Source organism: Gopherus flavomarginatus, chromosome 8 (genome assembly GCF_025201925.1).
Source record: "Gopherus flavomarginatus isolate rGopFla2 chromosome 8, rGopFla2.mat.asm, whole genome shotgun sequence".
Lineage (NCBI taxonomy): Eukaryota > Metazoa > Chordata > Testudines > Testudinidae > Gopherus > Gopherus flavomarginatus.
Genome location: NC_066624.1, coordinates 23207149 through 23340607, shown reverse-complemented (window position 1 = coordinate 23340607; position 133459 = coordinate 23207149). Strand labels below are relative to the sequence as shown.

Sequence of the window (133459 nt, the reverse complement as noted above, 5' to 3'; positions counted from 1 at the left end):
GTGTCACCAAAGCTCCCTTTTAGGATAGATCACACAACCCCCAGCTTATCCTGTATTAGAGTTTTAGTGGATTTTACTCTTGCTGAGGGAAAAACAGTTTATGGTCAACCCAAAGCTTCTGAGAGACACACTTGAAAAGTGGGAACACACTGCCCCACAGCGATGACTCATAGTTGTATTAACGCTGTCCTCAGTTAACACAAACAGGGTGATATCATCAGCCCCCTCCACACCTACCCTTCCTCCACTAGTCAGCAGCATGCATTTGTGGACACGTTGCAACGCTCCTATTTTGACATGCCACAGCAGACCAACAGATATAATGGCCGTGCCTGCAACAGTTGCACTTCTTTTAGGGTTGTCCAGTGTCCGGTCAAAAAGGGACCCCCCCCGGCCCCCGTGCGCTGACCCCCACCTGCAGGCACCATCCCAAGCAGGCACCACAGTGCCCATTGCCCAGGGCACAAATCTGGGGCACCATGGCCACTGCGGGTTGTGGAGCTGGCACTCCTCTGCCTAGGAGCCAGACATTCTGCTGCTTTCTCTGTCCCCAGGAAATGCCAGGCAGTGCTGGTGTGGCTGCTATTTAAGGGGCCTCCTGAGGTCAGCGCCTCCTGAAGCCCCCATGAACTGCATCAGCCAGAGCCATCCAGATCCCACAACCCCTGCCCCAGCCCTGCACACGCCCACATGCCGAACCCCATGGGCCCCAGCCCAGAGCCCCCTCCTGAACCCCAAACCCCTCATTTTCAACCCCTGCAGCCCGAAGCCCACACCCCCACCCCATTCCCCAGGCCAGAGCCCCCACCCACATGCCGAAATTCTCAGCCCCCCCCCAACCCCCCCATCCTGGAGCCCTCTCCTGCACCCCAACCCCTTTTTCCCTGGCCCTACCTCAGAGCCTACACGCCCCCCCCGCACCCCAATCCCCAGCCCAGAACCCCTTCCTGTACTCTGACCTTCTCCCACACCCCCAGCCCCAACCACCCTCCTGTTCTTCCTTGCAGCGGACCCAGATAAGTGGCCCTGCTCCACACAAGCTGCCAGCAGTTGCTTGGGGAGGAGGGGGTCAGAAAGAGATGCTCCGAATTTGCGACTCCCTTCCCTGGTAGTCCCTACCCAGAAGCCTCCACTTCAGCCCCCTCAGCTCTCTGGGGTATGTCTACACTTCAATTAAATGCCCTGCTGGGCTGGCTCAGAGGACTGGGGCTGTAACATTTCTGTGAAGACATTTGGGCTCTCTGAGTCCCTCCTCCCACCACCGGGGGGAGGGGTCTCAGACCTTGGGGTTCAGATAACCCAGACCCAGCCCCACAACGAGCCCTGGACAGGGGGCAGCCAACTTTACTTGCTGTGTAGACACTATTAAGTCCTTCTAAGCTGCGCAGCCTCAGCCCAGCCCCAAATCTGCCATGGCTGGGGGAGAGGCACCTGTCCCTCCCCCCCTCCCCCCCAAGACCAGGTGCTGCTGTGGGAGGAGAGCCGTGAGGGAGAGTCCTCTCTCCCTGCTGTAGCCCTGGGGCAGCCTGCACTCCAAATCCCTCCTCATCCCTGGCCCCAGCCCAGAGCCTTCACCCCCAGTCAGAGCCCTCATTCCCCTCTCCAGCACCTCAACCCTTTGCCCCACCCTTGAGCCCCTCATCCTTAGCTACACTCCCAGCCAGAGTCCTCACTCCCCTGCATCTTAACCCTTTGCCCCAGTCCTGAGCCCACTCCCACATGCCGAACCCCTTGGCCCCACCCCCGCCACATGAATTTCGTTATGTGCACCAAATGAAGGTGATGTGTCACATAACAAAATTCATTCTGCACCTGTGTAGGAAAAATGAGAGGGAACACACAAGCCCTCCCAGCAAGTGGGACACAGCAGCTGCTAGCCTAGGTGGCTGTGCAGGCCAGTCCCACCCTGCAGGAGGCGCATGTAGGTTCGGGGCATGTCTCTGTCAGTGCATCCAGGGGTGGTGCTGGGCCAGCCTCCACCACTGGGGTGGCCACTGCAACCTGCCCAGTCAGCCGGGCACATCAGGAGCCACCCCAGCAGCCAGACAGCCCTCTGGTGGGTGCCAACCGGAGTCTGCAGAAAGTAAGGGCACCATTAGAACACGTGAGCCAAACACCACAGGCAGCACAAAAGGGGCCTGGCAATAGAGAATGCAGAGCTTTACTAGGTCTGATGTTTCTGAAATCACTGAGCTAGTCCCTGGCTACGGTCATCGCTCTCATGCCCATATACAGACCCATTATGTTTCAAATAAAGGACAACTTGGAAATTATAGGAAAAAGTTTATTTTTAAGGGCATCCCCCCAATGTTTTATTTGTGACACACGCTCGTATACAAATAACACATTATATTACGGTGCTGAAGCTTTTGCATGATTATTGGTGTATACAAGACAGTATTTATTGATTTGAAGTGTAATGTAGAGCATTGGGTACCGAATGAAGGACAGGTGGTCACGCTGTGTGTGACATTCCATATTTCCTCTCAACCTGCTTTGGGACAAATCTAGGCCACACTACAGGTGGGGGAGAAAAAAAATAACACTAGACAATCTATTGGTTAGCCAGATGGTAAAATAGCGAAGGGTCAATTTCTGCAGCATGACTTACATTTTATGCAACCTCAGCTTCTTAAAATAGAAGAGCTCTAATGAATTCATAAAATAACATCGCTGCAATATTAAGCTTATATATTTAAACCGAAGTGTCAGGAAATGTTAACATTAAGACTCCCATAACATTAATTTGTCCACATTGCATATACTATCTACCTATGAAAGCATATATTTAAACAATTAAACTAATCATTAAGCATGGAACAGCATCACTTTTCCCCCACTATTCAGTGTCAGGTGCAGAAGGAGTCAGTCAGTGGCTGCAGCACTACTGGATCTCCTACCAGGACAGTTGTAGAAGGCTCTGAGACTCACGGCTGCAAGAAAAATCAAGCTCCTACAATAGCCTCTTTAGTCTCTCTCATTACGAGTGAGTGAGGCTCTTTTGGGGGGCAATTAATTTTACAATAGTGTTTAAAATCTCCCTGGTGAGGTAAAGGGTATTTCAATCACACATTCCATCTCCCACATTCAAACTGTTGCAGCTCCAAATCGGCTCCTGGTGCCTGCCTGGGCCTTGCACTGAAAATGAGCAAATAAGCAAGGGTGCAGGAGAGCGAGTGATGGAGGGAGGGAGGATGGAGTGAGTGAGGGTGGAGCCTCAGGGAAGGGGCAGGGCAGGAGCAGGGTCTTGGAGAAAAGGCAGGGGAGGAGGCAGGGCAAGAGTGTTTGGTTTTCTGCAGTTAGAAAGTTGGCAACTGTACCTTCTTTCCATCAGCTATCTAATGTGCCAGAGATGGGGGCACGGGGCTCTCTGTAACTGCTAATGACATCTCGTGCTTGCACTCCCTCAGTCCAAGGGTATGTCTACACTGAAGAAAAAAAAAATCCTGCAGCCGTGGGTCTCTGAGCCTGCATCACTTGACGGGCTTACAGACTGTGTGCTACCAGGGCTGAAAATAGTAGTGTAAATGTTCTCGCTCGGCCTGGAGCCTGGGCTCTGAAACCCAGTGACAGGGGAGTAGCTCAGAGCTCAGGCACTAGCCGGAGTGGGAACAGCCACCCTGCTATTTTTTAGCCCGAATGCACAAGCCCCCTGAGCCCAGTTGACCCAGGCTCTGAGACTCGCTGCCATTGAGTCTCTATTTTATTTTGCAGTGTAAACATACAGCCCTGAGCACCGCCAGAGCCCTAGCGTCTTTTGTATTTGAGCCTTTCCAACATCAAAGAGCAATTGGGGGGGGGCAATTAATTTTACAGTAGTGTTTAAAATCTCAGCACCAAAGTTGTTCAGGGAGCATGGGCACCAAAGGCTTCTGATTAAACTGAAGCAAATTCATTCATGAGACAATTCAGGGTTCCCTGGGACCACAGGCCAGAAAATGGAGACTGGTGTCCCCCCCCTCATTCGCCCTCTTTGGCAATAGCCTCCATCTCTTCACCCTACGTCCTAGGTGAGTCAGGATCCTGGCTGAGCATAATACTAAATAGCAAGACCCTATGCAAAAACCACAAATTCATCTTCAGCTGCCTTCTGCAAAACTCCACTTGTGGGCTAAAGGCACCTGCACCTCACCCTCCCCTCATGGAGACGTCTGAGGGTATGAAAAGGGGAGTGGCCTCCACATCATCATTCTAACCACCACAGGTGCAGCGAGCTCTGATTGCATGCAGCATGTTCCCTGCTTTCCGCCTCAGTTTTTCTTTTTCTGCCCCTTCGGGGGTTACTTTTGTTTGTAGTTATTAAAATTGTCAGTGAATTAGATGCAGATTTCCATGAATCGCACAAATGCTGGTTATTTGCCCCCAAATTCACACTGATGTCATGGGAGCATTGTACGCAACCCCACCATTTATTAATTTATTTATTTAAACTGAGCCCTTAGCTGTTATAGAATCATAGAACTAGAAGGGACCTCGAGAGGGCCCCTAGTCCATCCCCCCACTCATGACAGGACTATGATTTAGAGATATTCCCACCCCTCCTTCAGCCAAAACAGCTTTCATCACCAGGGAGAACCAAATGCAATTGTCAGAAACTGCTTTCTGGTCTGATGGGAAGTGGAAAACACACCACAAGGTGAATCCAGCAAATCACGTGTGTTGGGGGATGGGGTAACAGTCAATGTCACTGCATGGGGAGAGTTTCTTCACAGCAGTCTAGCGGCAGATGTTCACATGAGGCCAAATCCAAAGCCCATGGAAGTTAGTGGTATTCTTTCCTTTGCCTCGAGTGGGAGTTGGATCAGGCCCATTAGCAAATTTGTAATTTTTGTAGGTGACTATGTGGTAAAGACACCAACATGTATTGGCCTCCCTGCTACCACTGGGCTGATACTCCAAAACTGCCACTTCTAATCTCAGGCATTTTGAGACAGCAGAAAGGAACTGACAGTTGAAGGGACCAAAATATTATTTCTAATTTAATTATTGTGAGATCAATTCTCATCTGTCAGTCCCTGATAAGGCTGAATTAGGCAGTAGGCTACCATGCCATCCAGTGCCTTGATTCAGCCAGCATGCCACGCAATTCACATGTTAGAGATCATATTAGCTCCTATTGATGCAAGAATAGTGGATGGGGTGGGGGGACGGAATTGCATGGCAGCTGACAAATCGAGATTAGGATAAAGGAAAGGCTTGCTGGAGCCAAATTTTCAGGCTGAATCATAATATTATTATAACCTACATTTTTGTCTGGGAGAATGACTTCCTCACTGAAGATTTAGTAAGTATGTTGTCTGGAGTAATTGACCCAGCTATGATATCTTCCAGCAGAGATAAATTTAATAAATCATCACTTATAGAGGGCTTTTCATCTTCAAAGTCCTTTACAGACATTAACTAATTAACCCTTGAGGAGAGTATCACCATACTTACAGCTGGGGAAACCAAGACAGCGAGGTGAAATGAGTTGCTCAAGGCCACAGAAGAAGCAATTGTCAGAGTTGAGATTAGAACTCAGGAGCTCCAGGCAACCAGGATTATGCTCAGCTCATTAGAGTAAACCATGTAGAATAGTTCCTGTAGGCTCAGCAAGAGAGAGGTCCCTCTTTTACTCTCATATTAAAGTGGAGCAATATGTTCGCCTGTTCAATCTAGGCCACTGTGGCTGTATGCACACAGTGAGTCGGGCCCCATGACTTTAAACTGGCACAGCTGGACAGTCCAGAGGCAGATAGAATACTACCCACAGCCATTACTGTCATTGTCTAGCTAGCTCTAGCTCTAGCGATGCTAGGACTGGCTGTTTTTCTCTGCTATCTCATCTTTCTGGGTGTGTCAGAGCTATTTCATTCATGTTCCATCTATCACATAGTGGCAGCTATAGCCCCTGTTTGCTGGAGACCGCTTAGAAATAAATAAAACCCTCTCAAATATGGGGCCATATCCTCATATGGTGTAAATCATCCTCACTCTGTTGAAGTCAGTGGAGCAATGCTGATTTACACTAGCTGAGGATCTGGCCTATGACATTTTAGGAGCTTTTTTTTTTTAATGAGAATTGTACTGCTTGGGTGCAAAAGAACCAGAAAATGCTGAAAACATTGCTAGTGCTAAGATGTGCCATGACCTGGTGTGCCAGGGAAATACTTACAGGAGTAACCCAGTCAACCTCTGCAGCACTCCTCAGCTTATGGACAGCTCAGTGAGAAAGGATACAAATATATAGAGGCCTGGCTTCTCCCATGGGAAAAGGCCACAACTTCCTTCACCACGTAGCCCTAGTATTTGTATATAGATGGATTTTTCCTCTGTGTATGTCTACACTGGAGCTGAAAGATGTAGACGTACTCACCGATGGAGCTGGTGTGCAGTGTAACCACACTGACATGAGTAGCAGGACAGACAAGCTGCCCCAAGGATTATCCCATCAGAGACCCCAGGTATAAGCTTGTGTGATTAGCTCCTCCCACTGTTCATGCTGCCATGGCTGCTCTTCGACTTTTAGCATGCCGGCTCGATTAGAGCAGGGGTGGGTATGGCTATTCCACCTGGAAATTACACTTGCGGGCTCCTGTGTACACATTCCCCATGGGGCTACCCTTCTGAAATCAGAATGGGGATGGCTATTGGTCATATTGAAAGGCTGTACGCTAAGCTGTGAAGGGACACCAGAAAGACACCAGTGACAGTCATCACTCAGGAAGGGGACTTGTGTAGCTGTCATCCATGAACCAACAATGCTCTGCGCCTGACCTGACCTGTAAAGCAAGGACAGAGCAGACCATCTCAATTACCTCGGAGAGGCAGTGATTCATGTACCTCAGGCCCATTTTCTTCAGATTTTGAGCGCACATTTTGCTCCCTCATCCTCCAGACTGGCTGGAATCATTCAAGTGTGAGGGTCAGCTATAGCTTTTCCTCCCAGACTCCCTGTTTTCACCTCTGACCTATCAACAAACCCAGGAGAACAGCTCTCTCAGGCTGTCTCTATAGTGGATTTTCTTCCAGCAAGCAGCCCTTGTCTCCCAGCCAGCCTTTTGGGTGGTGGGCCCATCTCTGTGCCACCAGCCTGGGAGTACATGTGCTAATAGGGACCATGGGTTATTTTTTACTACATACACATCAAAGGAAACAGACTTCTCACCCTAAGACCCTTTTCCAGGAAAGGCAACTATATTCTGAATGGGAATGTGACAGTCCCTCGATCTTGTCAGCCAGCAGCTAATCACTCAGTTTGACACCTGCTGGGTACGTGGCCTCAAGCCTGGACTCAGGGAAGGGGTGCTGACAGCTTTCAGCAGCAGCTTGTGGCCCAGCTTTGAAGTATAAGTAGGAGAGCACTGAGGGTGAAGCTGCAATGAGCCAGACCTGTTAGCTCTCGCATGGGAAAGTCACAGTGTGGAGGGAAAGTTGAGTGGGGCAGGGGGGTTATGGTGGAAATAACTGGAGCATTGATGTATCACCGGTGACCCAGGTGGTGTTGATTATTTTATTTACCCCTTCTGAGGTATGGCACTATGGCAAAAAGCATATTCCAACTCCCCTAATGCACTCAAAGGACTCCTGGGGCAGGAGGGCAATTTCAGAGTAATGCTAGACACTTCTTCCCACAGCACTTGCAGCTTCAAGAGCAGGAAGCCAAGACCAGGAATCAAACGTGAATCACTTCCAAAAGACAGCATAAAATAGAGGCCAATGCTGGATTGTATTTGCCATGTGGGACTGAAGCCTTGTTCTAGTGTCAGGACCCACTTCTGCAACTATGAGGTAGGAATACTCAGCACTGCTCCATTTAGCACTAGATTTCACACTCACCAGCCCCTGTTCAGGTTGCTTGGATCCAGGCCCTTCTCTAGTGCTGAAGCATTTCACCACACTAAGCCCTGCTCTACACTACAGGGTTAGGTCGAATTTAGCCATGCTAGGTTGATTATATAATGAATGTGTCTATAGAACCAACCCCATTCCGTCGACCTAAAGGGCTCTTAAAATCGACTTCTGCACTCCTCCCCGGCGAGGGGAGTAGCACTAAAACCGACCATGCTGGATCAAATTTGGGACAGTGCGGACTCAAATCAATGTTATTGGCCTCCGGGAGTTATCCCAGAGTGCTCCAATGTGACCACTCTGGACAGCACTTTCAACTCTGATGCACTAGCCAGGTACACAGGAAAAGCCCCAGAAACTTTTGAATTTCATTTCCTGTTTGGTCAGTGTGGTGAGCTCAGCAGCACAGGTGACCATGCAGTCCCCCCAGAATTGCAAACAAGCTCCAGCATGGAGAGAACAGGAGACACTGAGTCTGATTGCTGTAGGGGAAGAAGAAACTGTGCAGGCAGAACTCCGATCAAAAAGAAGAAATGCTAATATATATGCCAAAATCGCACAGGACATGATGGACAGAGGCTACAACAAGGACACACAGCAGTGCCACGTGAAAGTCAAGGAGCTCAGGCAAGCCTACCAAAAGACAAAGGAGGCAAATGGTCACTCTGGGTCAGAGCCCCATACATGTCACTTCTACTATCAGCTGCGTCACAGTCGGGGCGGGGGGCCATACCACTACCCCACCACTGTCCATGGACACCTGTAAGTGGGGAGTCTCACACAACACGGAGGAGGATTTTGTAGAGGAGGAAGAGGGGAATGTGCAGCAGGCAAGCAGTGAATCCGTTCTCCCTGGCAGCTACGACTTTTTCATCACTCTGGAGCCAATACCCTCCCAAGGTGGGATCCCTGGTGAGTGCACATTTGTAACTACAGTACAGGGTTTAAAAGCAATAATGTTTAATTTGCTCTGAAGACTTAGGATGCATTCGCGGCCAGTACAGCTACTGAAAAAGTCTGTTAACGTGGCTGGGGATGGAGCGGGAATCCTCCAGGGACATCTCCATGAAGCTCTCCTGAAGGTACTCTGAAAGCCATTGTGGAAGGTTTCTGTGGAGGGTTGTCTTATTTCATCCTCCACGGTAGGACACTTTACCATGTCAAGCCAGTAGCAAGTAGTCTGGAATCTTTGCAGCACAAAACATGGCAGCGAATAGTCCTGGGTTTTGGTCGCATTCAAGCAACATTCAGTCTATATCTTTCTGTGTCAGCCTCAGGAGAGTGATATCATTCATGGTCACCTGGTTGAAATAGGGGAATTTTTGTAAGGGAACAGTAAAAAGACCCCATTCATGCTGGGCTGTTTGCACTTGGCTAAAAGGGATCATCCCAAATAGCCATGCAGAGAGGTGGAGGGAAGTGTGTGCTGCACATCCACCCAAAACCTGCAGCCCCTTCTTTTAAATGGCAAACTCGACTGCAGGGGCGGCTCCAGGCCCCAGCACACCAAGTGCATGCTTGGGGCGGCATGCCGTGAGGGGCGCTCTGCAGGTCTCTGGGAAGGCAGCAGGCAGGGTGCCTTCGGTGGCATGGCTGTGGAGGGTCAGCTGGTCCCACAGCTTCGGTGGACCTCCCGCAGGCGTGCCTGCGGAGGGTCCACTGGTCCCGCAGCTCCACCAAAGCCGCAGGACCAGTGGACCCTCCGCAGTTACACCTACGGGAGGTCCACCGGAGCCGTGGGACCGGCAAGCTGCAGAGTGCCCCCCACAGCATGATGCCGTGCTTGGGGCGGCGAAATGTCTAGAGCTGCCCTTGCTCAACCGGTACTGTTTGCTATGGGAAAGGAGGGTGCTGCAGTTTGAAACCATTCCCACATGTTATGAAGGCAGAAGAAGCCAACTCCACATACCCTTTGGCTTACCATGGCTGCCTAGAAACCGAATTCTGTTGCCTAGCCATGTGTGATGTGTCACCATACCAGCAGGTGCTCAATATAAAAGGCAAAATGCGACCTTGTACCTAAAGCACATGTGCTGTGAATGGCTTGATTCACTGTGAAAGAGTCTCCTTTTGTTCTCAGAAATGTATCATCTTAAATTTTACTCTCCTTTTTTATCCCCTTGCAGGTGCAAATGTTTCTATGCTCCCCCATCATCTCTGTCCCTGAGGTTATTGCAGATTAGAAGGGGAAAAAAACACACTTGCAATTACATGTTTTCCAAGCTCGTGCAGTCCTCCCGCACTGATAGGGCACAGCTCAATGCATGGAGGCATTCAGTGGCAGAGTCCAGGAAAGCAATAAGTGAGCACGATGAGCAGAGGCAGGATGCAATGCTGAGGCTAATGGGGGAGCAAACAGACATGCTCAGGCATCTGGTGGAGCTGCAGGAAAGCCAACAAGAGCACAAACCGCTGCTGCATCCACTGTAAAACCGCCTCCCCTCCTCCCCAAGTTCCATATCCTCCTCACCCAGATGCCCAAGAACACTGGGGGGGAGGATCCGGGCACCCAGCCACTGCACTCCACAGGATGGCCCAAGCAACAGAAGGCTGTCATTCAAACAGTCTTGATTTGTAGTGTGGCTACAATAAGCAATGTGGCCTTGTCCTTCCCTCCTCCCCCACCCCACCGGGGTACCTTATCAGTTATCTCCCTTTTTTTAAATTAATTAAGAAAGAATGCATGGTTTCAAAACAATAGTGACTATTTCCTTTGCCAGCTGTGATCAAAGGGGGAGGGTAGTTGGCTCACAGAGTTAAAAATCAACAAAGGAGACACACACAACTGTCACACCATAGCCTGGCCAGTCATGAAACTGGTTTTCAATGCCTCTCTGGTGCACAGCACGCCCTGCTGTGCTCTTCTAACTGCTTTGGTGTGTAGCTGTTCAAAATTGCCTCAACCTCCCATCCCACCATAAACATCTCCCCCTTACTCTCACAGATATTATGGAGCACACAGAAAGCAGTAGTAACAATAGGAACATTGGTTGTGCTGAGGTCTAACCTAGTCAGCAAACAGCACCAGCGCGCTTTTAAACATTCAAATGCACATTCTACCACCATTCTGTACTTGCCCAGCCTAAAGTTGAACAGCTCCTGACTACTGTCCAGGCTGCCTGTGTATGGCTTCATGAGCCATGGGAGCAAGGGGTAGGCTGGCTCTCCAAGGATAACTATTGGCATTTCAATATCCCCAACAGTAATTTTCTGGTCTGGGAAGTAAGTCTCTTCTTGCAGCTGCTCAGACAGCCCGGAGTTCCTAAAGATGCAAGTGTCATGCACCTTTCCTGGCTATCCCACATTGATGTCACTGAAACATCCCTTGTAATCTACCAGAGCTTGCACAACCATTGAGAAGTACCCCCTGCAGTTTATGTACTGGTTGGCAAGGTAGGGATATGCGTGCCGTCTATCACCCCACCACAGTTAGGGAACCCCAGTGCAGCAAAGCCATCCACTATGACCTGCACATTTCTCATAGTCACTACCCTTGATAGCAGAACATCAGTGATTGCGATGGCTACTTGAATCACAGCAGTTTCGACAGTAGATTTGCCCACTCTAAATTGAGTCCTGACTGACAGGTAGCTGTCAGGCATTGAAAGCTTCCACACGGCTATGGCCACTCACTTTTCAACAGTCAGGACAGCTCTCATCTTGGTATTCCTGCACTTCAGGGCTGGGGAAAGCAACTCACAGCATTCCAGGAAAGTGGCCTTACAAATCATCCCATACCTGCCACACTATGCAGTCCCACCAGTCTGTGCTTGTTTGCTGGGCTCATAATCGGTGTTCCACTGTACCAACCTGCCCCACTGCCACCATGATGTCCCAATTGCCACATCCGGTGCTTTCTGGAATATCTGTGGCCATGTCCTCATCACAATTGTCCTCGTGCTGGCGTCTCTTAGCCAGATGCTGCACATAATGCAGTATAATGCGTGGGGTGTTTACAATGCTCGCAACAGCAGCGGTGAGCTGAGCGGGCTTCATGCTTGCCATGCTATGGCATCTGCACAGATAACCCGGGCAAAAAGGCATGAAATGATTGTCTTCAGTTGCTTTCATGGAGAAAGGGGAGAGTGACAACGTACCCAAAACTACCTGCGACAATGTTTTTTCCCCTTCAGGCATTGGGAGCTTAACTCATAATTTCAATGGGCAGCAGACACTGCGGGAAATGTGAGATAGCTTCCCACAGTGCACCACTCCTTGAGTCGATGCTAGCCATGGTATTGAGGACACACTCCGCTGACTTAATGCGCTTAGTGGTGACGTACACAATCGACTGTATAAAATCAATTCCTAAAAAGCAACTTCTATAAAATCGACATCCCTGCTCTGTAGTGACCCAGCCCTCTAACAGTGACCTATGCTATACATACACCACTACCTACTGCCAGGAGAAAGGAGCAGGAGTCGGGACTAAGGACCAAAGATGATCAGGGCAAGGTGGTGTGTCTCTTTCATTTTCGGGAGGGTCCTGTCAAGAACTGTATTAATAAAATGCCTTCCACTGCTTTGTCCTTTGCCCATTTCTGTCTGCCTCAGTGAAGCAATGAGACAAAGAAAAACAACTGGGAAAAGGTTGTCATATAGGACACTAAGTGGCTGTACTGCATAGGAGGCTAAATCTGCAGTGGCAAACTGGACACTCATCATAGTGACTCTGAAGCCCTGATGCTGCATCATGCTCTTGTAATCCTGAAATAAACTTGGGAACCTCTAATTGTCCTGCTGGGAAATTGAATCTGACCTACTGGTGGTGGGATGAGTAGGTAGGAAAGCCCTGTTCAGGGCAATGTCTCCACAAATCCATCAAACCCTAGCTGTACTTTTTCAGTGATGCTGTCCTAAGGGAAAAGCAGCAGAAATCAAAAGCCTATAGTGGATATTTGCAAGGTGTCAATCTTTTATCCTCTGTTACACATTACCTAAAGGCCCCAGGGCGATCTTCCAGCAACCAAAGAGGGCTAGGTAGGATTCACTTCAGCACTCCTCTAGGCCCAGCCAAAGGCTTTGCTGCTCTGGGAAGGTCTTCAAGTTCTGACATGGGTAGATGTTTTGAGTCATGGGATGTGAATTCAGTGCCCAAACTGGAGAGATTATAAGAAGGGAAGGAAGATCAAGGGTGCAGAGTGGGAAGGGTGTCCTAAAAGAAACTGAGGTTGCATTCCCTGCCTTGTTGTTTTATTATTTTCACTGAATGATCTGGTGATGCTGCTGTACAGAGAGTGCCACCTTGTGTCCAGTTGAAACCTACAGGAATGACTCCTCAAACTGTAGACATCAGCCTAAATCTCTCTCTTTAAGTAACCGCATGGAGCTGTTTTTAGCAATGCTGTTCTAGCAAGTCAAGCCTTATGTTTAATGACCCTGACTAAAGGTCTGATCAAGGGGGTAATTTAGCTCTGGTTTTACTAAACTTCATCAGTAAGGGCTTGGTGCAGCAAAGCAAAAAACAAAACCAAGGCTGGAAATGCACATTCCCACTCTAGCCAAAACTCATTTTGAAGGTTCAAATAAATAATTTCATTTGGACTCATCTTAATTTGATCATGTGGAACCAGTTTTTAAACTATCTATTCTACCTTAAACTCCTTACACTTGAATAGTTAAAGTTCTGGTGTTCTAATTAATCTAATCCATGTGTCTTTCTATTGTGCTAAGTATCATCATTAAAAATATTAATACTGTGCACCTGGAGGGGATGTGATTGGTAGGAACATGCATTAAAAATGTGGAATATTGAAAAGGTCAGCATTCTGGAATGTTAAGCCTGGTCTACACTACAGGGTTAGGTCAAATTTAGCCGCATTAGGTCAATTTAAAAATGAATGCATCCACACAACCAACCTTGCTCTGTTAACCTAAAGGGCTCTTAAAATTGACTTATGTACACCTCCCCGGCGAGGGGAGTAGCACTAAAATCAACTTTGCTGGGTCGAATTTGGAGTAGGGAGGAGGCAAATCGACGGTATTGGCCTCCAGGAGCTATCCCAGAGTGCTTCATTGTGACTGCTCTGGACAGCAGTTTGAACTCCGATGCACTAGCCAGGGTACACAGGAAAAGCTCCAGGAACTTTTGAATTTCATTTCCTGTTTGGTCAGAGTGGTGAGCTCAGCAGCACAGGTGACCATGCAGTCCCCCCAGAATCGTAGAGCGTAGAATGTTTCTACACTCCCCCAACATCTCTGTCCCTGAAGTTATCGCAGATTAGAAGGTAAAAAAAATGCACTCGCAATGACATGTTTTCCGAGCTCATGCAGTCCTCCGACACTGATAGGGCACAGCTTAATGCATGGAGGCATTCAGTGGCAGAGGCCAGGAAAGGACATGATGAAGCTTCTGTTAGGGGAGCAAACGGACATGATGATGAAGTATCTGTTGGAGCTGCAGGAAAGCCAACAAGAGCACAGACCCCCCACTGCATCCACTGTATAACCGCCTACTCTCCTCCCCATGTTCCATAGCCTCCTCACCCAGACACCCAAGAACACGAAGGGGAGGTTCTGGGCATTCAACCACTACACTGCAGAGGATGGCCAAAGCAACAAAAGGCTGTCATTCAGACAATTTGATTTTTAGTGTGGCTACAATAAGCAATGTGGCCTTGTCCTTCCCTCCTCCCCCACCCCACCCAGGCTACCTTGTCCGTTCTCATTTTTTTAATTAATAAAGAAAGAATGCATGGTTTCAAAACAATAGTTACTTTATTTCAAAGGGGGGAGGGTAGTTGGCTTACAGGGAATTAAAATCACAAAGGGTTTGGGTTTGAATCAAGGAGAAACACACACAATTGTCGCACCAAAGCCTAGCCAGTAATGAAACAGGTTTTCAAAGCCTCTCTAATGCACAGCGCACCTTGCTGTGATCTTCTAATCGCTCTGGTGTCTGGCGCAAAACAACTGTCTGTCGTTCCTTTCACAGAGGGAGAGGCAACTGACTAAAGGTACTCCAAACCACCCGCAACAATATTCTTTGTCCTATCAGGCATTGGGAGCTTAACCCAGAATTCCAATGGGCAGTGGAGACTGTGGGAACTGTGGGATAGCTACCACAGTGCACTGCTCCGTAAGTCAATGCTAGGCATGGTAGTGAGGACGCACTCTACCAACTTAATGCGCTTAGTGTGGATACGCAATCGACTGTATAAAATCAATTTCTAAAAATCGACTTCTATAAAATCGACCTAATTTCATAGTGTAGACATACCCTTAGTCACCAGGGTTCTAGAATGATAAACATCTTATTCCCATTACACTAAGGGTCTGACATAAAATGTATGATAAACGCAAGACAATTCAACCGACAAGCAGAAATTCCCTCCTTAACTCACCCTACTGCATTTACTGTAGCACACCATACAATAGTATTGATGTACCAACTCACTTTCAGAGACCCCTGCAAATGAATTATATCTACTTGGCTCAGGTTAGGGCTGTATATGTGCAGTGTGTCATGCTGCTTGACTTTTCATGATGGTTTGGTGATATAGAAGATATTATGCAGATTCATTTTTCTGAGGGGTGTTTTGTAAGGGAAGGAAAGACTTTTGTTATTATTAAACCTTTATTAGTAATGTATTAGTGTCAACAACCAAAAGAATCCACTGAAGCTAAAGAACGTAGTGCAGAAGCTGAAAAAAAATGGGCCCATAACATGCAAGTACCTGAACATGTCTCTGGTTAATGCATGTTGGGAAATAAGGAACTGGACCCCAGCAGTCTCTGCTGTTCCTGCTATCACTCCCCAGCTCCTCAATAGTGGTGACACAACCCAAAGGTGTGGTTTCTTCAGGCAAATACTGGAAGAATAAAGTGCAGAGGGAGGGGCCAGTCTCTTGCTTCTCAGTAAGCCCCCATTCTGCACAGTCCCAAGACTGCTGCTAGAACACAGCCTAGCTGCTTTCACCCACCAGGTCATTCCCGCTCTGCTCTGAGCGGTTCCTCGGAGCAGCTCGCTTTCGGATTGTTAGCTCAGTAGCAGCCATTCCCTTTTACTTGCTTGGTTTTGAGGGACTATCCAGGGTGGAGTTTTTCAAAACCAAGTAGACTGTGAATAACAGGGTTATAATCCCATCTGGACTGTGGTGACCACATTAGGCACTAGGCCCAGGAGACGTGTAATGAGATGGCACTAACTACCCTTGCCTCATTCTTGAGACATCACCAGAAGCCCTAGCAGCTTTGAAAATCAGTCTGCTTCTATTTAGGTGCCTAACCCTAGGGCCCAAGCAAAGGATTAGTGGTTTTGGGTGCCCGACCCAATTTTCAGATGGTGCTGAGCACCCATTCTCTGAAAATGAGGGCACCTTAGCGGGTCTCTAGCTGGGTACTCAGAAACCCAAAATGGACTAGTCACTGCTGAAAACCTGGCCCAAGCCAGAAAAATGTGTCTTTAAAAAGAAAAACAAAATAAAAAACCCTTATGTGTGCTTCAGATTCTGCTTCTGTATAATAGTGATGACAACAATGCTTCCCTATCACACTGGGGAGTATATTGTGAAGGAAGGGGCATTGAGCAAGCTGGATGGAGCCTACTGTTATAAGTGGGGTTTAACTTGCTTCAGAGTCTAAAGATGTCATGAGCATGATAGTCATTCTGGTGAAGTGAGTTGTGCTGTTATTACCAATACACATTCATGCTACAGCCCGGTGCAGTATTTTTACCTCTTTGTGTATCACCTTCTCAGTATCAAAGCAGCAGCTCAAAACACCCTGCAGGCCACCCAGGCAATGCAGGGCAGAGCATATTTCTAAGAATAATGGAATCTGTATAGAAATAACAGAAGGAGCATAAAAACAAAATGCCATGAGATGCAGGTGACAATGACACTGGGTTATTTACCATTGACAGTACGGTTGGCAACATCAAGTCAACTACAATAAGATCTGTTTAGAATCTTTGCTATTTGAAAGAGTTTGGCTAACTTTTTTGTTCCATTTTCTCATGTAAGTGCTGCTGGTTTCCAGCCTGGGCTGTGCCAAATCACTGTGAGAAAGGCTTTTTTCATTTTACTGCCAGCTTATTCAGGAGCAGGAGGCACTGGAAATCTCACCAAAGAGCCTGTTTTCACATGCTTCCCAGTTTAAAATGGTTCACATCAGCATCTAGCAATTTGCATGCTTATCCCAGCCAAAACAGGCTAGGTGGTTGAAATCAGATGTGTGGGATTGGATTGCACGTGAAGAAGCAGATTTATGGCAGATGTCAGGCACCAGACAATTTGAAAGAAGAAAACCCCACAGTAAGCAGATGTGGAAAAATCTGCCCCTGAAGGTCTCATCCTAATCTCTAAAAGATTAGCTTAAAGTAACCCTGAAACATGACATTTTATCTCCCTTGCAGTACTCTTTTGTTAGCATCAGCTATTATAACTCTGGACATTCTTGCTATTCATATAAATATCCAGCCCCTTTTTAAATCTTGCTAAATTCTTGGCCTCAATGGTATCTTGTGGCAATTAATTCCACTGTCTAATAATGCATTGTGTGAAAAAGTATTCCCTTTTATCGCTAAAACATATTGCAAGCTGATAGATAGTTTCCCATTAGGGCATTGTTTTTTGATTGCCTGATAAATGCATTATGAATTTGCAACCAAATCCTTACTTCTGAGAGAAAGATTTCTGAATGGAAAACCTGAATACACACTTCAAATGTCCATGAGGCTTCAGTGGCAAGTTTAGAAATTTCACTCAAACGTATAGGGTACGTCTACACTGTAGTCAGACAGGTGACTACAGCATGTGTCTAAATACCAGAGCAAGCTTTGGTCTAGCTAGCTGGAATGCAAATATCAGTGAAGCCAAAGCAGCGAGCATGTCTACACTGGCTTTGGGAGTGAGCCTCTCAGCCCAGGTCTACAGTCTTGTGCTAGTGCATTAAAAAGAGCCGAGTAGATGCCGCAGCTTAGCCTTTCAAGTCTAAGGGAGCGTGAAGTGAGCAGGTAGGGTTATGCAGCCTATGCTGCTGTGGCTTCACTGCTATTGTCATTTGAGACAGATCAAAGCGATCTTGGATACGACTACATAGGCTGCAGTCACACCTCTGACTGCAGCTTAGACATGCCCATCAGGAAAGAATCCAGGAGGTAAAATACATCTTTTAAAACAGCAACTGCATGTTCATGCCCCAAATCTCCATTTCATTCATTGTACTATCAACCACATCAGGAAAACAAAAAGTTAATTGGTCTAGAAACCCAGTGATTAGCCTTTTATTTTTGAGCTGGAATGGGATACAATAGTGAGGAAAGGAGCAAATATTTGGAGAAATTAGCACAGTTGGTGCACATTGGCACAAAAAGTTCATATTTATGGAAAAAGAATTCCGTTTCTGTATAAAATAGCAGAATCCTGTTATCAATTCATTGCTATTTATCAAACTAACCTAGCCTATTTAATCAAGCTGTTGCATGCAATTATGATTTTATAGCACTAGCATCCCCCCAGTTATGTCAAAAAGGGAAGTCTCTCTACAGTTAAGTAGCCAGATCCAGCAAAATTCCCAACAGTTACTGTGAATGGCATGTCCTTAACTTCAAGGAAGGGAGAGAATCACCTGTGTTTGCTATGGCCCCAATTCAGCAGAGCATTTAAGCAAAACACTGAGGTGTTTTGTTGAACATCAGCAGACTTAAGCACGTTTTTAACTCTAAGCATATGCTTAAGTCCTTCAAGTTTAGCACATGTGTAAGGAAGAGTTTTGCTGAATAGGGATGGATCCTGAATCAGGAGCTATGTGACCTAATGCAAACTGGTCACAAGGCTCAATGGAAACAACAAAATATAACATACTTAAAAAAACACACCTAAATCAAAGGGAAGGCTTTGTGCAGGTGCCAATGACAGTTACTAATATTATTTGTACATTATTTGCTTTGCTTTCCCACTTCCAGCTCTCTCCTCATGTCAGCAGCCTCCACTGGGACCTGGACAGTCAAACCATCCATCGCCTTCTTCACACACACCTGGCAGCCTAGGCGTGATCTGAAAAGCAGACAACAGAATGAGCCTCATACATTTTTATGGCAAAGGAAAGAATCCACTAGCTCCCACCACCAATGCCCACACCATTCTGGTTTGTCCTCAGATTCATACAACAGCCCAGCTATCACAGGATGGAGGTAGCACTACCCTCCCAGAGGAAGGAGATTCTTATGATACGTTCATAATAGAAAATAAATCACACTCTCTCAATAACTGGTGCCTTATAAACACTGGGAGACTGGATTACGAGGAGCGAGACAGAACGTTCCCAGTCCAGAAAGTGGTGGGTTTCTGTAGGCCAACTCCAACAGGCAGAAATGCTTACGTATCAGTGAGTCCATAGGCCAAATCCAGCATGTCCAGCTCCTCATCTGTAATGGCATCCAACTTTTGAAAGACGTCCTCCTCGAAGATGAGGTGACACGTGGAGCAGGCCAATGTCCCTTCACAGGCACCTGCAGGAAGAGGGAGGGGTCAGCACAGTGCATCAGAGAACAGCAAGGAGGTAGGGGAGACACTCTTAAGGAACTGGGAGAAGAGGCAGCCTTGCCTATACCCAGGCCGAAAGTGCATCAGGAGAGGTTCCAGAGGGAAATCAAGGAGCCATTCTTGCTACTAACATTTACTGATAGCCCCATGCTTCTGATCCAGAAGGCTCCCAAAGCCAAATTAATACATAGTTGAAATATGAACATATTTATCTGGATGTATCAAATAACCACATTAATACAGTCCATGGGATGCCAGCTAGGAAGGGGAGCACAGATATTGATGTTCTGGCCCTTTAAATGAGACAGGGATGTGAAACCCCTGCTCCCCGGACACATATATACTCATTAAGGACTGTGTGGCAGAGAGAGAAGCTGGCCCCCAGTTCAGCGACATGAGTTTGACCCAACCGCAGAACTGATGATAACCAAAACAATGAGTGACATTGACAGTCAGGTATCAGAGAGGTAGCCGTGTTAGTCTGGATCTGTAAAAGCAGCAAAGAATCCTGTGGCACCTTATAGACTAACAGACGTTTTGGAGCATGAGCTTTCGTGGGTGAATACCCACTTCGTCAGACAGTCAGCAGTCTCACAATTCCCCGCATCGCTTATTTCACATTTGTGTTTGACCCCGGGGGGGCTTTATTATTGCACCTACCAAAGCCATCAATGCTCAGGTTTTGATTAACTACCACTTCCAGCAAACTCTCCCCTTCTTTTGCTGTGGCCGTGAGTCTCTCTCCATCCCGGTTTATAAAATGCACAGTCACTCTGTCCGCAGAGCTGTCAAACAAGTTACAGGAAGTCAGTGCAAGCTGGGCCACTGCCACCTATGAAACAACTGCCAGTTAAGCAGGAGAATGAAGCAGTGATCACATGAGGAATTTACATAAGCACCCAGTTTCTTGAAGGGCTATAAAGCAGTTGCATGCAAGTCCCTACACTATGTATCTTCATGTGTCTGTCCTTGTCATTCCCTGCACAAGGAAGGGCAAAGTAGAGCTATTCAAATCTGAACAGACTCAAACTTTACTCCTTCAGCAAACATTTCTAAGAATAGAAATTTGATTAAGGGTGAACGAGCGTACCCGTACTGCACCTGCAGCCTGTGTATGGGCAAGCAGTGGGAGACTGTTGATTTAAACCCAAAGAGCTTGCTAGAATATGCTATTGCTGGGAGAGGGGGGCCTCTCTGGGCTAATCCTGTATGGAGTGAAGGGAGGAAACTGCACAGTAAAGCTGCTCAGGATCAGATTTAAATTGCGCAAACAGGGCTTGCTCTTCCCCCCCCCCCCCCCCCAGAGGATTATTTGCTAAATGCTCCATTTCTACTTTTTGTTAGTTCAACCCCTGAAAGAGTCACTGGGAGCCTTGATAATACACTAAGAGCTAAATTCATCCTTATCATAAGAGGGAGACAGCTTTCAGTGTCACAACCGTTTTCACTAGGGCTAGATTTGGCCCTAAAACTCTATATGAAGGTGAAGGTCCAGGAACTTTGCTGAAAATGCCCATTCTGGCTGGAAGTCTGCATAAAACTCCCGACCCATTTCTGCAGGGATGCCTACAACATATCAACCTAGATACGTTGCCTGTAATAACTAACTACTGCATTATAGCAACAACAATAGATCAGACCCAGCAAGCACTGTGTAAAACCTGAGATGGGTTCTTTCTGCCTCTACTTAGGTTATTCCGAAGTACTGCTCAAAAGATAGAGAGGGATTTTCTCTTGATGTTAAATCACTCATCCCCTATGCCTTTCTTTGCATGAATGCAACCTAATTGGATTCCTGTCGGCTGGAGAAAAGAGACTGGGAAATATGGAGAATATAGTATAGACAAGGGAATCACAACAGAGGGCTACCAAATAAACACATCTAGCACTGAGCCTGCTGTAAAACATACACTTGTGACTTTACTTGGGTTCCCCAGGGTATGCCACAGCAGGAAATATTCACAGTCTTCGTAATCTATAAACTGCAAGCACACAAGCTTCATCATATGGAGCTCCTAAAAGTCATATGGGTCCAATTAGCATTTCTGTGGCTAGTGTACTTCTGTTACACGTCTCCTATGCAAGAACAGAGGTAGGATTTTGGTAACTCAACTGTGCTTCCCACACAGTGCTACCTCCACAATACCTAAGGGGTGGCCAAACAATTCAGATAAAAGACTTTTTTGCCCCAGACTTAAACAGAACATAGCTAACAATTGCATTATTGCTGATTTTCACAGCTGCTTGTGCTGCTCTGGGTTCCTCCTGGAAGCAAAGTTGTAAAGATACCCCAAGAGGAGCTGTCTGCATGCTGGTTCTGGAAATCTCATGAAACAACCTATTCTGGCCCAGTTTGGCAGATCAATTACATCCGAATTACAGATGGTGAAGTTCAGCATCTGCTGAATGCTTTGAGGTTCAACCATCCCTACAGTAAAGTGCCAGAAACCTCATACCCAAAGGTTACAAAATCAGGACCGGTGAGGGACTCTAAAAACAACTTCCAAGAGAGAAGTGGAAATCTCAGATGAAGTGAAATCATTCTTGCTGAAGGGAATTTGCAATTTAAATTGACAGCCCTAGAGACCTATGGAACAGGCCTGCCAACACTGACCTAGAAGAACCATCTCTAGGGAGGAGAGGAAAAGATCAGCCTCTGAATCTCACTCAGTCCTTAAGAACATAAGGACGGCCATTCTGGGTCAGACCCAGGGTCCATATAGCCCAGTACCCTAACTGTTAACAGTGCCCAGTGCCAGATGCTTCAGAGGGAATGAACAGAACAGAGTAATTAGTGAGAGATCCATCCCCATCATCCAGTCCCAGCTTCAGACAATAAGAGGTTTAGAGACACCCAGAGCACGGGGTTGTGTCCCTGACCATCTTGGCTAATAGCTATTGATAGACCTACCCTCCACGAAGTTAGCTAATTCTTTTTGAACTCAGTTACACTTTTGGCCTTCATAACATCCCCTGGCAACAAATTCCACAGGTTGACTGTGCATTGTGTTCCTTATGTTTGTTTTAAACCTGCTACCTATTCATTTCATTGGGTGACCCCAGGTTATAGTGTTATGTTAAAGGATAAATAACACTTCCTTATTCACTTTTTCTATACCATTCATGATTTTATAGACTTCTATTATATTCCCCCCTCCCTTAGTCATCTCTTCTCTAAGCTTTTGCCCTCAATGCCAACTTTGACAAGAAGATGGCCAATTCATGTTACCCATGTGGAGACATCTGTCCCATAGGAGCTAGACTGAGACCCTCCCCCAACTCATTTCCCATCAACCACTAAACAACCAAATAGTAAACAATATTGGCCTAGTCAAGAGGTGCACTGGTGGCCTAGAAGCATATCACAACACCAGCTCTCTCAGTGTTTAGAACTCGATGGGCTGACAGAGTGGCACACTGAATACAATGGCATCATTCTGCATAGCACCTATGAACGGGGACCTGCCCATATGCCTGTGAATTCACAAAGCAAGAATGGTCTCCAAAGTCAACAGAACTTCACAGCAGCTCGTGCACCCCACTCTCCCAGGTTGACTTTGCAGATTGCTCTCTCAGCTCTCTAGAAAGGGATGTCACCCATCTAGCAGCTTCTGATACATTCCTGAGCAACAGAAGTGTTGCTGCAGCCAGGTGGCCTTGCTTTTGTCATTGCTGGCATCGGAAGAAAGTTTTGCAGCCTTGAGAATGATGTGTTTGTTTAGTAGAGAGAATTGGCCAAGCCTGCAATCCTCTGGTTTGCCCCTTATACAAGGCTGAATGAAACAGCACCCAGTTTCTCGCAGTCAGAATAAGACTTAAAGTGAGCAAAACTCAGCAAGGCCACATTCCTGGAAGCCCAAAGGACAAAGACACATGCAGTGACGCACAGATGTTTTGGGAAATTATGACACAGTTTACCTATTTCTTAGCAATATGCCCAGAGTGCAAGCACACAAAATCAAATGGCCTAAGTATATACCAAAGGCTTTGAAGTTTCCAGTGTAGCTTCCCAGAAGGATGTGCTACATTGTATTTAGGCTCAGTTGCCTCAGGCATGCTCTTGGAAAGCCTGAGAAGTAAGCAGAGGGAAAACTTGTTATTAGGGATATCCCGGAGACAGCTGAAGCAACAGCTGGGAGTGCTTATGCAATGTGTTCACCCCTAGCTGTGCTGTGCAGCAGGCAGAAATCAATTATTTCTGGCATAGAGAGTCCTCCATTGATTTCTTTCTATCAGTGAGTGCAGAAACAGATGAGAAGGACCTAGGCATAGGTGCCGACTCCGTGGGTGCTCCAGGGCTGAAGCACCCACATGGAAAAAATGCTGGATGCTGAGCTCACACCGGCAGCCACCCTATCAGCTCCTCCCCACCCCACCCCAGCACTTCCCACCCCCTAGTGGGCCCAATGCTTCAATGCCTCCCCCTCCCTTCCTGCGCCTCCTGCCGGACATGAACAACTGTTTTGCAGCATGCAGGAGGCTTGGAGGGAAGGGGAAGGAGCGAGGATGTGGTGCACTCAGGGGAGGGAGTGGAACTGAGTGGGAAGAAGTGGGGTGGGGTGGAAGAGGTGGGGCAGGGGTGAAGCAGGGACAGGAAGAGGTGGGGCAATGGTGGGGCCTTGGGGGAGTGATAGAGTGGGGGCGGAGCCTGGGTCAGAGCCAGGGGTCGAACACCCCCCGGGCCCTTTGGAAAGTCGGCGCCTGTGGACCTAGTTCAGACAGTTTTCATTCCCCTCTACCATTCCCAAATGCATTGGATAGAACATGTAGCATATACCTACCTCATTGTAATGAATGGTCTCTGATCCATCCTTCAGAAGCAGGTGAAAAAATTTACCTGTGAAAATTCCACTGTGGGGAAGGGAGTGGAAATTCCTTCCCTCTACCAAGCTTACTGATCAGATTAACTCTGCACCAGTGATCCAGAATTGCCATGATTGTGTCTAGCGCCATCTATACTCTTAGATAATAGTTGATCACGAGCATTGTCACAATTATGCCCTTGTTACAGTATCTCTCTAATTAATGCTCTCTTGAATGCTAGTAAAATGGATTCCATCAGTAGCCTCCAGTGGTAGAAAATTTGAAACACTGATGATTATCTCTTGAAAAAGCCTCTGCCTAGATTTAATCTAAACTGGCAGGAGAAGGGAGCAGAAGGGTTGTCTTATTTCCTTGTCATTTTCAGGCGCCCCTATGTGTTTTCCCATTGCTACATAATTCAGATAGGCAAGATATAATTCAGAGAATCATGTACCATAAAATTAGAAGGTCTGCCTATTGCTTTTCAGGAGAGTTTCAATCACAAAGCAATACTCGGAACGTTTTTCAGGGCAGGACCCCCTGGAGACGAAAACAGTAAGAGAAGTCAGGCGGGAGACCTGTACCACTGTAGGAATGGTTTCTTATACACACTCATGTCACATGAGTAACAAAAATGGCCCATTGCAGCCAGAGGCGGAGAAAAATCTTCAAAGCCATTTCAACGCCCCTCCCTCCCAGTGAGGGTACGTCTATACTATTTGATGTATCAGGGATCGATTTATTGCATCTCGTCTAGACGCGGTAAATCGATCCCCAAATTGATGCCTGTACTCCACCTCAGCAGGAGGAGTAAGAGGAGTCAATGAGGGAGCCGCAGCGGTCGACTCGCTGCTGTGAGGATAGCCAGGTAAGTTGAACTAAGATACTTTGACTTCAGCTACGCAAAGGCCTGGGGTGGGGGTCAAACTAAGATACGCAACTTCAGCTACACTATTCATGTAGCTCAAGTCAAGGTATCTGAGTTCAACTTACCTGGCCGTCCTCACGGCAGCGAGTTGACCACCATGGTTCCCCCGTCAACTCTGCTTACTCCTCCTGCCGAGGTGGAGTACAGGCGTCAATTTGGAGATCGATTTATCGCGTCTAGACAAGATGCGATAAATCGATCCCCAATACATCGAACACTATCTGCCGATGCAGCGGGTAGTATAGACGTACCCTCGGTCAACAAAGCAAGCCATTTAACAGTCTGTGGAACTCCTTCTCAGATATCTGAAGCCGGTGTCTCCCAGAATCTTTCCTATTTGTCCTAGAAACTGAATAAAAGGATTGGCTCCTTCAAAATAGGGAAAGGCAAAGTGGTAGGATTTCACTTAGCGGTGGGCAAAATGTTTTGGAAGAAGGAAAAGCAAACTCCAACCTTCACCTACCTTCTGAACCAAGCCTTTAGAGCGTCAGCCATCACTAAGACATCAGAGTTACAACCACCCAGGCATGGAACTTTCATTGATTTTAATGGGAATTCAGCATAAGAAATTCATGTGGGCTCATGCCGCAAGTCATATTCTTGACTAAGTGAGAGCTGTGGCAGCTAAGTGACAGCATGGTGCAGCAGACAGAGCACTGGACTGAGAATAAGGCACCCCAAGTCCTGTTGTCACTGACTCCTTGTATGAGTTCAGGAAAGTTACACAGCCCCACTGTGCCTCAGTTTACCTCTCTGTATGGTGCAATGATGATAACCCGCTTTTTAAGGCACTTTTAGATCAACAACTGCCAAACCCATTATCACTGCTAGGTATTTATCAATCTTTTATTTTTAAAAATCATTACACCTTACCATCACTGCCTTAGATTAGTAAAACTGAATGAATAATTTAGGCTGTTTACTTTGATAATCTCATACATCCTGCAGTGGGAATCTCACTGTTTAGAGGACTGAAATGACTTAGAAGATTTTCTCTGGCTTGACAACTGGCTTGTCAAACAGGACTCCACAGCTTGCCTCCGTATGGTTACAACATGCTGTCCTTATTATGCATATGGTATGGTGGATGTGTGCATGGATGTAAGCAACCATTCAATTCTGTGGCACAAATCTCCTGCCTTACTAGACTAGTCAGTTTCACTCTCCTGTCTTCACAGACTATTATTCCAACCCTGCAGGGTAATATTTAAACAACATAAGATGCAAACCTCCTGTTGATTGCCATTTTTACATCATGACAGAATTCCTATTTCTATTACATTTTGCAAAGGTCTTGGTGTTCCTTAACAAAATCTTGGACCAAGATTTTCAAGACAGTAGTGATTTGGGGTGTCCAATTTGAGACACTTTAAATGTGTCTAATTTTCAGAAGCAGGTGCTCAGCATTTTCTGAAGATTTCTGCAAGATGTTTCAATTTGGGCAGCTCAAAAACTGAAGCACCCACAGTCACTAGTCTTCTCAGGCTCTACATGATACAGAAAACTAGTAGAGAAGTGGCCTTTTAAATGTTTATTTTTTCAAAGATATTTTATAAGACCATATGAAAAAGCATGGTGCCAAAAAATACTGCTGGAAAGAATTTAGTAAGCAACAAATTAATTAAAAAGGAAAACAGTTGATAGTGGCTGTTCATAAGCCCCATTTAACAGGCTTATCACAACAACGCCTTTCTCCAAGGTCCGATAACAAAGTGACCTATTGTGTTTTCCATTTTGCTGGCTGGGCTCTTTTTCTAGATGGGTCTTAATCTTTGCTAGCAGATTAAAGCCTGACTCGGATCACATTTGTTTGGAATAGCTACAAGTTCCCTTTCTTTTCCCCAGGGAAATGGGTTTTCCTTAAACACTACCCTTAACACAAATGGAGCTCCTTCAGGACTAGCTAGAGAAGATACCATCAGAACTGGTGAGAGCTTTGAGGTAAAACTCAGACCCATCCAGAAACTCTGTTTGATTCTGCATTCCTTACTCTCACAGAATAACACTGTTTACCTCACTAGCCTCCCTTGTCAACCTTCCCCCCCACACCCAGCCTGCTTTGCCAATATTCCCCAGCCTTGTTCACCCATTGGTCAGCTTCTCACACAACGTCCTCTATAGCTATTCCTGTGCACCCCCGTACATATAGCATGACCTCCTTGAGCAAATCTGCAAGGCTCCTACCCTGCCCACACTTAAGTCCTTAAAAACGCCACTACTGTTGTGCAGCTTAGAATGAGCCAAGTTGCCTTGTATCTAAATTGCCTGTTGTTGGTCCCCTTTCCCTCACTAGTTGCCATGAGATGGTGAGCTCCTTAGAGCAGAGACCATCCTTCTCAAGTATTTGGAAAGTGCCTGTACATCATGGACAATACTGGTAATAACAAACCACACTAAATTAGTAGCTTGCAGCTCTATGCTTTTGAAAGCAGAATGTCAGTTAAAACCACCCAAGGATTTGGTGCCAGTGAAATACTCCTTCCCTAATCAAGCCCATGTACTGTTTGGTTTTGGATCAAATATAAATGCTTTGATCTGACTGTAAGGGGTTGGCCTGTTGATTGTTTGGGCCCAATGAGGCATACTCTGATCCCTAGGGGACTTTCTTTTAAAGGTGCGGAAAGCAGCTTTAAGGCACTACACCTGACCTGCCAGATGCTGCAGGGTTGTTTATGTCTGATTTAAGACATATTTTTAATAGCTAATCCAAAGATGGATTTGCTGACCCCTGCAACCTCCAAACTGCTTCTGGGGTCTGGCCCTGGGCTGGGATTCTGCAAAAGAAGAAAATTTTAACTTGTGAATTTAAGAAGAGCAGGATTGATAGGAATGGGTCTTCTCCCAGCCCTTATTCCTGAATACTCTCCCCCATCCTTTAGCTGACAAACTCATCATTAAAAGACAGTCCTATCAAAGAACAAGAGCCTCTCTAGAATGTGCTATCCTGATGGGATCTTAAAGTCCTTCTGCACAAAGAGCTCACGTGCTCAAGAACTGACATTGGTTACTGTTCTGTGTAGTGCCATGATGGGGAGGTGGGTTTGCGGTTTGGTCTCTGCCCTACAGTGCATTCCTGAGTGGAAAGTGAGGAGTCCGTGTTGCTCAACAGTGCCCCCTGTGGCCAAATAGAAGCTCTGATTGGGATCCATCCACTGGGAAGGCAGATGGCTCCAGCATGCTTGCCCAAGAACTGTGGAGGGATGTAAAGATTGGGAGATCCTTAGGGGAAAATGTAAATAAATGGTGGGATCCATCTGAGAGACTACAGGGAGAATTTGGAAAAAAAACCAAAAAAAACTTGTGTTCCTGTTTGTATGTTAATAGTGTAACAACCCCTATAGTAAATGTGGAGTCAGCTCTATTGCCCCCAAGGAGGTGTTCCTGAGAACCTTCTGCTCCCAGCTGTGAGGGTGATAGTCAGTGCAGTGCAATGTGAGGTGCTGGCTTCTGCCCAGGAAATGCGTGCACTGCTGCCTGCGCAGTGCTGCCAGCCTTATGAGTTGGGGAGTGAAGGACAAGGTCAGAATCTGAACTCACGTGGCTGTAGCTAGAAGCCTTGGCCAAGTGTTGAATATATTCTTCAAAAAAAACCACACCACATTACACTAATAAAACCCTGAGAAGATATCTGTAATTCCTTAAACCCCATTGGCCCTTTCTGAGAAAAAACGGTTACTGAGGTGAAGTATTTGACATCTTCAGGACACATGACATGACCTCACCTTTCCCTCAGGCACTGAAATATAAACCATCCTGCAGCACTAGAGTATGTAAACCACTATAATGGAAAATGGGCCCTGAAGCCTTTCATCACACTGGGAATCCAGCCCTACTGACAGTGACTGAGTGTATTTATCCTCTGATGGGTGTTTGGAGGCATAGGGAAAACGATGCAATTCTCAGACCAATTTCTACCAAACAGGGGTCCACATCACAAAAAATACTGTCATGGTTTGCATTAATTGGTCCTCTTTTCGGCTGTCTCCGCAGAGAGGCCGAGGCCTGGCTCGGGCAGTGTGGTTCAGCTGGACTCAGGAACCTGGCTTTTCCACTGACCTGCTGTGTGACCTTGTCAAAGCCACTGCATATCTCTGGGGCTCTGTCTCTTCCTCCACCCCCATGTGTCTGTCTTGCCTCTTTAGATTGTCAGTCTGGCCTCTCACCCTGTATTTGTACAGCACCTAGCACAATAGGACACTTATCTCAGTTGGGGTCTCTACTATAGCACAGACAAATAATAACCATCACCAGGCTATGGAGACTCAGCTGCCCTCTCACCCTCTGGGTCAGCAGTGAAGCACTTGGCAAGAGAAGAGGGAGAGGGAAGCTTGTAGTGCTGCTATGAATAAAGAAAGGATTTCATTCTCCAGAGCTGTCCAACTAGCACTAAATTCAGACAAAAAAAGAAAGGAACCAGCCAAGGTACATAAATGTTGCCACAATCAGAGAAATACTAGTCCCCAGCATTTGCTGGAACTCACTCAGATATAAATACAGGAGGTATTGCTGAACTTGCCCCTCAGTGGCTACCCCCCACTAAATATTATCTATTATCCCAATTCAACCCTCTGTCGACTGCTCTCCCTTTAGGACACCAAGTACAATAAGCTAGTGAGTACACAGGGCAAGAACCATGCACAGATTCAGCATAATGTCCACCCCAATTGTCCCTCTGGTGGCATTGCCTCTTTCATTCTAGATGCAGGTGAAGCCATATCTCCCACAGACTGGGCTGTGGTCTTGCAGTGCCAGTCTCACCTAATTAGGGGATTGCTTGCTATTTATTTTAAACACTCTCACTAATTTGTCTGTCCCACCCACCTCAGCAGGCCGAGATAGAGGCAGGAGGGGTCTGACTGTTTTTCCTGAAAGGTCCTGGAAGAAATGAGGTAGAGTTGAGTCTTTTGCTTACCCTGTGTCCCTTGGGACATCATGGAGCCTGTGTGTTGAGCTGAAGCTTCTCTCTGGCTGCAGGCTGGCAGGTGCCTGACTGTGCTCAGCTACTCTGAGGTACTGAAAAGACTGAACTTTGCCCAAATTAAGTCCGTTTAGCAAGGGGCGGATAAGCCGTGGAGCGCATCGAGCCATCATGCTAGCTGAGTCCTGCTTTATGTTCCTTCGTTCTTTTTTTGTTGCAAGGCTGGCTAGCTTCTGAAGTATAAGTACAGCTGGGGGGGGGGGGTGGAAATCTAGGACAGCCTCCCTGTGGAGGAGGAAAGAGGGTGTATCCTGGACCTGACTACAGTCCAACCTACTGGTGGAGTTTTGTAAGCAGCAGTAATATGCAACCCCTGAGCAAGATAGAACCCCAACTGATCACACTTCACTATTCTTTCCAATTCCTGTTTCATTCTAGCAACCAAACAAAGCCATTTTCAGATGCTATCTTCAGTACAATGCCCAGCTACAATATGTATGTCTGTCCTGTGGGTTGAAACAGCACACTGGGACTTGAAACGATTGAGCTCTGTTGCTATCTCAGCGAGTGTGTGTCCTTGAGCATTTACACTAGTGAGCTAGGACTCTTGGGTTCTATTCCTGATTCAGATGCTGTATCACTATGAGCAAGTCACTTCATCCCTCTGTGCCACAGCTTCCTTTCTGTCAATTGGGCACCTTTACCTACTTCACAAGGGAGAATAGCCACTCAATTAGTGAATGGTTTTGAAATCCGCAGCTGCAAAATGCTGAGCAAGTATGGATTATCCTAGTCATTTAAATGTACAGGGAATTCAGTACTGGTAGTAACCCTAGAGCCTCAATTTATTCCCAAAACAAGTATGATCATGGCAGCAATAGTGTCCTCTGCCCTGTAACAATGTCCTCACCCCTGACCTGAAAAAGACCCACCACTGTAGATGAGAGGCAAGTCCAGTCTTGGGCTGATCATTTCAAAAGACTGAGTTATCCCTAAACAAATCTGAATAATTTGACAGTTAATAGAAATATTTGTTTTAATTATCTATATCATAATATATCCTTTACATTACTATAAAGGCATTGTTAGTTACAAGTATTAGTGAACCTTTTAAAGTGAAAAGGTCTAGGGCTCCCATATAGGTTTCAGAAGAGGATAGCAGCAAACCACCAATCAATCCCAAAAGGCAGAGACATTAAGAGATTTAGTCTAGATCTGATCAGAAAATGGGGCTGGGGATGAAAATTTAGAAGCAAGAATTGTTTTGTTTGTTTTCAGTGGAAAAAATTGACTCTCTGTCAAAGAAGTGAACATTTTCAACCAGAAACTTCTTGGTTTGGGGGTTTTCAGTTTTTCCAACAAAAATCAACAGAGGAAAGCAGACACTCCATGAACAAGTCTAGTCAGTCAAAAACTCCAATCATCTGTTGGGGGGAAAAAATTCAGGGATAATTTCCAAGCAGCCATAATTAAAACATGCCATTTAAATCATTGTGTTGTATTGCTCTCAAGACTAAATTGAAGGTGGGGAAAAGCTTTCAGGGAATGACATGAGGTTAGAAAGAAAGTGGGTCCCCTCCCTGAGGTCTCAGAGAACCCATGATCTCTAGAGGTATCCGCCCTCCCTGTGATGTGCCGTCCCATCAGTGAGACTCAAACATACAGGGTTATTTGATTCCCATTCAATGCTTTGGATCCTGTTCCTACTTCTACTGACTTTAATGAGAGAAGGGTCATCACCATTCTCTACGGGTATGTCTATACTGCCATCACAGGGTGATGCACCCAAGCTAGCTTTAATCTTGCTAGCTCCGGTAATGGAGCAACAACACTAACAGCATAAACTTCAGCACACCCTGTACAAGCACAGCTAACTACTCCCAGATAACTACACATGGGGCTAGCACTGAAGCATGAGTTGCCAGGTGACTCTACTTTGGGACCCAAACTATCTAGATTAAAGCCAGCTCAGGTATGTCTACTTGATCTGCAATCACACACGCTGTGGTTGCACTCTAGTCTAGAAGACATCCCCGTATGTGGGGGAATGTGTGGGGGAGAGAGAGAGAAAGAAATAAGGTGCTCTGTAACTGATTGACAAATGCTCAACAAAGGCAGCTTGAACAAAACAGAAACGCAAGCAGCAGCAAAGCAAGTCACAAAGGATCCTCTGCTGCAAGTGCTCTGTTGGATTCATCTGGTGTCACAACCACCCCCAAACCCTTTTCCCACTCTCCGACTTTCCCCTCACTGTGTAATGCACATAGCAGCCAGTAGAGGCCCCCATAGACCATACAGGAACAGACCCATGACAAAGAATGCACTGACTGAACATGGTTCTCCTCTCACCCCACTGACCTACATAGGGAGTTAATCCCTTGAAGTCAGTGGCAGAAAACCAGTATGAGTGAAAGGGGAATCAAGCCCTTCCCTGTAAAATTTAAGAGGAGGAGGTGGCAAGTCAGTGATTAGTCCTGTATTGATAAGCATTCTCTGCACAACACAGAGCAAGTCTTAATGCCTTGCCCCAACAGGGACACAGCTCAGAAGCGCAACCACGTCACCCATGGGCAGCAGGTATAATAGGCCAGGGGAGGCTAAGCCTCCCCCCAAACCCAGACTGTGGCCCTGCCCATGCTCTGTCCCAAGGCCCCACCCTCGCTCCCCCTCTTCCCCAAAGTTGGCGGGGGCTCAGATCAGACTGGCAGCCTGGAGCTCAGGACTCGGCCAACCAGTGGCTCAGGCTGGCCGGCAGCCAGGGGCTGCTCAGTGCAGCCAGCGGCCTGGGGGTGGCTGGCTGGTGGTGTGGGAATAGGGGTGGCCAGCATGGCTGGGGCAAGCCGGCGGCCCACAGCAGGCGGGCTGATGCTTGGGTTGGCTGGGGTGGTTAAGATGGACTCACAGGCAGTCCAGGCAGCTGCGCGGTGCTTGGGGCGGCTTGGCCAGAGCATCTCTGAACACCCTGGGGGTGGGTAGCTTGGGGCTCCAGTAGGCAAGGGGGTGTGGAAGGGGCAAATCCAGAGGCTAGCCTCCCAGGAGAGGGGGTTCTCATCCTACCCATGACAGGACCTTAAAGAGCCGTGCACTGAATGACAGAGACATGCTCTCCCATCCAAAGAGGCTGTGTGTGGAGTTTAGTAGGAACTGCTCTTCAGGAAGCAGCTAGATCTCTTCAGCAACCCCCACAAGTGCATTTGGGCCTGGCCTACCTTAAATGTTAGATTGGCCTAGCTGTAGCATTCATAGGTGTGAAAAATGCACCCTACCCTCACCCACTCCAAGAGCCATCATTAAGCCAACCTAACCCCTTTCTAGTCAACAGAAGAACTCTCTATCAATCTAGTTCCTGCCGCTTGGAGAAGTGGCTTAACTACAGCGACAGAAAACACCTTCCCTCACTCTAAAAAGCACTTCTAGCATGGCACTACAGTAGCATAGCTGTGCCTCCATAACACCCACAGCATATATGAGGCTTTACTCTGCTGTAAGGTCCACCTGGCATTATGGATCCTATCAGCATTTGCTCAGTCCAGTGCCTTTTCTCGTAATGGATGGGGGGTGGGAGCTGAAGTATTATTATTATGGTTTCAATCTAATGCATATTATTACTGTCTCAGTCCAGATGACGGCTGTGCCTCCCACACTGAGACAATTGCTGTATGTCCCATGCTCTGCAGGGTCGAGATGTTAAAGGAAGGAAATAAACCCTGACAGGGGCCCTGCCCAGTCAACTTGGTTTTTAATAGTCTGTACACGCACATACCTTAGAGATGGAAAAGACTTTCATTGTTAGGGTGTCTCAGCCATTGCACAGACCCCAATCTCCCATCAATGTAGCACTGGCCCCTACAGTAAAATCTCCCATTTTAAATTATTTGTGCAATAGGGCAGAAAAACCGACATCAACCTCGTCCCATGTCATGCAGAAGTTCAGACAGGGCTGTTCTCAAGAGTGCCCTCATTCACACAGTGACTTCACCGTGGTAAGGGAACCTTTTCACTGGAGATGGGGATCAGACTAAATCCCTGATCTCAGGCCCCTAAAATGTTGAGGCAATTCAGCCCCAGATCAGCATGTAACAGCTGGTTTGATCTCTATCTACAGTGACCAGAAAGCAAGTGTGAAATATTGGGACGGGGATGCGGGGGGGTGGGGAGGGAAGGGGGGAATAGGCAGTTATATAAGATAAAGTCCCAAGTATCAGGACTGTCCCTATAAAATTGGGACAGCTGGTCACCCTCTCTCTATCACATGCTGAACTAAAACACTGGGCCTGAATATCACAAAGGCTGAGAAAGTTCAGATCCAAACCTAAACTTTGTGGCTCAGGCCCACCTCTAACTTTAACCAGCAAACATTGCACATGGTTATTAAGAGACTCTTCCAATCCCCCTCTCTGTTCATGAGCCTGGGTTTGTAGGTGCAGCTCAGCACCTCTGTTCTGTTCCCTCTGCCCCCCATCCCTGTGTTAAATGAGGACTGGATTCGCCATGAACAATACGGAAAAAGGACCAAAAGCACATCCAAACAAACAGCTGAGCAGCTTATCTCACCAGCAAACCTTGAACCGAGAGATACGCAAGACATACGAGCAGCAGCTCTCTTGCAAGGACACTGGCATGTTTGCTTAGCACTGACCTCCTTCGCTACGAAGAATTCTGAAACCACACAGTGAATAGCAGGTCAATGGCACAAGAAGGAATAGCCTAGCTAAGGTTCGGATGCTGAGCTTGTTACCCCCATCCCTCAAGGGAGCATTGCAGCGACTGTGGAATTGGTGGGTGGGGAGCAACTCCCCTCCAGCTAAACCATTGCGGGGACTTGGAGACAGGGATCAGCTGACAGCAGGGCATCACCTAATTTTGGACCTCTGAGGATAGTATAAGGGAGGTAGTGGATGGACACCTCCATTTGCAAAACTAGGACCAATTCCAAAAGTAACACGTGGTGTTTGCAAAGTGACAGAGCTCACTCCCTAAACCTGGGAGACAGCAAAAGAGCTAGGGATAAAAACACTGTACAGCACATAGAATGGCTCGCAGCAGCATTGGTTTGGCTGTCTAGCGGTTAGTGCCCTGTCTTGCCCAATTAGAGACCTCGATTCAAGTCCTGGCCCCAGCCTCTGCTTTGCTAAGTAGGCAGGAGCTAAGAGAGAAGGTGGCTTTCCGCCACTGCACACGCCATAGGCAGCGTCACATTCTGCTGCTGCAGCACTTGTACAGACAGTGCATGCAGCCCTCACACTGCCTCTGCACATGCTGTGAAGGGGGGGTCCCCCTCCCCCCCAGCGTGCAGTAAATCATGCCTGCTTTAGATTCCTCAAGCACAGGGCAAGGGACAAACCCATCCAGCTTAGGGACTGCCCCACAAACATTTGGGAGAGGTGGCAAGGTGATGTGGATTCCCTGACAGCAAAATTAAAAGCAGTGAGTAATCAAAGTGAAATCAGCACAAGGCTGAACGGACAAGAAATTACTTAATGGCATTGCAGCAGCTCTGAGCAGGAAGCACACTCAGCAGCATTTCCTGAATACCAAACCCAGTACTCTGACCACCATTACAGCAGCCGGGGGCAGTTTCACTCCTTCTATGGGCATGTTCCTTAGGGCTCTGTTCCAGTGCTAACGAGTACACATCATCAGTAAGAGGCAAGAGCCTAGTACAAAATTCAGACACTATCTATGCTTTCCTTAGGCACAGCGTTGTCTGTGCAAACACAAGTCTAATCAGTAAGCATTAACCCCAGTGCTACCAACTTGTCAGGGCTGGTAGGCCTCAAATCAGGCCTACACTCAATTAGTCCATAGCCTCTCAAAAAGCAGGATTCTCATGTAGTTTAATGCCATGTGCAGCATCACAAACACACCTGCAATTGCACATACACTCATGTCCATGTCTCGGAACTAGGGTTTGGGGAGGGAACGATTGGGAGGTTATAAAAGAAATTCGCTCCCCCTTTTAAATATCAGTAGCTAAAATCCCCTGTGGCTACATACTGTGCCCCTCCCCAGCCTTGTAACTGCAGCAAGAGTAATTCATGGGTTGTAAATATGAAAAGGAGACTTGTGTATGGAACAATCATCTGTTCGCGGGGCTGTGAAATTGAAGAGAGTGGTCTCGATCCTACTGGACATGGAACTGGCTCCTTTGTTATCTGCAGTGAGTCAAGGAGGGGGAGATTGGGTCTGGGAGCTAGATTCCACCATTCCACTGTTATGCTGATGGGAATAGAGCAGGTGATCTGTGCCCTCATGGCTCAGCAAGCAGTGAGGGATTCTGAAATAGTGATGCCTGGAGCGACGATAGAGCTAGTGGGCTGAGCTGGGAACCAGGACCTGCAGAGCTCTAATTCCAGCTCTTTTAGGGTATGTCTACACAGCCTACAGCAGCAAGCCTCCAAACCCAGGTCAACAGACTCAGGTTCACACCGCCACACTAAAAGTAGCTATATGGACATTGCAGCTCAAGCTATGACTGGCCCGAGTCACAATTTAAAAGCACTGTCTATATCAGGGGTAGGCAACCTATGGCACGTGTGCTATAGGCAGCACACAAGCTGATTTTCAGTGGCACTCACACTGCCTGGGTCCTGGCCACTGGTCCAGGGGGCTCTGCATTTTAAATGAAGCTTCTTAAACATTTTATAAACCTTATTTACTATACATACAACAATAGTTCAGTTATATGTTATAGAAAGAGACCACCTAAAAGCATTAATGTATTACTGGCACGTGAAACCTTAAATTAGAGTGAATATATGAAGACTTGGCACTGAAAGATTCCCAGCCCCTGGTCTATATAGCTATTTGTGCCAGAGCCTGTCAACCCAGCCTCGCAGACTCACTGCACCACCTTGCCACTGGCCCTGCAGACAGAGCCCTAGTAGTCAATTTTCTCTAGCCTCAGTTCACCCCATCTGGACGAATGGGACTGCTGACACTTACCTGCCTGCCACGAGACGGTGAGGGTGAGTTTGCTAATATTGGTAAAGCAGCATGAACGTTGGTTCAGTATTGCTTTTCCTCAGAAGGGTGTGCACAGACACAATCGACCAGGTACTGCCAATGAGGCAGCCACACATAGGTCTGTCTTATCTTTACCGGTAAAGTCTGAGTAGAACAACTCCCACCAAGGTGGAGTGCCTTTGGTTAAGATACCATCTCAGAAAGAGACGTGCCCAAATCCAGGGACAATGGAGGGGTGGGAGGAGTTTGGTCTTCACTTGTAACTAATGTAGCAAAACCAGACCACCCACGACATCTCAGCCCAGCATTCCTCTAGTACGAAAAACCACAGCAGACATTCCCAGCGACGAAGCACAGGTAAGAGGGTCCCATGTCCACAGGTTTAAAGTCACCTTCCAAAATGTATCATCCCTAACTCTAGATGAAAACTGCTTAGTTCGCCTGCCCCGTTCTGACTATTTCTATTACAGGGAAAATATTGCACTGGTGCAGCCTGAATCCATCTGCGTACTGCTCACGTACCCAGATCCAAACACACAAGTCTGCCCCATACCGAACGTGTTGAACCTGATGAGAGCAAATGGAAATAATGTGCTACAGTGGTTAGAACAGACATCTAGGAGTCAATATTTTGGTTGTGTATGGCCAGATACTTGGGAATTGTGAGTGCTCAGCTTCCCTATAGACACAGCTCGGCAAGTGGTCAGCACCTCCACAAATTAGGCCATTCAACTCTATGCCTCAGTTTCCCCACTTGTAAAATGGGAATAGCATTTATCTGCCTCATTGGTGTTTGAGTGTTTTGAGCTCTCCTGAGAAATGGTCCAAACAAAGGGGGAGCAGCACACTTTTCCAGCACTAGTGAAGAGACACTAACCAATGATTTATCACGACGCAATGCCACAAACGGGGCAGCACTGGTATGCTGCCCCATGTGACAAATCAACACTGTCAGAAACTGTCATTAATTCACCTAACCATCTTCGAAAGCATCCGGGTGAAGGTCTTCCCAGTGGTTCAAGTGTCCCAGCCAAGTTTGTAGTTTACAGCAGCAAATGCTTTTCAGTCACTCAAGGATTCTGCTGGCATGAGTGAAGAGGGCAATGCCACTGCACTTGGAATACAAATGGCCTTTGCTGGAACCTGCTGACTCCAGCTCTATATATTCCAAACCCCTTGCTGCCCTGTTCAATCTTTATGTCAGCACAACCATGGTTTGTTTTCCTTAAAACTTCAGAATTGGAGGCAGCAGGAATGATGGAGATTTGTACTTTTCCAACTTGCTCTTGTGACCAGGAGCTGTGCCAATAGGTCTAGGTATTTGCTTTGGACAGACTTAAGGTTCTTTCTGAAGATCGCCAAAGTTAGGGTCCCATCCAGCAGCTCCCTCTCATTTCTCCCCTTCTCCTGGAGTCCCTTCTTTTCCCCACTACCTCCTTCTCCCTAATTTCTCTGCTTCTCCTTTTCTTCCTCCTCTTGTTTTTATGTCATTTCTCCTCTCCACTCATTCCTTGCTTACATACTGACCTTCCTATCTCTCTGCTGCTACATAGACTCACCCTCACAATCAACCATCACCTTAGATCACTCATTCAGTTGCCTTAAGTTCTGTGATGTTCTCTAACACTGCAACAGAAAGTCATGGCCTTGCCCATGAGCTGCTCCTGAACTGGGGCTAAACACACATGCAGCCAGAAGCTAGCCCTCTGCTTTAATCACAGCTGCACTGGTGAGACATTTCTGAGTTGAGCTCTGTGTCTGTCCAATGCACATCTTGCGGAAGAGCTTAAACTGAGTTTTTCTTGGAAAAGAGGAAAACAAAATTATAATTCCCATGTGAAGTCAATCGACAGGGGATGGGCATATAGCAATTTTGGGCCCTGGTCACTCTTGTGCCAGTGCAGAGTGACTAAGGGAAAGCAGTGGAGTAAATCTGCAGTATACCATGGGTGAGATCAGAATCAAACTCTTCACACAAAGTGACAGCTGGTTACCACCACATTTCACAACTACTTAGAGCAGCCAGCGAAGAATATGGTGTCAAACTGCAGCTGGGTTTATTCTCCACCACTTCTTAGGGAGAAATTCTGCTCTCAGATACAAGATACTCCTGGCAAAGGCCATGATGAATGTAACTTCTGTTCTTGTTTACAGTGCCCTCCACTTTTACAGGACATTAAATACCAACTAGCTGCAGAGACAGGTGTCATTTTGTGCAGCAAAGTCAATGCAGCATGATACAGGGAGACAGCACCCTTGTAACCACCACCATCACAGGGAAATTGAACTCCCGACCTCTAGACCTAAAATGGTGAGCATTGATCCTTGAGCCAAAGTAATTCCTGTAGCTGTAATAGACTTTCATCCTCCATTGGCCAGTGTCAAGTGGGGGACATATCATCAACACTGGACAATTGGTTGCACTCTCTCATGGACTCTTTATGCTTATTTTTGTTTTTTCCCCATAGCCTAAAATAAAGGGATTCAAAATTAAAGTATATAATTAGCAGGAGAAAAGTTAAGAGTCCTACATACATATGAGAGCAGGATTTAGCCCCAATTGCTGTTCAAGAGTCTTTCAGGAAAGCCTGAATTACATTGGTTATTGCAAGTCATCCATATATTTGAATGGCATTAGCCAGCTTGACACCAATGGGCATTTATATCCAATTGTTAATTGTGGAAATAAAGAAGTGACTGGAAGAATACAGAAGAAACTGATCTCATCTGCGCAGTGGGGACTGAGAGTTTCTGGGATTAGCAGAGGTGAATTACTTCCACCTGCTTACAGAGTGAGACAGCCTTGTCTGTGTCCACTGTGGCATATCCTCCTCACTCTGCTGTCTACTTGCAGCACAAGTGCTCCACTTTGGGCTCCATGAGTTTCCCCCACCTTTCCAGGTTATAAATTAAATTAAACACATACCCACCTTGTTACAGTCAAGTGCCTAATCCCTTATCTTCTGGGCACTCACAATATGCGCTGATCCAACACTTCCGTGGAAGCCGTGCACCCACACTTATGGGCTTCACTTTAGTACAGTCTTTCCTTGAGATTCTTTTGTCTTTGTCCATGCTTAAGCCTGCTTCTGCTCCACACCGTAAATGCAGGGCTGATGGATGTCAATTGTTCTGTGTTGACTAAGTCAGCTGAGACCCACCCCACCTCTGGTGACATATGTCACCTCCAACTGTTTGGGAACCAAATATGCTACATAATGATATCATCTGGAATACTGTGGGCAGTTCTGGTCTCCCATGTTTAAGGAGGATGAATTCAAACTGGAACAGGTACAGAGAAGGGCTACTAGGATGATCCACAGAATGGAAAACCTGACTTATGAAAAGAGACTTAGGCTTGTTTAGCCTAACCAAAAGAAGGCTGAGGGGAGATATGATTGCTCTCTATAAATATATCAAAGGAATAAATACCAGGGAGGGAGAGGAATTATTTAAGCTCAGTATCAATGTAGACACAAGAACAAATTGATATAAACTGGCCATCAGGAAGTTTAGACTTGAAATTAGATGAAGGTTTCTAACCATTAGAGGAGTGAAGTTCTGGAACAGCCTTCCAAGGGGAGCAGTGGGGGCAAAAGACATATCTGGCTTCAAGACTAAGCTTGATAAGTTTACGGAAGGGATGGTATGATAGGATAGCCTAATTTTGGCAATTAATTGATCTTTGATTATTAGCAGTAAATATGCCCAATGGCCTGTGATAGGCTGTTAGATGGAGTGGGATCTAAGTTACTACAGAGAATTCTTTCCTGGGTGTTTGGCCAGTGAGTCTTGCCTACATACTCAGAGTTTAGCTCAGTGGTCCCCAAACTTTTCATCTGGCGGGTGCCAGATGAAGGACCATTGGCGGCAAGTGGCATCATCAAGAGGCATCGCCACCGAAACATCGCAGAAATTCGGTGGCATTTCGGCGGATGCTCCACTGCCGGCCACGATGCGGGCGAATTTAGATTCCCCCACGGGCGCCATGGTGCCCATGGGCACCGTGTTGGGGACCCCTGGTTTAGCTGATCTCCATATTTGGGGGCGGGAAGGAATTTTCCTCCAGGGCAGATTGGCAGAGGCCCCGAGGGTTTTTTGCCTTCCTCTGCAGCGTGGGGCATGGGTCGCTTGCTGGAGGATTCTCTGCACCATGAAGTTTTTAAACCACGATTTGAGAACTTCAATAGCTCAGACATAGGTTAGGAGTATATTACAGAAGAGGGTGGGTGAGATTCTGTGACCTGCAATGCACAGAAGGTCAGACTAGATGATCATGATGGTCCCTTCTGACCTTAGTCTATAACTCTGACAAACAGCCCACAATAACCATCCTTACCAGTTAGTTCTTAGCTTTTGGTAGAGACCACCCACCGCACTGGGAGAATGATTGGACATAGACATGACATGCCTGCCTGGGGACGACTGTCCCAGGGGTCTGACCCTGGATCACTTAAATTACTGTACTTTCAACCCTGCCAACACATTAAATCAGAACCTTGTGTTTTGTAACCCGTGGGTTTGTCCAACTGTCCGAATAGAAATACGTCTCTCTGAAAAGGCTGCGGGGCGGAAGCTTCTATACACTGGACCAGATAAAAACCATCTTTCAGATTTTCTGTTTCTTCTCACATCCCAACAGACAGTTATAACAAAGGGACAAATCCCAGGAAGGGTAAGCAGAGAGAGAGAGCAAAAGGGAGAAGAGGAGGGACTAAGGCTTCAGCTGTCTCTCACCACATGTGGGTAGAGGGACAGGCAGAGAGCATGCATGTGAGCACGGAATAGGCAGGAGGATAGAGCTCAGCAGAGAAAAGTGGCTATTGGAATAGTTAATACTACAACCTAACCACTGTACAGTTCTTGCTAAGTACCAAAGGCTGTCCCATAAAACTGCACATCAAAACACATGCACTTAACTACCTACCTCTCCACAAGGTCTTCCTCTTCAGCAGTGCTAGCACATAATGCCCACACAGACTCTTTAGGGCTGTACAGACTAATATCCCTTTCTTGAATGCCAGCTTCCAAAACTTTCAGCTGTGCTACAGATCACACCAGCAGGAAATCTGAAATGTCACCTGTGCAAAACAAGGGCACAGATTCTACACAGGAACAGGCAGGATAGCCATAACTTGCCTGAATCGCAGTTTTGTGTATGTTTGGGGTATGCTGACATTTCCGGTCAGCAGTATGTATGACAGTAGCACCCAGAAGCCTTAACGAGGACTGTGGTCCCATTGTGCTAGACACTGTAGAGATACAATCCACCCTCAGGGATTTACTATGTTAACAAGACAGGCGACAAGGATCTAATAAACAAGCAAATTAACATGGTGCAGAACTAGCAACTTTATAGTTCATTTTGTTCTCTTTCTATTGGGGTTAGCAGTAGCGTGAGGAATGGAAAGTTAGTAAGAGGAAAGGAGAAGGAAATTCACCCCTCCTCCCTGTTTCAAGTGGAGTAAAGAGCATTTGCTCCATGTTCATAGAGTGCTATGCCAATGGAAAGCACTGCATAAAATGTTAAGGATTATGATTAGATAGTACCCCTGGAAAGTTTAAAGTTTTTGCTGCAACTTTTAGAAGCACGAGTTAACTTTGTGTAGCTTAAATGGTACCTTTTTGTAACTTAGAAATGGATTGAGGTGAGGGTGTTTAGCCTTGACACCTTTCAAGAGAGACCAAGCATGGAAAATGGGAACCCCGGTTGTTTTAGAGCATTAGGAACATGTGAAATAGGGTGCTGTAATGAAAGCTATTTTGCAGCCTTAACTCAACTCTTCCATATCTGTTTGCAGGTACATTTCTTCCCCAATGGGTAGAGTTTTCAGCTGGTTATTTAGGGTTAGTTTCCCATTCCAGGACAGTGAAAGTGCTCTCACTTCTTCCATAGGCTTAGGCCTGGTCTACCCCGGGGGGGCAGGGGGATCTCAATCTAAGTTACGCAACTTCAGCTAAGTCAGTGTACTTAGATCTACTCATCGCAGTGAAGACACTGCGGTGAGTCGACTACTGATGCTCCCCCATCCACTCCGCCTGCGCCTCTTGCCCTGGCATCAACAGGAGAGCACTTGGGGATTGATTTATTGCATCTAGTCTAGATGCGATAAATTGACCCCTGCTGGATCGATTGCTGCCTGCCGATCAGGTGGGTAGTATAGACATCACTGGGGACTTGTCTCTAAGGGTAAGATATTAAGGATTACTCACACCAGTGTATGTCAGGAGTAACTCCACTGAAGTCACTGCACTTACATGATTGACTAAGTGGACGATCAGAGCTGTCTTAAGTACACACACACACACGAATCCCACATTTGTGCTGATGCTCATATCTAATCTGCTACACTTGACACTGTTTAATACAAGGTTGCCTCTTACACCACTGTGGTTCATACAGCCTTAATCCAGATGTTTGATAAAGATTTGGTACTTGTTTAGGAGAAAGCCAATACTGTATTGTTCCTGCAGCCAGATATTGTCCAATCAAACATACCACTAAGAGCCATCTAAAACTCCACCACTGTGGACAAGGCATATTTACAGTGATTTAAAACAAGAAATAATTAAGACACAAGACACCAGTGTAGTCTCAAACCAGTTGTCTTCTTTGCTGACTCCAATAATCTAGTTATAAATTGGGAGCACTCCCAGAAAACAAGCACACTGAGCAAACTGTAGGCCAAAAATTCCATCCTTACTTGGCAGCCCCACTTATCACCCAATTATGCCTTAGGGGAAGAAGGCTGTTCTAGAGACATGCTTGCAACCCACCAGAGGGGATAGGAAGTGTCACTGACCGCCAAAACCATGACCACCAGTGTTCCTTATTAAGTACAACAGACTGGCAACAGTAAGTTCTTCTGTAATGATTTTTCACCAATACATCTCAAAGCACTGTCAAAAATAAGGATCTTTATCCTCCTCATTTTACAGATGGGGAGATTGAGGTGCAGAGAGGCAATGTGGTTGTGCAGAAAGCTCTTCTCTAGTCACATCCAAATCCCTAAGATGATCATTGTCTCTTCCCAATTATGACTCTCCTCTCAATATGGAAACTACCCACACTCAGCTTGGAGAGTGAGCATATGTAACATCCCTCTCTTCCTTCAGCATTTTCTCATCCCTAAAATCTCAAATGTACACATTTTTGAAATTTGGGAGGAGAGTGAGGAAACAAGCAACTGGTAGCTTGCGGGGGAAAAAAATCCAAGTTCAAATCCCCACTATAGGAATTTAGCTACAAAAAAAAAAACCAAAAAAAAAAAAAACAGGCTAATCTATGCTGCCCTCTTGTGGTTTAGCTGCTTCTTTGCATCAGTATGTCTCCACACCAGAAACAAGTGAAAATTTTAATTCAAAATCCAACCATTTTAGGTTCTTCCCTGAACTGGAAGCAATCAGGTTTTTTACCTTGGGTCATTGTCAGCTGCAGGTGTTAAGGGTAGTACAATCCTGTGACTGTGTTTTGACTTCTACCTCTGGAGACCTGGCCTCCAACCCTAGCTTAAGTCAAGAGTTTGTGGGTTCCATCCTAGCCTCTATTTGTGTGCATCAAGAAGGAACCACAGAATGTGTTAATGCTGAGAGGTTGGAGTTCCATGGTAACAGACTGTTGCAAGTGAGCATGGTGGTGCAGTGGCAGAAGATGGAAGTGGTGGGGGAAGGCTTGAAATAGAAAGCACAGCAACCCAGATACACCAAGGATTTAATTTCTCTAAACTTTATTGGCACTGAAGGAAGAACAGGACATGGACTTTAACAAATTCCTCCAAACTAAAGTGTTTTAATACCAAGTTTCTTTTTGTGGTTAGCCATATGGGCCCATGAGTTACCTCACAAGCCCCAAGGGACTGCTGTTTTAACATAACCAAAATAAAAAGTTTGGTCAAAAACCATGTAGACATAATTTACAGCAACAAAAAAACAAAGGCAGGCAAACACTTCATAGGATAACCCCCTGAAGAGGATACTCCATATCCAAGTAGTAAACAAACTGGGGGAGGGGGGAGAGAAAAAATTTGCTCAATGTATTGTAACAAATAAAAAAAAAGTGTGTCTAGAAATCTCACCATAATACTGAAAGCATCTTACATTAATTTCCTTGCAAAATATCATCTCTTTACAATACAGTATACATTTTCAAAGGGCGAGGGGACTATAAACACCTCCTCCTCCCATGACTAATATTTTCTAATTGTGCATAGCTAGAAAGACTGAAATCAAATATCATTAGATACCACTGGAATATAATACTGGTAGGAAATGGCACAGCTGAAACAACTACACAAGGAGTTAGGTGGACTCACTGGTATGAACTGTTCTATTCCTATATTGGACCATTTGAAATTAGAATGTGACAAACACAGAAGTCATGTCAACATAACACAGGAGTTCAGCAGTGTTCTGTGACCCATCACAACAGAAAGAGGTTTATTTGAACAAACATACTCCAGGCACTGTGCATCTTCTCATTAAGGAAGCTGTTAAAGATGCAATAAAAAAAGACTTTAAAAAGCCAGTAGTTGTCACAGACAGAGCAGAACTGCTGAGAACCAGGTTTAAAGCACCAGAAGTGAAGTTTAATTGTTGTCTGTTCTCTCATTACTGAGACTCAGAATCAGTGCCAACAACTCTTCAGTAAAGAAATATGCAAATAAGTTCTGACAAGTTTAACTGCAATTTTATTTGTAACTTTCAAAGCACTGGGGTGTTTTCTGAGGTTTTTTTTGGTTGGATGGAAAGTTTCCCTCTCCCCACTCCTAAAGGCACATTGTGTCTGGGGACAAAAGTGCTTCAAAAACACATGTATTGGACATTTGGAAGGATCTACATTAGGTTATGCTACCAACAGACGTCCACTTGGTCAGTGTTTGCACAGATCTCCATGCAAACAAACTGATATTGCTTCTCTAAAAATCACTCATACAGATGTGGTGGTTTCAAGCAGCACAAGGGATTCCTGAAGAAATACTGCAGGCTTGTATTAACACTGACTTTCTGGCAATCTTCTCTCCACACCACTAACATTCCACTGGACCACTTCTAGTCTGCCTTAGTAGAAGGAGTTTTGAGGAGCTCTATTGGTGGTATAAAGAAAATACCTGAAAACTTACACTAATGGTGATACTACATGGATGAGAAGGCGGTGGGAAGCTCCCACAAGGCTGAAGCTTGGCATGTTCCAAAATCTACGCAACAAGAACACACTACCAGCCAGGCTGAAGGCTGCAAATTTAAGTAGCAACAGTCTAAGCTAAGATGTGAAGAGCAGGGGGGAGGTGGAGCCCATTTAGATGGATTTGAATTTTAAAAGGGCTCTAAAACTGGAGCCTTTTCCCCTCATTTCCTTCTATAAAGAATTAAAGGCCATGTCCAAGTCAACCCTGAACATACATGGTTCTTTCCTGCCAAGTGTACACTGAATCTTCCCTATAACAGACAGGAATGCATAACAAGTCCATTTGGATGACTCATTTGTTGTCCTGTCCAACAAGTGACAGTAAAACAGTAACAGCTAGCTCAGGACCGAGTCACCTCATCACTAGGGGCAGAAACTTCTGTTCTCAGGGCCATAGACAAAAAGACACTATCATTCCAAGGGGAGGACAGATTTGAGTTAGAAATTAAGTGTGCTGCTATCATGTGACAATTAAGTTGGCAATAGGAAAAAAGAGGATTCCACTTAGGACAGACAGCTAGCAAGGTAGCTTCTCTTGCCAGCCAGAAGAGATGGCAGGAAGGGACGAAGGCACTGACCTGCAACAGATGAACCAGATGTGAAATGAAAAGCCTTAGGTCACTGAGTATTTTTGGGCCCCAGCTTCCAGTCATTTTTCCTAGTTTAAACTAATTAAAAAAAACTAAAGACCTTATTAAAACCCTAAACTACAATATGCATCTGTGCACAAGTCATAAGGCACCAATGATTTATGGTGAAAAGGCCTTTTCTGGAAGTTATCTGCATGAGAAGAATAAATGCATCATACTCAGTCATGATTTTTGGTGGCTACATTTTCATTTGTTAAGAACTAAATTTTTAAGTCTCTCCCTGCCTTCCCCCTCACATATTTGCCTATTCATTTAGAATTCTAGTTTGCGGTCACTAGTGGAAGTTAAAGCCCCTCCAACACAGTCTCTGCTATTGCCTGCCAGTGGCACAACAAAAGGCAATGAACAAGCGTTACTGTGGGGAGGAACCCCTCTCCTCGCTGACTAGGGAATTTACTGCTCCAAATCAAGTTACTTTAATGGAAACGCCCAGATCACTCCAAAGGACTCAGGAATAGAAAACTAAAAAATTTCGTAACTAAAAAAGTCTGATGGATCCCTCAAGAAATTTTAACACTGACAGTTCAGATGATCTGTTTGGCTTGCTCAAATTTGGAGAGCAGAAGAACCTTTGGTCTTTTACAAACAACATTTATACTTTACTTCCAACCCCTTTTCACGCAAACCTTCTTTCCCAACACCCCCCCAACTCAATTAAAACCAAACCCTTGCAATAAAGCAACGATCTATCCCCTAGCTACTCAATTCTAATACTGAAGTACTGTTTTAAGGCATGTTTGTCAGATTGCTGACTTTCACCATATGTAACTCAGTGGAAGTGTCTGGATGCATCTCCTCCCAGTGGACCCAGAGAGCAATGCAATTGTTTCAGTGAACAGTACAAAGCCATGTGCAATTGAGACTTTACCCAGCTAAGCAAAAACAATTTCAGATTTGGAGTCCCCACCCTGCCCAAGACAACATGGATATTTTGTTTGTTCCTCCGTTGCTGAACTGCAGAGACTGCACGAAACTCGATAAATAAGACCATGGTCACTCTTCTGTAGTGGTTCCAGCGCAGCACGATTACACGTGAATGATGGGAGAGGACGAGAAAAAGAGGGGACAGCAGGTGCAAGAGAGTTTACATGGACTCAAACTCATCAATGCGCTGCTTAGTATTGCCCTGCCGGATCTGGCGGAGGGTCTTGTACTTGTCACGGCCCTGCCGCATGTTCTCAGCGTGGATCATGTCATTGGCTGTCTTCTTGGTTTCATCCCGGGCATTTGCCAGCTCTGAGGTAAGAGCCTATAGATGGAGAAAGACAGAAGTAGGGTTACAAGCCAGCACATGCAGCAGTGCTGAGCTGTAGGATCAGCACGAGGTAAAGTGGGCCTTAGACCCAAAAGATCACTATCCTTTGAGATGAACAACCCTGTGCCTACCTAATCTGGTATTTTCTCACCCCAATATTTTCAGTGTGGGAAGTGTGATGACGTCACACTCTTTGCTCACAAGTCTAGGTTTTGTCTAGTGTATGAAGAAGTCTGGACTAAAGTTAGGCATAACATTACATAGGAAAAAGGTGAAAACTCCAAAAAGGTGTGCCCCCTGGGGCTCTCTAGCAATGGATTTTTCCCATGGGGGTGGGGGAGGGGGTAGGGGTCGGAGAGGGAGAACAATGGCAAGATATTTATTTAAATAGTGAACAAAATGGCAAACTTCTTGCCATTAGAAAGGCACTGCAGATTCCAGCCACTTTTCTAGCATCATCACAGCACAATGCAGTAATATTTCTGCCTTGGGCTGCAGGTGAAGAAGCCTAGACAGCCAGTGAGTGATTCACAGCTGGACACAGAGCACCACTTGTTTGTTCACCACCGCTAAACAGACACCACCCAGGAGACTGCAGTTCAGTGTAGGTACTGGACAGATAAGACAGGGTTTCCCTGTGCTGCTCTCAAAAAGGCACTTCAAACCTGCCTTTGAGGGAGACTGCTACTGGGGTTGAGCAGTGCAATTCAGTCAAGTCAGCCAACAGGGCAGCAGACTGGCATGGACACCTGCTTGACAGGAACTGAACCAAGTCCTTCATCCTGTTCCAGACAGCACTGAACAGCTGCCAGATGGCCAGCGGGATTCCACTGAGTAGAATATACTGGACAGATGCTTCACTGGCAAGAGGTTTGAATGGTTATTGGATGGGAGTGGGCGGGAGAGGGGCAAGCTTCTCCCCCACTCTCCCTACGTCTTGCTAGGTATTGAATTGATGAGATTGTGGCACCTACTCCTCAGTAGATGCATTTAGTCCCCACAACAGCTACCTGAGCATGGCAAGTAAGAAAACAGCAGCCCAGAAGCAGCAGATATCCCCAACCCCACCCCTGGCATTACCTTCAAGTGTTTCTGAACCCGTTCGTTCTTCTCTGCCTCAGTGGTGCGATCCTCCTCGCTGCGGTCCTTGATGGTGGCATCTGCCTTCAGTTCAGCACTGGCCTCTGCAGCGTTCTCATCCTGTTCATCATCATGCTCATTCTCAGACTGCATGGGTTCGGTGACATGAGGAGTACTCATGGCAGTCTTCAGTTCCTCTTTGGTCTTCTCTAGGTCTTCCTGCACTGTCTGAGCCTGCAGAAGGGCAACATCCCTCAGTGGGTTAGTGGGAAAGAGACCCGTTTCAAAGGCTTCCCTTATAGTCCAAGGGACCCAAAAGAGGGAACATCTGTGTTCAAATGTCTCTTTCAGAATGTCCATAACCCCACTGGGTGAAGCGCTTTCAAGTGAGAATTCACAGGCTGTCCAGGCACCATCAATACACTAGTGGAGCTAGAATATGGCCATCAACCTCAGAGTTTTGATAGGGGAGTTGTATCTTATTTGCAGTAACTAAAGGCAACTTAGATAATCTGGGCAGCCATCTGTGTACAAGTACTGCAGAGTTAGGCGTGTGCAGATGTGCACACATTTGTATGCATTTTAGGTATTCAGATACCCAACCTGCACCTGTAAATCCTGCACTGTGTATACTCATACTTTAAACCAAGCCTGGGCATCTGCAACTACACAGTCTGCACACAATTTAGGCATGAATAAGGGTGTAAGTGCGCCCATCTTTTTAAAGTCTGCCCACAGGATAATTCCCATGTCTGTCCATTTAAGTTGCAAGATGGACATTTTCTGCATATTCTTTTGAATAAACTTCACTTTAGGAACACTGAATGAATTTGGAGCTGTGTGCAACTACTGGATTTTACCTGCATAAGTCACTCTCATCACTTTTTGATCCAAAAACTGGTTCTAGCAAAGTGAACTAGGAAATAACTGGTAAATTGATAACTGGAGCTTTACCACACATTGGCTTCCCTCCTTTCTACTGAAGAGTGTTCTGAGTCTTATTTTAAAGAGCTCTCTGCATGGTAAAGGACTTGTGGTTTGGGTCATACAATTAATCCCATGACATGGTCAGAGAGTCAGGCCAGTCCATAGTAAGAAGAGGAATACTGTGCTAAGGCCAAAAGCTATACTTTTGTATTTAGGCTCCACTGATACCTTCTGTTGCCACTCCAAGGCTTCACTCTCCTTCTTCTGCCTGGCCATTTCCAGCTGTGAGATTCTGGATGTGAGTTCTGACATCTCAGCTGCCTGTGGAGGTAATAGGTTATTTTTAATAGGAGGAGAGAAAACCAATTCCCTTCTGATATTAGGCCCCTAAAGCTCCAGGAACCTGGAAGTTCTATTTCCACACTAATAAGAGGACTAGGACCAAAGGGAAGGGTTGTGGGGTTTTTTTGGTGCCAGACAGATTTCCAGAGATGCAAGGGAAAGACACCTAAAGCCACTTATGGATACATTGTTAGTTGCCTTATGCCCAGCTTGTAATTGTGGGTCTCGGCTTGGTCTTTTCCTCCTTCTCTTCCCTTAACTTTAAGATTCTAAAACAAGGCCATGAAGTTGCTCTCTCAGTACCCAGCTTCACTAGTTAGCACATATATGGACTTTACTGGAAGGTATTCTCCATCAAATCACTACATACAAAAAGCAGCTCAAATAGAGCCCACAGTAAAACACCAGCATTTTTCAGAAAAATGCAATTAAGTTTCTTTAAATAGTAGCTTATGCCCCTACTACAGCTACAATGACTAGACTACATATCTCACCCAGTTTTGAGGCTGGCGGTCTAGAACTCCAGTAAAACTATTCCCCCACTGCTAAGCTTTCAGGAAAGCTACTTACCAGCTGCTCCTGGGTCTTTTTCTGATCATGGGATGCTTTCAGCAGGGCTTCCTTTGCCTCCTCTGCCTCTTTGCGTTCCTTAGCCAGCTTCTCTGCTTCTTCCTGGGCTCGTTTCCTTTCCTGCTCTAGCTCCAGTGCCCTGCGGGTCTGTTCTTCCAATTCTGAAGTGAGGACACAAAGTATGAGGCAAAGAGTCTCTGATCCTCCAAGCGCAGGATCCATGCAGGAAAGCAAGCTTCCTTCCCCATGACACACTTTCCCTTCACTCCCAACACAGAAATGTGGGTAAACAAGTGGGAGTAAATATTGGTGAACAGGTTAGGAATATATTGCATAGACAGTCTGGTTTTGCATTGTCCTACCCCAAATTACATCTTTTTTTAAAGTTGCTTCAAATACCATCTGGTTACCATTGGTTGGAACCATTTGTCTGTAAAAGCACCAGATGACAACTCAAGCTCCTGTTTTGTGTTAGTTAAACCAAGCAGCAAATAAATATACAGCAACATGCTTTGGCTGCACCACATTTACCATCATTCGAGGTAGTAAGAGTTCAGGAAAAGGACAGGAAAGTCATTTGTGGTGAAGTCTCTTGCACCTGCCCCCTTAGGGTACCAAGGGGGGTGGGGGGTAGAGAAGGAGTCTTTCCATCAGCACCAACTGAACCAGAGCACCATGTGATTATGTAGCTCAAGGAAGTAAGTTGGTTGGTGGGGTAGGTAATTGTGGCATTTTTAATTTTTTCCTTCAAATGAAGGCCCTATAGAACCAGGCTATTCCAGTCTCTCCCAATGCACATTTCCTAATACCTAGTTGAGCTTTCTTGGTTTGCTCCTCAATTTGTCTGAGTCGTTCCATCAGCTCTTCCTTCTCACGCTCAATCTTCTCTTTCTCCTTTTCTGCCAGTTCCCTCTTTTTCTTCTCATTCTCCAGCAGAGCTCTGATTTGGGAAAAGTTACAGTACAACAGTTAAATCTAAACTACAATTCAAAGATCTCCATGCTTTATAATAGAAGACTTGTGAGCATGTAAGCAGCAAATGACAGACACAAGATGGGTGAAGTAATGTCTGTCATTGAACCACTGGGGGACACACACATCCTCTTCTTCCAGTCCTGGGACTGACACTGACAACACCACTGCAAACAGAACTGTGTCAGGTAGGTTTTCATTTGTAGAAGTTACACAGGTCAAGCAACAGCCCTGTTTAGGTCATCTATTTGGACAATCCAGACTAATTTGAAATATAGCCTGTGGAGTCAACATTAAGATTCAGAATCATGATATTGATACGAATAGGCCTGAAATATTTTGAGCTGCCCAAGGCAGTCCTACACAGGGTCATATTTATAAGGAATGCCCTCTACATCATCTCTTTAGGTTTACTGGAACAGAAATGAACCTGCTTTAGTCTAGCAGTGGACTCAAAAACAAACACTAGTTACTCAGAGCCCTGCAGTACCCACCTCTCCATCTGTTTCTGATGCTTCTCTTCCCGAGCCTGTGCCTTCATCTGCTGCACCTCAATGGTGTCTGGTTTACGTCTGCGCATATACAGCTCATGGTTCCCCATGCACAGTGCCAGGATTCGCTTGTTAATCCGTAATCGTGGGGCATAGAATACAAAGTCCTTGGGACAGATGGGAGACCGCGTTAGACTCATCGCTCCCCAAGCATGCGCCAAACATAACTCTGTATCCAATAGCAGCCTTGCACATAAAAAATGTCAAGTGTCTGAGGGAGCCCATTACCAGCAATAAAAATGGATTTCAAACACCTATACCCAGCACAGACAGGTGCCCGACGACATGGGTCAGGTGCCTTGAATTAGCAGTACTAAACAGTTGGTTTAGATTATGGAGATGGACAGATCTCGTACAGATGTATCTCCACAAGCACATTTTGGAGACTACAAGGAGACTATATAGTTGTCAGTTTTTCTGGGATTCCCAGTGATCTATGGTGCTGTTCAAGTCTCTGGCCTCAGAAAATTCTCAGGGCTTATGTTCTGCCTAGTGCATACTGGAACTGGATTTTCAGTTGTGTGGATATGCATGCAGTACAGAAATACTCAACTCAGTTAAAGCATTCCTCTATCAAGCCTCAGTGTCTGGTTTTAAGGAAGAGTTTCTACATTCTGAGACATTGTACAAGTTGTTAGGATCATATAAAGGTGAACCACATGGTCTCACACCCTTACTCTTTCTATTCAACTAGGATTGTAATGTTCTGGCTGACATGTGAAAAAGAAGGTTTCCTCTTATGCCACAAAAGGGGAAGAAAATGCATCTTCATTTGTGAATGAGGTACAACAGCTGCAAGGTGGTTTCCAAGCAGCAGTAACTTCATCCAGGGAAGGAAAGAAGATATAAATAGGTATATGGGCAAGCCAAGGAACTACAGCTTGATTTCATTTTCTCCAGAATTGCAGAGATTTAGAAATGCATTCTACTTTGGATTTTTCCAGAGTGAATGGGATTTGTTTGGGTTATCAGAAATAGTAAGATTCTTCAGTACACATCAACAAGGAAGAAAAGTCTCAGCAGTAATTTTCTCACCTCGATGTAAGGCAGCTGGTCATCAAATCAGAAGTGGACAACTATATACAACAGCCATTGTATAAACCCCTTTCCCGTGCCAACCCATCTACCCACTTACTATTAAGCCTGTTCTGCAATGCTTGAGGTATTACTTCGGCAATATGTGGATGCCTTATGATGCCAACAGAAGGTTCTAGAATTGACTAGACTGGTAGTATTTAAATGTGTAAAAGATGTTTAGCTCAACTCTATGTATAAAACGCTAAAGATTTATGTCTGAGCACTGTTTCTTACTGGTGCTTTCTTGTCAATGGGCTTGATAACAAACTTCTTATCGTTGAATGAAATATTCCTGATCTCACTCCAAGGGAATCCAATTTTTGGTGTTAGCCTGCAATAAAGAAAGAAGTTTTTACGAGATGTTACCCCAAGCTGTCTCAAATTCTTAGTCTAGAACACTGGGCTGGAAATCTCAAACTGGCTCTCAGAGTATTTCAATAATTCCCAGTTCCAGCCAACGCCAGAAACAAGAGTGAAGAGGCATGTAAAAAACAAAATCAGGAGTTGACAGCTTTTCAACCCTTCTCCCCCATTAGAGAAAGTAAGGCCAGGTCTACGCTACGACTTATCTGTGAAAAGTCCACACCCGAGCAATGTAGTTATGCCAACCTAACCCCCGGTACAGGCCACATGGTGTCAGCAGGACAGCTTCTCCTGTTGACATAGCTACTGCGTCTTGGAGGTGGATTAACTACACTGGCAGGAGCAGCTCTCCCACTGTCTTCACTTAAGTGTTATAGCGGCACAGCTGCAGCATTTTCAGCTTAGACCTTCCTTAAAATTTGAAGTCTCAGTCTTTAAGCAAACCCCCCCATTCAATGGGATTTGATCAATGCCTAATTTCAGTTTCTTGGTCTATCTACCCTATGATAGTGAACAGCTGTACTTATGCAGGAGATCCAGAGTACTCAATCACAAGGTTTATGTCAAGGACATTGCCAAGAGCCACGAGGACGTGGTTGGAGGAGTTTGCAGACCGCAAATAGCATCATCCCAACAAACTGAACCACCTTCCTGTGTAACTGAGTGAGAAACAGCTATCTGTTCCAAAAACTTGATTCTTCAAAGTATTCCTTTGCTTTGGAGAAGGAAGTTTGTGTTAGCTGCATCCGCACTGTGGAATGAAGGGTCACAAGAGAGGGGACAGTGAACTGAGAGATGTTTGTTACCTGTCATTCTGCTCATAAATGTTGAGTCCAAGAGCATCAACACCTAGCCAGAGTTCAGAGCCCTTCTTATTCTTAATGCTGAAGTAGTTCACGCCGTACATTTCCAGATCCTGTGCAATTTTCAGGTACTCCAAGATGGCATCTTCCCTAAAACGTGCAAAGGAGAGCAGATATTCACATTTGAACCCAGATAAGCCAAAAATAGAGAATTTACTGCCTTGTTGCCATTAACCAATCAATTGACAAGTCTGACAACACCTCAGAGCATGACAATGCAGAGATGATTTTTTAAACTACGGGCTGGGCAAAAGCCAAGAGGAGCATATGGTTCAGGTGGGATGTTTCCATTAAAGGGGGAACTTTATGTCCTAGTAAAGAGATAGGAAAGAAGTTGGTAAAGCAGATGAGGGAGGTAGTGAGAACCAAGCAAAATGTTTTTAAAAAGTCCCATTTAAATAACACATGAAGGCAAGCAATTGAACTTTGACAATATAATAGTGCTTATATACACAAATGCTAACAGTCTAATACTAATATGGATGAACTAGAGTCCCTGGCATTACATGAGGATACTGATATAATAGTGGAAACTTGGAGGAAGGATAATTAATGGGACCCAGTAATACCAAGGTACTAAATATAGGAATGAAAGTAGGTCATGCTGGTGTGGGAGTGACACAGTATGACAGATTCAAAGTAAAAATCCTAAAATGAACCAAACTGTCTCCATTGAGATTCTGTGGTAAACTCCATGCCTGAACAATACAAGGATAGCAGCAGGAATACAATGCCAATCTCCTGACCATGATGATTAAATGCTTAGGGAGATTAGAGATGCTACAAAGACTGGAAACAATATTGGGTTATTTCAAGTATCCCCATGACTAGGCATGTGTCACCTCAGGAAGAGTTGCAGAGATACACTCCTTTACTGTGCCTAGAAATTATTTCTTGGAGCAGCTGGTCCTGAAACCCAGGAGTTCGCAACCTTTTTCTGTCTGAGCCCCCCCCCACCCCCCACATGCCCCCAACATACTACAGGAACCCCACAGTCCATTTGTGCCACAACTAGTTTTCTGCATATAAAAGCCAGGGCCAGCATTAGGGGTAGCAAGCAGGGCAGTTGCCTGGGGCCGCATGCCATATGTGGCCCCATGAAGCTAAGTTGCTCAAGTTTCGTCTTCAGCCCCAGATGCCAGGGCCCCAGGCTTCAGCCCCATGAGGCTGGACTTACACATTGGAGCCCAGGGCAGAAAGCCAAAACACTGGCCCTGTTTGGCAGACCCCCTGAAACCTTCTCATGGCCCCATGGTTGAGAACCACTGCTGTAACCCACAAAAGGGAGGGAATTCTTGATTTAGTCTTAAAATTGACCACTGGATCTGGCCAAAGAGGTGACTGACTAACTGAAGTACTCCGTAACAGTGACTATAATGAAATTAAGTTGAACATTCTTGGCGGGGACAAGAAATACTAGAAAACTCACTATGGTAGCATTTAACTTAAAGAAAAAAAAAGGGGAATGATACAAGCTTCCTCACTTTGGTTGAATGGAAATTAATGGGGTGAAAAGCCTGCAAACTGCATGGAAACCATTTAAAAAACACTATACAGGATCAAACTAAATATATACCCCAAATTTAACAAAAAAATTTGACCCAAAAAATGCCACCATGGCTAAACAGAGTAAAGGAGGTGGTTAGAGGCAAAAAGACATTCCTTAAAAAAGTTTGGAACTCATCCTACTGAGAAATAGAGAAGCATAAACCCTGGCAATCAAGTGTAAAGGCAGGCCAAGAAAGAATCTGAAGAGCAACTAGCTGAAGATACAAAAAACAAAAAAAAAAGTTTGTTGCCAAGTACATCAGAAGCAGGAAACCTGCCAAAGTCAGTGGGGCCACTGGACGACTGACATGCTAAAGGAGCACTCAAGGAAGACAAGGCCATTGTGGAGAAACTAAAAAAAAAGTCTTTGAAGTCTTCACTGCAGAGGATCTCTGGCAGATCTCCTCACCCAAACCATTCTGAGCAACTGTCCCAGATCAAGGTGTCAATAATAGTAGTTTTGGAACAAACTGACAAGTTAAACATGACAAATGGTATTCCCTGAGAATTCTGAAAGACCTCATATGCAATTGCAGAACTACCAACTGTGGTACATAACCTATTACTTAAATCAGCATCTATACCAGATGACTAGAGGGTAGTTAATTTAGTGCTAAAAACCTTTGACAAGGTCCCTAAACTTCCAGCTGGCAGAAGTTGGGACTGCAAGGTGGATGACTCACTTGAAATTGCCCTGTTCTATTCATTCTGTCTGAAGCAGCTGGCACTGGCCACTGTCAGACAATACTGAGGTAGATGGACCATTGGTCTGATCCAGTCTGGGTGTTCTTATAATGCAACTATTTAAAAAGTTCAGTTTCACTTTGCTAAAGCAATTGTAAACTTGCTAGCCAATACCGGCAGAGACAGACAAGATAGTTATTCTTCAGCAAGATGGCTGGAACAACGATAAGAGGCTTTTGCCCTAGGATGATCTTCTGTTTAGACACAAACCTTATCTACAAGAGTTGAGAACTACCATGTAGTATGACTACACTATTCTAACAGAGTGAGATCGAACCTTGATCAGTTACCTGAGCATTCCCCGATGTTCCTCATGCCACACCTGGATCCTCTCCTCCCATTGGTCTTTATTGAGTTTGTGCTGCTCCAGAACTCTAGAAAGGAAAAAAAAAGAACAGCAAGATCCTGTCAGTATGAAAGAAGGGACTACACGGAGACAGGCCACAAGTCTGAGCCTATGCAGTGCTGTACAGTCTAAATTTCTCAATGCACAGTATAACAATGCCAACAGAAATCCTATAGTAAATGCTCGCCTTATTGGCCAGCGTTGACTCTTAGAACATTTAATTGGGTTAAGAAACAATTTGGCCTGATGAACGACTGCCGCATATCCAGACTACAGCGTAATGTGACAGGAGCCCTGAATATTTAGCCAAGTAGGGATATCCAGCTCCTCATTCCTTTTGTACCAACATTTATGAATTTAGTGCCAAAATTGACCCCACCCTTTGTTCCCCCCTTCTTTCTGTTGCTCAGATATCTTCAATTATTCCCAGAAATTTAAGTTTCTACCTGCACTTTTATACTGAGTTGCAATGCACTCTTCAAAATGCAAATGCCCAGGGAGAATAGACAGGGGTGCAGGAAATGCAACAGCTTTGCTCTTACGGAAAGATGCTTCCTGCACAACCTCATCATAATTAAGATGATTTGAGAAAAACAAAACAAGCAAAAAGTCAGTAAGTGAAGCTATAATAAATATAGCACTTGTGCATTTCATGGTGCTGGGAGGTCCCAGGCTGGTGAAGTCTGCATACCTTTGAGGGAGCAGCTTGTCACCAGCAAGATAGCCAGGCTTGTGCAGCTCCTTGTTGAAGTCTCCATGTTTAGACTGGACAGCATAGGAAGCCAGAAGGACAGCAGTCTCTGGAGGGCAATAGATATCATCATTCAAGATGCCCTCCTTCACCTGGAGGAAAAAGAGGCGCTGCGTGATGTCCTGAATCAGCTCCTCTGACACATCCTCTGGGTAGAACTTGGCACGGAACTTGAAGAGCAGTGGGCTTTCCTTGCGCACATCCTGTGCAGTCACCTGGAGTGAGAGATGACACCATCCAGTTTTAAAGCTAGCCTGCCAGCTGAGTTGAACAGTGTGTAATAAAAAGGGAGTAAAAGACAGAGGCATGTTCAAAAAACACTTCCCTTCTGACACACAAGTCAAAAAAGCATAAAGTATCCTCCCATTGAGCAATTCATTGGAAACTGAGGAGTTGGTCCAGTCTAGCCAAGATTTCTCATTTGTTCAGCAGCTGCCAAATGCTATTGTGAACCTATCAGTAAGTCATGCACCAGTGTTTCCTAGGGATGGCACCACACCAGGAGTCTTATTCACTGGAGGTATTACACATAGATAACGTCTTTTCCTTGATCTACCACATTAGATCTGCCTGGATAAAAGCATGGGATAACTGCAGGCCAGGAACAGCAGATTGGCTAGGTCTACAACACACAGATATGCCAGCCATTCTGGAACAGTCAGCACAGACTAGCAAAGAATTTTCTCCCTCTCTCCCTCTCGGAGGATCTGAGCATACCATCGAGCTGAGGACAAGAGTCCAGAAAAGAATGGTTAAAACAAATGCACTAAATCATCAAGTGTACAAATTGGATAACCTTTTTATTGAGTTTCAGCCATGTAGAGAAGCCCTTGGTGTCCTGGTACTGAAGTCCAAAAAACCAGACCTCTCTCAGCCCAATTGTCTTCACAACCTGGAAGAGATGATAGAGCGCATCAGTAACTGTCACAGCTGACCGTTCATGGGCTCACTGGTTACCTGGCAATGTGTTGGGGTAGGCAAGTTTAGGAAAAAAAAAAAATCTCAAATAATCCAACTTCCACCTGTTGACTATGAGTATTTGGGGCAAGGGGGAGGAACCCACTATCCTTGTGGACTCCCTGCACTTCATACCACTTCTACAGAGTCCTTTATAAAGAGAGATAAGAGGCGTCCCTAAAAAGTTTGCCAAATTTGAGGTAGGGTGATGGTAATTAGGGTAGGCCAAATTGAGGCAGGTAGTAACAGAATGCCTTATGCAGCTCTGCTCCTGCAGATCACTACCGCCCTGCTGCATCTTCTTACATGCCCCCTCACCTCTCCTTCCCTGAGTGAAGGCTGCCAGTTGTACAATAGTTTTCTGAGTAAGACGAACACCAATTAAGAACTAAGCACTTCTCTCAAACTCATTTCAGATGCCCCCCTAAACCCATCTGAAACAGGACTCCTGTTGCAAAAAGCTGGAGCATGGAGCAACCCTAAGTTATTGATACACTAAGATTTTGACACCACAGCAAAAGCCGGGGTTTCCCTTGTATGTAGGTAGATTCCAGAGAGTTTGCAGGTGGGAAGCTATACAGCTTAGACCCCTGGTCTCAGCCTGGATGGCAACAATGCAAATGCTGAGATACTAGACACTCAAACGAGCAAGGACGACTGCAGTAAGGAGTGATATGTGCTGGCTGGGTAAGGCAATGGCAGATACTAGAGGTGTAGACAGCATGTGTCTTGACTCTAGTTCCAGAACTACTCCTCATTTTTACGTGCAAGGGTCCTACTTTTGAGCATACCATGAACCACTCTGCTATGGACCAGAGAGTCAGTCCTGTTAACTGCCACATGCCTTAAGATTTGCAGTGCATGCTACCTTGTATGTAAATGATGCCTACTCACACCCACCTGCAATTTACTTGCTCCACTGAAGTGCACTGCTTTGGGTAAGGCAGCACAACATGCCCCTTAGACAGTGACAAGCCACCAATGCAACAACTAAATCCTGATGCAGGGATCTCTCCTCCGTCTTGCACCTAGCACACTTTTGGTGCTATATAAACGAAGATGACTTCACAAAGCTATTGTAGCATTCAGTGTTAGAAGCCTGCCAGAGGTGGAAAACTACTGTGGTAATGCTATTTCCTGTCAGGGGGTGGAAGTTTTTTGTGATCATGAACAAATGAGCTACTGCCAAACCAACAGAACTGAACTTTGATAAGCCAGGGACATGCTACAGGCTAAAAAATTCCCCCACAAGCAACCTTCCTGAAACTTTGTCATCTGGCTTCCAACCTGTACGCTACACTTCAGGAAACTAGAAAGATGTATGTCCCACTCTCCCCATCATCTTCACTAGCTTCTTAGCCAGCTGACTTTACCCACCTGTCTTTCAAGCTATTCTGTAAAATTATGACCCTCCAACAACACTGCATCCAAGTGTCTCAAGACTGCAGGCACTCTCTCTCTATCCTACCTGTCGGACTTCAGATTTACCCACTCCTTGTGACTGCGTGCTTGCCACTCAGTCTGATGCCTGGACAATCTCTTGAGGGAAAAGCAGTGCTGATGGGATCTCTCCTCTCAAAATCACTTCCTCTCTGAATTTTTAGAAAGCCCTCCGCTCCATCCTGTTCTATCGCTATGGGGTGCAGCATACCCTGAAATTTGTAGTACTGGTTTTATGGCCAAAGTCTAAGAATAGAAGGAATGCTGGATCTGAGAACAATGCTAGGTCACTTACTGCTTTGCTACCTACAGCAAAAAGGGAGAGGAGTTTACAGGTAAGAAGTATTTATCAGACTTAATCATAGACCAAGTCAAGTATATCAGACGTGAAAAATCCATACTCCTGACCAACACCCAGCTATTCTGACTAGTGCCTCCGGTATAAAGACAGCTAGACTGATGGAAGAATGAGTCCATCAACCTCGCTACCATTGCTTAGGTGGATGGTGGAAAGGAGGAAGATCCCTTCAGTTAGTCAGTGTAGGCTGTGTCTACACTGTGGGGTTATGCCAGCATAATTATGCCAATATAGCTGTGCTAATATAGCCTCTATAGGGTAGACATAATCATAGTAAGAAATATTGGGCCACATACTGCAATCCTCCCCTATGCACCAGTCCCTCTGACTTCAGTGGGATTTGTCCAAGTAAGCATCACTTGCTTAAGAGTTGAGGGACTGGTCCAATGGTTTGGAGTATGACAGTAGGTCATAGGAAGATAAGCAAATGTTTGTCACAGACAATGGAATGCATGCTGCTAGACAGACTTTCTGAAGTGCATTTAAGACTGCAGGCTGCTATACAGCTTATATATGTGTGGGGCAGGGGAAGGAATGGGTCTGGAATACAGTTAAAATGAGAGCTCTGTTCTCAGGCATCATTAACATTTGAATAGGATGGTGGCTCACCCCCACTGCTGCATGTGTCTGCTTGCCTCAATTTCATTTGCTGACAGCTTAAGCCTGGGAGTTCAGCATGCTGAACTGCCAAAAAGGAACCGAATGGCATCACACTGAGGCCATAGCACAAAAGGACTTTTATTCCCCAGCGGAGAGTCTGCACAGTAATAGCAACAGCAACAACAGATGGGACAAAAAGGAAAGCCAGCTATGCAAACTCAGTATCTTCACAAATCTTATTCCCTCCCTTCCGCTCCCCACCCCCATATAACTTTTTTGCAAAGTTATACTGACACTATGCTGCATAGAACCAACCTCATTAGTGCTATGAATTATGTGAGCTGTAAAGCCAAGCACATTCTGGCTTGCTAGACCAGGTGTGCGCTCAGGCTGTATGTACTCATTCATATCTGAAATCTTTCCAGCCGGATGTGCATGCTGGTAGCCTCTATCGAATGCAAAGGGAAGTGACTCCCCACTGCATATAAAAAAAAAGTTTTTGTTCTACTTGGCAAAGGGAAAAATCATCAAAGGTAGAGACTGATTTCTACAGCTGCTAGGAGTCAGTCAGCTAGCAGCCCGATTACCAATCTACTTTTGTTAAAAGGCTACACAGCATTTGGAGATTTGATGAACTGTTTGCCTGTGGGGCCTCACACAATTCTTGTCAGTGAGCAGGAATGGAGGGTGCAAATGGACAAGATACATAGGGTTGTTTTGATGAGGGACAATGAATTTTAAAGACAGCTGACCACATGCTGTATTACAAGATAACTTGTATATTTATAGCCTTACTTTGTATGGGGAACAAGAGAACACTATCTTTCCTCCTTACTAAGCAGAATATTAAGTCAGGTTGACTAACAGAACTCTGGGGTATAACACAAGGAATTTATTCATAGATTTCATGTTTTTGATCTGCCTGTAGGATGGTGGAAAGCAGCGTACGGAGAGTTCAGGCAATCCTCAAGATTCTAGTTATGGTTTCAAAGCCAATTATTTATAAAGACCCTAGCTCAGGCACTGTTCAACTGAAACTTGGGTTGCCACAAGTAAATCCCAGATCAGAATTGTATCAAGCCTTTTCCCACCTTATACTGAAATAACCACACTCTAGATATCTTTGCACTCATCCTTTGAGTGAATCTCTATAGCAACAGTGGCAATAACATTCTTACAGATACATGCAAGTCTTATGGCAGTGTTTTGCAAAATTCAGGTCACAACCCAGTACTGAGTCGCAGCATGCAAGGCACCGGGTCGCCTTGCTCAGCACCCAGGGACCCAAGCAGCTCTGGTCAGCACCACCAATTGGAACATTAAAGTTCCGTCGGCACTGCTGCCCAGATAAGGCAGGCCAGTGCCTATTAGTCCCAACACTGTGCTGTGCCCTGGAAGCAGCCAGCAACAGATCTAGCTTCTAGGTGCGGGGGGGGGGGGGGGGGGGGGGGGGGGGGGGGGCCACAGGGCTCCACATGCTGCTCCCACCCCAAGCACCAGCTCCGCACTCCCACTGGCCAGGAGCTGCTTGTGCACCTCCACCTAGGAGCTGGACTGCTGCCAGCCACTTCTGGGGTGCAGCATGCCCCATGGTGTCAGGACAGGTGGGAAGCCTGCCTCTTACCTCTAGCAGCTCCCAGTCAGCAGTGCAGTCTGCACCCCAATCCTGTACCCCCAATCCCTTGCCCCAGCCCCTCCCCAATCCCTTCCTGGCCCCACCCCAGAGCCTGCACCCTAATCCTAGAACCCTGACCCCCTCCCACACTCCAACCCCTACCTCAGCCCAGAGTCCCCCCATATCCCAAACCCTCATCCCCAACTCCACTGGGGCGTGGGCATCAGTTTTCTTCAACTGAGTCCCCAGAAAAAAAAAAGTTTGAAAACCACTGTTGTAGTGCAATACTAGCTTCTTCAGTCCCTTGCTACACCCAATGCTTCTTATCCCAATTGCACATGCTTCCCTATAAGGCTCCTGTTGCTCATACATTCCATCTTTCTAGTTAAAGAAAGAAGATGACTATGGAGTCTCTGGCACTGCTCCCAGACACAGTATTCTGACTACTGGAGAACCACCACAAGGCAAAAGGATTTTGTATTTGCTGCATGCCCAATGACAAAAGTGAATCTAGACATCTGCCATCCCCTCTCTACTGCTTTGAAGAGCATTAAATATGCCACCAAAGGTGCCTGTAAACAAGTATGAACAAGCCATTGACTGACATGCATAAAAGTGATGTCTACATTAGGGAAGTTTTTCCCAGTTTCTCACCATTACTCATACAAATTTCTCATTCTAAATCACTAACAAAATGGCCAACACCAGTGATGACTAATTCAAGTATTTTGAGTGACATTTCTAAAAGTTAGGGTTTAACACACAGTTTAACTTGCCTTTCAACTTTGAAAATTCCTGTTCTCTCAATAATCCTCTACAAGCAAACCAACTTCTCCTGGGGTGCCTCAGTACCCCAATAGCTCTGACCCTAAACCCCCCTTTCACAGTTGGGTTCTAGTTATGCAACCAGAAAGTTGGATGGCTTGCTATCTCTTCCCAGGAAAGCCTTTTAGTTATAGCGTCTCCCCTTTTTTTGCAGGAAGGTGGTCAAGGTATTAAGTGTTCCACTGAGAGAAACCAGCCAGCAGCCCACTAACAGTTTTCATTATGTTCTACTTGGCACTTAGGAAGAGTCTTATGCTGCTGTCTTTATATTGCATGCAGAATGTCTGAAGTGAAACATTACTAGTTTTAATTAAGTGTCTTGACGATGTTAGGAATTTGATCTGCAGTCTTAAGGAACAAGATTTCACAAAGCTGTAAAAGTTTCTCCTCCTGGATTGCGAGCCATGGCCATCAATTTAGATATTCTTCCAAGAAAGGCTTTTTGTCCCTCATGGTATCATATGCATCTGATGAAGTGAGTATTCACCCATGAAAGCTCATGCTCCAACACGACTGTTAGTCTATAAAGGTGCCAGAGGACTCTTTGCTGCATACCTGATTAAGGCATCTTTTTATCTCATGCTGACAATAGAGGAAAGGGGAGCTTCCTGCATACTCACCACAGTTTCCTCTTTAAACTCCCCCCCCCCCCCCCACACTGGTGCATAATATGCCCAATAACCTGAATGACTGAAATGGTGCTGTTTTTCCATCTTCTTCCCCCACCCCCAACTTAAGGGTAATTGAAGGAAAGAACCCCACTCCCAGAGAAAAGCAAATTACTTTAATTCTTCCAATTCTCTGAATAACGACTTGACAATATAAGTTAGTGGACCAAATTCTGGTAGTGCAATCCCATTGTTGATGGGTTTCAAGGAGCATAATTGAAGGCAGAATGATCCAGTAAGGTGTGGATTTGCCCTAGCTAGTGCCTTTTGCTTTTTCTACTCGGACTATAAATCATTCACAGAATGGCATCTGTAATAACTTGTGACAATGATCCCATGTGAAAAGAGATTCTGTAATGGGCCACTTGAAGCTTCCAATTCTAGCTATCAAGTTGAATACTCACTTCATCAGATGCATATGATACCATGAGGAACAAAAAGCCTTTCTTGGAAGAATATCTAAATTGATGGCCATGGCTCGCAATCCAGGAGAAGAAACTTTTACAGCTTTGTGAAATCTTGTTCCTTAGGAATTTGATCTGCAGTCTTAACATCGTCAAGACACTTAATTAAAACTAGTAATGTTTCACTTCAGACATTCTGCATGCAATATAAAGACAGCAGCATAAGACGCTCCCTAACCGGAAAGAGTTGTCCAGCCTGCATAAGTTACCTATTCTTCATGGTTCTGTATCCTGAATTGGAAAATCAGGAGCCATTATCTAGACGTAACAAGTTAATTTTACAGTTTAGGATGGGGCGGCAGGGGGAAGAAGAGGAGGAAGAGATGACACACACAAAGGCTCTTCCAAGAGAGTAAGATTTCTGATATTCTCTCAAGATCTCTCTCCCCAGTCTAAGAGATGAGAAATGGGAGTAGTAGTTTCTACTAGGGCTCCCAAGTCAAGAGATATTACTGTTTGTCTTCTGCTTGGGGTCACTGCACAGTATGTGGCTAAGAAGCAGAATTGGTGGGGGGAGGGGGGGGAGAAAAGGAGACTTTGCCCAGTTTCCAAAACATCAGATGACAAACAAGCAGGGCTTAAATTCAGCCAGAGCCATCCAGAGCAAAGCTCTAGTAAACATTTTTGAACCCCTGGGAGCCCCAGCAGCCACCTTCCCTTGTGGGGCTGAAAGCCCTGAGGACTCCCTGCAACTGAAACTTGGAACCCTGAATCAGGGAAGGGGGCAAAGAGGTGCAGGGGGCTCCAGGAAATAATCAGAGAATTTAAGCCCTGGGAGCAAGGATCAACATGATCTGCATTCTCCTTTAAGCTTCGTTGTTACTAATGCAGTTTTATTGCAAGTCTCTCAACATGGTGCTTTTCTTAAAGCCTAAGCTCTGAATCACAGAATTATGGTGACAAACCCCCACCTCATTTAAAAAAAAAAAAAAGAGGTTTGAGCCCTCAGAGATGCAAAGAAAGAACTGAGAAAAGGAACCCTAAAGCGTCAAATTCCAGAAAACAAAACCAAGAACCCCAATTTTCCCCTTTAATCTCATGATTTTTGGAGGGCCAGACTCATGACTAAATGTTTGGATTTGGCAATAGTGAAACTTAATTAGCTGAAAAGGCTTTGTATGTCAAAAAGCCTTCATGTTTTCACAGCATATGAAACAATGATAAAGGGAACAAAAATGCTTTACCGAATGCATGAAGTTGGCAAGTTTCACTGTAGCCTTTGCCCTGGTATTCTAGTTTCACAGCAGTACACACATTCTAACACCACATCCAGCAACAGCAGTATGGTGGGCCAATTTGTTTAAATGCCCACAAAAGTCATGTTAAACTTATACTCTCTATGCCAACTACAAAATCCATCTTCCTGTCAAATCTAAACTAAAGTTTTATTTCTCTCTAAACTTTTGTCTAGAATTCCTGGTTGTGAAGGCAGCTTTCAGAATAGTTTACTGCTTTTAATAGCAACCAAAAAAACCAAACACTATTAGTTTTATTCCTCCAGTTTCATTTAAATGTAAACCCAATTTAATTTTATAGAGACCTGACGCATAACTACTTATGTATCAGACAAAGCAGCCTGATCACAAAACTTACATCTAATGTGTGCACATCCTACCAAAAATAGATCCTGCATTTATGTCCATGCTTTAAGACTGATTAAGGTCGGGGGGGGGAGGGGGAGTAGCAGCATGAGGAGTTCTAGAATGAACCAACATCCTATAGAAGTGAAGCATAATTGCATACAAGTTAGGCAGCCCAGGAGCCACTATTCTAGAGATAACTTTCAAATACTACTAAGAAGGGCCCAGCTGTCCTTTATTCAGACAGATATGGACTACTGAGAAGATACCTAATAAGCCCTCTTCCCCATCCCTGGAAAAAAGACATTGCACAAAACCGTTTCTAAAACCTATACATGGCAAGAGATACTAGTCTAACTTCATTGCTTGGTACTAGTCTAACTTCATTCCTCTTGGCCCAATCTACAGCCAAGAGAACATGCTCCAAGAACAATTTGAGAGGGAAAAATGGATAATCTTGTTCAAACCAGAAGATGAGAGCACCCATAAGGTTTCCCTCTAAAAGAAAAATTCCTGGCTCCAGTTACCCTTTGGAAACAAGTTTAATTTTGTATAAAGTTGGTTGCCAAAGTAAATGGTAAAGCCACATTTCCAAAAAAGCTTCAACACCACAACCATCCATAGCTGCAGAAAGAGAATGCATTCTGGGGTGGGTGGACCGACCTGATGAACGCTGTCCATGGAATCCTCTTTCCCTTATGGTAATGGCAAAAGGCACTGCTAACTTCAGTCTAGGAGAGTGGTTAATGCATTAGCCTATCAGCCCTTTAAATGCCACTGTAATATTTCAAGGAAATATTTCAGATTACTCTTGCTACTGCTGAGTGCATCTCCATTGGCTCCTCACAGTTTACTTATGTGCAGCACAAAAGCCCGCAAAAAGGTATTCCATAAGCCCCTTAATTGGGCGAAGTTGTTTTTTCTAGGTACCCCTAGGGAGCTTTGTCTCTGCTAAACTGTTGTGGCTAAAACTGTTGCTCCCTAATAGCAACCATGAAGAAATTGAAAAAAATAAAAATAAAAATATAGACAAGACTCTTCCTACTTGTTTGAAGTCCTTGTTTGTCAGTGAGATGGCTTAGAAGCAAAGTAATGCACATTGGAAACCTATCCCAATTATACATATAAAATGGGATTTAAGTTAGCTGTTACCACTCAAGAAAGATCTTGGAGTCATTGTGGATAGTTCTCTGAAAAAAATATCTACTCAATGGGCAGCAGCAGTCAAAAAAGCAAAATGCTGGTAATCATTAAGAAAGGGACAGACCGACAACAGAAAATATATTGCCGCTATATAAATCCATGATCACTCACATCTTGAATACTGCAAATTGGAAAAGGTTCAAAAACAGGGCAACAAAAATAAGTGGTATGGAAGGTCCGCCATATGATGAGAGATTAAAAAGACTGGGACTTTTCAGCTTGGAAAAGTTAAGGGGGGGTGGGGGAGGAGAATATGACAGATGTCTCTCCACACCAGTCATTTTATAAAGTAAATGTTATTTACTCCTTTTCATAAGCACAAGAACTGGGGGTCACCAAATGACATCAATAGGCAGCAAGTTTAAAGAAAAGAATGTATCTTCCCCTCCCCCCACACCCACCTACCACGCATAGTCAGCCTGTGGAACTCCTTGCCAGAGGATGTTGTGAAGGCCAAGACTATAACAGGGTTCAAAACAGAACTAGATAAGTTAATGGAGGATAGGTCCATCAGTGGCTATTAGCTGGGATGGGCAGGGATGGTATCCCTAGCCTCTGCCTGCCAGAAGGACTGGGCAACAGTGGGGGGTGGATCACTTGTTCTATTTGTTCCCTCTGGGGAACGTCGCACTGGTCACTGTCGGAAGACAACACACTGGGCTAGATGGACCTTTGGTCTGACCCAGTTTTTTTATGTTAAGCATCACTCTAGAATCCAGAATTACAGGAGCGATTCAGTACAGGCTCTTTCCCCATTGATATGGGCCTTGATAGGCTCCACATTTGAGTATGTACTAGCATATGCTCAGCAATGAGCATAAAGGACAGTGAGCACTCTGAATAAGATTCAGTCACAGGTCTACAAGGGAGAAGCTGTAAATTTCAGCCATAACTGCTTAGAGTTCATAGCTTTCTGTTACAAGCCAAGTTCTCATTTCCCAATGTAACTTTCTCAAAAAAAATTTTTCTTTCTGAAGCTTGCCATAATCACCTGATTTTGCTAAGAAACTTGAAATTTATTTATATTAAAAATAAAAATAATGAACAGGTCCTCAAATGAATCCTACAACCTATGTTTACTTTAAGGTTGGGTGGTTGGTTTTGGAGTTGCATACAATCATTAAAACTTGGACCTCAAACCATGTATATGTCAAACCAAATGTACTCTGGTCCTCAGTCCTTCCTGAAGTCTGCACACACATCTTCAGACTCTTAATTTGGTGCTGAACTGGCTGTGTGTAAGGATTCCACAGGGATAGGCTTGTGGAAGCTGTACAGTATCAACAAGTTGAAGCTCTCAGCTTTAGGCAGTCCAGCGCCCATACCTACTAGGTAAGTAGCTCCACAAACAGGATGTTACCATTTGACTTGATAGGTTTGTAAAAACCCTCAAATGAAAAATGTAATGAGTTACGTTTGTGGATGCAATTATTTAAGAAAAATTAGAACACTGAGGTGTGAAAAGTTAAGTCAAAAAATTTGAGTTCATGAATATCCACACTTAGCAGTTCCTAGGTTCCCAAACTAGGGATTTGAATTGATTCATTACATATTCTGCAGTCACACCCCTGTGCAAAGAGGATTTAAAATGCTCACAAGTCTGGCATAGTCTGTTTTGATGGTGTTTTACCCCCACTTGACATACCATGTAATTATGAGCCCACATTCCCACTCAACCATGTGGTGTAGTTAGGACAATACCTACTTTCTTCACTTCATATGGCAGATACTGTATTATATAAAATTGTCTAGGAGTTCCAGACTCTTGTCCAGAAAGTATACAACACAATAAAATATGATGTGGTATTAGAGTGGTTATAAAATTCAAAGGGTAGATGTAGTAAACTGGACTGCCTAGCCCAGATCAAGGATAGATAAAGAAATTTTTCTGGGAGGTTCAGGGAAGAGCTGTCAGTGTTTTACTATCAAGAATTTGAAGCTTTGTAGGACCATGCTTACAATATGGGAGGGGAATGTTGTGGTCTGACCTAATAAATCAGAAGTGCTATTGCAGTATGATAGATGCAGAGGTTTTGACTGTGGTAGGTAGAGGGTGCATGTGGATACAAAGCCAGAGATAAGATTTTGGGGAACCAAACTGGTTTTTGCTCAGAATAGGAGGGGTGTGGTCCTAAACCTCCACTGCATGTTCAGTTAGGGCAACGAGTCAAATTTTTAAATATTTCCACTGGTTGCTGGCTACAATTCCCAACTTCCTAGCTGTAATGCAGGGCTGATCCTCTCCCCAGAGGCATCAGTTGCCACTTCTTAAGTGTTCACCAGTAACTGATAGCTGCTGTCTCCAACAAGTAGTTCCAGGAACTGCAGAGGCCGGCTAGGGAGTCACTACCAGGGCTCTGAAAGTAGTGTGATGTAGGCTGTACATCCAGGGGAGGTAATAAACAGGAGGAGAAACAAAGTACACTAACAAGACTGAGTGTAATTACTAGGTGCTGAACAGGTCAAAAGCAGAGCTGCTCCATGGGTTGGAAAGAAGTCTGCAGCAGAGTAGGGCTGGGGAACTGGAAGGGGACTCTGCACGTCTGTTTTGCGATTTGGACGTATGGTGTTGTACAAAGTCAAGGCATGCAAAAGATTGAATTCATGTGATTTATTTCAAGCAGCTTCCACTAATAATAGGAGATATACCAATCTCCTAGAACTGGAAGGGACCTTGAAAGGTCATCAAGTCCAGCCCCCTGCCTTCACTAGCAGGACCAAGTACTGATTTTTGCCCCAGATCCCTAAGTGGCCCCCTCAAGGGTTGAACTCGCAACCCTGAGTTTAGCAGGCCAATGCTCAAACCACTGAGCTATCCCTCCCGGCCCCTCCCCCCCATGGTGTCTTATTGCTACTTCTGTAGGTAGTAAATAAATTAATTAATTCCACCAACCTAACCATGGATTTCTTTGAACAAAACTGTCTGGATTTAAGTTCTAGTTAGATAAGTCCAGCCTGCACACCACACCTTCAAAAGAAAAACCCATCTGCACCAGGAAGAGCGCCTCAACTGAGTCAACTACTGCTTCCTCTTGGTAACCACATGGTAGTCAAAGTTAGTAAAACAAAATGTAGCTGGTGGCATTATGGGAGGAAGAGTGTCTCAGAGGAAATATTTAAGAGGGAGGAATAATGGGATGGGATTGGGGGTGTGGGGTAGGATTCCAAAGCAGTTTAAAGGAACAAGCTACCTACTGAATATGCAGTTTATCCACCACAGATAATCATTTACCCCATCTATAGTTAAATTTAGAATGAAGCAGTGTTCTGCGCCATATGTAGCAATACTGAGGGGGCGAGACCCACAATGTAATAGTTATATACACACAGTCTCAAGCCATGCTGTATTTTACCTTTTAATCCACATGCAATGAAGGTGTGGGGAGAAGGGGGAAAATAAATTGGTGTTGATATTGCAGTCTTCATGCTAATCCACAAACTAGGGAGAGTTGCAATTTCACAGGTGCTTTACTGACCACTAACAGCAGTGAAGGAAGAAACACCCAAGGAGCTAAGCAGAGTGACAGCAGCAGAGCCCCTTGATTGGCCTGTAGCTCCATAACTACAGATGTGTCTACACTGGCACTTTACAGTGCAGCAACTTTCCTCGCTCAGGGGTTGGGGAGGGGCGGGGGGGGGAGCAGCACACACACCCAACCCCCCTAAGCACAGCAAGTTTCAGCACTAAAGTGCCAGTGCAGACAGTGCACCAACACTGGGAGCCATGCCTCTTGCAGAGGTGGGTTTTTTAGAGCACTGGGAGAGCTCGCCTCCAGTGCTCTGCTGCAAATACACAAGCCATGTTAAAGTGCTGCTGTGGCAGCGCTTTAGGGCTGCCAGTATAGACTAACTCTAAGTAACTCATTTAATCCATAAATCCTAAAAGAGCCTCCCGTCAATTATCTGTAGAGTGCTACAGTTTCACTATTCAGCTGAAAAAAGTGTTGACATTCAGAGGCATCTAAAGCAACTGAATAATTAGGAAAACTCACATAATACTGAGACTCTATGGAATAAACACAGTCCAAGTTATTGATGGTTTATACAAGTGGCTATACAAGCACCCTGCTGACCACTTGCAACTGAAAATTGTCTGTCTGTGCATGTATGTAATTTTCCTAGTTCTATACTTAAGTCAGGCCTACAATTGCACATACAGTTGGGAAGTCAGATATTAGAGGTGTACAAAAGGCTGCAATAGAACCTATCTGAAGCTATTGGAGACAGGCAAGACAGAAGGACTCATGCATCCCTTGGGTGGATCAATACATCAAAGTAGTTTGTTATAGAAATAACAGCTTAGAACCCAGACTCCATTACAGAAAGAGGCAAGCAGGAGAGTAGCCTTTATAGACTCAGGCTGCTTTGTCATGGAGAAAGCTACCTAGTTTACTACTGAACATTTAGCAGAAAGAATAGAAAAAGTAGAGGGAGTTTAACAAATGCTAGCACTTAAAAATAAACTGCTGTGAAACCATCTCTGCAGCAAACCAAACTCCACCCTGCTCTAGTGAAACCACTGTTTAATAAGATGAAAGTCATGGGAACTAACAGTGTCAGAATTAGCGTCAATTCATATTTGAAGTGATTTAAAATGAACACAGGGCAACAATTTTTTGCTGCACTTTTAAAGTAAGGTGAGCCTGGTAGCTAGAAAGAGAAGAAGAGGTCCAATGAGCTCACTGGCAGGTCAAATATACATAATGTAGAGAACTATACACAGGCTGCACTTGAATGTGGCTGAATGAAGTCAAATGCACATACTACAATATGTTCCTATCCATTACAGTTTTGTATCAGAAGGTTTGACCACAAGCTGGGTACTAGTTTTGCTAAGTTTAGTAAGAAGGGGGGTATGTCTACACTACAGGATAAATTCAAATTAGCTTAAACCAATTATATAAAACAGATATTATAAAGTCGATTGTGCGCGTCCACACTAGGCACATTAATTCGGTGGTGTGCGTCCATGGTCCAAGGCTAGCGTTGATTTTTGGAGCGGTGCACTGTGGGTAGCTACTGTAAAAGAATGAGGCCAACAACGTCGATCTGCGTCCACATTAACCCTAAATCGATATAATATCGATTTTAGCGTTACTCCTTTCATTTTGTAGGAGTACAGAAATCGATTTAAAGAGCCCTTTCAATCGATATAAAGAGCAGTGTAGTGTAGACGGGTGCAGCGTTAAATCGATTTAACGCTGTTAAAATCGGTTTAACAGCGTAGTGTGGACCAGGACGGGAACAGCTCAACTCAGATCTAACAATTCCTACATTCAAAGTCTCATTTACTCTCAATGAAAGAAAGGGGAATGCCAGTACTAGGAGTCTGTTTGAAACAGCAGAAAGTCACCCCTCTTGACAAGGCTCCAGGAAGCATCAAGATTAGGCCTGACGTCAGGAGAAGATCCCTATACAGCTACACAAAACAGTCTGGCTTTATCAGTTCGGGGGGAGGGGGGGGGGAGGGAGGGTTTCAACAAGGTGCTGAAAGATGTGGCTGCCAGGCGCAGTGCAGAAGTGACTGCTGACCCAATTTTGTCCTAAGAGCATGCCATAACTTAAAGCAGCTAGTACAGCTATAAGCCTAGAAGTAATTACACCAGAGCCAGAGCACCATAACCTGGTTCCATTTGGGTCTTACCCATTGTACTGAAAAAAACTTTGAACAAAAGGCAAAGCCAACAGCAAACCTCAAGGCCCATGTAATGGCAAAGCAAGAGTTGCAGCTAAAAATGTGCAGTCCACGAAGTCCATTAGTAGCTGTGGCAAGAAATGCAGTTCTGAACTGCATCAGAGGTACCTGCGTCATTTTACACAGATAGACTTTTATGGTAGGGGGGCATATCTTCTATGGTCCAAATTAGACAGCATGCAGACAGGGTGGAGAAATGGCTCTAAGTTATTTGAATACGCATTTGCGGCTTGGCACAGGTCTACATCAAAAAAAACTAGAACTACTAGGCAAGAACAGAAGAGAATGGTTAGCTGCAAGACGTGAGCTTTTAGGAAAAGCCACCTCACTCTTTATGCAAGTGCATTAGATCAGGTGCAGAGGATGGAGAGCAGATGTAAAGGCTTTTGGGGGCAGAGGGAGGAGGAAGATACAAGATACATGAGGTGCAAAGGAAAAAAAAAAAGAAACAAAGGGATCAGAGGCAAGGTGATCGGCAAAGCACTGCACAAGTGGTGGTGAAATCAAGGATGACAGAGCCCAGCACTGCAGAACTGTAGTAGGCAGAGGCATTTGTACTTGATGCAGGAAGAGTGTGGAAGCAAGAGGATTCTAACCAGGGCTAACCAGACAGGCAGGGATGATTTGGCTGCAGTCCACAAGTAGTATTCATAACTGAGCAGAAAAATACCAGAGGACAGCCCTGCGCCCATTTCATGCCCCTCTCCTTTCACCATCCCCTGCCAGGTTAGATCATTTGGTAGAACTCCAGTATTTGGTTTCCAAAAAATCCCCAATTTAACATCCATCGTGAAGCTTGTTCCATGCACATTGTTGAAATTCTCTGCCGCAGCTGCTGCATCGAAGCTCTTTGGTCTTTCTGGTTATACTTCAAGTCATTTTACAGTTATATTCCGAGCAACAGTTTAAAATATTCCAATATAGCCCTGAACTCTTGCCATGTTCGGATTATAATGCCTGATGGTACTTTCATGACAAGCGGTTCTCTGAGCCAGCTTAAATACAGTAGAACCTCAGAATTAAGAGCACCAGAGTTAAACTGACCAGTCAACCACACCGCTCATTTGGAACCCGAAGTACACAGTCAGGCAGCAGCAGAGACAAAAAAGCAAATGTAGTTAACACAGGACTGTACTATATTTAAAAAAAAATAGGAAAGCAGCATTTTTCTTCATAGTAAAGTTTTGAAGCTGTATTAAGTCAATGTTCAGTTGTAAACTTCTGAAAGAACATTTTGTTCAGAATTACAAACTAGGGCAGTCTTTGCAAGCCAGAACATTTCATCAAGAAACAAAAATACAGAATAATCACTCTTATTTCAAGACAGGAGCAATACGTTTCCCATTGTTGCTGAAGCTGAATGGATTGTTTCCTTTGCAATCAAAACTTCCCCCTCGTGCAATTGTCCAGAGACAGTTTTTGAATGCCAGGGCAACATTAGAGGACAGATTAGATTCTTTATCATTGCACTGACATAGCAGCAGATTCTAAAATTCCTCACCCTTCCTGCAGTTCAGCAGCTCAGCCTACTACCGCCAAGAGGGCAGCCTTGATACCCATAAATGCAATGCCTACTTCCCATCTCACTCCTCAGTGTGTTTAGACTACTCACTTTTCCTTGGCAGAACCTTCATCTTCCCAACTTCCTAAATGGCACTTTCAGTGCCTAGCCCCCAACTGACTGTCCCTGAACCCCAGTGCCATATTCCTAGAACTGCCACAGAGTCACCAGAGTGAGGCAGACATGCACAGCTGTCAAGGACTACACACCACTTTCACATACTCCCTGTGGAGTGAGCAGCAGGAGATTACAAATCAGACAAGCTTCTAGACGGCAACTGTAGCATGCTATAGCTAGGTCATTCAACTGTCCATATATTGTGTATTAACCAGATAGTCTACTGGGAAGCCTGCAAGAATCTTCACCCTTGTCAAGGCACAAAGTGGATGGACACACATCACCATTTAGTGCAATTTCTCTCCTTTAATATTTTAGTATTTATCTGACAACTGTAATAATGCAGATAATTGAAAAATGAGAACTTGAGAAAGGTAGCAGAGGAACTGTTCTGTATCCTGGCTCTGATGTATTGTGGAAAACTTTAGTTATATGCCAGTGTACCTTCCTCTCCTTGTGGGTCAAATTACCACTCATTCACTGAAATTCTTCCATTAAGATTTTTAAAGATTAACCCATTAGTGAAGCTTCTACATGGTTTTAAGATTCAGCCTTCTAATCTTTGAAGATCTGGTATCTCGACTCAACTACGCATCAGTCTTTTAGACTTTGGGGGAAGGAGGGAAGTAGGCCCTTTAATAGTTCAAGTAATGGGGAGAAACCAGGGGGAAGGGGGGAGAAGGGAAGTAAGAGGCAAGCAGAAAAAGACTGTCTTGACAAAAATAAATTCTGCTCAAAAAGAAGTGGCAAACATTTTCAATAAAATGACTGTTTAGATTTAAACCAGGTTTTAGGCACCTATGAAAAATGGTCCAAATTTTCAGGAGCATTGGCCATTAGCATGGCATAGCATTAACATGCCAGCTGTGGATGCTCCAAACCTTTTGATGAAGGTGTGTCAGATTACTTAAGGTATCAAAATATTTGGGCACCCAGGTAACTTTAAAAAAGCCAGTGCCTAAAAACAAGCTACGTTGGCCAAAAATCCTCAAAAGCCAAATTGACACTGCTCTCTCTCTGGGCTATGAATGACAAAAGATCAATGATTAAAAATTAGAAGGTTTATATGATGAATGATGGATGCTCCTCAAATACAGACTTATTCACTGTAAAGACTAAATTCAGCATCCGTGTGTACTTTGTGGAAATGTTCTGCCACCCTAGGGACACAGCCATCAAAATTGCAGACCAACATGGACAAGACTCAGAACCCCCTACACTCGCTGGTTAACAGTTACACCTGCAAGAACATCCACTGAAGTCTGCGGTGTGCTTGCTGACTAGCACCTTACTCTGTGTAGTTAAGAGTATTAAAACCTGACCCTTTAACAGTAGACATGGTGAACCCCACCTCACCCCAAAAAACCCCACATAACACAAGACAGTAGTTTCAAGGGAAAACAAACTTTAACATCAAGCTCTTAATTTTATTCCATCATACTGCAGTAACACTTGAAATGCCAGATGTAGAATGAACTAACAATTCATTGTCCCCTACACTTATTTGTGTACACTCATGCTGGTTGGGTTTCAACAATGTCATTTCTATGGATTATATTTAAAGGGTGGGTCACAAGGCTAAAAAAAGTGTTCGCATGTTACTGAAAAGCAATAGCTCCAACAGCCCATCCAAGCCCTCCTTAAGTCAAGGCTTTGGGAGGGAGTAGAGGTTTATTCATTGAATATCTTGAGGCACTGCTCCATCACAAAAATAGTATACTAATCTGTCAACCTATTCCTCTATATTGCAGCAAAGCAACATCAGAAGAGGGAACATTTACTATCTGCACATTCAAACAGTCAAGTGTTTTAAATGAAAAAAACCTTTAAGTGATCTTGCGGTACAAAATTAAGCCTTTTGGTCTCAAATGAGATACTCAGCTTTATGGGTAAAGTAACCATAATTGATTTTTCTTTCCTCACTAGCCCAGATGCGGGGCAAAGGCTGGCCCCAGAATGTCTAGGGTTTCTTCTGAACCACACCCATGTTAAACACACACATGAAGGAATCAGGCAAAAGAAAAATGAAAATAAGACTTATTGTTCACAGAATCTTCTGCAAGCAGCCAACGCCTGTGATCTCTTCCTCCTTCCACCTCTACTGCACGCCACCTCCCCCAACGGCAGCTTGACAAAGTCCCTTCTGTCTACAAGACATGATTGCATCACTCTCCACAGGCTGAACGGATGCTGTGAGCGGCTGGGCAGTACCCTGGATAAGGCCTCTGGGATTACAGAGGAGATGTGTAATGGAGTCTGTCAGTTTCTCAACAGCTGCGATTGGATAATGTCCATGGCTTCACAGCTCCAAGTTTGGGCTGCATATGTCTTCCTGCTTCTGTTTAGCCTGAGCTGGGGTTGGGGGGGTGAGGGCAGGGGGAAGGGAATCCACCCTGCCACTGAGCATAGAATGCAGAGGAAAGCCAGTGCACCAAGATAAAGACAGCTGAACCTAGGAAGTGACTTACAGTAAGAATCACCTTGTCAAAGTCTGGCACATGTTATAGTGCACATTTCACTGAACTCGTTTGCTGACACTTGTACAAAGCAGAGTTTTTATTTTGAATAGGCACAACTCTTTCAAATGTCTCCCAGGGGCTATTTCTACCAACACACCTACAATAAGCTAATTGATGATGGTACGAAGAGAGGTGATTCAGGACAGTTAATATTTTTAAAAACAACAACATGATGATTGCATATTTTAGCCTCTCCCCTCCTCTTGGTATGCAATTTGCCCAAGAGTGGAAGCACTTTGGGGGCAGATATAGCTCCTGGCACATTCAATTAAAATATACAAATGAGGTGGGGGTAAAAACCATGCAGTTCCTTGATGATAGTCTAATGGCCCTGTAATCTCTTTTAAAGGCCTCAAAGAAATAAGTCAGTGGCAAGTGTGTTAATAGGTGAGGAGAGTCATGAAAGGGGGGGAGAAGAGAGAAGGGCACGCTACCCAAGTCAGTACTAAGTGCATGTTTCCTGAGGTTGTGTCGTTTTACCTGATCAAAGAGCTGCTTCCCTGTGGTGTTGGGCTGGATGGCAAACTCCAGCTCAGCATCCATGGTGGTAACTCGCACACTGATCTGGAAGATAAAGAAGAAAAAAAAAAAGTGGTTACAAGGGATGTTCCTAGTTGTGTGATGCTATTACAGGGAACATAGGAACAGTCATACTACATCACACCAGCGGTCCATTTAGTCCCACCCCCAGTCTACATCAGCTAGTGCTGGAGCCTTTGGGTAAAAGGTGCAAGAAACCTTTAAGTGGGCAGAACGCCCATATGGAGAAGTTTCTTCTTAATCCCCTCACTAAGTCAGTGAATGGTTCATCTCTGCTATGAAACATGAGCATTTACATCCCTTCTAAAAGAGTTAATCCAATCTAAATCCAAACACGTACATGTAAAGTGTCAGATTATAGTTTGCAAACACAGATATAAAGTTTAGTGCTCGACAGATGACATGCCAACAGCTTCCATCATATTTAAGAGAAAGCACTTGAAACTGTCTTCTCTAAAAACCCACCACTCCGACCAGGAGATCCCACTCATGAGTCTATAAAACATGCTCAGAAATATTAACTGCTTAAGCTGCTCAAGAAGCCTATCCAGAATTTGATTATATGGCTACAGCTTCCTTTGATTGAGGCAAGTTGTGTAGCCAAAACCCTGCTATGCAAATCTTGGGAGACGTGAGGACAAGAGTGTCAAGTTTCAGATTTGATAAGATGCAGAAGCTTGCCCACACATCACTTCTGTTAAAGAGATGGATCCCCTGAAAGTGTACATGCTGTTCACAAAGCTGTAGGACTGACAAGCTACCCTGTAGTTCTTTTGGACTGCAATAGTAATACCTTTCTACACAGTACTCTACACTATATTTGTTTATTGAACATGAAATCTTTGGGTCAAGACCTCCCTACAGCAATCTACTAAACCTTTGACAGGTGGGGCAAGAGCATGAGAGTCTGAGGGCTACATAGTGTGTAAATTAGTGGTGTTCTGTCTGGGAGATTAAAACAAACAAACCACACCACACTGCTCACAATAAGAATGGGGCCTCCTTAGTTTGGATTTAGGGATGGGGAAGCGCCCTGTCAATAGTGGTTCTCCACTTGTGAGGTAACTCCTTTCTCTTCATGCATCAGTATAATAATGCCTGCATCTGTACTTCTCACTCCATGCATCTGAAGTGGGGTTTGCCTACAAAAAAGTTTATGCTCAAATAAATCTGTTAGTCTTTAAGGTGCCACTGGACTCTCTGTAGCCATAAAGAAGTTGTCAGTCCCAAATTAAAGGCACATTAGAGCCTCTATTAGACTATATATTCTAAATCCATGACAGCTGCTTGAATCCTGTAGGATTTTTCTAGGCACTTAAGGCTATGTCTACACTAGCACTTACTGCACGATAAAGTTAGGTCACTCAGGCGTGTGAAAGAGCCATCCCCCAAGCAACATAAATAATGCCAACCTAACACAGTGTACGTATCACGATGTCAGTGGGAGAGCTTCTGCCACACAGCTACCGAGCTCTCTCCCATTGGCCTACAGTGGTTATATCATGCAGCTGCGTGGCTGTAAGTTTAGTGTAGCCACAGTCTAAGGTGGGACAGGTTCCTCTTTGAATACTACTGTATGACTGAGCTGTGATTCCATTCAGACCTCTCTGGAGCATCTAGCTGCATTTCCTAGGTTAAAGGAGACTTCTTGTAGATTTGAGTGGGGAAAAAAATTCTTACCTGAAAATGGAGAGGATGAGTTACAAGAATGTGGGTGAAGCTAATGTGAGGACTTTCAGTAGTGCACCCTCCCTCCCCCCCCAAAAAAAGATGCAAGTGGTTTGTGAACCCATTTCTGTTTGCATATCTGTTTATATGGAAGGGAAAACCTCCAAAACCTACGTACATTGTGCTTCAAGTATTTTTAGCTGGGTATTTTTAGAACTAACTGTTCTAGTACTCTCCCCATCCAGGACGGCCAAACCAAAATTCAGGATTATGCAAAACAAGATACCCAATGTATCAAAACTGAGAATACAAAACTGTGCTATGGTTACCCCTGGCCTGCCAGGAGTCAAATTTTAATTAATTAATTACCAGCTCTCAAGATGATAGACTCTTCCCAATGCACCCTTCAGCTCTATCTGCTCCCTCTCAAAGAAAAAGCCACTAAGTGGGTTGGCTTTACCAATACAAATTCAAACTCAAGTTTAGACTAAAGTTGTAAACCATGACACTAGAGACAAAAAGCAACCATCAGCAAAGAAATATTTGAGGAACCACCCAATATAGCTATGAATTAAGTTGGTTCAGAGTAATTTGTCTACCTAGACAGGTTTCATCACTAACATCACCATTTCCTCTGCTAATGAGATAGCAGCACACAAAACTGCAGAACAGCTGTAGAAAGATGTGAGCAAAAGGCTTTTTTTTTTATTTAATGGATGAACTAGTCAAATCCTAGATTTACACACAGAAAAAGATCACTGTGCCCAAAATATGTGCATTTCTGAAACAGATCCCAACAGGCCAGTTCCCCCACTCCCTGGGATAACCATGCTGGCATCTTGCACTTTATTCTGCCGCAGCATTAACTGTTCTGTCACCATGCAGTAAGAAAAATATCATAGCCAAGCCTTAAATTGGCCTCTTCTGCCTTCTCTGGATAGCTTATAAGACAACAACTTTAACCCTACGTGTTTTGTAGTTCTTATGCAGCACTCAGTGCTTTGTTAGGATATACTGAAATATCCTCACAGGAGGCTTTTCTACAGATTCCGAGTATTTACATTGGCTCTACTTCTTTGTCACCTCCTTTAGTTGAACCCACTGTGAATAGAGCAATTGTTCTTAATTGGCTAGTAAATACACAGTCTAGCTAGGCATTCTTGTGTTGCCAGCTGAAATAAGTAGCCAGGAAGCATCTACAGTTTTTCTCCCTTGTTCGTGGCATATATGGACCAGAACAAGGATTTTTATTTATTTTTTTTTTTTAAACAAAGTCAACTGTCAGACAGGTTACACTCAACTCAGCCACATTTGTCTTTTGACTACTATCCTCTGCAATGACTTAAGTCCTCTTTCCCCAAAAGCTTCACTACTATTTGTTCCGATCACTGGTGGAAGAGCAATCCATTATTTTGCTCTCCCTTTTACAGTTTAAAAATGATGACTGCTGGCCAAGGACATCCTGGCTCGGGCAAGCAATTTAGACTGAGATATTAGTGACACAAATGTTGGCTTTGACACTTCAGCCCACAGTTCCAATTAATCAGGAGAAGACAACTGTAGCATCTGTGGCTGGTTTATATCCTGGGACTGAATAATATTTTAAAAGAAGTTGTTTTCCAGATCAGACCATAAAGTGAAGCTGCCTTGATGGATGGTAGTACCAATCCTATATGCAGGATTCTAATCTTTTAAACCTATTTGTGCCCACACAGTTAAAACGCAATGCTTGACACTGCTACACCACAGTAATTGGGCATGCAGTAAGGGGCCTATTTTTACTTTAGTGCATTTAAGCCTATTCTACAACCAATCTGTTCAGTATATAAAATTCTTTAAGAATCTTGTAGTACTGAACACGGGTAACTATTTGAGAGAGAAATACCTGCATTTTCTGTACTCTAGAGGTTCTACCAATTATTTCTGCTCAGAGTTAAGTAAATGAAAAGCTCAGAAGCAGGCATAAAAATATTGAGACCTATGCAGTTCTGCTTAATTCAGGGTATATGGATTCCAGCGGCCAGTTTAAATTGAGAGATAAGTAGGTGCTCTGTAAAGCCACCCCTAAATACAGTGGGGCCTCACTTGTCTGCACTAATTGAACGATCTACTAAATAACTGGATTGTGAGTTAGCAAGAGATCAAGAGGGAGACAGCTTCTTGTGATCTATTAACCAAATAGCAGCAATAATGCAACTGATTTATTTATAATCTCATACTATGTTAGCCACTATGGTGTATTAAGTTTTGCAAAGATAAACATGGTACCTCACTACAGTGAAACATTTTTGCAGAGAAGCTACTTTGTGTGCATGAGTTATTGGGTGTGGATCAGTGATAAGAGCATTACCAAGGTTCTACTGTTTGAAATGGGAAGTGGAGTTTCTCTTTATTATCCCAGTAAGCAGATAAAAGGTCAGGCTTGTAACACTTTATAAAGGAGGACAGGCACATGGCTGATGTTTTAAGAGTATGGCCCTTTAGTGAGAGACATTGTCTTATATGTAGGAGAGGTTCCATCCCCATCAGTTCATTTAACTGATAGCAAAAGATACATATTACACAGAAGAACTCTCTTCCTCTGTTCACCCTTAAGTGATAAAGCAGAACTTTAAGTGTACATTAGTATACATACTGCATATATCACCTCTGATGAGAGTGCCTGGTAGAGCAATCAGCTAAAGTCTTCCCTGGCTAACCTTAAAAATCCCTTAAGATGAACAAAAAGCCTCATACTCTGCCCATCATTGATAATGCCACAGCAGCATGGGTGTCCTATAATACTGATCACTATTCTTGACGTTAGAGAAGAGAATCCAATCCCACCACAGCACATCATGCTGTTTCCTTTGTCAGTTATGAGATACTAGGATTTTTGGGGGGTGGGAGGGGTTAAAAGGCTAAATTTATTTTTTACCACCAGTGTTTATGGAATACAGATAAATAACTTGTGCCAAAGATTTTTAAAACTGCTGCCAGCAGGAGGTCTAAGCTGTTTATACCTTGCACTTCTGAAAAGGGGGGGTGGAGGGGGAATAGATCTCTCTCAAGCTAAAAATTTCCTCACATCTGATGTACTAACAGCAGTGGGGTATGTACTCTCCCCATTTCACAGATGCCGAAGTGGGTGTACAGTTGAAGTGACCTGCCCCAGATTGCATAGTGAGCATGTGGCAGAGCTAGGAACTGAACTCCCACTTTCCTGAATCTAGGAGGTTTTTCTTCTGCTAGCATCTGGAAGCAAATGTAAAGACAGACCTGCAAGATCTGGACCGGCTCAGGGAACAGAACATAGTCAGACCCTTTTCTATGAGCACTGTATTGGTTTCCTTCACCAGCCAAATGAAGTTGCAACCAAGACTTCCACAAAGTTGTAAGTAGTTCTAATGTCTTCCCCTCTAAAACCCTATATACACATGCTCACCAATGCGTCCAGCCACCAGGCCTGTGCTGGAGACTAGATCACTGCCTGGCAGTGGCATGGAGACATGGCAAAGGTGATGTGATCTCCCCATATACACAAGCACCAACAGCAGTTTAGTTCAAGTGTTAGCACAGCTGGTGCTGACACCACAGCTCATGTTAACTGGTTGTTCACAGGCTAATATTTCCCATTCCAAAGAACCAGCTGCTCCCCAATGTAAGGGGGAGTAACCCAATTGACATGGAATCTCATGTCTTGCTACCCAGTCATTGTAGGGTTACTACATATTGAATTTTTATGAAATGACTACTAAGAGCAGGGAAAAACATTCCCTCCAATGATAAGAGCCCAGAAAGATACTTTTTTTTGTGTGTGTGTGTGTGTGTGTGTGTGTGTGTGTGTGTGTGTGTGTGTGTGTGTGTGTGTGTGTGTGTGTGTGTGTGTGTGTGTGTGTGTGTGTGTGTGTGTGTGTGTGTGAGTGAGAGAAAGCTGGCTTTCTAGAAAAAGATTTCATAACAACTCCTTTGGAAAGGAAGGAGTAACATATTGAAGGGCTTAAGACAAACCCGTAACAGCTAAAAAACACAGTTAAGGGATTTACAGGCGTTTATCGTTTTAGACTTCCACTTCAGGATGATTGCCTAGGTATGTTTCACTGCATTTCTATTTAATGCAACCCAATAAATCCATCCATCTTAGCACTTTTAATGCATTTACTCATGTACGAGTGCAACCATGAAAACAATTTTGTTTAGATCTTTAGAGGCCACCTCTACTATAATAAAAATTCTGCTAGCCCTTTGAGCAACTAGTAATTTACTAATCAAAAGGAAGAGAAAGGCTTGCAGAACCCTTTATCCTCCCTCCACTTTAGTTTATACATGTATTTACAACTCTCAATACTGTGCAAAGTGCTTCTAAAAAAATGGCTTTTGCTGCATATTAGAAGATGGCTGTGGTACCTCTTTTAGTGTTCCTCCCTAACAGGATTCCTAAGAACACTCCACACCAGATATCAAGGAGAAGATACTAGTCATGAAACAGACTATATTGCTAACATCTCCCTAAAGGAAACAGCCAGAACCCCAGCAACTCTGTCTGTTACAGAGAGCAGTTGCCATGGTTTTACCACTTTAACTACCATTTGTTTTTTTTTAAGTTATGAAATTGCTTCTGCAACAGAATTTCCTGCTGCCCTGGACAGCACTGCTGTGAAGGCAAGGCCTCCTACACAGGCCAAACCCTCTAAGTCAGAGCAGTGCCTGTTCCCATATGGAAAACAGCTGCAACTGGCAAGATTGCCTTTTAATATATAGCTTCAGAAATCATCAGGGATGAGCACCTCCTCCCACAGCAGCATCAAATTAGAGACAAGTGATACTAGGTGCCTGGTACCATTATCTATTTGCAACAGGCCTTCAAAAGTTTAACACTGTGCATATGCCTTCCATACCCACCCTTCATCCCCTCCTCCATGTAAATGCCTGAATAGGTTTGCTAATAAGTTCCTTTCCAATGCTCTCGCACATCAGTTATCTCAGATGTTCAGAGAGGAAGAATAATCCTCCTCCCCTCTTAATAACCAGCAGTAAACTAAACAGGGTGGTTTGGCCTGTAGCTACCTTATAAGAATGGCAAAACAGGAAAATAAATTGTAGCCAGGCCAAGTTACAGCTGCAAGATGGTATTTCCTACTACACTTGATACAACTGGTACCCAGTGTTTCCTTTTCTCCATGGCTATGTGAGTGGACAGAGGAATCTCCTTTACCTGAAAGTGCCATCCCAGAGTCACTTGCCTTATCATCAATTACTTTACAGTTTATTAGGTTGACTTGTGTGTAGGTGCAGGGATGGAAGGATATGCCCAGTGGTGAGATGGAGCTGGTTCATGTGAACCAGTTAATTCAGAAGCTGGTTTAGAACCAGTGGTTAAAGGGCTGGGCAGACTCCAGGTCGCAGGCCACATCTGACCCACAGTACTGTCCTGTCTGGCCCACCTGGGGAGGCTCCCCCAGCCCCTCCCCTGCCTTCCCTCCTCTTTCAGAGCCCAGCACCAGCACTCTGGACCACTCCTGGGCGGCTCTGGAGCTCCTCCACTTTGAGCAGCATGGTAAGGGGATAGGGCTGCACAGCACCCATACATGCTGCCCGGAGCAGCATGGTAAGCAGGCCAGGCCAGGGCTGGGACTCCCACTGCCTCTACTGCCCTGTGCCCTTTAAATAGCTGCCAGAGCCCTACTGCTGCTACTCCAGGGGCTATTTAAAGGGCTGGGGTGGTAGAAGTAGGGGAGACCTGAGCCCTTTAAGCTGCTGCCACAGCCCCTGGCTGCTGCTGCTACTCCAGCAGGGGAAGCAGAGGGCACTTACCAATACAGAGCAGGCTGCGGCTGGCTCTGATCTCCCCCTGCTTCTGCGGGCCTGAGCCGGCCCCAACCCAGCCCTGTGAATCCCTATTTCTACTTTCACCCCTGGGGTCAGGGGACAGAGCAGGGCGAGTTGGATAAGGGGTGGTATCGGGGGGGAGGGGAGGGGGTCTCGGGCTTGTACTCATGGGAAGTGCTTAATAACTGGTTCCTTACCAGGTTGGCAATGGCACTTTGGCAGCAGGTTGTTCACTCGCTCCAGGCGAAAAAAAAGAGTGAGTGAGGACCTGCCACCGAAGGCCTGGTAGGGAACCAGTTATTAACATTCTGGCAGCTCATCACTGGATATGACCAACTCCTGTACTAATCAAGTGCACTGTTAGCTAGCTGAAGGGTTCTTCCTTCCCTGCATCCCCTTTGAGGATCAGAGTTCCTGCAACAGAAAGTCCAAAGATACTGGGAGAAGAGGAGATTTTACATGTTGTAATAATTCCAGGATATTAACAAATGGCCTCCGAGTGTCTGTCAGAGACTACCGCATTTTAAGCCCATAATACAAGAAGTTTTTTTAGCATCTAAATATTGTGGGTTGTGTCTCATCAGTATTCCCCACACACACACACACACACACCCCCCCAGTAACCAGACATTTGGTGTGAAGTTTTGCTTACCTAAAACAGTATTTTAGAGAACTGATTTCAGTTATTTCATATGACCCTTTTTGCATATGGAGCAACACGAGTTCACAAATTCATCATGTAACATGTTTGTAAGGAAGAGCAAGGATAAGCACAGTTGCTAAATAGGGACAGGGTCATGGTCAGCTCCAGGCACCAGCCAACCAAACATGTGCTTGGGGCAGCATCTTTGGGTGAAGCAGTGCTCAGTTTTGGGGGGGTTTTGGTTCAGCTGGGTGGAACTGGGGAGGGGGTTACGGTGGGGCAGGGTCTCTTTTTTTGCTTGGGGCAGCAAAAAAAAAAAAAAAGTTAGAGCTGGCCCTGGACATGGTTGATCCAGTTGATATTCAGCATATCCACTTCCTTCAAGCCCAGGATCAGGAATGACCTGAGGAAAGTCAATGGATAATTAAGGTGGTCTTTGTTATTCACCTCTTAGTGGTGCAGGAAGCAAGCCATGAGTTCATCTGGGCAAACAAGAGGCAAGTAACAAACGACCAAAAATCATATGAACCAACTCTATATGCTGAGTCAGTCACTGCTGCTTTGACCAGAGTGCCTTTTTACCCGAGTCTGAAAACAAGTATACCCCAATCAAATGGTATGTTGGGAATTTAGTGGGTTTGTGGACTGGGACTGATCCCACTTTTAGACAATCACATGACAGAAGAAGAAGTCAAAGTCAATACATTTTACCAGTCTGCATTTCCCTGAGCAGGGGGTTCAAATGGACAGGGAATTCAGTGCAATACTAAAGTAACTGGCTACCACATTTCAGTTGCAAGTTTAGCTCTTTCTATTCACACATGAAAGTAATTAGTTTCTACAGCTGTACCCATCATCATCATCATCATCAAGTATTTGCCGAATACTTTAGAAAACAAATTCCAATCTGTGGCTTTATTTGTAAGCTACTGAGTTCAACTATGCCATATGGGATGTGCGATATCACATGGTATCATTTCTGAGATATTCTGACATTCCCTGAAAGAAAGGAAGCCTAGAATGACACTTCTATTCAAAAAAGTTATACCAGATTAGCTTTATTGAAATTCAATGAACTTGTAGGATTTACCACCACATGCACATATATCCCCATCAACCCGCTCATGAACAGTTACACCATCCCAAGAACCCTGGGAACCTGGCAAGTCAAACTCAGCTACTGTTCACAAAAAGCTATTTGCAAGTCACTTTGTATTTGAGTTCCCAAAGTGGGGGTGGCTCTCCCAGATCCGTTTCACCCACTGGAAACATTTCAGATCTAGCAGCAACTTCTACTGGAGGAATTTAAAAAGTTACACCCACCCACCCACAGTAACAGAGCCTAGTCTTAGTGTAGCTTGGCATGGAAGCAAGTTGCCCTGCACTCCCAAAAGCATAGCAGTTACCTTAACTGAGACCTGATATCAATGTGCATTGGCCTTAGAAAGTAGGTTTTGTTCATTAATTTATCAGTGGTTTTCAACCTTTTCCACCTGCAGACCCCTAAAAAAACCTCAAATGGAGATGTCGACCCCTTTGGACCCCTGGGGGGTCTGCAGACCATGTCTGATTTCCACATACCACAGGCTGAAAACCACTGCTTCATCACAACTCCCTCACTGCTACTGATGCATTCTTGTCCCCACACCAATATTTCCCCAGATTCCAGCATAAACATAAATTGCACTAAGCTTTCATGATGCAGACTCTCCACCTGCAAGTTTTAACCCACCAGGCTTTTTACAATACCCACATGAAGCTAGCATTGCTAACAATCTTGCCTATTTCTTCCTCTATTTAGGATGGCAGTTTATACAATTAGGACATTCACTGCCCTCATCCTATCAAGACATGGAAGCAGGCTTGCTGTCTCAGGCATTACCAAACCTCAAACCCTTAGGGTACATTCCTTCTCAGATGGCAAGCTGTCCATTTTGTGTATGGATAACCCAAGCCAGAACCCTACATATTGTGCTTGTAATTCAAGGGACATGAAATATCCCCTAGAGTATCATTTATTCAAGACTCCCTGACTAATTATTTCTTGGGCTATTAAAAAAGTCATTCCTTATTGGAGGGCACAATGCAGGAAGATTGCTACTCTTCAAGGGCACAGAATATAGCACTACTGGTTTGATTTATAGGCTTCACACCTCCTGAGATGTTACAGCTATGATTCAAGTTATCAATATGTCCTTTTCAGACTATTCCTGGAGAAAACTGCTCTATAAAAAGGGGAAACTTATGGGTTATCTGATTTTCTCATGGACAGTTTGGAATCAAGTTAAATAGAATACTGTGCCACATTTACACTCCTTTCACCCATTCATAAAGGAATTCAGATTGTGTGTCATACACACAAGAATGACTACACCCACCCATGAAATGAAGCCACTTCTGGGGTGGAAATTTTCAGACTAAACAGCATGTTGCAATACTACACAGATTAGGACAGGAAATCAAGTATACTACATCCAACAGAAATTGTATGGGGAAGCAATTCATAATGTGGCAAAGCCGTAAGAGGAATCTAGAACTGTTAAAGACGACTTTAACAGTAGCATCAAAAGGAGAGCTCTGTAGAGAATACGGAGGCCCAGGACACCATGATCAGGGTGAAATTCTACCCCCAAAAACCCACATGTTGTTTAAGGGGTAGACATTTCTCACAACTACATATTAATTCTAATCCTGGCTGGAAAGATGAACTAACCTGGCCCTGACACTTTACATATTCCAGGCCCAGTGGCTTGCCAGAGGGACATGAAGTCACAGTAGAGTGAACCAGGTGCTTCTGCTTACTACAGGCCCTACAAGGAACATTAGAGATAAGCCACTCCACCCCCACCTGTTGCACCAGGGATACTTACAGACATCTGGCTTCTTTTTGACTGCCAGCCCTTCCCTCTCAAAACTTCCCTGTGTTCTTTGTGTGTCGGAGTGAAGCTGAACCTAGGTCATATGAAAGTGCTTGCAATTGCTGAAGGGATTACATTTAATTAAACCAAGCCCCCTTCCAGCAATCTTAAAGGGGCTTTTCATATTCCTAAGCTCATCAGGGAACAGAACACCAGCAGGCAGGCACACCCAGGGTTCCAAGCATAACCCTGCCACATTGCAACCTGGAGAAAAAAAAAAGATTAACCCTCCGGATGGCCACCCAAGAAAGCCTGCTGCATCCATCTGCTTTTCCATTTAACTTTCACACACTAGTCCTCTCTACTTCTACTCTTAGAGACCTTGGGCTCTATGGATGGGGCACTAGACTGGGTCAGTAGATGTGTTCCATCCCCAGCTTTGCCATTAGCTCACTGTGAGACTTTGGATGAGTTGCCTCTGGGTCTCGGTTTATTCCTCTAACCAACAAGAATGTTATTTGCCCACTTTTCTAATGCACCTTGATATCTATGATCACTGTAGAAGTGGTATATCCCTTACAGTCATTCATTTCCATTTTCACTAGTCATTATCTCTTTTACTGGAGCACATGATGGGAACTCACTGACTCCTGGACCCCCACTTTAGTGCAGACCCTAAGGACAAGGAGCAAATGTAAGATTTAGCGTCTTTGCCCCACACCGGCTTAGACAGCTTCAGGGAGAAATTAAATGGACGATGAAAACTTAAAATTAAATTTGACTTACACACACACACCTCTAATATGACCACTATAATTTAAAGAGGAGAAACAGATTCAAAGTGTTATTTCTAGGTCAGTTTTGTCATTGTAACTTGCACATAGATTTAATTTTTTTGAAACCAGATTTCAAGTTGACTGTATCCCTGTAACAATATTCTAGTTATTGAGAGTGTTGAGACACTTGTGCTATTTGTGTGCACAGCACAGGAGGGTTTTTAGTAGAGGAGAAATCTTTAAATAAATTTTTTACCCAAATTAGGTATCTAAAGACAAAGAGGTGCTTAATTCCCATTGACAGGGGTCTAAGTGATTTGGGAAATCCCACTAAACATTTGCTTTTTTAGCTGCTTAAATACTTCAAAAATCTGGCCCCTAGGCAAGTTTATAAAAAACAAACTTTCAGACTGATGATTTTATGCAAGCAACAGATGTCAAAATAGACAGCTCTTGTATCATGTAAAATCAGACTAACATGACTGAGAACCTTAAGAAATGATCAGTCTGAGTTTATTTCCTAAATCTGAAATTACGATTGCAGTGACAAAAAAAGAAACTCATGTTTGAGCTGTAATGGGGAGAAATTTAAAAATAAAATCACTTCATCCCAGTAATGAAAAAAGTCTTATTCAAAAGGACAGCCTACAAAAGCAGTAGAGGCTGATCTCCAGGTCACAGGATGGAGAAGCAGCAGGAACTGAAGGTCACAGTGGCCTGAGCCCTTTCAGAAGAGCTTCTTTCAGGTCATTGAAGGGCTGATCTAATTATCATCAGGTGCAGTCAACCAGCACCCAGGAAGATAAGCAGCACAGAGAAGCCAAGTCTAGTGAGAGCTAAACTGAAACCCTTCAAATCTTCAGCTGCTGGTACTTGGTCACCCCTGCTCCTGTACAATCTCAGCCAGCCACTGAAGCCAGTGGAGAACTAGGATGCATCCAATACTGCAACAGAATGTCAGCCACGCTAAAAAAAAAAAAAAAAAAAAAGAGGCCACACGCCCACCAACCTCGCATTTTCGATAGACAACTGAGAAACAAAGCCTGAGCCTCCTCACCATTGTGGCTTATATAGAAAACTGTCTGCAGCACTCGTCCATCTCAAAAAGGGGATTTCAGAGTTTGAGGAGATTCAGAGATGGACCATGAAAGGGATTAATGGAATGGAGAAACTTGTATGAAGAGATCTGAAAAGGGTGGGATGTTCATCTTTTAAAGGAGAGCCAAGTGGGTACACGATAGAAGTTAAGAAAATAATGAACATTGTAGAGAAGGCAGACGAGGAGCTTCTATTCTCCTAGTCTCAAAACTGAAGAACAAGGGAACATTCAATGAAATCAGAAGGTGACAAATACAAAGCCAACAAGATACTTCCCCCCGCCTCAAATAAAATGCATAATTAGACTGGAAATCGTTGCCACATGTCACTGACTTGCAAGATTCTACAAAGACAGGACTGGATATTTACATGGCAACAAGAATATCTAGAATTATAATTAGTTTGGGGAGAAGCCTCTTGCTTCAGGGGTTAAGCCAATCCCTAGCTATCAGGAGACTGCCTAGTGCAGGGGTCCCCACTGCGGTGCCCTCCGTGGCATCTATGAGCGCCCTCCTACTGGCCACAGGAAAAGCAGCTGCCAAAATGCCGCCGAGAAGCAGCAACATCAAGCACTGCTGCCAAAATGCCGCTGATTTTCAGTGGTGACGCCTCTTGACGATGCTATATCTCGGTGGCATTATGGTGGCTAGTCATCAGGCACCCACCACACTGAAAAGGTCGGGGACCACCGGACTAGTGTATGTGTTGGGGAAGAACATCTGCTGGATACAAGGTTCTTGCACCTTCTTCTGAAACATCTAGTTCTGACCACTATTGGAGACAGGATGCTGTTCTGGATCCAGTATGGCAATTCCTAGTATTTAGCACAGAACATTATATAGTCTTAAGAGTAATTTGATACAACATGCAGCATTACGCAGTTAATCTATTATGGGCATGTATGCACTCCTTTATAAGAGTATTCCTTAAAGTTAATTAGAACAATTTGTAGTGGCAGTGCTCAGCCATCTTAGTCTGCACTTTAGGGCTGAATCCAACTCCAGAGACAAGTATGTAAATTTGACATCTGAAGACTGCACCTGACTGGATGTCAAGTAATTGATGGTGCATGTAAAAGGAATGAGACTTGCTTTCTGCCTAGCAGAACTAGGTCAGAAGCCAGGTTGGTCAGATACATCAGAAGACTAGAAGGACTAGGAAAACTCAACACCACTCATCTTTCAGAAAGGGATACAGGGCCACTGGTAACTACTATACTCATTAAAGCCATTAATGCTTCAGTTATAGATAGCTAGACAGGGTAGCGGCTGGAGCTAGAGGATTGTTAAGTTTAACAAACTAAAATGCAAGTTAACTATTTGATTTTCAGATTCCCAGGATACTATAAAGTTGGCTTTTGACTTCAACTGTCTGTCCTTGCTGCAAGCTGCACCTCTAAAGCAACTTCCAAAGCATTGAGTAGTTGAGAGAATGGTGGGGCCAGCCCACTACAACAGGAAGTGAACCATATCCGCCTCAGCGAGGCTCAAAAACTTTATGATTGCATCTGAAAACAAGTCTACTTGAAGTGGATCTGAGAAAGAGGGGTGGGGGAAGGGAGAGAGATGAAGGGAAGTGAACATGCAAATCGGGCATTCATTGTCACAGGTTGTGACATTCTCTTGCTTCTGCAGTGGAACTCAGTGGGGCAGTGTCAGCATTAAGAGTCTGTGGCCCCACAATTTAAAGCAACAATGAAGTACGCATGACATTTGGATGTCATTGTTCTTATGGGGGTATACTTAGTGTCCTGGCCATTGAAGTAAGGGCAACAGATGTTTGCTAGAGGACTAGGTTACCTGTACTAGGTGCCTATTTATCATGGATGGCTTTCTGGACTACCTCATTCCACTTAGGCCACACTATTTGAGTACCAACATTGGTTATTGGGTGCAGAGAGGAAGAGAACCCTCTGCCTTATCTAACAGGCTGGTGGCAGAGACTACATCTGTTCAGCTGCAAGGATCCCTCCATTTTCAATTCTAAACAGTTGCACAGGATCACTGCCAACTGTCTACAGGTGAGGGGGCTTCTTATATCCAGTCTGTAGTGTTTTACAATATACTCTTCTGCAGCCTCTGCACATGACTGGCCATTTTACAGATTTTAATGCAACTCCAATCCTACCTTAGTATTCTAGGTTGTCCTGGGGGGAGGGGGGGAATTAACCTTTAAATTTTTTCCCCTAATTAAGACCCTATTGTATTATACTTTGCCATACACTTATATAGTAAAAGCTGTATAATCATTGAAAACACCCTGAAAAGATCCTCAGGCAAGTTAGTCCAATCTCCAATCCCCTACAGCGGACATGGTGCTTCTGAGTCAGAGCTCACCAACAGCACTTTAAACAGATTTTAAACTGCAGAATTCATACTGCACTGGCTGATATTGTATGCCCCTTATCTTATGTTTGTCATAATGACTGGTTTGCAGTTAAACTGCTAGTCAAAGAGGCTCCTTGAAGTTTTCATTCTCCACCAGGCACCCCCATGATTACAGGTGAGTCTCATCTTACACAGGGGCTCCGTTCCACAGTTAGCGTGTAAAGTGAAAACTGCAGAGTCAAAATTACATTGAGTTGAATGGTGGGCAGAATCTCCTGCACTACAGGTACAATATTAAAACTGTTATTTCTCTTTTTTTTGCCAACCACCAAAAGCTGAAATTGCACGTGTTAAATGCATGCAAGATGTGACAGACCTGTAATTCTACTTTGGTTTATTGTGATAGGTGTGTGTATAAGCAGAGGGGCATGACAAGATAGGAGGGAGGAAACTCATTCAAATACCAAGAACTTGTATTTGCATGTCTCCACTCTTGCTAAGAGGCAAGTAGATTTAAGTACCCAAAACTTAAATGTCCCCAGTATGACAGTCCATCTTTTGGTGCAATAATCTTATTCTGCATTTGCAATTACTAAGTGATACTCCAGATGTTAACATATGAATGTTCAATTACCACAGCTCCCCTCACCAATAGAGAATTGCATTTGTTTTCTCTACTTATTACTATCTAAAACACAGGACTGAGCATGGACTTGAATTCTATTCCCATTCCTGCCACCATCTCACAAGTCATTTATGCTCTTAGCACTCCAGTACTCTCTCACACCTCCATCTGCAAGATGTGAATACACTTACCTCACAGATATATTGCAAGATGCTCTGAAAAACGATATTCTATTACTGATAATTAAGTCTCACAGTGCAGCACCTTTGGAAGAACTCCCTTTAAGGGCTGCAGCTAACAAATGTTTACAAAGCAGATCACCCAGTCATTAGGTACCTTGAGAATGAGGACTTGTATCAGGACTCCCCAAAACAGTGTCTCTCCTTCCACTAGCTGAAGTCTTTGTTAGAAGAGGAACCTGGGATAGTCTCAAGTTTTCACTAGCGTGACCAAAAGTTAAAAGGCAAAACATTATATTCCAGCAGCGCTAACTTTTCAACCCAGGGTCTTTATCCATGAAAGTTACTTACACCACACTGAGGGAACTGAGCATTTAATCCCTTTTCACCAGCTCTTTACCTGCACCTACCAATCCTGTAAAGGAGGTTTACTTTACCTTTAGGATGTACACTCCACCCTCATACAGATGAAAAGCAAAATACTTCTCTGCAGACACTGCCATCTTGAGAGGCAAATAGCCATAGAGTGTCCAGTTAGGGAATGACCTATCACAGCAGCACTGCCACACCCAAGCTGGGCTCTCTTAAAACAGTTAAGAGGAAGCCAATGGATAATGCAAGTCTTCAGTTGTAGGCACTCAGCACCTATGACAATCAGACCCCTAGAATCTTGATTAAGCTCAGTTGTGTTGTTGGGTAAGTCTTTCCTGCCACCATTAAAGCAAACTGGAATTCTACCTACTTCATTATATATATATAAAATCAAAGTTTCTGGATTTTTGCAGTAGGCTACATGTGAAGAATATCTAAAGAGAGTTTCTTAATGGAACAAGAATGCCTTACACTAGAGATAGTCACCCATACCACAGTTTGGCTAAGGCTTCAGGCTTTTCCACCATCCCAGTCCAATGAAGAGTCAAGAATGCTTTAAGTTATATTAAAGACCTTTTTAAAAAACCAGGGGTGGCAGGAGGAAGAGAAATGGGAAGCTTCCTTCATTCATCCCACCAAATTAGAGACAGGTTTCCTTGTTTCAGTAACACTTTTTTCCCCATTGGTATGGATATTAAAAGAAGTGTCAAAGCTATGGTAGTGTGGCTTTATGACAACCAAGCACTAACAGGGACCACCATAAAGAGGTTCTACCTCAGCATTTATTATTAGTTCTCAGCAAATAAAAGGTGAGTTTTAGAGAGATTTACACCTCTGGGGATATTACCTATTTGATTTATAATAGAATAATAAAATCCTTAGTAATTATGTTCCTTTCAGGAAGGAGGACAACAACATGTAGATTGTTGTGTCAGGTTTAAAGCATGGTTATTAGGTTTTAGCCACCAGCAGGGGGACTTGCCCCTTTCAACAGGTTACAAGTAAAATTCATCAGCTGAGGGTAACTGAATTTATTACATGTAGTTTGTCTGAATATTCCAATTCCGTGAGTTAAATGGCAAAAATTCCTTCCTAACTAACCAAGTAATACTGGATTAATCACTTCTTGCAGTCATAATCTGTGTTTCAACACAGTGGCCACTGGCTAGTCAGCCAGGAAGGACACAAGCAGTTCCCCACCCTCTTAAATGAAGAGGCAGGGAGGGGGAAAAAAAAAAAAAAAAAAAAAAAAAAAAAAAAGGAACACTAAACCAGAAAGAAAATATTATGGGTGGATCCCTCAGAGTAATAGTCAAGTTCAGATATTTATGGCGGCAGTTATTGCAAATGTTATTCACAGCCTTGGGTAGTAAGTCAATTCCTCTATTTTTGCCATTTCCTCTCTCATAAATAGAATCTTCATGAACACTCCCTTTGCTTTCCTGTGATAAAGCTGCTGTCTGAAGTTCCTGTGCCACTAGGGTTTGAAAATAAACACTTAAAAAGAATTGCTTTTCAGAACAGGGACAGAGCAGCTACTTGGGTGACTTGCAGAGACCAACAAGCTTTGTGCCCCTTCTGGATTTGACTGACCATCATATTCTGGAAAGAGGACATGACATCTCCCCTCACCACATGTTCAACATTAGGCTCAGGAGAGCCAAATCCAGCTTGAGGTAGTTGCCATCATTTGTCCCCTTCCATATTTGTAACAAGAGACAACTGTCTGAAAATAGACTAGATCTGGAGTTGTGTGACATATGTATGCTGGGAATATGCACACATCTGTGTGCTTAGTATGGCCTTTGGACTTTTTAAAAAGAGCTGAAGTTTCAGGGCACAAGATTAGGGCCAGGGACATGGCGTATGTGAAATCACATACAAGGCTTCCTGCCTCTTAGGAAAGGGCCAGTCAGGAAAGGGGCTCTTTGTGCCTGTCAGATGGAAGCTCTGACAGGGCACAGGAGCTACGTATGAAATCTTGGAAGAAGGGCTGACACCCTGGACAAGCAGCTACACAAGGCCCTGAGGGGCAGCACAAGTGTTTTGAGTTGCATCATGCTGTTTTGAATCTTTGTTTCTAAGGCCTTGGCTACACTTGCACTTTACAGCATTGCAATTTTCTCGCTCAAGGGTGTAAAAAAAAGCCACACCTCCCTGAGCGCAGCAAGTTACAGCGCTGTAAAGCGCCAGTGTAAACAATGCCCCAGCGCAGCTCCCAGCACTGTAAGCTAATCCCCTTGGGGAGGTGGAGTACCTGCAGCACTGGGAGAGCTCTCTTCCAGCGCTGGCGCTGTGACCACACTCGCACTTCAAAGCGCTGCCGCGGGAGCGCTCCTGTGGCAGCGTTTTGGAGTTTCGAGTGTAGCCAACCCCTAAGGCAATCAGGAGCCCTGAGGAAAAAACTGAACTGTGCCATTTGGGGCATGATTTCATCTTCTCAGATGGGGGAGTGAAAAGGAGCTTGGCACATCAGTTTACAGTACTTGCTGATTGGGACAGATGCACAATAGTTATCTCTGCTGACACAATCCAAGCTAGACACAGCCACTTCAAGGAGATTTATATCCTGGGATCACTACATGCTTAAGTGGATGTGCTTTAGTAACAGCTAGGATCAAAATGCAGGGAAAGACCAAAACTGGCTTAAGTAAACACTAGGCAAGTCTCTTCAGATGGCCTGAAGCAGCCACTAACTAAATATTTTTCAATGTTATTTCTCTACTTAAGAAGTCTCTTAAACATTTCCCTGCCCCTAATTAGGGGCATTCCATTTGCTTTGTTGATCTAGCATATCATATACTCTCTCCGTATCTAAAATAGCATAAATTTCAAACAAGCCTTCTAGATCACTAGAGACTCCCAAATTTCAATCTGGATTCAGTCATGAACTAAGATTTTAGGATCCTAGTCTACTGCTCTGTGAGCCTCTGGCCAAATCACAAGAGTAAACTATGAGCAGCTCATAAGCATGATAGGCAAGATCAAAACACAAGATCAAGGCAGGCTTGTAAGGGTTTTGAAGACTGAAGTGCATTGGATGTGTGGAGACAAGAGTCCCACAGCACACAACAATACTATGGCCTGGTCTACACAAGTTGAGGTAGAATTTAGCAGTGCTAAATCAAATTAATCCTGCACCTGTTCACACAAAAAAGCCATTTACCTCAACATAAAGGACTCTTAAAATCCATTTCTGCACTCATCTCTGATGAGGGGAGTAGTGCTGAAATCGACATTGCTGGTTTGAATTAGGGTTAGCGTGGACACAATCTGATAGGTCCCGGAGGCCAATACTATCTCGCAGTACACCACTGTGACTATTCTGGACAGTCATCTGAACTCAGATGCACTGGCCAAGTAGATAGGAAAAGCCCCGGGAACTTTTGAATTTCATTTCTTGTTTGCCTACCCTGGAAAGCTGATCAGCACAGATGACCATGCAGAGCTCATCAGTACAGGTAACCAGGCAGTCTGAGAACCAAAAAAGAGCTCCAGCATGGACCGCATGGGAGGTACTGGATCTGATTGCTGTACGGGGAGAGGATTCCGTGCTAGCAGAACTAAGTTCCAAAAGACAGAAGGCCAAAACATTTGAAAAAAGTCTAAGGGCATGATGGAGACAGGACACAACAGGGACTCACTACAGTGCCACATGAAAGTTAAGGAGCTCAGACAAGTGTACCAGAAAACCAAAGCAGCAAATGGACAGTTCAGTGCAGGGCCACAGACATGCTACTTCTACGCTGAGCTGCATGCAATTCGGGCGGGTGGGGGGGAGGCACCACCACTACTCCACCCCTTACTGTGGATTCCAAGGAGGGGGTACTCAGCCATGCCTGAGGATTTTGCGAATGGGGAAGAGGAGGAGGAGCTGGAGCTTGTGAAAAGCACAACACACCATTCTCCAACAGCCAGAATCTCTCTCAGCCTGACTGAAGTCGCCTCCCAACCCGGTATCCTGGACCATGAAGCCATAGATGATACCTTTGGTACCTCTGTAAATATAAAACATGGTTCAAAAGTAAAAATGTTTTTTTAAATGATTAATTTGCCCTGAGAATTTGGGATGCATTCGTGGCGAGTATAGATACTGGAAAAGTCTGTTAACGTGTCTGGGCATGGAGTGGAAATCCTCCAGGGACATCTCCATGAAGCTCTCCTGGAGGTACTCCAACAGCCTTTGCAGAAGGTTTCTGGGCAGCCTTATTCCGTCCTCCATGGTAGGACATTCTACCATGCCATGCTAGTAGCAAGTAATCTGGTATCATTGCATGACAGTGTATGGTCCTGGTGTTTGCTAGCATTCAAGCAACAGCCGTTCTTTATCTCGTTGTGTTATCCTCAGTAGAGTGATATCATTCATGATAACCTGGCTGAAATATGGGAATTTAATTAAGGGGACAGAGGTGGTTGTTCCTACGGGGCTGTTTGCCTGTGACTGAAAAGAAATCCTTCCCTGCAGTTAGCCAAGTGGTGGGGGGGGGGGGGGGCACCATTGGTGCTGAGCTATTTGCCTTTGGCTAGCAGGGATCTCCCCTGGTACCAGCCATGCAGTGGGGGGAGGGGTAAGGTGATCATCCCAGAGAATTGGATGGGGGTGGGTAGTTTGGTTTCTGCTGCTGCACATTAACATGAAAACTGCAGCACTCAACAGGCTTTGTTTAGTATGGGAAAGGAGGGTGTTGCTTTTATGAAGATTGCAGAAGCCAAAAGACAATGGCTTACCATGGCTGCATGCAAGCCAAATTCTGTTGCCCAGCCCTGCGTCTATCAACTCTACCACCACAGCCGCAGGCACTCAATATTAAGATGCAAAATGCACCGAAATCACATGTGCTATGTAATATGAATAGTGTTGTATACTCTCTCACAGTGAACATCTTGTTCTGTAAAATGTATATTTTTAAAATACATCTCTCCCCCTTTCTCCCTCCCGCAGCTGCAAATTTTTCAAGCCTCCCTCCTCTGTCCTGAAGGCTCTCTCAGATAAGGCAGCAAAAAAAAAAAAAAAAAAAAAAAAAGCCACGCACGTGAGATGAAATGTTCTGAGATCTTGCAGTCATTGCAAGCTTCCACAGGGCTATTGCCACTTGCTTCTCAACTGTGAGGGCTGCTCTCATTTTGGCATCTTTGTCTTGCTTTCCCCTGCAGTGCAAAGTTCCATGAAATCGGCCCTACACATTCAGAAGTTTCGCAGCCACTGGGAATCATCCCAGACATGCAACACTATGTGGTCCTACCAGTCTGTGGGTATTTCCTGGGCCCAGAATTGGTGTTCCATGGCATGAACCTGTCCCATTAACACCATAGTCTCCAAAGTGAAGAGGTCCACAGTTTGAGAATTCTGTGTCCATATTCTCATCACTCACTGCGCTGCCGCCTCCTCCTCACCTGGCTTGGCAGGATCTGCTTCAGCTTAAACTGCACAATAATGTGTGAGGTGTTTACAATGTTCATGACTGCTGCATTGAGCTGAGTGGGCTCCATGCTTGCTGTGGTATGGCATCTGCACACATAACCCAGGGGAAAAAAAAAAAAAAAAAAAAAAAAAAAAAAAAGAGAGTGAAATGGTTGTCTGCCATTGCTTTCATGGAGGGAGAGGGAGGGGGGCCTGACATGTACCCAGAACCACCCATGACAATGTTTTTTCCCCCTTCAGGCATAGGGATCTCAATCCAGAATCTCAATGGGTGGGGGAGACTGTGGGAACTATGAGATAGCTACCCACAGTGCAATGCTCTGGAAGTTGACTCTAGAGTCAGTACATGGATGCACACCACCAAATTAAGGTGGTTAGTGTGGCCACATGCACTCTATTTTATACAATCTGTTTCCAAAAATCAATTTCTGTAAAATCAGAGTAATCCCATAGTGTAGATATACTCTATGCCTTATTACACTGGATGACTAATTCCAGCTTCATAAGCTTAAAAAAGATCCAAAATTTGAGGAAGAAATTTAGGAAAACATCTCTAGTTGCAAAATTCCAAAACTGCTTTTTATGAGAGAAAATACATATGTACATAAAATGTACACTGAAGGTGAAGGAGCACACCATCCCTTTCTATATAATTCTACAGTGTTTGTGTAAACCTTTTACAAAGTTGTCACCTAGTTAAAGCTCTTGGTCAACAAACAGAGGGGGTCACTTCTGGCATGTCAGTTGTATTTTATGATCTTCATAGGTCAACTTAACAGTGTAAGATCAATGCCTGGGTGGGGCACACCAAGTACTTGTGCAGTTTCTCAATATGCACTAGAACTGTCCAATAGCCAGATTTCTAGGAACTATGAACCCAGATGTACCTGCTGTGGGAGTGTGCCTGTCCAGTCTATGAGGCATATCTCCAGATTTGTCTGCAATGAGACCTAAAGTAAAGCTGTTGATCATTAAGTAGATTCTGAGAATCCCAGAATCTATTTCATCTCCAGAGAAAGTTAAATCTTCTAACTTTGTTTCTTTTAGGGTCTCATATTCAGGAGAAGTGATTCAGTCCATTCATGATGTTGCTCCATACAAGGCAGGATTTCACTGAAGCACCAGGAACCATGGTGGGATTTTTTGTGAGTTTAAAAAAAAAAAAAGTTTTCCACCTTCCTTTGCCTCCCACCCCACCCCAGGCTGTCTCTAGCTATTCCGGGGCCCTATGCTGGCCCCAGGCCTCCATGGCAGGGAGGAGTGGGGCTGGCTTGGGGGACGGGGGGGGGAACACCCCCCAGCAGCGTGGCTGGGGCTGGGCCTCTGCACCTCCCAGTGCTGGAGAGTGCAGGCCCAGCCCTGCTGCACACCTCAGGGTAGTGGGGGTGGGGCAGAGGCAGAGCAGGGGCTGGAGCAGCACACAGCTGTGCAGAGCACCAGGAAGTTTCCAAACTTCCCAGTGCCCTACACAGCCACAAGCTTTGCATATGGGTAAGGACGGTCCTGACCTCACCCATTAACTTCAATTTGTATAATCCCAGAGTTATTTATGGTTTATTAAAAAAATGATTTTCAACACCAAACCTTACTTTTATATGTTAGTGCCTGCCTACATATTAGGAAGATTTTCAAGTGTTTGCACTGTTGTAACTACACTGAGATAGTCACACTGATGCAAGCCTCTAATGTAGACAACCGAAGCAATGCAAGAATGAGACTTCACTGGTAGAGTACTCTAGTAAATTAGAGTAAGCTGCATTGGTTACACTGGTGGGTGTTGTACTAAATCAAAATACATATGCTCCTAGTTACCTTCCAAAGTAAAGCTTTCCAGAGGGATTCTTGTTTCATTAAGAAAAACTGCTTAACCTAGAGTATACTTCCCTAGAACATTGAAGACTGAGCCATATTCAGACCTCAGAGGTATTCATATGCCCCTTGAAACATACAAGGCCCAGTTCTCAGAAGATGGCAAGATTTGGGTATTTTAAAGTAGCATCTGGATGCTCAGATCACTTAGATGCATAAACTGCCAATTTATAAGGGCTTTTTTTCCCAAAGCCAACCCCCCTCCCCACATACTCTCTGGATTATAAGACTAGAATTGTAAAGAGGGATGTGAATATTGAAACAGTACTCCTGCTTAATATAATCTATTATCAGCTGTTATGACTTGAACATTGTACAGAGTGCTGGCTTTGATGGGCAGCTGTCAAAAGCAAGCCAGAGAACTATAAAGCAAGCACTGAAAATACTTGACATTTACAGGTATTGTACAGGGTTTGCAAGACTTAGCATCCCCACACTCTTGAGAATCAGAATGCAAGGACTTGGAGGAAGTCAAAATTTGGTAACATGTAAGCAACACTGAATCACAACCCTTTTTTTGAAAAAAGTTTGAAATAAATTGGCAGGGTTATTAGCTTTTGATTAAGTAGTGGGTAGAAATGGAGGGGGAAGACTGATTAGGTCATCCACTCCCTCTCCCTGCCAGTGCAGGGTTTCTCTCCACTGTAAATCTGCTAAAGCTTTCCACTCTCTTTAAAGAGAGATTCACTCCTCCCCCAGGAAATTCCCAGCCACAACTGCTGTAAACAATGAGGATCCCAATAAAGGGATCCACCTGCCAGTGGACACACTACAGCATTTTTAGAAATACTAGCCTCTCAGCAGTGCTACAGATAAGTTTCAAAGTCTAACAGAAAATTGGATATCTACTTCTCCCTAGCAGGTGGCTTAAACAGCTCTATAGTGTAAGCTTAAAAGGGGAAAACTACTTGCTCATGTAAACACAGGGGACAGGTACATTGGCAAGAGGTTGTATCACTTCAGTCACTGAACATTAGAAGCTGTTTATCCTGGTTCTGTAACTAATGTGGACTAAAAAAAATTATCTTCCTCTGAAACTGTGGTGAGAGCCTAATTTTGATCAAAGGTTCAGGGTTTATTTAAGATAATGCAAAGTTCCCGTGGCTGGGAGGAGGGGGGAGTGGAGCTATAAGTATCTCTACAATAAAATGTTGCTGTAATTATTTGAGAACTGCTCTGTAACATTTCTATAGAAGGTCTCAGAAGATATAAGTAGGCTAGAATTGAAGATAATTATGATGGAGAAGAGTTTTGAACACTCAAAGCTACTTTCACCCTTCAGGTCTGACTTGTCACTGTAGGCAAGAAAATATCTGAGTTCCCTTCCGGAAGCATACAATCAGGCTACAACCCACTTCCCAAATGTCTTTCTACAGGCAACATGAACTACTTAGTGCCTTGAAGTACACACAACAGGGAATTCAAAGCAATACTTCAAGTTTGTAATCCACAGGTCCACATGCTTAGTTATATTTCAGAGGTTCTTCAGACCCACCCAAGAGCATTAGTGGGCATCGTTACCCCATGCTGAAAGAAGATTAGTCACCCAATGCCATCTTAGAGGAGGCAGTGATCAGTGCATCTGGGTGAAGAGGTGCCAAGGATCACAGGGAAGTGTTGGAGGCACCTTTTAGAGAGCAGGTAGATTTTCTCCCCACCACTACCTCCCTTTTAAAATGGAGTTATAAAATTTGACTCGAAGAGGAGCTTGTGCCAAGAACTGTGGTGACTTTTCCCCCCACGCAGAAAGATACCACTAAAAGGGAAGGGTGTGTATCTTTGCAAAGAGTTACAGCACAATACCCAGAAGATTGATGGTCACTATAGAAGTCCATTCTGATAGTTAGAAGGAAGTCTCTCCCCCAAAGATGAGGGCTAAGACTGTGTTCCAAGACCCCTCAGGGGGGAGTAGAGGGGGAAAAACAAAAACAAAAACAAAAGCCACCTATAACTTTTTAAAAGTCAGTTGGGATAGGGCCCTGAAGAGAAATCCAAAACCGAAGCTGGAAGACAAACAATAAGAGGTGGGGGAAAGCACCTGCTGCATGAGTCATTGTGAAGTCTCACCTTCATTCATTGTATTTGAACAATGCAACTTCTAAAGGAACACTGAAGAAATTGAATCAGTTTAGACACAACTCACAACAAGCACATGCTACAGTATCACACAGGCACTCTCCATCTTAAAAACAAAGTAACAGTTTCCACAGCCAAAGGGCCTGCATCACTTCCAAAACAGTACAGGCCTGTACTTCTCCAATCAAGAGCAATGCTGATCACTGCTTTAGCATTATGTAAAGATTCCATAAAGTTTTTGCTATTAAAATGCCTTTCAGCCATCTAGGAAAGCAGATATGCTGGTCTGTATTAACCCTCCAGACCAGGAATCAGGATTTTTGCACACCTAGAAGCATGGGGCTTTAGCCATGCAATTGCACTAAAAGTCACTGCTAAAGCCCTGTACTACTCTGGAAATGTAATCTGAAAGAGAAGTGGAAACATGTACAGATTTATCAGCTCAGTGTTTCAAAGCCCACAGCGAGCAGAGCTAGGGATTTAAAAAAAACAAAACCCTTTATTTCAATATTAGCTCAACTCACAGGTTAAAGCAAGTCTAGCAAGCCTCATCTTTGTGAGGAGTGGGGACAAGGGTAGACCTGTTAGAGGCTAGAGTAACAAAGACTGAGCCCTGACCTACCCCTAAAATTTAAATCCTCCTAGCTACAATGCTGGGGGGGGCCCCCACAGGTTCTGAAAGATTCAGACCCATGCACTATAGTTAATCCACAGACTAGTCAACAGAAGACTCCACCTGTCAACCTAGCTATGCTACTTAGGTGGCTGGATTATCTACAGTGATAGAAAAATCCCTTCCATGAATGTAGGAAGCATCTACTCTATGGCACGATAGGATACGTCTACACTCCAAACACGGCTGCAGTGGTGGAGCTAAGAAAATGAATTGGATAGCAGAGGCAGCCTGTTCAGTATCTGGCTATTTCCAATGAAAGTTGATCTCTTAATTCATACCAATAAAAAAGGTTATACAAAAAAAAAGACACAGACCTCACCATGCTAGATTAGCAGCAAACAGAGCTAGTCCTTTTTTTCCCCCTTTTATTAAATGTCCTAAAGGACTACTGTTAAAAAGTTACTCTATCCCTAAGCCATGGAGGATTTTCAAGCTCAACAGGGCCAAATCAAAAAACTATTCCAACTGAAACACTGAAGAGACATCTTCAAGGCAATTCTCTGCTCAATGTTGACTGTCCCCCAACCATTCTGGTACTAGACCTGTTTGAAGAGGCTGCTTATAGGGAAAACTGGGTTAGCATTGCTATCTCCCATACATATAGTCCTATCCTCACGCAGGTACCAAGCTAAGAACATTTCATCCAACAGTTGATATTCAGAAAGTTGCAAGTAACTGAAAGAGGGCGGTTGGAGAGAAATGCTTAGGCACCCTGAAGTATATTTCACTACAGTTTGTGAACACTACAGCAATAGCATTATGTCCTAGTTATCAGTTTAGGGGTATTGGGAGAAGGGGTTGCACATGTGCACAGCATCAAGTTTACTTTAAAGGTCATTGGCACAAGCTTCCTGTTTAGGAGAGTATAGCCACTCAAGTATTTTTCATACCTTTCAGAAAAAAAATATTCCAGCTGAAATGAAGACCACCTTTCATACTTTAAGTACAGAAGCAAAATACAGCTCCTAAGAAAAGAAATCAAACCTACTTGCTGAGTGGGTTTTATGCTCATGACTAGAAGCTAGTTTCTAGATGTGCAATTAAATTTAAGAATTCCACACTGGAATGTTTAAGAAGTCATACAGAAAACAAATCAACTTGTTCCACAGTAGGTCCAAGGAGCCCAAAGAGCTGAGACCAGTAGCTACAGGTTGCCCATGAACAAGCTGCACTGGTCCTTATTGACAGAAGCACCTATGCTTGGTTAACACCCACACAAAGAGCAGAATATAGCACTAATTCAGAAGGAGACACACACACCCCACCCCAATTTGGTAAAGAGCTTGAAACAGTGCAAGGATTGTGTGTCAAATTTCCCCATCTTAGTGATTTAGCATTGTCAGTTATTTGCCATATTCACAAAAAATGGTGAGTATCTCACCCATTTTCTTTGTAAAGATAGAGTTTTGGGGTCTGAGTAAGGAGTGGAGTTTTAGTATTTCACTTCATCTTTGGTTGATTATTCTACAACTTGGGATGAACAGCATTTGGTCATTTGTCTAGTTATATTTTTATGTTATGCCAGAGGCACTTATAGCTCAGGACAGGCACTTTAGCACATGTTATAGAGCTAAAGAAAAAAAAATGGAATTTTTTCCTAAGAGGGCGATGAAAGCTCCTAAGACAATCCTTTGTTCCAACATGGGGGTATGCAAATTGATGCATCATTTCTGATGATACTTGCTTGAGATAACATATGAAGTGCCAAAGGTTATTAGAGTTAAACCATAAGAGACAGCGAGGTACAAAGCATTATAATCCTTCCCTCTTTCAGTATTAATTTTTCTAAAGTTACTGCAGCTAGGTAACAGTGTACTACAGTAGACACCCACACCACAGCAACTGGCACTACACCAAGTGATGATGCAGACAGATACCATGGAGACTCAGACACACCAATTCAAGAATTATCAATTGAAATATGGAACTTCCAGTTTTCTATGATCTTGAGTGGCTCACTTAAAAGTTAAAGCAATATGTTTTTAAAGAGGTTTAAAAAAATGAAAAAACAAGGTGCTGTCAGTTTTGGAAGGCATATGGGCCACATGACAGCATGCTTCAGCTTAAAAAGAAGGATACTTGTTTGTAAGTTTCCATACTTCTCAGAAAATAAGTTAAGGTTTTTCATGTTACTGATATCATAACTGATAAAAAACATGTTACTCCCTGCTCATCAAGAGTTTGCCTGATGGCATTAACAGCAAGATAAACCTAGAGTACTGAACTGTGATCTTGACAGGTAAGTTTGCAGTCAGCCTCCACGAGCAAGTCGGCACAACTCTGAAATCTTTAACATCTGAGGCCTTGTCTACACCACAAAGTTGCAGTGCTGGTGAGGGGGTTACAGCACTGCAACTTAGGAGGTGTACACACCTGCAGGGCATTACCAGCACTACAACTCCCTGTTTGCAGCGCTGGCTGTACACCCGGTCGAACCTCGGGTGTAGAGGATCCAGCGCTGGTGATCCAGCGCTGGTCATCAGGTGTAGACACTCACCAGCGTTTTTCTTGACCTCTGTGGAATAAGCAGGTATCCCAGCATACCTGAGGAAGCCTCTCTGGTAATCAAGCAGGTCTCCTTCCCCGCGGTTTGCTCTCGCGTTCCCCGAACCCCCCCGCAAGCAGGTCTCCTTCCCTGTGGTTTGCTCTCGCGTTCCCCGAACCCCCCTGCAAACCGCCCAACAGCGCTGCAGTGTGGCCACATCTAACACCACTTGCAGCGCTGGTTGCTGTAAGTGTGGCCACTCTGCAGCGCTGGCCCTATACAGCTGTACTAATACAGCTGTAACAACCAGCACTGCAAAACTGTAGATGTAGACATAACCTGAGACACCCATATTTGCAGGACTGCAGTATAATTCCTACCATTTTCCAGTTTTAATGGGATGCTGGTCCTTTGGAAACATCTCAAAGGCCAACACTTTATAACTTGATCAGCTTTGCTTGTTTTAGATTATTCTGTTCGTGCCCTGAGCCAGATTACTAGGAATGTAAACTATTCAGTGAATACTTACAAAGTTTCACCCTGTTTGCAAACTTTTCACTGTAACTGAGTTATTGTGTATGAGTGATCACTTAACCGATTCAATAAAAGCTTCTGCTCCCTGACTGGACGACAAGTATCCTACAAACAGATCCATTTCACTGCTTTTGGTGAATATATTACAGAATTACTTCCAGCATTATTTTACCAGCCCCGTGAAGCTCATCAGGTGGGTCATGTGTCCTTCAGAAGAAAGCAAAGCTATTTGATTAAGCTAAGTTCCAATTACAGGGTTGATACCAAAAATCTAATTGCATATCATTATCTTCAGAAGCTATAAGACTTGTGCTGAAATCTAGTCATTCCCTCTCACCTCACCCAAAGCATTTTGGAAACAAACAGGTTACATAATACCACACACACACAGGCCCCTCAATCTTGCTGTTCCCTTAGCGCAGGGGTGCCCAGTCATAAGACCCAGAGCCTGCATCAATACAATATACTAATGTTTACATCATTTTTGTTTACACAAGTGTAAACAAACACTGCATATAAACAACCTAATACATATGAAACAAGCTGAACTGAATATAAATCAATACAGGTGACTTTAAAATCTTAGATTCCACATATTTTAATGTTTGGCCCACACAAGGTTGTGCTTAGGTTTGTGTGACTCTCCTGTGTAATAAGATTTGGCACCACTGCCTCAGGGCTCGTCTACACTATGCAGCTTTTAGCACCAAGGCTGTGTGAATACAGCCTTGGTGCTAAAAGTCAGCATGTGTGAATGCTCCCGAGTGGTATTTTGTCAGCAAAAATACTTCCAGCCCTGTGAACGGCAGTAGCTTTGTCAGCAGGAGAGCATTCACACTGCCACTTGCTTCGCAAAACTTTTTTCTTTCAACGTGGCAGGCGTGCTTTAAGTAGCTGTGAAAAAACAATAGTTTTGTCAACAGTTGCAGTTTAGACAAGCCCTTAGTGGAAATCCATTCATATGTGCTGTAGTCAAATATGGCTCTTTTTAAAGGGAAAGAGCCAATTTAATGTAAGGATTTGAAAACCAGGCAAGTGCTACAGCAGACACTCTTTGTAAAAACTGTAGCAAGTGAGTCCTTAAACTGCTGGCTAGCAAACTGAGCTTAATGCAGTTTTTCCTTTAAGTGAACACCTGTCTGCACAGCCAGTGATCCTTAGGGTCTTCCAATAGGTAACATACTGTTGCCATCCAAACAGTTTTAGGAATCCAAACACTGCAGAATTCATCTCAATATAAAGTCAGGCCAGACTGCTTTTTTAATCTATTTTCTTCACAAACCTGGACTAAGCCTCTTTGGAGTACTGCAACATGGAGGGAATTAAGAACTAGTAAATAGAAGTGTTAGAATAGAAGAGTCACCAAAACTTTTTTTTAAAATCCATCAGAAACTTTAAAAGCACCAATGGTTGACTTGGTAATGCAAAAGGTCTGTGCTAGTTTATCCTACTTGGCTATCTTGCACCAGCCTCACCCTCCACAATGGAGTGTAGTTAGCATGTAGAAAAACTATTGTATACCAAGGAGCAATTCCTTTCTTAATACAACCCCTCCCCAACAATTGATTATATTATGGGACATAGACTAGACAATTTTTTCCTACACTGTTACTTACTTCCCCCTTCCCCTCAAACAGCTGCAGATTATTTCAATAAAGTTGAACATTCGATTAACCTGACCTTGATTACTGAAATATATCTGGTACCTTATCAATTGGTATGATACCCATTTTGTTAAATGTATTCTTTAAAATAATCCTTGAATGATTTATTTGTAGTTAAACTGTTCCATTTAGTAACCATATTTTTCAGGTCAAGATTTAGGCATTTTAAATGCCCCATCATTGTATTATCATGAACCTTCTGATAAAAATTAAGACTTTGATAGTAAATTTTATCTCTACAAAGTACTGTATTCCCCCATCTATCCTTTGGATTAACACTCAATCTGGACAGTGGTTTAAATTTTGTTTTCATGAGATGCGTTCACCAGCAGCTCTGTCTCCGCAAGAAGAGCTTAATGAGGGCTGTGCTAACTGGTTTATCAGATACAGTTTATCCATTTCCTTCAGAGACCACAGTCATAAAACCTATCTGTATATTGCTCACAGGTTGAACAGCAGAAGGGTGCTTATGTTGTAGGACAGAGTAGTTTAAATTAAGAGCTCATGGATCTGCACTTTTCCTGAACCTCTAAGTAAAGAAAGCATCCTGAATACTGATTTAAGTTTAAAGGAAAACTGCAGGAACTTTCCAGAAGTGCATTGAAGTTTGTCTAGTTTCACTATAGCTTCTTAAAAAAAAAAAAAAACACCCACCCCAGTATGAGATACAAGGATATTAAAGTAGAGGAATTTTCCTGTGGTGAAAGTATACCAGTCAAAAGGCTGTACAAAGGACTGCAGACTTTTACAATACCAATGACTTCTGCACCCAGCATGTGAACTACAACAGGTAGAAAAAAAAAATCTGTCAAGATTTAGTAGAGAAAGGGGGAGATGCAAATACTTTGTGAACACTTGCAGCTTCCATTTTCCAGCCTGCTCCAGATAGACCTAAACACATACATATTTCCTAATCCAATTATTTAGATCATTTTAAAAGGCCAGATTCTGGAATTGCTCCAATTGCAATGCCAAGTATTTTTTTTAATCTAAATTCTTGTCAGTGGTGCTACCTATTTGGTAGTATAATTATACTGCTATATTTCTGCTGGTCTACATGGGAAAATGACATGCCCTAGAACAGACAATAAAATTAAATGGGCCAAATTCATTCTTAGTGTAAACAAGAGTTACATCAGGGATCAGTTTAGCACAGCTTTTGATGCATTATGCCACATAAAACCATAAAGTTTTAAATAAACTACTACATCACAGACTACTCACTGCTAGATTTTTCCTATATTGAATAATTTCCTCAAGTTAATGAGACCTTCTTAGCCAGAGGAAAGAGGGCAATGATTCATAGTGGTAAAGCAAGAGAGAGGACCAGAGGTTGGGTTAGTCTGACTCTTTGAAAGTCACATGTCTCATAGCCTCAGGGAATAATCTAGTTTGTTTCTGGAGCAGAGTTAAGAGCTTTCATTAGAGTATGCATGGGATCTCCAGGAAATTCTGAATTGTTGCTTACTAAGGGGCTGCAACAGGCAAGGAGTCTAGGTCATTTACCAAATTTATAGTCCATTCTGTATTTTGTGGGATTCACATGATACCACATTACTGAAGTTAAACCCAGGTCTCTTACCACCCTGTACCTCTGTTCCAGTGATGCCAGTTTTGATGCCTTGTTTCTCCTCTTCCACCCTCTCAAATAGTCATGCTTTCTTTCCCACAACTCCCTTTGCTGATCTGCACAGCAACTAACCTCTCCATTCAAATTCCTCCTCTTAAACTATTAATGGTAGTGCAGGGGTGGGCAAACTTTTTGGCCTGAGGGCCACATCTGGGTATAGAGATTGTATGGCAGGCCATGAATGCTCATGAAATTGGCCACTGGGTGTGGGCTCTGAGGTGTTGCTAAAAATGAGGACTTTAGGGTTCAGGAGGGGGCTCTGGGCTGGGAAAAGGGGTTGGGATGCAGGAGGGGGATGAGGGCTCCGGCTGGAGATGCAGGCTCTGATGTGGGGCTGGGGATGAGGGGTTGGGGGTGCAGGAGGGTGCTTTGGGCTGGGACTGAGGGGTTCAGAGGGTGGGAGGGAGATCAGGGGTGCAAGCTCTGGGCAGTGCTTACCTCAAGCAGCTCCCAGATGCAGCAGCATGTCCCCCCTCCAGCTCTATGCAGAGACACGGCCAGGCAGCTCTGTGCACTGCCCTGTCAGCAAGTGCTGCCCTTGCAGCTTCCATTGGCTGAGGTTTCTGGCCAATGGGAGCTGTGGGGACAGTGTGCAGAGCCCCCTGGCTGCCCCTATGTGTAGGGGGTGGATGAGGGACATGCTGTTGCTTCCGAGAGCCATGTGGAGTGAGGCAAGCCCCTGCCCCCCTCCCCCCCCCCCCCCCCCGGCTGGAGCAACAGAACAGGGCAAGCCCCAGACCCTGCTCCCCAGCAGGAGCTCAAGGGCCAAATTAAAATGTCTGGAGGGCCAGATGCAGCCCCTGGGCCATAGTTTGCCCACTCCTGGGCTAGTGAAAGAAGCAGCTGGATACTGCCAGACACTCCCACCCCCACAGTGTACACATTCATTCTACTTTCCCCACCCTTCAGATGCTTGTCCTTCTCCCAAGTAGGCACCTCAGGACAGTGACTGTTTTCTTACAGGTTTTTATGGCAACTAGCACACCTTTGGGTACTGCTGTAATTTAAGTCTGCAGATTCCTGCAGGAGTTATCCCATTGTCCTCAAAAAGATCCAGATTAGTATTTAATCAGCTTGTACCATCAAGTTTAAAAACGTAAACCAGGATGGCCATTATGACACCCAAATTTGTGGGTAATACAGAGGTACCTATGTGAAGGTAGACTAAAAGTATCCAATGGCTGGGCAGTAAGACAGCAAATGTTGGATCTCCCCCACAACGTTACAGCTACATGGGGGAGGGGGGAAGGGGTTTCAATGCCTAAGAACCTTGCTTAATTTCATAAAATTCATAACAGTTACAGCTAATTCTCCTCCGCTCCTCTAGAGCTATGGCTTTATCATCACTAAGTCTGCAAATGACCTATTTTCTACAAGTATTTGGCAGTGGAACTGGAAGATATATTAAGCATTACAGCAAAAGAGAATCAGCATTAACTATTGCAGTCAGAAGGATGGGTTTATATACCCAAACCATTCAGGAATGACACAGCTGAAGTCAGTTTTCAATAAAGTCTAAGCCACGGAAGTGCTTTTGTGAAACAATTCACAATAAAAATCACCACAAACATCAGACTTATGCTTCTAAAGCAGCCTGAAGTTTAAGATCACTGTAAAAATACAAGCCACTAATAAGGCATTTAGTGAATCTAATCCACAGGTCTTCTGTTGTTCTAACACATCCCTTAGGAAAAGCAAACCACTAGATTGGTATGAATTATCCCTGGGTGGGTTGGGGTTTTTTGGGGCTAAGCTAACACTGCTACAGAGGCCCCCTGAAGAGTTTGGTGCACCACATTAAAAGCAAGCGTGTGAATGAGATACTTCTGGGGGGTGGGGGTGGGAGGAAAGAGCCTGAGGTAACATACAGGGTATGTCTACACAGCAACTAGACATTTGTGGCTGGCCCATGCCAGTCAATTCTGGCTGTGGGGATGTTCCATGTCTGTGTAGACTTCTGGGCTCAGGCTTGAGCCCAGGCTCTAGGACCCCATCAGGCAGGAGAGTCCCAGAGCTTGGGCTCCAGCCCACACCCGGAAGTCTACATAGCAATGAAACAGCCCCACAGCCCAAACCCAAGTCAACTGGCACAGGCCAGCCATGAATGTCTAGTTGCTGTGTAGACATACCCCCAGAGCTGTGAGAATCTTGGAGCCCTTCTGTCATAAACAGATAGCTAAGGGTTAATGTCTCTTTCACCTGAAGCACCTGACCAGAGGACCAATCAGGAAACCGGATTTTTTCAACTCTGGGTGGAGGGAAGTTTGTGTCTGAGTCTTTGTTTTCTGTCTGCCTGCTTTCTCTGAGCTTTGGAGAAGTAGTTCTGCTTTCTAATCTTCTGTTTCTAAGTGTAAGGACAAAGAGATCAGATAGTAAGTTCTATGGTTTCTTTTCTTTGGTATTTGCATGAATATAAGTGCTGGAGTGCTTTGATTTGTATTCTTTTTGAATAAGGCTGTTTATTCAATATTCTTTTAAGCAATTGACCCTGTATTTCGTCACCTTAATACAGAGAGACCATTTGTATGTATTTTTCTTTCTTTTAAGACCTGTTGGAGTTTTTCCTTACTTCAGGGAAATTGAGTCTATACTCACCAGGGAATTGGTGGGAGGAAGAAATCAGGGGGAGATCTGTGTGTGTTGAATTTGCTAGCCTGATTTTGCATTTCCTCTGGGTGAAGAGGAAAGTGCTTTTTGTTTCCAGGACTGGGAACGGAGAGGGGGAGTCACTCTGTTTGGATTCACAGAGCTTGTGTCTGTGTATCTCTCCAGGAGCACCTGGAGGGGGGGAAGGGAAAAAGGATTATTTCCCTTTGTTGTGAGACTCAAGGGATTTGGGTCTTGGGGTCCCCAGGGAAGGTTTTTCAGGGGGACCAGAGTGCCCCAAAACACTAATTTTTTGGGTGGTGGCAGCAAGTACCAGGTCCAAGCTGGTAACTAAGCTTGGAGGTTTTCATGCTAACCCCCATATTTTGGACGCTAAGGTCCAAATCTGGGACTAAGGTTATGATACCTTCTCCAAGCAGGTCTCACTGCAACCGTCAGGGTTATGATTAATCTCCAACAGCAGCTTTATTGTGCTAAAATCAGGGAGGCCCTTTGGCTGCACAGAGGAAGAAAAAAAGTCAGCCAAATAAGGCTGTTTGAGTGGTACCAAGCCAGGAAAGGGTCCAGGAGATGACGTGATTCAGAGGAAGCCTTTAGTCATCAGTTTCCTTCAGAAGCTGGAGTGGAGCCAGAAGACCTCTCAGACATCAAATCTCACACTGAAGAATATCAGTCAGTTGAGAGCAGAGATGCTCAGATCCCAGCAGCTCGTGATGAAAGAGCAGCTTTAAAAATAAGTCACAACAGGCTAATAAGGAGTCCCTCCTTCCACTTACAAAGTTTCGGCTAACTAGCTGTACTTCCTGCTAGTTGCACAGGGCTAAGTGAGCTGTGCAGAGCTGCGCAGCAAGATTTTGCTTCACAACAAATATTATACATGAGACATCTGAAACAGAGAGCTTCCTCTTGAAGCAGCTGTGCCATTTCCTGTCAAAAAGGCGTCCATATTAAGGCATCTTAAGCAGGGATATTTCATTTTCTTTTTTTTTTTTAAAGAGAGACTGTCCTTTACCTTCAGAGGGGATTAATCAGACACATAAGAGGCAGTGAAGTCAGCACGACAGAGAAAGCACTTCAAATCCTGCTGTCCCAAAGAAGGAATTGCCTGCAATTCAATTGGAAAAAAAATACTCTGGTGTTTGAGAGAGGTGCTGGATTAGCAATCCTGGGGAATTCAGTGTTCTTTTTCTCTGCAGAATTATGTTATGAATAACAGCTGTGAAAGCACAGTCATGCTGCCTTTAAGTATGCTTCAACACTGATCTAGCCATTATGTTCTTAGACAACCTAGAATAGTCTGTGGTAGCCAAGCTCCAGAAGTACAGGGGAAGAGGCGAGTTCAGGCTCTGGCTCCTCAATTTTTTGCCACTTCTGTGGAGGCTAAGGGGATCAGTTACAGTGGCGATTTGCTAGGTGGACACTTATCCAAGAGGTGAACAAAGACCATATCTGACTTTTTTGAAAGACATTCATAAAGAGATGTTAGTGATAACTTTTGGTCACTACCCAGAAGGGTCAGGTCTGGAATTCTGCTTTTGCACAGAGATTCTCTGCATGACATGACCAGCCAGATACACTATCCAAAAGGGTTCCCTTTTCAGAAGGGAGAGTAAGGACAAAATGCAATTTTAATTGGTGTGGTCATTTTGGAGATTAAATTGGTTTGGGTTTTTGTGGCAAATCTATTCAACTTCAGACTTTTGGGGATTTAGAAGGAAGCTCTTGTAGAATTCTACTTCTCCTTCCTCTCTTAATCCCCAACCCCACCAGAGGGGACACAGGACTTTGTGTTAAAGATGATTTTTCCAAGTCATCTAATGGTACTAGGTTATCCCACTATTAAAAAGACATTGATAAGTAGTCCCCCTTTTGTTAGTCTCAACCAAATTCTTGGCTGAATGACTGAATTCCCACTCCCACCACCAGACACCATTCCAAATCAATGCTGAAGCACTCAGGCAGAGGCTGAAATTGTAAGGGAAACTTGCCCTGCCACTGGCTTGTGTGTGGAAAAAATGCACCAGAACTTAAACAAATCAATGTTATTTTACCCATCAATTGGATTTTGTAACCCCTTATGTATTACTTAAATGACAGAGTCCAAAAAAATCCTAGTAAATATTGTTTCTAGTCCATTCAGCTCACCCCATTGTGCATAGGTACAACTGCACATTATATACAAGATACAATACAGAACCCAAATATTCCTGCAGCACCAAGAAACCATAACTGCTGTTCCAAAGGGATTAACATTTCAGAGATGGCTGATCTGCAAAATAATCAGCCCTTTTGTCATTTGACCATTCAGCTTCCACTTCTTTTGCCAATCACAAGTATTAAAGCATTTTTGGGTAATAAAGTTTCATTAATTGAGACATTTTAGTCAGTGTTGGATTTTATCCCCATTTAAAAATCCTAAAACAAAGCCAAATTTCTTAATACACCATTATTTCCAGATAGCCAGTGTTAGTCATTTTGCTGGAAGAGAGGCAATGGGACAGGAAGGGAGAAGGGAATATTCAGTGAAACAGTTATGTCTGCCACAGGAGTTTGTTACTGTACTAAAAACAAGTTAATTGTATATTGGTATGGTACCACACCTGAATGTGTGTTTTAGATGTAGCCAGTCATAACCCAATACAATTTGAAGTAAAAAAAAAGTTTGAAATTGCCAGATGCCTCAGGCAACCTAATAGATTTTCCTGAAAGTGGAGTTCTTTGGAGGCTCTCAATGCAGCCTTTTCATTTTAGGCCCTATCAGACTGCAGAGCAGAGGGACAATAGTTATCCAAACTCAAGCTGCAATCAAGTAGTGATTCAGGCAGCCATGCTAGATCAATGCTTAGACAGCACTTTTCAAAGTTAGACAAGATTCCCCAAGTCATAAGGAGCCTCAGAATGGCAACCCTTTTGTTCTGTATTAGTTAAGACAGAAGACTAGATATTTGGGATGCCTTGGATGTTCCTTGGCAACACATCAGGATTTGAACCCAGGTCTCCAGAGAGGAAGAGAATTTGTCTATTATAATTCACCAGGCATTTTATATGGTTGCCTCTCACTAGACCCCCAAAGTCAAGTCTTAGAATAAATTCTGTAACTGTATAAAATAGTCAAGTACATGTATAACACTGCAGTTAGTGGATCATTAAGATTTGAACAGATTGTCAGAGCCAGATTATTAGAGAAACTTGATCAGTATTGTTTGGAAAGGAGGCAGCAAGAGAAAAAGTATATACAATATTAGAGAATAGCAAGGGGAAAAGTCACAAGGATATTTAAGAGTGACAAAGTCAAGGGCCACCCATTTTAAACCAAAAAGGAACACAGGCCATTATAAGGACCTTTAAATTGCAGTTTTGCTATACTGGATTAGTGGCAATATAGAATAGTGAACCAAAGGCCACAAAATTACTCTTCAGGGAAAAAAGCGGCTTAAACTGACAAATTAGTAAAGTGATGAAAATGTTTTCCCCATTTTCCTTTATTAAAAGCTTCCATATTTCTCCAATTAGATTTTCTTTGCATGGACCTTTTGGGTTAGAAGGCACTAAGGGCTAATGCCCTAGAGACTCCATCTACCAGCCAGTAACATTTAAGTGCTGCGAACACAAAGCAGATGAGCACTAGCCCAGGCCTTGCTTATAAAATGACTGGGCCTGGTCTACAAGACCCACTGTTCTGTGAAAGGCCAGTTCTGGCTAATCCCATTTCGCTATGCTGTAAATGAGGGTGTAGAGTGACTAAGAACTGAGCTGTTTAAGACCTAGTGATGATGACCAGCAACTTTTAAGTTTTACAGAGCAAGATAGAATCACAAACATCCAAAGGTAAATGAATAGTTTGTGTGGGACTGATGCTTATGTTTGTCACACTGGACCTGGTAATCCACTCAAAGTAAATCAGTGCTAGTTTATTTTTTTCCATTTACAAGTTAAGGTCAATGACAGTAAATCTAACTCATGTCCCCATTTAGTAGAAACATGAGAAAAATACTAGCTCTATGAAGCAACACTTACCCCACAGGCAAGCTAAATTTTTTTATTATTATTTTTTAAATAGCTACAAGTTATGAAGTGAGGTTTTGAACCAGCTTTGGCAGTGACAGCTCACTCACCTCAATTAGGTTCTGGAACACAGTGTAGTGTTCAGCTCTACCAAGCATGAAATGGTTAGAGAGTGACAGACAGAAGCACTAGCCAGTCACAATGAGACCAGTTCCCACTCTTCGCCAATAAGCAAGGCTCTAATGACAAAGGGGAAGAGACTTCAGTGCTTAGTATGACTTGGGAAAGCCTTTAATAGTCAACCATCTCCTCTAACATGTGGGAACAAAAAAGTATATAGCCTACTCTTTCATGTAATCCTTAACTGCTTACACTGCACACACACCACACATCTTTCAGAACAAGGAGCAATGGTGAGCCAGAAGCAAACACCCATTTAGGATAGCTCTCTAAATTCAGCTGTGAAGCCAGATGCAGGTGTCCGCCCCCCCCAAGAGTCTAGCAGGATTTGCAGGCATTTTCACAATGGACTTTCTACATAGCCTGTATAAACACCAATGTGCCAGCTGCCACTCCAGAAAAAAAAGTCTTCTTGGGACCAGCCCTTGGGAGTCATTTCCCATCCTTGATCACAAGTGTGCTGACTGCTTGACAAAGAGCCCATGTACATCTCAAAGGTCACAGGTAGCACTAGTTCAAGGGTTAACAGAGTGGAGCTTTCCTTCTTATTAATAGTGCACCAAAGTTTAATACCACTTGGCCAATTCTGAAAAGTGATGAAATGGCTGAAGGAAGAGTGATTTCTGTCTAGCTCTGTTAAACTTTAGCCTGGCTGGTAGATGCTTAAAAAAAACTGCAACAGTTTTTGATGCTTAGACCAAACAGTGACCATAGCAGCCCATTTTCTGAGAGGCTGGTGAAATTCTATCAATTTTTTCCTGCCCAGCCAGAAGCATTCACTGAAACATTTGCTCCAACTGGCTCCTCCATGATTTATTTTTGCGATGGGACTCATACTACAGCTATGTCCAATTATTAGGAGGTTTCACTCATGTTTGACCTTGATTTGAAGGAAGAAAGTAACTCATCTTTTATTCTTTGAATTTCAGCCATTTTGTTATTAAAAAAAAGTTTTAAGAAGGATGACTACTAGTAGTGTGCTGCTTTCACCTAGAGAAATGGTTACATAGTTTTGCCTACATTTCCTGTGAGCCACAGCTTGAAAATGTTTGAACTATAATTTATCTGCAGTGGAGGCTGAAGTGTCATTTTATTTTAGGTCTGCAATTATAACAGACAGAGCAGGAAACAGGAGGGAAGCTGGCTACTTGCTATTGCCTCATTCCAATGAGCCCACAGTTCTGCACTGTGGTAGCTAAGTGCACATTTAAACAACCAGCTTCTAAATCTGCTTCAGCATCTGAAGTTACAACATACAGCAGCCCAGAAACCCACTAGGTACAATGTACAGCAGATATGAAGTACTACAATGAAGTGCTTGGATTTTCATATCTGCATCTATTTGAATTGCTCTGAAAATAGAACCAAGCCCCTAGGCAAAGAGCGAAAAGCACCAGATTGAACATGGTGAACTGAGTCTAGGGTGTGTATGTGATTCTGAAATTGCAACAGGCACTTTATTATAACATGGCACATAAATCTGGATACAGCTTGTTTGCACGGTAACCGTATCCATCAATAACTCCTGCAGTATGATAGAAGTACTTCAACCCAAATCACATTATCTTCAAAAGTTCAGGGTAGTTTCATTAGATACAGATACTTGCATGTTTTTTATGTTTAAAAAGGGCTGTTAGTCTACAAACTATGTTTTAATAAAACAGCACAAAGTTTTAACTGCAGAAAAATCTTCAGACCTGCAAGTTTGAATCTTCCATTTTCCTATAATGGAAAGTAAGTAGGAGTTCTGAGTCCAAGCAAGAGAAATTAAAAATGGAAGAAACTCATCCTTCTTATTCATCATTAAACTCAACAAAAAGAAAAAAAAAGAGTCAAGTATGGACTTGACAAAACTTTCTCAAGCACTCAGCTCTCCCTAGCCAAGAAATACTTTTGAATCAAGTTGGGACAAGGCTCCCTAGCAACTCAGTCAAACAGAGACTTTAATTATGAGTTATAAAGACACCAGACCCTATGTTCTTCATGGCTGAGATGTAGCCATACTGGGAGTTATGAGACTACATTCCATATGCATTTTTACTCCCCATACTTTGACTTTAAAGAGGTCAGTAAATTTGTATTCACAAAATACACTCATAAGACAATCCCTGAACTATAGGCTTCAAGTATCAGGGAGTAGCCATGTTACTTATAGAAAGGCTTGTAAACTTGTGTAGACTGAATAAGGCCCTGACAATGGTGGAGACAGATAGAAAGAAAAGTCTGATTCAAAAAGAATGAATGCTTGTGGGTAGTTTCAAGATGAGAATTGCACAACTGTGCAATTAGTCAGTCAGCCACCTCCACCAAGAGCAGCCAGAAGCAAGTCTCAGTGCTGATTTCCACCACCACACACCCATCACCCATTGACAGTCATCAGCTCACCCAATGGCAGCTGGGCCAACACAGCCCAGCTCTGCTGAAGATTCACTCCTCCCTCCTTTACAGGACAGAAACTCTTATTACCACCGCCCCTGCCCCCGCCGTTCTGGGAAGTCTGACTGGTATGATAAGAACTCGGGGGGGTATTTACTCCACCTCCAATTAACACTCTTTGGAGGGCAGGGTTGGTTTGCAAATGAACCTACCCGGCAGGAACCGCACATGCTCCACCATGGCTGCCCACAGCCCTACCCACGTTTCAGCTCCTGTCCACGCCTCAGAGGAGCCCCTCCCGCCCATGAATGTGATCATTCACGGGCGACTCAGAAGCTCGGCCCGGCCCCCGTTCCGCTAAGTAGCTAGCCACGAGCGCGCCCCTTGATCGATCCCGGGCCCGGGCAGCAGCCACGGGTACAAGATTTCGGCCAGAGCTGTCTCCCCGTCCCCCATCCCGAGCAGCGGCTGCAGACAGTGCATCGGGCCCAGGGACCCCCCGAAGTTCAGCCGAAGAGGGAGCGGTGCTTGTTTTAAAACAAGGGCCGCCCCACCCCCCGGCTCCGCTCATCAGATACCGGCCGCGAGAAGGGAAACGCCGAGTTAAACCCGGCCGGGGGAGGGCAGGGCTGAGCCGGGGGGGGCCTGCCCTGCCCCCCTACCCCGAGACGGGACTCACTCTCCGCTCCCCCACCCGAGCAGCGCCCCCAGCCCTGCCCAGGGCGCCCGCCGGAGCCCCGCTGGCACGGCGCGGCGGGGCGGGGAAGGGCTGCGCAGGGAGCGGCCCGCAGGGGCAGAGCGGAGACGGCCGCTTCCGTTCGCCGCCCCCAGCAGCTGCGAGCCCCCGCCCCAGCCCGGCGGGGTGAGCCCAGGGCCCGGGGGCACCCACCGTCTTCGGCATCTTCGCGGCGGGCTGGGCACTGCGCTCTCGGCTCCTCCGCTCCGGCTGCTGCGGGCTCCGCGCTTCCTGCTAACGGGACTTGTCTGCCTCTCCCGCGACGACGCAAACCCCACCCCGGAGCTGCGGCCCCGCCGCCCGCCTTTATTCTGGGCTGGAGCTGCCGAGCCCCCGCCCCTGGCTGCCTCCCCCGGCTGGCGCTGCCTGCGCCCCGCGGCCGGCCCGGACAGGCAGCCAGCGGCCGCCCCCCTGCTCTGGGTGCATGGTCCTGGGCGGGCCGGGGTCCTAGCACCCCGAAAGTCATTGTGTCCCCCTGACCCTCCCCGATCCCTCAGCTGCCGCCTGCGCACCGAAGCCCTCAATAAACCGCTGTCTGATCCGTGTCTCCCGGCCCCCCCAGCCCCGCCCGATTTCCCCTGCCCCCAGTCTCCATATGCCCCAATCCCCCTCTGCCCCCACCCTCTTCTGCCCCCAACATCATCGTATTCCCCTGCCTCCAATCCACCTTCTGCCCCCACACCTGTGTGTGTCCCCAGGGCGGGGGGGGGAGTGGGGCAATTTGCCCCAGGCCCCGCAGGGGCCCCCACGAGACTATAGTATTGCAACTTTTTTTTGTGGAAGGGGCCCCCAAAGTTGCTTTGCCCTAGGACTCCTGAATTGTTAGGGCACCCCTGTGTGTCCCCCAAGCCCCATATGACTCCACACCCTGTCTCCCTGCCCCAATGCCCCTCTACCCCCAACATCCCTGCATGTCCCCCTGCCCCCAATCCACCATATGTCCCCATACCCTGTGTGTCCCTCTGCCCTGGTCCTCCCTGTTACCCTCACACCCATGCGTATTCCCCTGCTCCAATCCCCTGTGCCCCACACCTCCACATGTCCCCCTGCCCCAATCCCCATCTGACCCCTACAGCCCCAAGTGTCCTCCTGCCCCAATCCCCATCTGCCCCCCACATCCTTGCATGTCCCTCAGCCCCAATCCCTCCTTGACTGCCCCTACATTCTTGCATGTCCCCCTACCCCGGTCCTCCCTGTGACCCCCACACCCCTGTGTATCCATCTGTCCCAGTCCTTCCTGTGACCCCATGTGTTCCCCACTCCTACATCTCTTCACTGTGTCCCCCAGCCCCCACATCTCCCACACACACTCCAGTGTTCCCCGTCTCATCACATCTCCTGAGTGACCCCTTCCTTGGATCTGCATCCTCCCCTTGTAGATCCCCATCCCCCAGTTCTCCCTAAATCTCTACCCACTTCATCTCAATCCCTTCAGTGTTTCTATCCTAATACCATATCCCCTTATTGTATCCCTCCCCACACACAACCTTCCAACCTCTCCTCCCATGACAGAAGGCCTTCAGTCTGCGTTCATCTTCCCCATAAATCTGCTCAGCATACCCTCTCTAAAGCCCTTTGATGTCCCATTCCCCCCACAAGTCTCCTCAATCTCTCCTTCTCTCATTAAAGCCCCACATCTCTGTTTTCCATACACATTCCCCCATCTCTTCTTCCCTACTTTCCCCAGTCTCGCCTTGCCTACAGTAGAGAACTAATCAATTCTGAATCAACTGAACTATTTTTTAAATATTTATTTATTTAGGAAGCTTTAACAAGTTTACAAATCCTTGCCATATAAATGTGAGAAACAAAACAAACATTACAACAGTTAACTTTTGTTTAAAGAGACATTATGTAGGAATATAGTCATCAGATCTTTCTATTTAACAGGGTATTAAAGAGTGAACATCATTACAACACCTATAATATGTTGTTTCTAATGATTTTATTAAATAGAGTGAAGTCCCTATAGAAACATATTTAACAGTCCAGGCATAAACATTTATCAGATGTTAATATTTAAAAAAAAATGGACAGGTGTGCTGGGGTTTTTTGCAGGTGAATGTACTTTGAGTACTTAATAAAAGTTAACCAGATATCTAAGTTTATTTAACAATAAAACATAGAATTATGTGATATCAAGTATAAGGAATAAAGATAAAAAAGGTTGCAAGCAAACAAAAACTAAAACTATACTTCTAGGATTAAAACTTAGTTTCAGCAAGGTACAATCTTTGCCTAAGCAGGTTTCTCACTGAACTTAGTTCCCAGAGACTGTAGCCCTCTTAGACGAAGGATCCCAAATTCTGTGATTTCAAGAGCTCTGGCCCCATTAGTCCCCCGAGTGATGGATAACGCAAATGTCTTTTGCCTCCCTTTTGTCACCTTAAAGTACTGTCTCTGTTTCAAGAGCCAGGAAGGCTTCCTGCTGTTCTTCCCATCCTATGGACTTCATATGTAAATGGGGCTTCCATTATTTTGATTCTACACTGTTTAATTTATATTGGAGACAGATAGCTAGCTGCCTTCCCTCCTGTCTGGAAGAAAGCCTGTTTCTTTCTGTGTTTGATCACAGATTTTAAAAGCATAATGTCGTAAGTATCCATAATTCCTCAGATAGTGTTAATGCATACATGTCACAAAGACATTAATCACCAGGGGTCATAGGCTTCCATAGAAGACCGTACTTGATACACTTTGGTAACACAGTAATATTGTATACAGTCAGCTGATTTAATTGCTTATCACTGGAGATTCAGACTTGTCTTTATAGCTGAGGCAGCCTTTGAAATGTATTCTTTGAAAAGTAAGTGCAGACCAAGGGCTTGTTTACAGTGGCACTTTACAGCGTTGCAACTTTCTCGCTCAGGGGTGTGAAAAAACACCTCCCTAAGCGCAGCAAGTTGCAGCTTTGTAAAGCACCAGTGTAGACAGTGCACCAGCGCCGGGAGCTATGCCCCTCGTGGAGGTGGCTTTTTAGAGCACTGGGAGAGCTCTCTCCCAGTGCTGTTCCATGACCATACAAGGCACATTAAAGTGCTGCCATGTAGACTAGCCCCAAGTTTCTGTTTCCTTATGCAGATGCCACACTGGCTTCCCAAAGTTAATTGACCGTGCTTCAAGAAGCATGAAGATTACTCAGGGATGCAGGCTCCATCCTCCACTGAGATTAGGTATTTATCTTTCCTCACTTGCTCTTTGATGGCTTTTTTTTTTAACCTTGCAAGTAAATGTTCTCTTCTTTGTCTTTGGTCACACCTTGCCTAATTTACACTAGAGACATTTTCAAGCATATGGAGCCACATTCCTTTGTCGCGAATAGGCATGGGTAGCATACTATTTACCAAATACATTTAAGAACACATTTGTAGCACATATCTCTAAGTCTTTGTATGCACCCCCTTACATACACCATGTAATGATTTTCAAGACCAGCCGATTACTAGTTTGTTTGTGATATTTTACATGATGCCTTTTAGATACAGATTGTGAAAACAGTATGTTAGGTGTAAACATGACATGGAGTATGTCATGCCTGACAAGAGTTGCTGACACAGAGTAGTGAACCACCAATGCATCTCTGTGTTGCTGCAGGATAATCCCACGTACAAGTCTACTTAGTGTGATCTTGAGAGAGCCTGAAATAACTTTTGAGACTCATAAAACATCACACTGCAGATATTATTATGTCTGATTACAAATGCAAATATGAAATCATGACGCACAAGTTTGCCCCATTGGTCAAGCTCCCTTTTAAGTGGAAATCCTACCGACAAATTGTATCACGTCCTGATGCAATATTCTACCTGAACAAAATTCATGAGTTTTTAAACATCCTGCAGGCTAGTTCACAAACGATCAGCACAATTGCATGAAATCCAGGAAGGCTGGAGCAGGCCAAAGCTCTCATTTTGGTCATTGACATTTAAGCCACTAACGTTGACTGAAGTTTCCCCTGTACCTGCAATCCTTTTAACAACATTTTTTCTGTTTAAAAATACCTTACTGATGTTTTATAGAATAAAATGTTTCAAAGTATAGTTTAAAAATTAGAATACAACATCAGAGGATAATGGAATCAAAAGGCTGGGGGGATGTATAGGCACATGGAGGGGATGTGAAAGGAGTGTAGGATAGAGAACATTTAAGCACATATAGTTTGCAGGATTAAGGCAATCCTCAATCAACATTTTTTAGGTGTTTTTATTATGTTGGCATTGCTGGGGAGTTATTTCGGTGAGAGGAGCATTTCAGTGTTAAACTGTGTAGTGTGGACAAGGCTATAGCAAAAAAACACACCCCTGAGTGCTGCATGTTTCAGCGCTGTAAAGTGGCAGTGTAGACAGTGCACCAGCGCTGGGAGCTACTCCCCTCGTGGAGGTGAGGTTTTTGCAACACTGGGACACCCAGCACTGGTGCCGCAACTACACAGCCACATTAAAGCGCTGCCGCGGCACCAGTTTAACATTGCTAGTGAAGACATACCCTAAGTCTTAAAAGCATCAGATGTAGGGCCCCATCCTGCAACAGTCAAAGTCAATAGACTATTAATCTATGAAAGGTATTATAGAGTCAGACTTTGATTTACAAACTTCTTTCATAGCCGCTGTGGCTAAGAAAGCTGTATCCCATTTTCACGCACTTAAATATTAGTCCTTGATGAGATGAGATCTAGGGTTCAGATTCTCAAAGGGGCCTGTGATGGGGTTTCCAAGCCCCACACTAAGGATGAGGCAGCTGTTTTCTTCATTTGTTGCCCCACTAAATCGAATCCTAGGTCCAGTGGTTCTTCTCCCTTAATTGACTTCTGCCACATACCTGTCACTTTCTGGTGCTAGAATAAATTAAGGTGGTGCAAATCCATATCCAGTTACAACATGGAAAGTGGACTAGCCAAAAACTAATAGGCAACTAAGCATAGCCTATTGCTGACTAATCCCTTTTGTTTAATTTGATTCTAGGCTTCTTCTGGGAGTACCAGTAAGGCATATTAGGCATATTAGGAATTGATACCACATTAATAATTATACAGTACTTTGCATTTCTCTAGTGCCTCTATCTGAAGATCTCAAAGTGCTTTGCACACACTAATAATTAAATCTTCACAACTGCTGAAAGGGAAATTTATTTTTTCCCCTCAGCAATAATATGCTGTAAAATTATATGTAGTACAATATAAATAAATTTCCATTTAGCAGCCTGTAAAATATGTTAATATGTTTTGCAATGTCTTGTTTCTTCACCATGTAGTATTCTGTGAAAAAGAAAAAGAAAAAGAAAAACAGGATCGTTCTCATTCTATAAAAGAAATATATAAACTATAAGATATTTGATTCTCCTCTGCCTTATACCAGTGTAAAGCAAGAGTAACACTACTGAGGTCAATGGAGTTACACCAGCACAGAACTGGAATAATAGGAGAATCAGGCCCATAGCCTTCATAAGAGCCTGTTGTATTTATTAAGCCTGAAGCCTCCAGCCTCACTCAAGCAAAATTCCCTAGGGGTATGGCTACACTTGCAGCTGTACAGTGCTGGGAGGTACAGCTCTGAAGGGAAAGCGCTGGAGTGTGGCCACACTGACAGCTACCAGCGCTGCAGTGTGGCCACATTTGCAGCATTTGCAGTGCTGTTGGGAGTGGTGCATTATGGGCAGCTATCCCACAGAGCACCTCGTCCCATTTTGGCACCGTGGGTTGTGGGAAGGGGACAGAAGGGTGCGGGTCATTCTGCTTCCTGTCCCAACACCCCGTGATGCATCGCTTTGCATCCCAGCAGTCACTGTTTTTCTGTCCATGTTTGGCGTCATTGTGACTCTCCCAACGGTTTCTGTGCAGCGCGATTTCTGTGGGAAATGGAGCCCGAGCTGCTGAAGAGTATGCCGATGAGTCTTGCCAGCACATCACATTTGGCAGTTGAGCTATTCCTTCAGCTCCAAAGTGACAGTGAGGAGTCCGACGATGATATTGAGTCGCCTGACGTGTATGACACTAAATTGCTTGTGGCATTCACAGAAATGCTCAGCACCGTGGAACGCCACTTTTGGGCTCGGGAAACAAGCACTGAGTGGTGGGATCACATCATCATGCACGTCTGGGATGATGAGCAGTGGCTGCAGAACTTTCGGATGAGAAAAGCCACTTTCATGGGACTGTGTGCTGAGCTCGCCCCCACCCTACAGCGCAAGGACACGAGATTGAGAGCTGCCCTGCCAGTGGAGAAGCAGGTGGCTATTGCAATCTGGAAGCTGGCAACTCCAGACAGCTACCGATCGGTCGCAAACCAGTTTGGAGTGGGAAAGTCGACCATTGGATTCGTGTTGATGCAAGTTTGCTGGGCCATTAATCGCATCCTGCTAAGAAGAACCGTGACTCTGGGGAACGTGCAGGACATTGTGGATGGCTTTGCACAAATGGGTTTCCCTAACTGTGGAGGGGCAATAGATGGGACGCATATTCCTATTCTAGCACCACCCTACCTAGCATCCGAGTACATTAATCGGAAGGGTGATTTCTCTATGGTTCTCCAGGCGCTTGTGGATCACCATGGGCGTTTCATTGACATTAACACAGGCTAGCCTGGAAAGGTGCATGATGCACACATCTTTCGGAACAGTGGCCTTATCAGGAAGCTGCAGGCAGGGACTTTTTCCCCAAACCGGAAGATCACAGTAGGGGACATCGAAATGCCCATTGTGATCCTTGGAGACCCCACTTACCCGTTAATGCCTTGGCTCATGAAACCATATACAGGGAAGTTTGACAGGAGCAAGGACTGGTTCAACTAAGGCTGAGCCGGTGCCGAATGACTGTGGAGTGTGCTTTTGGCCGTTTAAAAGGGCGCTGGCGATCTCTGTATGGGAAGCTAGACTTGGGGGAAAGCAGCATCCCTGTGGTTATATCCGCATGCTGTACCCTCCATAATATTTGTGAAGGGAAGCGTGAAACATTCAGTGAGAAATGGACTTCCGAGGTTCAACGCCTGGAGGCTGAATTTGCACAGCCAGAGAGCAGGGCTACTAGAGAGGCCCACCACAGGGGTACAAGGATTAGGTACGCCTTGAGGGAGGAATTTGAGGCTGAAAACCAACAGTAATGTTTGGTGCCTTGCACGGGAGTGAAGTGCAGTGGTTACAATGTTAGTAGGAATCTGTTTTTCCTAAAATGATTTGCAGTACCTGTTTCTTTCCTGGGTTATGGTATCTTTCACTTTCGGCAATAATAAAGACTGTTTTCAAAGCCAAGAATTCATTTATTGAAAAGAAAATAACTTTATTGACAGACACACAACATTTTGGGAACCTAAAAGGGCAGGGGGGTGGGGTGGTGAACTGTACAGTCACAGGTTTGAATATGTCCTGTCTGGAGTGCTGTGCAATGACTGCTGCACTTCAGGATGCCTATACTGCATGCTGATTGGGGTTGAGTGCAGAGGGTAAGGGTCGTATTTCTCAGGGCTGGTTGGTGAACGTACAGGTGTTGGGGGGGCAGCTGGTGGTGGTAAGAACCTGTATGCTGGGGAAGGGGGTTTGGAGCTGACATTGGGGCACAAGAGAAAGAGCTTTGGGATCGGGGGGGGAGTGGCCGGCACGGTAGTGCTCTGCCTGCATGGCTACAAGTGACTGGATAGAGTCCGCTCGGCGTGCCAGGATGCTTATCAGCTGCTTTGTGCTTTTCTTCTTAGTCACTGCATTTCTCTGGCAGATCCTGCTTTCCCTTTCCCTCCAGTCCTGCAGTTTTTTACTCTCTCTGGCAGAGTGATCCATAACTGCTTTCAGCATGTCTTCTGTGCTTTTTCGCTGCTTCTTCCTGAGGTTTTATAGCCTCTGAACAGTCAGTGATATGGGCAGTTGAGTAGTCAAGGCCACTTTTTGAAAGGCAAAAATGGCAACAGATAACAGAGGCAGCATTGTTTATAATCTCACCCAGACAGTTATTCCCACACAGTGAAGGAGTTTACAGTCTTCACTTTAGCATACTTTTCCAATACCAAACGGAGCGCACATAACCCACAGGAGCCCCAAAATGGTGAGTAAGGGGGACTGATTGCTTCAGGGATGTGCAGGGGTTTCTGAGTGTTGGGGAAAGCAAACTGCTGCAGGGGGCATCTACACTGAACAGTCTCCCAACATTTTCCACAGGAGTTAATCCTGGAAGATATCTCGCTGCTGCGGGTCACCTGGGAAGAGCGGGAGGGTCTTCTACAGCAATGTGGATTCCGCCCTGGCCCCTATGCAGCTTGCCTGTGTGGAGCAATGGTCCCCCCACCCCTCGCGGCACAGAGGTTCGGACGCGTTAGCCTGACTGGGACAAGGACCACAGTGGCTCTTCCTATAAACTTGCAGAAGCGCATTGCCCATGCTCTGGCTGAAACTTTTGAAGAGATTACCGAGGCTGATTACCGCGACGTGATAAGACCACATTAATGGGCTATTCCACATCTAAGCATGCATGCATGCAGCCCTAACCCCCACTCCTCTCCCGAAACATTTCCATACTGAAAATAAAAGCTGCTTACCGGTAACCCTCTCCTCTGCTTGTCCTTCACCAAGTACTGGCTGCTGTGACTGGCTGCCTTCCTCCTGGCTTGAGAAGAGCTCCTGGCTGCATGCCTCCTGGGACTCCGGGGTGTCTCCCCCCACCCCAGTACCCTCAATCTCGGTTTCCTCCCCTCCTCCTTCTCCTCCCTCCCACCCTCCCCCCCCGGCTCTGAAGTGTCCATCGTGGTCTTCGGATTTGCAGCGGGGTCACCCCCAAGTATCGCATCCAGCTCCTTGTAAAAACAGCAGGTCGTGGGGGCAGCACCGGAGCAGTGGTTTCCCTCGCGGGCTTTGCAGTAGGCACTCCGCAGCTCCTTCACTTTAACCCTGCACTGCAGCGCGTCCTGGTCATGGCCCTTTTCCATCATGGTCCTTGATACCTGCCCAAAGGTATCGTAATTCCTACAGCTGGAGCGCAGCTGTGACTGCACAGCTTCCTCCCCCCAAACACTGATGAGGTCCAGCAACTCGCCATTGCTCCATGCTGGGGCTCATTTGGCACATGGAGGCATGGTCACCTGGAAAGATTCACTGATTGCACTCCACACCTGGCTGAGCAAACAGGAAGGGGATCTTTAAAATTCCTGGGGAATTTAAAGGGCGGGTCACCTGAGGCCAGGGCAGTAGAGTGTGAACTGATGAGCAGAGTGGCTTACTAGGCATTCTGGGATACCTCTGCATACCTCTGGAGGCCAAATACAGCACTTTTGGTGGCCACACTGGTGGAGCAGCGCTGCATCACCAGCGCTGCAATCGTTATACCCCAGGCAGAGCTGAAGTACAGCCAGCGCTGCAGCCAGGGAGATGCAGCACTGTATGTGCCTTGCAAGTGTGGACGGTGAGTAAGTTGCAGCGCCGTAAACCCACTACCAGCGCTGCAACTCTCCAGTGTAGCCAACCCCTTGGTCTTGTCTAAGAAGACTGCACTCATTTAACTACATTGTCTTAAATTGGTACAACTTTTCTTTAGACAAAGCCATAGAGTCCCTAAGGGCCCACTGAAATTACCTGTACAACACAGTATGGCAGTTTCCTTCCTCTGCCACCTTCGTTGACTTTGAATTTGTTTATATATCTCATAGGCCAGGCTGAGAACAAGACTCCTCATTGGGTGGGTTTCCACTATATCTGCAGGAACTTATTGAAATAAGAAGAACGAGGAGTACTTGTGGCACCTTAGAGACTAACAAATTTATTCGAGCATAAGCTTTCGTGGGCTAAAACCCACTTAATTGGATGCATGCAGTGGAAGATACAGTAGGAAAACATATATACACAGAGAACATGAAAAATGGGTGTTGCCATACCAACTGTAATGAGGGTAATTAATTAAGGTAAGCTATTATCAGCAGAAGAAAAAAAAACTTTTGTAGTGATATCAGGATGACCCATTTCCAACCCTTGACAACAAACGAACCTCTCACAGTGTGTCACAAAGGTAAGCCATGCTAATGTCATGACACACCTGGTGGCTGACCTTCGTGACTTTGTCCTCGCCCACAACTATTTCACATTTGGGGACAATGTATATCTTCAAGTCAGCGGCACTGTTACGGGCCCACAGTATGTCAACATTTTTATGGCTGACTTAGACATACTCACCAGCAACCACACACCACATAACAAAAACACTAACCCAGGAACCTATCCTTGCAACAAAGCCCGTTGTCAACACTGTCCACATATCTATTCAGGGGACACCATCATAGGACCTAATCACATCAGCCACACTATCAGAGGCTTGTTCACTTGCATGTCTACCAATGTGATATATGCCATCATGTGCCAGCAATGCCCTTCTGCCACGTACATTGGCCAAACCAGGCAGTCTCTACACAAAAGAATAAATGGACACAAATCAGACGTCAAGAATTATAACATTCAAAAACCAGTCAGAGAACACTTCTACCTCTCTGGTCACTCAATTACAGATCTCAAAGTCGCAATACTCCAATAAAAAAACTTCAAAAACAGACTCCAATGAGAAATTGCAGAATTAGAATTAATTTGCAAACTAGATACCATTAAATTAGGCTTGAATAAAGACTGGGAGTGGATGGGTCATTACACAAAGTAAAATTGTTTTCCCATGCTAATCTTCCCCCTACTCTTACTTTCACCTTCTTGTCAAGGGTTGGAAATGGGTTATCCTGATTATCACTACAAACATTTTTTTTCTTCTGCTGATATTAGTGCACCTAATAGCTCACCTTAATTAATTACCCTAGTTACAGTTGGCATGGCAACACTCATTTTTTCATGTTCTCTGTGTATATATTTTTTCCTACTGTATCTTCCACTGCATGCATCCGATGAAGTGGGCTGTAGCCCACGAAAGCTTATGCTCAAATAAATTTGTTAGTCTCTAAGGTGCCACAAGTACTCCTCATTCTTTTTGCTGATACAGACTAACACAGCTACCACTCCAAAACTAGACTACTGAAATAAGTGACTCAAGATGCTACGAGTATGGAAATCCTTGCCCATTGCTTTGATTTGACTAATGACGCTGGGCTGTCTATTGCTCCTTTGTGCCAGGTTTGGAGCCAGACTGAATAAGAATTCAAATATCAGAGGGGTAACCGTGTTAGTCTGGATCTGTAAAAGCAGCAAAGAGTCCTGTGGCACCTTATAGACTAACAGACGTTTTGGAGCATGAGCTTTCGTGGGTGAATACCCATTTCGTCAGATGCATGTAGTGTAAATTTCCAGGGGCAGGTATATATATGCAGGCAAGCTAGAGATAATGAGGTAGTTCAATCAGGGAGGATGAGGCCCTGTTCGAAAGCTCATGCTCCAAAACCTCTGTTAGTCTATAAGGTGCCACAGGACTCTTTGCTCCTTTTAAAGAATTCAAATATGTGGCCCTGTAGTGACTTGCCCATCAAAATACTAAGCTGTATTTTGAAGTGTGTAGTCACACTAGCGTAACTCAGTGAGCTCACTGTACTTTTACAACAGTGTAAGTCAGACGAAAATCCAACCCCTTGACTGCATCATCCTATTTCTCAAGTCCCCCCTTCCGCAAGTTTTCAAGCAATGTACATTGGAGATTTAGCCAGTAAGCTCCCATTAGCCCTGTGACTCCTATTAAAGTTCAAGTCCAGGACATCCCTTTGTGAACTTTCAGGTGTCAGTCACAGTTTGGTTTGTAGGAAACTAGCTTTGTGCTCACATTGCTGAGATTAGGAACCCTGAATGCCAGTGTCAACACACCCATGTCAACAGCAGGATAAACATATAGCTCCAAATTTTAAAGAAACACCATCAAGGAATATTTTACATATACACACAAATTTGTAATTCTTTCTTACACCTACAGGCCACAGTGTGCCAGGCACTGTGGATATGTGTATACTGCACCCTAACCTGGGGCGCTGACCCAGGTTTGAGCTCAAGCCTCACATCCCTACACACACAAATCAGTCTGTCTCAGGTCAGCAAGTACTCAGGACCCAGATCCCAGGACTCCAGTAGGAGAGTGGGTCAGAACCCAAGTCTTGCTGTGATTTGGGTCCAAACCCTGTCATTTTGCAGTGTGGGTGCAGCTCAAGAGGCAAACTTGAGTCAGAATGGCTGCCTATTGCAGTATGGAAGCATTAGCATGGCTGTGGGATCCAGGTCCAGCAATTGTAAATGCAGGCTTACAACACAGTGTGGACCCTCAAGCACAGATTTGGAAACAACAAGACCACAAGCCTGGGTACTATATGTAAGTGGGGGAATGGTCCCGCTATTGTGGTGAACTTTCCTGGCTTATACACTACCCCAGTGAAATGGGCTAGCGAAAGGATCTGAGTTCTCACTCCCACTTCCTTTACCCAGAGACCTGCCTGACCTCAAGGGCTCCCCTTCCACTCTCCTGTGTGGCAGAGTCCTTCCAACCCAAACAAGGCTGGGTATAGGCACCAACTTCCCCTCTGCCTGGTGGGTGCTCAACTCCTCCCCCGTCCCCACCCTTGCACCACCTCTTCCCGTCTCTGCACCGCCCTCACCTGACCCCCATTCCAC

At 44.7% G+C, this 133459-nt stretch overlaps 2 protein-coding genes across 3 annotated transcripts; both read right to left on the bottom strand.

Annotated features, from left to right (window-relative positions):
• Positions 1 to 18039: 18039 nt before the first annotated feature.
• LOC127056625 (adrenodoxin-like) lies at positions 18040 to 30156 on the bottom strand. The gene is made up of 4 exons (XM_050964711.1): positions 29960 to 30156; positions 19977 to 20101; positions 19153 to 19282; positions 18040 to 18827 (listed from the first exon to the last, which is right to left on the bottom strand). Exons 1-4 carry the CDS (start codon positions 30136 to 30138, stop codon positions 18710 to 18712), a joined length of 552 nt encoding a protein of 183 aa, XP_050820668.1. The 5' UTR covers positions 30139 to 30156; the 3' UTR covers positions 18040 to 18709.
• A 14485-nt stretch (positions 30157 to 44641) lies between these two features.
• On the bottom strand, positions 44642 to 121195 carry MSN (moesin). Of its 2 annotated transcripts, none has more exons than XM_050964660.1 (13): positions 121064 to 121195; positions 78237 to 78320; positions 58951 to 59046; positions 58095 to 58369; positions 57348 to 57431; positions 54709 to 54855; positions 53774 to 53870; positions 52406 to 52569; positions 51749 to 51879; positions 50940 to 51100; positions 50256 to 50348; positions 49101 to 49334; positions 44642 to 48014 (listed from the first exon to the last, which is right to left on the bottom strand). In XM_050964660.1, the coding sequence occupies exons 1-13, from the start codon at positions 121073 to 121075 to the stop codon at positions 47850 to 47852; spliced, it is 1743 nt and encodes a 580-aa protein (XP_050820617.1). In that variant the 5' UTR covers positions 121076 to 121195; the 3' UTR covers positions 44642 to 47849. The 2 variants fall into 2 exon arrangements, with proteins under 2 accessions (XP_050820617.1, XP_050820618.1); XM_050964661.1 differs by lacking the exon at positions 121064 to 121195 and adding an exon at positions 89286 to 89382.
• Positions 121196 to 133459: the final 12264 nt, after the last annotated feature.

Bases quoted from the DNA above. Each gene is read 5' to 3' on its own strand.
- LOC127056625 (XM_050964711.1), bottom strand. From the start codon at position 30,138: ATGATGGCTCGATGCGCTCCACGGCTTATCCGCCCCTTGCTAAACGGA. The intron at 20,102-29,959 runs GTAAGCAAAAGA...CTTGTTTGACAG, and splicing joins GATGTCCCAAGGGACACAGG to CTCTGCGGACAGAGTGACTG. The intron at 18,828-19,152 runs GTAAGCATTTCT...TCTGCTTTTCAG, and splicing joins GCCTATGGACTCACTGATAC to ATCACGCCTAGGCTGCCAGG.
- MSN (XM_050964660.1), bottom strand. The intron at 58,370-58,950 runs GTTATCCAATTT...CTCTCACTCCAG, and splicing joins GGCTGAAACTCAATAAAAAG to GTGACTGCACAGGATGTGCG. The intron at 50,349-50,939 runs GTAAGTAGCTTT...TTACCTCCACAG, and splicing joins AAAAGACCCAGGAGCAGCTG to GCAGCTGAGATGTCAGAACT.